The sequence below is a fragment of the Lutzomyia longipalpis genome, chromosome 1, assembly GCF_024334085.1.
Source record: "Lutzomyia longipalpis isolate SR_M1_2022 chromosome 1, ASM2433408v1".
NCBI lineage: Eukaryota > Metazoa > Arthropoda > Insecta > Diptera > Psychodidae > Lutzomyia > Lutzomyia longipalpis.
In genome coordinates, this window is record NC_074707.1 from 14,908,194 (window position 1) to 15,052,372 (window position 144,179).

A 144,179-nucleotide genomic window follows, 5' to 3' on the forward strand; every position below is an offset into this window, starting at 1 on the left:
AGTTTTTCCTTTTGAACCAAGGAAAGACGTAAGGAAAGAGCAAATCTTACGACGTTCAAATGAATGCTGAGCTGTATTTTTCCTTCAAATTGCACAAGTGAGAATTAAGGACCTTTTAACAGATTAGCAACATTAATTTATAATCACTTCTTGCTGCCAAAGTGCACAGGAAGTCTTTTTTTATAGTTTCTTTTTCCTAGAAATGCTAATTTTAATCACTTAAATGGGATTTAAATATGTTGAGAGAATTTTTAAATAATAAATATAGCTTTTACGATTCCTGGAATCAGAGAAAGAAATAGCAAAAAAAATTCATCTTATGGAGACTTTGCAGAGTACATAAATTAATTTAAATTATAAATTCAATTTTTTAAAAATAATTTTTAAACAAGAGGATAAATAAATAAATTTATTTTCTCATTCAACAAATGATGAGAAAACATATTCGTCGACCCTTAGACCATGTCTCAACGAATGATTTGCCAAATATAGAGTAATTAATTGCGCAGATTCCCTAAAGGGCCTAATGTATTCATCAGTATATCATTTCTCTATCAGACGTTTCCAAATATTCCTCATGAATAAGATTAATTTATCTTTAATACTTTCTTTCTTTTCCTCGTCCAATGGTAAATAATATTTTCCCAAAATACTCTTTCTACGGACGAATGTTATTGATTGAATCACGTATTAGGAAGTTATATTATGTATAGGAAAGGAGGAGTATTTAATACTCAAAATGTATTCGACCTTTTCCCCAAATGTGTGTTAAAAGGTGAATGGTATAACTTTCAATTTGTACATCGACTAAAATCGTCATTCTCACAAAAGCTTCAAAAATTACCCAATCGGAAAATATTTATTAGGGGAGATTACCAACGTAACAGGGCATATGTACGTGGAATGAAACTAAATGCAAAAGTAAATGCCATTGTGCAATTACTCCATTGCAGATGGATTTGAATTGAGTCGTAAAATGGTCGTCCACTTAACTTGAAAACACACTGGGGTAACTTTACCTACATATAGGTACCATACCTAACAGAACTTGAAAATGCAATGAAGAAACTATTTCTGTAATTCTGGAATCGAAAATCATTTAACATACCTACATATGTTTTATATATGTACGCTACATATAGTTGCTGGTGTGAGCTTTTTGTAAGCTTTTCAATTGCGGAAAAGTTTTATGTGGTGTTTATTCACGGATAGTTGCCTCAGAATTACCCATTTTGGTTTAAAATAATTTTAATTTGTTTTTTATTGATTTTTTTCTCTTTATTTTAGATATTTTAATCCTTTCGTGCTTTTAATATGAATGCAAAAGAATTCCAAAATATATATCTATTAATTAATTTAAAATAGCGATAAATCGATGGGGATTTTCGCATCATTTCATACATAATTTTGTTTATTCAGCGTTATGAATTAAAACTGTTGAATGAGGCGTTCCGTTCAGTGATTCCCTTTGAGATTTTGGAATTAATTCAATTTTCACACTGTTTGCCACGTTTGCCAGGATCAGTAGTACTTGAGAGTAAATCTACTGTGGATTGTCATTAAAATTGATGTGGATTTGCATACCAGACATTTTAATGTGAGCCCAAAGGGTCACCATCTACGAAGGGACTTCCACACTGGGGGTGTTATACATAATTCTCAACAACAGAAACCCAAATCATTTCCTTATGCTTCGTTGTTTCATTTACGACGTTCTCCTATATATAACAGTATAGGTATAATACGTATAATACAGAAGCCAGTGTCAGTTATATATGCAAATTTTCCAGTAATGTTATAATATTCAGATATCATCTCCACCACTGTAGAGTCTAACCCCACGCTAAAATTGTCCTCTTAGTGTGTTTATGTACAAAATTTATCTCCTTAAATACTCGGTAAATAGACATACATTTACATACGTGTTTTGAAAAGCAAGTCTGGAAATGTATGATTTGCGAAAATTATTTCCTTTCTCATGCGTTCCATTAAATTATGAGCATCTTATGGGTGGAAAACTCATGCAATAATATTTTCACATGCTGCCTGGATATGAAATGCTATTCAAATGCCTTACGGAGTTTTAGGTTATTTCACTTTTGTAGGATTTAATTATGAAAGTACACACAATCCCATATGTTTTATTTTAGAATTATATATGGATGAGTGGTAAGAGTGGTAACATTCCTCTTTCTTAGAAAAAAAAGGTACCATCTACAAAGTTTTCTTCAACAGCATTTAGGGCTGGTTCGGGAAATTCAATTGAATTGAATACTAACTTCTTTCAAAATTCTTCTCAAGAACTTGTCGAACTTATCTCTGTTACATCTGGCGAAAGGAGAGAATTCTTAGGGAAATTCAACATTATTATATATAGAAATAAAAGATGTATTATAATTGAAATGAAGGAAAATGAAATTTTCCCAATGTAACATCGAGTTTCTCTACCTTTTTACAAATTGTGTGAATAAAACACGAAGTGACTTCATTCACAAGAAAAAGGAAGAAAAGAAAAGGGTGATCGAAGTAAAGACAATTTCTCTACGTTGCTTGAAAAGTTAGATATGTATAGAAAAATCCACGAAAGCTTTGTTATGCCATACAGCACATGAATCCAATAAAGATGCCGGAGATAAAAGCGATACCATTTTAGAAAGTCTACACCTGTTGGGGACCAAATGCCAAATTTCTGGCTTTGTCTGAATAAAATATATGTATGTGTGTGTACAGGTGTATAATAAAAGTAGTTGTGGGGGCGTTTGCGGGGGTGCTTCACGGTTGGGAACACATGGAAATTTTCAATAAAGCTTCATAGAATATTTCTTAGAAGACATTGTTTGAATCTTGTTCCTCTCGATAAAACAATTTTGAGTTGATTCTAGAGGTTCTTGATAAAAATTTCAAGTCACTTGGAAAAGCACCAAGTTTTTCTACACTCACACCATATAAGCTCTTCTCCCCTCTTATACATATGTATATTTTTTTCCTAGTTTTCTGTCTCTCACATACCAATAATAAAAAAGGATTATTTGCCAAATATACGTTTCTTGAGAAAAGGAAACCAGAAGCCTTTAGTCAGCCTCTAAATATATATTTGTTGGGGTTCAATGTCCAGGAAAAAGGGGTTGTCTGACTGGAGAAAAGAGACAAGTTCGCAATTTTTGCTAATTTTGCTGCCATGGAAAATTTTCGTGTAGGCTAAATCCTTCTGTGACAGACATTCACGTTTAAGCCCACCCTTTCAGAAAAGGCTCTCCAGATAGCAGTTTTGGTGACAATTTGCCACATTTGGTGCTCCCTTGTTCTCTAATGACGTCTCGTCATCTCGTTTTCTCTATAACCAAGTGGAGTTGTTAAACTACCATGGGGATTATTTTCAGTCTTACGCTTGTTAGGCGCACGTACCATTTTCCATCGTATATTTGAATTAAGATACACTGTGAGAGTGGAATTTTGAAGGAGAAAATGTGAATGGAAAAATGTGTTTAAGCATTTTAGGGTATTACTTTGGCAGAAGCTTTTTTTGTTGTTGCTACTTTTGTGGGCTGGACTGCATGTAAGTGTGTACACTGAAACGAGCTACGAAGTGATTTTCTTATTTTCTCTTCGGGACATCTTATTAGATTTTCCAATCGTTTATTTTTTCCTTTTTGAATCCCTTGTGAATTTGTTGAAGAAATATCCTTTTTTTGTACCTATGACATTTGCTAAAAATAACCCAAATCATTTTTGTTTTACATACAATATGTTAGAATAATTTTAGAAAGAAATAAATTTGAATTAATCGAATTAATATTGACTGGGAGTATTTTATTAAATCGTTTCAGGCAGACGCAAGAAAGAGGGAAAAGCGTGAATGGGAAATTTCGACATATTTTTAGTCAATTGATTTTTCAAGATTTACGTTTTTTCGCAGATTTCTTCTTCCTCATCAATTTCTTCCCTCAATCGACATAACGTATTCATCCTCGTCTCCCAAAGCGTGACACCGTGTGACAAAAGCTCTAAAATGGAATTGAAAGACACCACAATAGGACGCTTCGTGTCACGTTCCCTGAGATACAAGGTAATTTTGGGATTTTATTGGTTTGATTCGTTTGATTTCTCAAAAGAGGTTAGCATAGGAATGGTTTCGCAAATTATCACCAATCATTCAAAAAATTCTATATTCCACATAGTTGGGAGATGATAAAAATTCCTACCTTTTATTGCGAATATCTCTTTACGTGCTCCTAATGGGATATCCGCATAATTTCCCACCCATTGGAAAAATTTATTGAGAGTATTTGAAGTGGAAAGAGGAGATAATAGTGATGCAAAATCCTTTTGTGAAAAAAATGCAAATTTATATAAAATATTCGCTGATGAGGAAACGTGCTGATGTGACCTCTTCAGACACATGATACTGCGCCAGAAATTTCCTGGGAGAAGATTTTCGTCAAGTTTCTACGATGAGTTCCTTGTTGCCCTATATATAAAAATCACGAAGACATTATTCATTCATTTTTATTCACTTGAAGTTCATGAAAAGCTTTTCGTGGGAAGGAGAGAAAATTTTCATAAAGTTGACTTTGGCATGTGGGAAAAAAGGAAGATGGGAATTAGAGTTTTGGAAGGAAAGTTTGGTCAGAAGAATTGCTCAGGCCCACGGTAGACAGGAAGAATTATGTGCATGTGTCTCGTGGTGGTTAAAAAAAAACACCAAGAAAGAGAGAGGGAAAACTTTCACCAATTTACATTGTAAATCTAAAAGTTTGAGGTCATTCGTTGCTGCGTCAAAGCATTCCAACAATGAAATCCAACAAAATCCCCGGGAGTATATTTTGTTTTTCTTCCCTTCAAAACATCCTCCCCAACGAACGATTGCAACAGCTAGCAATATAAATTTGTGTTGTGGGGCGTTTAGGGGTGGATTGGCAAGGGAGCTTTCATTGGAACGGCATTCATCGATCTTCATGAATTTTTTCCTCCTTCATTCGTTCCGATATATGGTGTATACTCAGCTAACACGTGGCAATTTATATACATACATAGCATAGGGGGTGTATTCTGACGCGTGGTTTTATGTTAAGAAGAAAAATTCTCAGTAAATTGACAGATTTTTCTTCTTAAAACCTCCCACTGAATAAGAACATGTAGTGTGAGGGAGAAATTAAATGCAAATTCAATTTGAATTTTTCAAAAGACACTCTGTCAAAAAAAAAAACATATTTTTTATCCTCAAGTACCACAGCAATTTTGTAAAATGAATAAATACACGCTTTTCATGAAAGACGACAAAATATATAGCAGATACTACCCTAAAATAGCATCATTTTTCATTTCCTAATTGTTCATTAACATTATCTGTGAGCCCACTCTAAGTAGATTAGCACATACTTTTAATTCATCATCTATATTCGACTTTGATGCTGAAAGAAAATTCTCCGACGTTCTTTTCTTTTACAAATTGAGATAATTTGAAAAGAGATTTTCTCATTGATATTGTGGAGTTTTGAAAATAAAACTAACAAAATATGCTTTTGTTTGAAATGTTGAAATGAAAATCGAGGGCTGCATTGTAAAACCGGCTAAGTCGGTTCGGAGTTCATACCGACTTAGCCGGTTTTACAATGCAGCCCTCGAAATAGGAAAATTCATTTTTATATGTCGAGATAAAAAAAAAACTTTGTTGTTTCAATGAAAGAATCACGACAAAAAATAATCTGTATATTGTCTAAATCAATGCGGGTCAAAATTGGGCAAGAGACACTAAAAGGAAATCAATGATTGCATTGGGAAAATTTAATTTTGAGGACGTGCTCTCGGTTCGATTGATTCCCAAATTGATGAAGAAGAAAAGAAAGAAATAATTTAATATGTTCAATATGATATTCATTTTATGATTTATCCTGGTTTTTAATGTATAAAGCATAGCAATGAGCTGTCTCATCCATTAGAATATTCTGTAATAAATTAAAATGATAAAAAAAAATACAAATACAGCTTAAATTTTCCTATTTTACATAAATTCTTCAAAGGCAGGGGGATGCCCAACCCCGAGAAATCAGTACTTTTCGTGAGGCAGCAGGTTCTTCCGATCAAAAGAAGGGATCAGTTTGCACAATTCCACTTGCAATCGAAAGTACATTTAATTAGCTCTCGATTGATCCCTATCTCATCATCGAAATAACATAATTAATATAAAAAAAGTTAAAGTGTTTCTCGGGAATCGGTCGAGATTGATCGAGATTCGAGAATTCCTCATACATTTTGGTCAACAAAAAGTGACTTTTCTTCACAGAAAAAGAGGTTATACCATCCCCTTGTTCAAAGGATACTAAGGAGTATAGATACCACTAAAATATGAAAGGAAGTTACGACAAGTCATTCATCTATTGACCACATTCAACCTGTTATTTGTTAAGTTGAAAGAGCCTCACATTCGTACTGCTATATAATTTGGTATGTCCTACATGTATTCAAAGCCATGAAAAATGTGCTAAACCTTCAATAAATCAGTCATTTTAGGGAACATTTTGCTACAATCCGGATAGAAGTGTTAGTAAAAGGCATGATAGTCACATTTCTGAAATGTGGCAAATTTATTAAAGCGTGTTTGCCTTTACTTTGCCAGATATCATCGCAATAATGGGCCTTTCAAGGATTCATATCAGACCACATACGACACATTATAAAGAAATATTTCTCCACATAAGTGACACGTATAGTAAACACATGGACTCATATATACATACATAATATATTCTCTTCTTTTCTGTCATTATGTCATATATACAAATATTTCTTCAAGCCACAAGTACACCGTGACAGGACGATGGTAAATCACTATCTCTGCTCACCTTTTTTTATCACAACCATGCGCGTGGCTAATTAAAAATCATTTTCCTCACTTGAAAACATAAGTTTTTTGACTTGTAATTAAATGTCTTTGCTTATTGTGTTACATGCAGAAGATTTCTTTTATACGTGACTTAATGAGTTTTGGAGCTTCTCATTTCAGTTGCGTTGTTTTTGTTCGCATGAACGTGATCCAAATGAAAGGTAATCCTGGATATCTGTTACATTCATATGAGGTAAGGTGGAGAAGAAAACCTTGGCAATAAATACACGTAATAGAGGAATTTTTCTGGCGTCTGACATGGCTTGTTTTTGTGTGTGTCCATTCGATGACGAGTAAAATATATAAGGAATTCCGTTTCGGACATTTTCCTAATGCTCATTTACCAACATCGTAGCAAGTTGAAATTTATGTTTGAGGCCATGTTTATGGGTGAAAAGGTCAATCCTAAATTCATCAAGCATATCTTTTGATTCATCGATCCATATTCATTTCTGTAAATGGTTAACCAAACCAATTTGGATAAATGGAACCTTTAAAGCTCGGACAATTCTTTGAATTTCAAGTTTTTTTAAAGATTTTTTTAGGAAAAAAAAATTCTTTCAAAAACACACTGAAATCAGTACATACTTCACAGTGATTTTCTTTTTTTTGTACAGAAAAAGAACAACAATGAATAAATCATTGTATTAAAAGTTTAATATTAAAGGGTGCAGTCTATTGGAAACAAATTGAGGTTTCTGAAAAGTTAAATGCCCTAAGGGTTACGAAGAGCGAGAGGCAATCTCGGATATGGATACATAAATCACAATACATATTTTCCTATACTTGCAGAAAAATTCCCACTGCGAGGGTTATTTTTTGTCTGATTTGTAAACGATGTAAAATTTTATAGAACATGACATAAGATCTATAAAAAAAAGGGGCTAAGAAGTTGTACGTAAAATGGTAAAGTATTGCGGTCTTGCTCCGCATACAATTGCCGAACATTAATAATCCCCTCCACATCCATGGGATACATCTTGTGTGATGCTTAAGGAAATGTTGACAGATATTTTGTGGATTAGCAATAGACTAATGCCTACATTTACCATATGAGATTTACTGTAATATATACACACAATATAATTTATTGGAATAAGCTTTACTATATACATAATACATATTTATTATGAAATAAAGCTCCAAATCCTTTTATGTCGACAGTCCCAAGAAATTTAATTAAAATAGTAATGAAATATATTTTGCGTCATAGCATATACCCATCTCTCTCTTTACTTCAATCTCCCTTCCAGCTACACTTTTCACATCCTCCCCTGTGAGCACGTCTATTATGTCAACATTTGCGCCTTGCTCGTGATTAAATAAATCACCTCTGTTTAAACAGCGTTCGATTTGTTGGCCAAGAGACATAGAATGAGAGATATATTCGGTTCGTGTTTCACATGAAAATATCCATACAAACAATCTGCAGCCAACATTGAATTAAAGATCAATTACGTGAAATTACCTTTACAACATTTTATTAATTTTCTTTTGAAGTCTCCTCCAAAAGGAGCTTATATTGAAATTGTTACTAAACTCTTTTATTACAGGTACCTATATATAGTATATTGTACATACAGTATAGTAAATAAGGTATATCTATATATACTTGAATATACTGAGAAAAGTGAGAAGGAGGTATGTAAATTAATTTAATTAAATGAGTTTATTTTATAATATGCATACCTATGTATTTTCTGAAGAATTATATTACATTCAAATCTTAATTAGCATTATTTTCGCCACAATTGGAATGTTTATTCATACGGTTCAGAAGTTTTGTTACTCATAATAAAAATTATTGTAGTTTTATACGTTGTTTTACTCGCAATTTCCATAATTTTAATAAAGTAATATGTAATAGTAAATTTTACTGAAATTAATTAATTAAGCATTTCAAGTTTAAAACCATAATTACACCGTAAATTAATGTAAATTCTATTGTAATTTCATGTCTATTTGTAGGTGAATTGTATTGCTATGACATTCACAAAAATGCTATTTGAAAAGCTTCCTGGAATTTCTTTAACACCTGCAATGAGAATTCATTATTATGTTTGTTGCAATTTTCCTTTCTGTGCATCCAGTCTTTTGCTTGTGGTGTATACTTTAGTTTGCCACTCTAATTCCCTTCAGCAGAAAACAGGGTGGGTTTTATCTGCATTGGCTTAAACCGGAGTCCTGACAGATACAACACACGGGTTATATATTGCAAAACATTAATGAAGTCCTGCGTCATGCACAAAAGGTGGCAAAAGAGATTACGCCTGAGAATGTAAGCCAATTAAATTACGTACCATAAATTCTAAATCTACACGCCTTTTGTGTGACACTGAAATGGGCCGATTCCCAACACCGGGATAAAGCCGTGGAGTACACGTCAAAATAAATTGTTTTGTCTGAAAACGACTGATGCCCTTTGTATGTGTCATCCATTGTTAAAGCATTTTTCTTTGCGCCAATTTAAGTTCAACAAAAGCACAATGCGGGGAGAAAATGACACCGCGTGAGGGTAGAGAATTTGGAAATGGCTCAACTTTTTTTCAGATGTTTTCATAAATGAATGAATACTCACAGGCGTGAAAATAATGGTGAAGATTATATACGCTTTGTAAGTTTATTGGAGAGGAGCTTTTCTCGGAAATTCGGGATAATTTTTTTCTTATGGCCCCACGGGAAAAGTAAGATAAACAACTTTTTTACGAATTGCTATCAAAACTTTCACTTGTTTGTCTGCCACGAGACATGGATTAGGGATGTTGCGCCAAACAGATTTGAAGATTGAATTTTCAGTGTGGGATGTTCACACGATGACACACACACATTGATTTAGACCTGAATAAAAGTTTTCATCGTGGTTTAATAAAAAGTTAAGTTATATACAAATTGATAGAATTTTTTTTTAATCAATTCAGATTTTCAGTTTGAGAAAACTATGAGCTACTTGTTACACTCTTCGTGGAATCAACGTCCTGAATTCTTTAAGCTTGCTTTAAGTGCTTTACCATGACTTTTCTATGGAAAATTTTCCGCTCTAAAACTCTGTCTAAGAGAATTTTATGTTTTCTTCATGGGAAAATGAATCATTTAAGTTCATTTTCTAAGCATTTGGGGTCATAATTTTCAGACTCGCATTGGGTATGTGTACTTCGTAAAGTTTTTCTTTAGGGGTAAAGGAGTTCAATAAATCAACAAGAAAAAGCTCGTGCTTGAATTTGTTTAAAATATAAAATGATGTTAAATATGCAAAAATGAGTAAAATTTTAATTTTCCTCTTTATTTACTTTATCCTGTGGAAGAGTCTTGAAAAAAGTCTCGGAAGGAAGGAAGGAAGCAACTTGTGGTTGCTTATAATTCAACTCATGACAGAATAGGGTAAAAGTGTACAAAATTGTCCGAATTCATTATCCCGTATCGCTGTTCTTACATCCATTTATAGTAATTATGTCCTTAAAAAACACAAAAATTGAGCAAAATGGGGGGTAGAATTATAATTAAACTCTCATTCTCAGAAAATATGGGATGGGGGTTATATCGCCGATTTTCATGACCTTACAGCAAGATCGTAACGATAATTCTGACCATAGTCGTTAAAAGAAGAATACAGAACAAATGTTACATGCAATGAATGCCCCACTGATACGTTAATCTAACCACTCAAAGACTCCTCTGTGTTTTAATGGCCCCCACCAGAACAGGTATAACACAATGAATGAAACCGACACCCCTGAAGAATTTTTATCCTTCCCCAGAGGTTTTCACGTGTACTCCACAGGGAGTTTCTTTTCAGTCTATCATTATAGGATTTTATGTGGCTGTGGTAAGGAAAATCCATTTCTCCATTCATGCACACTGCATGACCTTTTCTTCACAAAATCTTTTGCCCTACAAATTACATATTTTTCCCTTTGAACGTGAGAAAAATTGTGGTCTCTCTATTGAATATTATAAATAGAAGGTGGTTGGTGTGACCTCCGAAATTTCATTCAAAATCCATTGTTAAAAGTAAATAAATAATCTGTATCGAATTTGCAAAGTAATGCGGTATAAAACGTTTTTTTTGCTAAAACAGGAAATCAGGGGGTTTCCTGTGACAAACACAAAAAAAAAAAAGAATAATGAAAAGCTCTGAAAGCTCTTGTAAAATTCAACATAAAGAACGTAATTCCCCGGCGGAAAACCTAATTAGTGTCTCAAGAAATTTTACAAGTTGAAGAACGCTACTTAAGTAGCGTCAGTATAGCGTCCATCTCTCACACTCATACTTTGAAATTTATTTTTGCACATTTCATAATAATTTCATAATAGTGCCATAATTGAGCTTAATATTCATTCATTATTTTGATGAATTGCTTTTTAACTATGTATATCACATTTTTTTTATTTCTGATTGCTCATAAAATTTTCCATGGAGGGTTTTTGCCCGGTTCTTGTAGTACCATTTGTGACACGTCAAACTCAAAATAAATTGATTTATGACATTGTAAAGTATGGGTTTTCAGTTTAAAAGCAAAAAATAGTTTTGCGGAAAATTATAATATATCCCAAAATGCAGTGTTTGACAAAGAAGGAGATTCATGATCTAAATTGTAGGTCGATGGGGGTTTTAACATGATAGATTAGTTTGTAATGATTCAACCTAAAATCAATAAATCTTTGTAATACAGTTTCAAGTTACGAAAATGTTCTGTTCTTCTCTTTATAATGGAACTTATGTAACTTTAAAAGGGATTATAATGACGGTAGTGACAATAAAGTAGCTTTTGAGTGGATCATTGAGTGAAGATTTTCGCTTTTCCTTGACATTTATCTCTGCTTTAACTAGTGTTTGATTAAGAATTTTTCTAAAGACATTTTTTTTATGTAAACGAGAAGACTTTTTAGACAATTGATTTTTCTTAAATTCACAAAAAATAAAATTTTTAAATTGTAAAGTTAAAAATATTTTTAAAAAAGTTAAGCGTTAATTAACTATTCATTGTGATACAGTATGATCTATTGTATAATTACCAATCCTCCCAAAAATATGTTTTCTTATAGGAACATAGTCTTTTCCTGCTCAATTTATTGAGGTGTGATATGTAACGTAGAAATATGAGAAGATTCTTATTTATTTAATTCAAATTCGCTTGTGTGAGTAACGTAGATGTTTGTTGTATGCTGAAGCTTAATAATAAACTTTCAAGTCCTTGTGAAGCTCTCTTCCCAGAAAGTACATCCAACCAATTTAAGTATTAAAATTAATCCCAAGAGTTTCAGCTTTTAAGGTTGAATTTATAATAACCTTTATTAATTGCCCAATAGGAGTGTATTAATTTTGGATGTAACCTCTATTAGTTTGTAAAGAAAATGACACTTATGGAGCTTTTCATATGAAGAAAATGAGATAAAAAAGAAAATATTTCTCACATTTACAGTCATAAACAATAGGTTTCAAATTAAATGCTTACCGTGTACATTTCAAATCAAATGAATCGAGATTGTTTGAAGTTTAAATTGAATTCACAGAAACTGTCCGAAAAACAAACAGAATTTTTTGGGAATGACGTGCTTCTGATTAAATTACAAACAAATTACACGAGTTCATGATATTGGAACTTATTATATATTGAGTTACCTCTTTGTGCACTCATTTATTTATCCACAAATTCTAACAAATTCAATTGGGAGGAATTTTTCCCAACTGTTTCACAGATAGTGAGCACTCGTGATTAAATTATGAGCCCAATTGATTGAGGGTGATGTTGAGAGTCAAAGGGAAGACATACAATTAAATTAATACCCCTTGGTGGGTTGCCTCATAATATCACAATTGTTTCTTCAACACCTTAATTAAGAATGTATTTGATTGTTACGCGTCTGTGAGAATGGCGTTTAAATAGACAAACATTTCGCCACATTTAGCATTCCCGTCCTCATACAGAATTAATTAATCAACAATACATTTTCATTTGGAAGACAACCATGGCATATTGATGGTAAAATCAATGCTGTAAGTGATGAGGGAATCATTTCAGTTGTGGTAAGATATTATATATAAGTTAAGTATATGTATGAACGTACATAGATACAAGAGTATAGATATGAAGTAAAAGGAAACTTTCAACCTTCAAACAAGCACAGAGAAATCTAAATAACATCCCCCGGTATTATTAAATCAATTCCATTTGAATGTGGAAAATTTATTTACCTGAATTTTGGTTGTTGATTGTGTTCGCTTTTGATGAATAATTGTTATTAATTGAGTTGAAAAAATTTGCAGCACCCGTCCTCCTTAGAATCCAAAACATTTTTCTATTTCACTGCCTCGCGGTTTACCTTCGTTGGATCAATTTCAAATATTAGGGGTATCGGCACCTTAATTTTACAAAAATAAAATTCAATTGGTTTATTCTTTTTACGCTTCTCCCATTTCACCAATTTCCACCGTGGAAAGTGAGTGCAAAAATTTTTACGGAAGAAAGGTAAATTTCCGTTTTGCACGGTATAAAGTAAATGTTCTCGTCGATGTCGGTAAAAGCGACTGTGTGCTCCGCTCTGCAGCGAGGGTGGCCTGCTCGTCAGGCGGTTCGTCTGAAACTGAGCATTCCAAACCAACTCAAACGTGGAGGAATTACAGGCGGTGTACGCTCCAAAGAGTAGAATCGCCGCGCAGCAGTCCGCAACCCGTCACACGTCTCCTCTCATACTCCACCAATCGTTCATCCAACAGAGCCCATCCACCACCCAATGCCACGTACCTATATTTATTGTTGTGAAGCAGAAGGGGAGCTTTTTTAAGTTTTCACGCGGTTTCGATAAGGCAGGTCCCGTGTTGGTATTTTTTGTTGTTGCTTTTGCTACTTCTATAGAGAAAAATACCACATTTCCCCATTATTTCATATCCGTCTGTATTCTCTTCCTGCAGTACCTTTTCCTCCTGTTGCTCTGCACTGACGGATTTAGTATCATTTCCCCGTTTTTTCTCTGTGTATATTTCTACCATTGTCTTTTACAAGCGCGGTTTACCACTCTCTGGAAATCAACATAGCTTTATAATTAGCTTTAATGATTTTGATGATACGTCATTGCTGCAGTAAGGGTGAGTTTTCATTGTATTGCTGTATAAAGTAATACATATCATACAAAATTGCATGAAAAGGTGAATGGTATACATGACGTACTTATTTTAGTTATGAAATTATTTCAATTAATTAATTTTTGAAAACAAACTATTGTATCAATTTTTCATTCACCCAATACGCATTTTAATTCTTCTCATAAAAAGAATAATAATTACAACGATTGTTCTAAATGATGGCTGAAATACCTTAAAATTAGTAATAATTAGATAAGAGGTTGGTGCAAATTCAACCCTTTTAAAGATTGTTATATTTGTTAATTAAGGAAGAATTAATTTTTCTTCCTTTGACTCGTAAATAATTATTTATCAAAATCTTTGGAATATTTTTTTTGTCAGTCTTGATTAGAACAAAGGATATTCTATTTTAATATGGAAATTCGATTTTTTTTCTAAATAAACATCAAACAATTATAGATTTTTGGTTCATCCCCTTGAGCTTTTTTATGCGTCTCGTTCACAAACATGATAAAAATATTTTCTGGGTTAACATTTTAATAAATTGTTTATTTTTTAAGTGGACATAATTGTTGTTTATAAAAAAATGCTTTAACTGTTCTACACACTAGCTATTATTCTAAATTAGGGAAAATGGAGCAATTTTATGCGTTTTTTGTCAGAAAATAATTAATTTCCCTATGTCTGAGAGACTTCTGGCAATTATTAATTTTCATCGATGATTAGTATAGATTTTCATGAAGTGTAACAACTAACCCAGTGTTTCCTTTAACTGCAAATTAAATGATATATAGGATAGCAATAGTTGATGTGTCGAATATCGATATAAGGTATAAATAATTTGATCTCAAACAATTCGTATAATAGCGTATTGAATTTCACTTCAGTCATATCACTGTTGAAATATCTTTCCAATAGACGCAGCATCTTTCCATACGGGTTTGGGTTCGCTGCACATTTTCTTGTTTATCTTCCGAGCTTTCACCTCCTCAACAATGAACCATTAGTTGTTTCTATCCCCTTTATTCCGTACATATCCTATTCAGTCATCACTTTTCATCGCCACGTGCCTCCATATCCTTGTCATATTTCCGCACGTACCACTCGTCGTGGAACTATCTCATCAGGCACATCTCTAAAATGAAACCCACGGTTCACTTACAATATCCATGCATTTGGGACCTGAATGAAATGCCTAAAATCTGCGCTAAGGGTGTTTACGTTGGGAAATTCACTTCACTTCATTTAATACAAATCTCGTGGAAGGAATCAAAGTGCTTTTATTATCCTTGGCAACGCTGCTAAATCCGTAAAATTTAAGCGTTTCTCGTACCGAGCTTTTCATATCGACGTGATATTTTTGAGGACAAATAAATTAATGCTTTCCTACGATTTTGGATTTTCAATTAAAATACATTACATAGATTTTCAGGCGAAAATTGAAGGTTTTCCTTTTTGTATGTTATTTTATGATTTATTAATGCTGCAAGTAAAATTCAAATTGTGATTGATTCATAAAATTTAAATGTATTTCACTCATTGAAAGAGCTTTTTATTGATTTTATTCATATTTGTATTATTTTCCTGATATTAAATAAAGTTTTCTTTCTATAATTTTTATTTAACTTTATCATCAATTGTCTGGAAAAATTCTTTTGCAAGCAATATTCTCAAGAAGTATGGGTGTGTTAAGAACTCTTCCTTTTATCGCATCCATTAGACTTTTGTAGGAATAAAATTTTTATATGCGTTTTTATGCAAAAGAAGTCCAATGATGTCAACATTCATAAAAAAGCTGTCTTATTTCTTTTCACACAATGCAAAATTTATTTGCCTTAAAAGTTGAAATATTCCTTAATTAAAGAGAGCTATACAAATAAAATTCTAAATATAGGTCCCAACGTATTTTTCTATATAATGCAGATAGGTACATCACAAAAGGAACTCTAGGGAAATAATTAAGTTTCACAGAGAGAGCGGCAAAAAGGTGAATTAAGTTTGTTTTGTTCGCAAGTCAAATACAGCATCGTCTGATGAATAGTTCATAGATATGCTTATTCTCTACTCTCTTGTGTTGGTAATCTTGCGGCATGGAAAAGTCGAAAAAGTTACATTAAAATTTTACAACAAAACTTGTCCAAAGAGAGCATTTTGCTTGTTAAACGCTCTTTTACGAATTCATAGAGTTCATTTGTAATTCAATTTCATTGTTAGGTCAAGAAGAAATTGCCGAGGAGACCACATTGAGAGTAACCATAATTAAATATTGAGTATTGATATGATTCTGAAATGGGAATGTAATTAAATTCTAGGAGGAAATATCTAGTGTCTGGACATGATAAGATTTCTATGATGGAACATATGTGGCTTGTTCCGGTATGGTGTCTGTATATGTGTCTTGTTGTGGCTGCCAAATACAAAAATTATTGTATTTGATGATTTGCCGCTGGGGACCACAGAGACAGTCCCCTCGCAAAATCATGGATCACATTTCTTCCAACAATGAGTTTTTTGGAGCATTCTGCTGGTGTATTTGTCTCTTTAATAACCCCTGGCTTTGGATATTATATTCTACATCACATTGTACGTAGATGTAGGTAAAATTGGAATGTTTGTTGCAAAATTCATTTGTATTATTGGATTGATATAGGAATGTTTTCACACGCAAAAAAGCACATATTTTGTGGAAATTGAATTAATTTTAATTTATTCAATTACTCAACGCTATAATGCTATCAATTGAATGAATTATGAATTTATGTAATTGATTTTTGGGGCACATTGTGGACAATAAATGGAAATTGAAACAATATTATTTGTATTCGCTATATGAAGTACCTTTTAGTTGTATAAAGCACTGTGTGAGTCATTGTGTCTGACAATGACTCGCTAGATCATCCCAAATAGTGTAAGACTTTTTTCTTCCGAGTTTTCTCCACGCGCCAGAGACAATGTTGTCAGAGTTAGGAAACATATATAGGATGTGAGTTATTAACACTTGAAACACATCTGCGATGCAGTTCATCCCAAAAGAAATTTCGATGAGAGTGAACAAATCGATAGCAGAACTCAATATTTCACGCGGACTTTGGTATCAAGTTACAAGGACTGAGGTTGTCAAGAGCAAAAGGATGGCGATGGAAGTGACAACATTCTCGGATTTTTTTCTCTTGCCTGTCTTCATCCTTAATTAGTCGTCGTAGCGGCGGCAAAAGCAAAGGACATGGTGTCTGAAGGGAGGGAGGTTTAATGTGAAAATTTTAAGCGTGCTAAAATCTGAAATTCCTTGTAGAACTCTTTCAATTCCTTGGGGAATCCACATAAAGAGAATTGTGAAAATATTTCAGAGGCTTTTCATTGTAGGAATGTGCTGTGAAATTATTCTGGGTGGGGGTGGAATACTTACATATACAATATGTACTTGTTATGAAGCGAAAAAGGAGCTGCGAATGGTCCCCCAGAAAGTGCTGAGATGCCCCAGACACGACAGGAATTCACGATAAAATTGCTCCGGAATAGTCATTTTTATTGCACTGAGTTACGTTTTGAGGAAAAACAGAATTTTTTTCTCTGCCTCACTCGAGGCACATCGCAGTTGGGAAAAATGCTGCGAGAAGAGACAATCCGTGATGAAATTATGCTCCGCCTCCGAGATGGCGATTGGGCTCCACGATGGTTTCTCGTAAATTATCTCACCAGTCAACTGAAAATTTCTTGAGATGTAACTATTGTGTATGGTCTGTGGTCTCGTCGAGAGATCACATCTTATGCGAGGAATTAATTACACACACTTGGCTTCATGTTTCTGACCACGGAGAGCACACACAGTCTTATATTTCCGCCACATGGAGCATATATACCTTCCCGTGTGTTTTGTGAACCAATGAGCTTACAAATCTTCGCGTAAGCTTATGCCCCGAGGAAATATTTTAAAGCTTTTTGCGAGAAGCGGTGGAATTAGCGTTTCTGTAAGTGGGTTTAATTACAGGCATTGTTTGAGTCCTTAATCGCCACGAAAGTGAATCCAGACGGAATTTTGCCCTCCTTTTCCGCACCAAACAAACGCTTTATCACGGAGCTCTCTGGGAAAGTCTGTCATAATGAGATTTTTTACACACTACGCTATTTCCCCGAATGAATTAGCGCAAAAATACACTCATACGCTAAAGTGTTACGTAAGTATGACACGGAATGCCTTAAAAGCTCATTTTACAAAGATTTAAGCTCCTTTAAATTTATTTTGTTGCTCAAATGTGTTATTTTTATCAAGTGAGAGTTTGAAATAGTTTATTTGGAGTCAATTTATATTATTTAATGACTGATTAAAATTAATTTAATACCAGTTTAACTCATAGCTTTTGAAAGCATTATTGAGCTGAGTTTTGAAAGCTTTTTAAAGAGTAAATGTGAGGTACTATTTTTTTTTTAATAAATTAGTATCACAGATTTATGTGTAAAAGTAATCAGTAAAATACTTAAAATTTCTCCCAAACTCTGATTTGATTAATAAAATTGCAATTTTGTAATTCAATGTAAGTCATTGTAATGCTGATTACCTCTTATGAGATTAAAAGAACCAAAGATGTTCTCTACTGTAACGCCCTGGAAAATTTTCCTTTTATTCCGTCTCAACCAGGAACGACGATGATTTTCTTCTTTTTTTTACGCGCTATATTGTAGTATATGGGCGAAAAAGATGAGAGAGAAGTGAAAGTCAATGGAATTAGAGATGGGATTATATAACGCAATTTTCGTTTTTTTGGAGGTCTCACAATATTTTAATTAAAATTCATTGTGGCGTTGATACTGTTTTGCCGGGTCGTCTTATTCCCTTTACCCCATCCCTCTCCTAAGAATATTTCATATTCACAGTATGAGAATTGACTTGGTTGCTGCATGGCGAGAAGGACTTTGATGTATGCCGAAGATTATCTTTCAGTGCGAGAAGCAAATCCAAACCAAATGGCATAGAAGTCGACATGATGAGTTCCCTCTCACAATATTTATCATTGCATATGAGGATTGGATTAATTTTTTCTTCCGCCATGCAAAATACATAACAGATAATTTCTGATTAATAAATAACACAAGCGGCAAAAAAGTTGCGCTGCGAAAGGATTTGAAAAAGAACCGCCATTCGCTAAGTCTTCAAGTGATTGCAGTAGGACGTAAAAAATAAATAAATGTAAGAGATTGCGTTTTCCGTTGGGAAAAATGGGGTAAAGTGGATCGGATTTGAATAAATAAATTCTATTCTGTTCTTATCTAATATTTTCAATATTATTTTCCCTCTCAGACATAATTTTATTAAAGATTGAGAAAATTTTTAAGAAAATATTTTCTAATTTTCATATCATTGAGTAATTATTGTGTGATATCTCTCTTCCTGATGGGACTCTTCTCAAAGTATTAAATGCTGTAAAATATTTAATTCTAATCCCATCAAGCACAAACGAGCATTAAAAAAAGAGACTTGCATAGTTCGAGAAGACTTTGTGATGCTAACCAGACACTCTGTGTGCCGGCAATCGAATCAATCTCGACAGGAAGTGCATTATGGACCATTTGCTTGGCTTCCGATTTGATTTTGCCTCCTCATACTCACAAAATACAATCAATATCATCCCCTAATCTTTGTAACTTTTATCATCACACACTCAAACACTTTGCATCGTGATAAGTGGAAGAATTACGGAGCCCTAAAGGAATATTCCAACAAACGATTGGCAATTGGGAGAAGGAGTAGAATATTAAATTTTTCTCTTCATTCAAGCACAAAATACATTGAAAGTCGCTACATTTGCATTTTCATCGGAGAAACGAAGATTTTTTTGTGCTATATATTTTTTTTCTCTCTGAGAAAATTATCACGCATTTTTCTTCGGTTGGAATATATTTCTTGTGGAAAAAAAAGATTCACGAAATGTTTACTTTTATATGGCTGGCAGAATCAAGTCATGAAAGTCTATAATGGTTTGCTCGAGAAGATATTTACAGTGGTTATACTTTTCTTGAGAAAGACAGACTTTTTGAATGTCACGGAAAACTTTTTCTCATCAAATTTTTCCCTTTTATGACGTTATTACGAAGAGAAAACTCAAAAATTTTCCCATTTAGATTTTCCCAGGAAAAACGAATTGCAACAGACAATTAACTTAATTACTCCAGAATTGTACAAAGCAGTTTGTTCTTTTCATTTTCTTTTTTTTGTGAACATTTTTATGAGAAGAGCAAAGTTTTGTACTGCAAAATGTGCAGAAAAAAACGTAGAGTAGACTGATGTGGAGGTGGTCACGCGAGAAAAAGCTCAAGGAAAATGCATTTTCCATTGAGGTAGACCAAAAGAAGTAGAAGAAAATGATGTAAAAGAGAAATTTCTTACTAGTTTCTTATAAGAATGACGTGTTTAGAATTTTTCATGTACTGATATGAGCTAAGATTCTAAGAAAAATCATTTAATTGAATTTGACTAACTTCTCCCACGTCTCTTTATAATCTTATACTTTTTAGCTGTCATTCTTTCTTTTATCTTGTAGTAAAATAGTTTTACTTTATCCAAAGTTTTGACTTTATAACTATTCTTTTGTAATAAGTTAAAATTATATATATGAGACCTACTTTTCTCTTTGTAGGTATGTACTATGCTAAATTCTCAAAAACTTTATCATTACCGCATAATAATCTTTTATCATTTCTTCAATTCCCCAGGCCCAGAGGATTTTATGTTATATAAATACCAAAACTACAATGAATGTCAAAAGAACAACTTCTTAGAGTATTCTCAGCAAGTGTTGTCACAGTGTATAAACGATATCTGATAAGTCAATAATGCAATATATCTCCGCAATTGTAACCCAATCCTCAGAGAGTTCACTGTGCAATGTATCGGATTACGTGTACTGCATCTGAAATATAATTAAACAGTAAGTTACTTCTTGAAAGTTTGCACAATTTTGCTCAGGGGGTTGTATTTTATCAATACACATTAGTGTAAAATTAGATAATATAATTGAGATAAAATTGGGATAAGGGAAAAGTTCATTTTAATCTTTTAGAAACATAATATTCGTACAGTTAAAGTGAATTTCTGGAGATCCTTAAGAGATTCAATTATAAAGTTTAAATCAGCGTCTAAAGAGATATAAATGCGTGTGGATGAAGACTAAATGATGATATGGTGTGCTGCTGAATGCCAACTGCAAGAGGGATGCCAATAAATATTCTTGATGGGCAAACTTTATAGCGCATAATCACTCGATGCATAAATTAAAATACAAAATCTACTCACACTGCGGCACTTTATCACAATTTGTGATGCTCCACACTCCGGACTTGCACCCTCGTCTCTCTTAGAGGGGCCAACACACTCAAATATGTATGTTGGCAGGAATGGATTGATGTGTGCTATGTGATATTGTAGTCTTCAGGTCCATAATATTCAACATGTGGTAAATTTTTCCAGCACATAGGCACTGTTATCTGCGTCTTAACGGCTCTGTTGAATCAAATTGACGCTTTTTACAAACAACACGCTTCATTCATCGAAAGACCTCCGTCTTGAAGGCAGCCGCCCGGAGGCAGTCTTACTCGAGATCTCACCGAGTTGAGCCAGATCTTCGGACCTCCACTTTGAGCTCTCTCTCACTAATATCGTTCTGTGGGTGCGGAGAGAAAGACCACACAATAAATATCAATTACTATCTTGGCGCGTTTCCCGCACGAGGAAGACTTATTGTGGAGATTTTCTGCCCCTTTGGCACAGCACCCTTATTTTGTACAACAACGTGTATCATTTCACCGAAGTGATTCAATTAATTGTGGCCAATTGATAGAGCAAATAAAAAAAATCTCAGGGGTGGACAACTAAATAATGTGAAGACATCTCAATTAGGAATATATGGCACTTTGGAACAAATTAGTGGTGTGTGTGCTTTGAATAAGAAAAAAAAAGAGATCCCGAAAAAAGGATATTGCTTGTTTCTTATTGATTTATCCTCAAGGACTCCTTAGAATTCGGTAACTATGGATCTTGGGGGTGTGAATGCGAGTAATGAAGTGCAAGACAGTAAAATCAATGGTGACAAAATCACCAATTCCAGTGCCAATGGGCCGAGCGATGTGGGTGAGCAGAAGAAGAGTAAAACGAAAGAGGATTTAATTGACGAAGCGGCAATGATGATCCTCAATGGGGAGGACTTTACACTTGAGCCAACTACCACAAAGTGAGTATTTTAGTGCTATTATATAAGAGAAAATCCATTTAATTTCTACACCATTTGCCCAGTTAATACATCCAGATGCAATTTGGAATTGATTTTCCATTTTTCACACCTCCACCTTTGGGGAAGACTTTCTCAAATGAACTAAACTCGCACCACCATCATCCCTTCATTCCCACACACCTGCCCCATTTCTAAAGAGAAAATTTTAATTAAGGGCACTGTCGATAGTCGTAAATTTTAGATTTTTCAAACATTCAGAGTGGGTAACATCGCATTTTCATCCCCTCAGTAAATGCCTGGGCACAGACTATATTGATTTTTCCTATAGCTTTTACCACAAAATTGTGCTCCCCATTTAGAGAAAGGGAGACACACACTCACAAGAAGAGTTCAAACTCCATTTAAATATCTCTTTTAATGTGACATTGCTAGTATAAATACTTGAGGAACCTTCGCAGGATATGTATATTTATGGGTTCTCCATTCAATTTGGCAAAAGTTTATATATGTATAATACAACACACAATATATAGAAAATATATTTCCGGAGGAGTTTCAAACCAACTTTCAGGGTAACATTCCGCGATATAAATTTTTTAGCCACATGCTATTTGTCTTTCACCCCGATTCACGGTGTGATATAGGGAACTCGTACGTTATAGTACGTTATACATTCTGCAGGATAGCTTACCTGTCACACCACAAGGAATTGCGACATAGGGGAATTTTCTTTTCTGCACATATTTTTCGGGAACGATTGCTATTTCCCCGTAGAAATGTATATGGTTAAATAAAACGAATAAATTAAAATAGGGGAGGGTGTGTGATAAAAAGTTGGAAAAAGAAAAGTCGTGAATTTCCTACTCATATTTTATTGCACGTGTGTGTATTCCTGTCTGCACGGTGTGATAAGTGGCTCGTCTGGAGGTTTCATGTACGTAACATCCCGAAATGTTGACGCCACAGACTGGTGGGTATTTGATTAGGGTACAAGTTGGTGGTGTCTCAATTCACACAGGAGATGCAAATAAGGAAATTGTATGCAACCACGGTGGGGAGATCACAGATTGTGGTATGCGGAGGGATACACCGTATGCCCTCTGGTATTCCTTATCATCTACAATTCATATTTATGGAGGTGCCTCGGGGATGATGATGATACATTGCCATGGGAGAATTCTTATTTGCACCTATGTGTATTTTCACAGATATATCTAACTACAAAAAAGTGCAACGTACTATCACAACTCAACACGTTTGTTTTAAAACTCTCTAGCAGTGTTTTGTAAACATAAAACAAATATGTAGATTAGGATTTTCTTTTAATGTTTGCCGAAAGATTACTTATAAATGCAACAAATCACTACGCGGGAAATTATGTATGTATAAAAATTTCCCTTTTTGATTTAAATTACTTGCGAAATTCCATTAAATTTCGTGTTGATACATTAGTTTGATGTAGAATAGCACAATATACACATATTAGGATTATAATGGACAAAATAAAGTACATCACGACAGATAAATCGCATGCAACGTGATTCAGTGAGCTTTCATTTCGCCAAAAGCTCTCTTACATAACTTTTAACAAATGTTATAAATCCTACGCTACGACATAATGTATGTATGTATTAAACCAAATACAACGGAGGGATGAAAATTACGTAAAGGATGGTATTGCCAAAATTTTACAAAAATCGAAAGGATTTTTAAAAGTACTTTTTGTTTAACCACGTTAAGAAGTAGGTAAACGTAGTAAGAAGTTAGTTACGGTTTTAGCTTTTAATGATGGTTTTTCGGGTTTTTCGTCGGTTAAATGGGGGTTTCTCACGTTTTCCAAAAAAATGTGACTTATTTTTTTGCTTTTAATTTATTTTTCTGTATCTAAAATATCCTGAGAACGCATTTTCATATTTGAGATAAATTTTCTTATTTTCTTATTGCTAAAATCGGATAACAAAGCCGATTTTTCTTAATCAGATGGCTTAATGGTGGCTTACTGAAAAAAGTCCTGAACTTTTTTTTTAATATTCACTTTAGTTAAAAAAAAGTTTGGTGGCTTGATGAAAATAGTATTAAATGTTCAAATTCATCCTGTTTAATTTATTTAATCGCGCATATATCCCTAGTTGTTGCGCGTCGTGAAACAAGTTCATAGTGATGATGATAATTTATTTAATCAGAAAAAAATCTTTACTATAATTACATGTTAGTAGAGGAATCTCAACAAGATATACTTATTTGAAGTATTTTCTTAATAATTACAAAAGCAATGTAAGGAATCCTTTCTCTCCTTCGCATTGCTTCACAAACCCCTATTGAATTGCAGAAGTAATGAAAATTTTCTTCTTGGGGTGGGTATATTTAGAATGAGACATAAAATACCTGAATTGTAGAATTGATCAAGTTGCAATAAAGGGCTTTTGCAAAGGGGAGAAAATTCAATTAACGTTCATGAACTATTGAACGAAGTTTCGTATGTGGATTTGTTCATGTTCTTCCACTCTCTCAGTTTTTCTTTCAATTTTCATCCCCCTTTCACAACGTATTGTGTTGTTAATGGAAAGTATATTATGGTACAAATAGCTGAATGAGTATACAGTCGATTCGCAACATCAATTTCTCAATACGTTTTTCTACACAGAGTGAGAATCCTTGGGTGGATGTTTGAACATGCAATAAATTCCTTGTGTCTCAACAAGAAGATGCGTCGGTTGTGCAGAGAAAGTTATCCTTTTTGTGATCAAATGAGAGTTTATTGGTTTTTGACCTGCTCATTTGTCTTCATAAGAGAGCAGAAAGTTTCGTAATATACAATAAGGTGGGGCAATATTTCAAACTCATCTGCCCGTTCAAATGTACATCAAACTTGAAAAGCTCTTCATCTTTGCACAAATTGGTCTTTTGAGGCAAACTATATTGTACATTGTGCTCTATCTCCTGCCACGTCAACTTCCACGAACAACGTAAAAGTTCAACAATTAGTACTCCATCGTTGGAGAAGATCATTCACGTTATATATGTACTACACACACACATAATAATTACACCAAGAATCCCTTTTATTCACCTCTCTGATTTATTAAAGCTCCTTTTCGTTCACCCTCTTCTCAGAAGGTATTTAGAGCACTTGTAAGTGGTGTATGCGAAGGTGGAGCAAGAGACCCCAACAGTCATATAATCTGTTTTTTCCCATTCGCTCTCTGGGTGCTGTGTAAACAAAATGCGAAGGATTTGGAGAAGATCGTGCTCCCATGTACGGCTCTTATGGTGCATTTTATTGCGGCGGTGTAGAAAAAGAAATCTGTGAATGGATGAGACAAAAGCTTTACGCTGAAAAGTTTTCATTCACGAGATTTTTATGAATAAAAACCACATCACAGGCGGAAATCAATAGTGGGGCTGATGAATATATATAAACGTCGAGTGGGGAGTTAGATTGTAACCTATGTATTTGAAAAAATTAAAAGTGTCATCTCCATGTGATTTCTGAGAAAATTCTCACTGGTTTTGTAATTTACGCAGAAACACTTTTTTAATATAAAAAACGTGTGAGAAAAGGTGAATGAAATTAATTATGTTTCATAATGATTAATTTCATTCAATAAAGTTAAATGAAAATAGAACTTAAAGTTCAGATTTACTAAAGAATAATGTTTAAAAATTGATTTTGAGAAATTTTTAATTTATGGAAAATATATGCAAAAATCTCCAATGGAAAGCTTAAGAATCCTTAGATATGAAAATCTTTAAATCTTTTATGATTTCTTCGCTCATCATTCATGCGGATGATTCAGATGAGAGACCTGTTAACCACACATCGACTTCTAGGCAGGAGACGACAAAATTGAAAAGTTCAACATGGAGATTTGAGTCTTTTTTCACAAAAAATGAGATTTATTTGTATGATTGATTTTTTTTTGCTGCACCTTCTATTACCTCTTCACACACCAACCCATTCGCCCGTAGTCACTATATTTTGTACTTTAGAACTTACTAATTCCTCATCCGTCAAGAGAATATGCCACATCCGCGGATTGATTCGATTTCTTCGCACCGCGCCTTGTCTCCGTTCATTTAGCACCATCTCGCTAAATAGATGCTTTTAATATGTTCACCGATTTTTATTTTATTCTCCACCTATATATGCATAATATTTTTTTTTACCTCTTCACCTTTTTATTACACATATTGAATTTTTTCATCTTCTCACATTGGTTGATGTATATATGGGGATAAATATGGAAGGCACTTTTGAAAACTAAAACTGTCTTGTTTGCCGTATTCATCGTCGTTTGAAACTCATCTCTCCCTGTTTGGTTTAAAATGTTTTCTCTGAAGGAGCGCATATTTACCTTTTCCTTAGTTATTCTGCAAAAGCATAAGCTGAAAATGCTTCAGCATACACCTCGAGCTATATATGGTGAGGTTTTTCGGGGAGAGAGATTTAACAGCGATTTTGCACTGAAAAATATCGAAATAGAATACTCTTTGCTTCATTGGAAAAGCATATTGGGTAAAAAAGGGAATGTGTGTGGATGAGCGGAAATTGGTGGAGATTGGGTTTTAGTAACCAGATAAATGTTTGCCATGGAGGGAATATTTTATACACCTTGAAACTACATAACAAAGTATCGATCTTTTGAATTTTCTTACACGTCAAATTGCGCGGAGGATGCGGTGATTGATGAAAATCGGAAAATTACCGGAGCCAGGATAAAGGGGAAATTGCTATGAAGAATGGGCGATAGTGCTCAAATGGTGCACTAGAGAGGAAATATCGGAATGACTCAATTTTCTCGACCCCCCTTCCCCCCCCACCCCCTGTCGCGTTACAAGCTAAACCAAATTCTCATGCTACATCTGAAGGAGAGTTCAACAACAAAAAAAAAACACATATACCTACAAATAAAAGTAGCGACATCGCGGTCTTTTCATTCATAAAAGCCCCCATCGCGAGAATAGTGTGTTGAGTAATGAGAAGCATCGAAAACTCACGTGTAAATATTTGTTGATGAGTAATAAATTAGCATTTTACCACTTAATTTTTAATATGAATTTTTTCAAACTGTAATTAACACCTAAAGTAAATTAGTCAAAATATACATTTCGAAATTTGTAATGAATGGAATGAAGATATGGGAGAGAGAAAAGAGCAATGAGGGAGACATCCATCGAACCAAATTCAATGTACAATGAAATTTACCCACAATTTCCCACACTCATTTGTCACCGCGGCGTCTCTTCATTTTGCCTTATTTACACAACGTATTTTAATATTCGTCTTTTTTTTAACCACAGCTTTTTATTATTTACCATATTTGTCCGTCATCCATACATTTATAATGGAATTCTAATTAGCTTTTGTGTCCAACAACTTCTTCCATTGAAAAAAAAACTTCCAGGGTTGTGTTCTTATCACAGCATAATTTATTCAGCCAAGACTTTTTATGTTTGCACCATCGGTAGGTTTTTACTGGGTTTTTTGCTCTTTGAAAAATTCGCAAATTATTATGCAAATCTGAGTTGAAATTTGCCTAGAAGCATATTACTTAAAATAAGTAAAATTATGTCGCAATAAAAAGAATTAACAATATTTAAAGGAAAAAAAAAAAGACTTAAGGTGTTGAGGTTAAAAGTAGTTTTTTCTTAAAATGAGAATATCATAGAATTTCTTTGTAAAGAAGTTGAGTGCAAAAGATCCTTTTTAGGGCATCTTCTCCTTCGAGTAACTTAAGTAGAAAATGATAGGGGTTTCCTTCTTTATATAAAATTGTGTTCATACTGTAACTTCATTGCATATTTTTAATTTTTTTCCACGATGAAATATGAGATTTTTTCCATTCGTTCTATTTATATAGTTAAAAAAAAAGTAATTAAGTGAACCTTTTTCCACTACTCTGATGATGTTAATTAACATTTTTCCAATGTCTATACGCGCAATTTTCACACAAAAGCGACACTTCTGTCGGTATTTTTGCACATTTCTGCAAATAACGAAATGGATGTATTTACAATAAATTCAAAAAGGAGTAGCTTCTTATATGTATATTTTTGCTATTTGTATGTCTAACATTTTTCTATACTAATGAGATGCTAATTCGCGATATTTAGAATGTATATATGGGCTTGTGTGAATATCTCGTCACTTTGACTCACACCCAGTATTGTTGGGGGAGTAAAAAAAAATACATTGTCATCGAGGTGTAAACTATTTTCCGCAAATATAGTTTACTTATCGCACCCCCTCAAGTTAGGTGTTGCTATAAACAGATATATGTATGTAATTTATGTATTGTACATAACGTACCTACGTACAAAACATGGGGAAAAACAGCAGCAGGGTGAAGGTCTAGTCTGAGGGGGATATAGATTGAAAATTACGTGGGAGTGAATGGCAAATAAGATAAATGGAGGAGGAGAATAGAATAAATATCGAATTACTCGAGGAAGAAAAACGATCAGATTTTGATGAGGTCTAAATGAAATTGAAGAGATGCTTTTTGGCTTCATAATCATTTCTTACGCCTTCGATGGGAGAAAAAACATCTTGATTTACTATCCTGGGCACACATATTCCGGAAAGGACTTTATATTTCCTCCTTGTGTGGATTATGTATGTTGCGAGGAAAATGCGTATAGAATTTTAGCAGTTACTCCATCGACAGTCATGGTCCATTCTTCACAGATTTTACGATCATACATTATGAGCATGAAAATAAATGGAATGGATATTTTATTGCGTCCTGGGCCCTACCACGGAGTGAATACAAGAAATTTCCAAACCCTTCTCAATATTTTGTCGATGCTGAACCAATAGCATCCTTCAAAGATATAGTTCAATTAATCGCTGGGGATTTATGGTTCAACTGCTCACCATCTTCCTTCACCACCCCTGATCCACGGCAGTATAATTGATTTTCCTACTACGTCCCCATTCATCTCACAGTCCAAAGGAACCTCCTTTTATTCCCACACACCCACTCATCTGACTGACAATTCCCACAGCCAGCATTGAGGCTATAGGACGATTGGAATCGTGCTGGGTTGTCAACCTGGAAAATCCCACACAATGGTGAAAAGCACCATTTTCACTTGTGAATAGTATATATCATGCGAATTCAATGTGCAGAAATCTCTGTGGAAATTGCTAAACATTGTTGATATTGCGGAGGGTACATCGAGATGATGCTGGAATTCAACAATTTCATCATCAATTGACTGTCGATTTCCAATTGAATTTACAATCAGTGATGTTTGGCGGTGTCCATTAATGGGATGAGATGAGTTAAAAAAAAATAAACCAACACAATTAGAGGGAAAATACCATTGAGAGTTACGAAAAATACTCCGGAGGACTAAAAGTTGTTATTCCAACTCTCTTTGAGAGTGGTACTCGACGTGATCAAGTCAAGAGCAGCAGTTCGTAATTCTAGCCTCTTTTTTTTTCTCTCTATCCTAATTCTTCAATTTTTTTTTCCATCACCAACCACTCATCAAAAAACTATATATTATTCTTTTTGAACTCTCCTTTTCCGCCACATCGCACATAGGGATTCCCATTGGACTTGTACGCGACGTTGAGTGAATGTGTAGAGGGTTACATATGAGTGTGACGGAACGTTCTTCACAGACCTATTATTGCTATTTAAACGACTTGTGTCTCTCCTAATTCTTGAATATTAAAAGTAGTAATGTAAATATTTGTCTTTACACTCGAGAAACTGTAACAGGGCCGACATGAGAAAATTTTTGATAACATCATGATCACGGTTTTTTTCTTTCTTTCTTCTCTTCTGTATCGTTCATCTCCGCAAACCCCCAAAAAGACGTTGAAGGCTGCCCACGATAGACACTGTTATGAGTTTGCGATTGGAAATCAAACGATCGCAAGACCATACCGTATGGTGTATGGATAGAAATGTTGAGTGCTCCAATACACAAAAAATGGTCCAAGCAATGCGGCAATAATTTGAATGTTATGCTCTTCAGCAGATGATACTGACTGCTGTGTCATTTTCAGAGTTTTTTTTTGTATTAGTGATGTCCATTGAAAAAAAAAAAAGAATGAAAGATTTCATGAAATTTTGCCTCAAGTCCATTGATCTTTAGAGGATCGTATATTAAAAAAGTGTTTAAGGAAATTTCTATGAATTTTCTATGAGCTTTCTATAATTTGTTGCAAACGAAATGTCGCAAAAACTTCCAGAGTTATTTAAATGATTTAAGAGACTGAAAATATAGGCAGAAATTTTCTCAATATTAATATGAATCTTCCAAATCTTATAGTCATTTTCTTGGGACTTGTGGTTTAGTTAAAATTTTCCAGCAAAAGTTCCTAAATTTTCATAATAAAACTTCACCTAGTTTCAACAAAACAACTCTTAATAGAAATTTAACTAAAAACTTCTTAAAAAAAATCTAATATTTCATTTAGGCATTAAAATTTCAAACATTTATATACATATCTCAATCGAAAGCTCGGACAAAGACTTTAGGAGAATCCCCACAATGAACTGTAAATGAAATATCATGAAAATCCAATGAGGCGATAGTTATCGCATTTTGATTGTATATGACATGCATTTTCTCGCATTTGGAAGCCTATTTGTGTTGATGGGTGATCACTACAGAATCTACTTTTGATTGTTGCTTTTCAATGAATTGTTCAATTAGGCTAAAATTTTCAATTGATTAGCCCTTTATTGATATAAGCATTAACTATATAGGTACGTACAAACATTATATAGAGATGTATAAAGACCACATAGAGCTTACATACATACATAATCTTAATCTTGGGGTATTATAGAAGAAGATTTTTGAGTAATTTAGATGTTTCCCTCGTAAATTGTTTCTCAAAATCCCGCGGAGAATTTGCTGAAAGAAAAAATGATTTAACGAGAAGTGGAATAAAATGGGAGAAAAATATGCTTGAACGTGTCACTGATGATTCTCCTAAATGGTCTATAAAACTGATGACTGCGAATTTAGATTTCCTCCTCCAAATGTCGTCAGTTTTAGGTTTTTTTGCGCTCTTCTCGCACGCCATCTCTTCCTCATCTCTCGAGCAGGCTCATATTTAATGCTGAAGCATTTTTTCTTCTTCACTCAACTCACCCATCTGTCTCTTTCTCCTCCCCTTACTTAATTATTGTACCCAATATATCAGAAGACGAGATCACACAATCTACGGCCGTCGGTTTAAACGAGGCGAAAGAAAAACATATTTAATTAAATCTGCTATTCGTCCTGGGCTATTTTCCATCAAGTGTTTTTCTTCCATATACGCAGAAATATTGTATGTGTATACCCACATAGCATTTTATCGTGAATCGCCATCCACAACATTTGTTGGCGTTTTTCTCGGATGATACTCTGATTTCGCAACGCTTTGATATTATTATAAATTTCTTATATCATTTCAAAAAAAAGAGAAGCCTCATACTGCTTTAGATGAGGGGGGACTTATGCCATACACATGGGATTGATATGGCACAGCGAATGATGTGCATGATAGTACGAGGTTGAGGTCATTTCCAGGCACAGTCAATATCGTAATCTGCAGACACTCTGCTTGAGCGATGAAGAGGAAATGCGTAAAGGGAAAACATCATGCAATCACTCCAATTTGTACAAATGTTTTACATCAAACAAATTAAGGGGGAAAAAAGCCTCTCACTTAATTCCACGGAACGCTAAATTACGCGAATTTTCTAATTAAATTACTTCTCATTAGATATTCAAGTCAATTAGTCAACCCCCCCATTTGCCGACTTGACAAAGTCTTCATTAGCAATGATTTAGAGGCTTTCAATGTTTATATTTTCATTTTTTTTATAGAGATAAAATCTAATATACTAAAAGGAATAGAAATAAAGGAAATATCCTTTATCCTGAAGGACTTGACGAAAACTGGCCATTGAATTCAATTTGAAGGCGATGAAAGGCTTCACATGGGAATATCATGAAAATCATTAAATAATTTCCCATCCTAAATTATCCCTATAATTGCTTAATTTACATGCGGGGAATTTATTATATATTTCCCACTGTTTGGGCCACAATTTAATGATAACGCAAATACCATTATGGAGTGTGAAAAAAAGCCCATAGATATGGGTGCGTATAAAGTAATGTATCACAAGAGAAATAACGTCTGGTGTATGGCAGCAACCCCTCTGCTCTCACATGAAATCCTAGTTCAGTGAGCAAAGAACAACTTCCGAACAAACAGATAAATGAGTTTATTGCCGGGAAGGTGGTGATAATTTTTTTCTCTCCCGTAGGGAAAAAATAACTGTGAGAATGTTATTTTATTTTCCTCAACATACCTCGACCTCTCCTTTTCACACTCGATGATATTCAATTATACCGAAGAATATCATCTCTTAGGGTTGACGGGGCAGGAGCGGGGTGAAGAGATAAAATTTAAGATTAGAGAATCTTGAATTTTTGCAATTAAGGAGGATTCCACCGTCTGGGGTAGTTAGTCCCTGTGGGGAGGTGTGAGGGCAGTGTGGAAGGGGAGGGTGTGAAGTAGATTGTATTCCATGACCATGCTGTGAGTCATGGTGAGATATACTTAATTAAAAAGAAAATGATTGTAATTAATTTCAGGACGCGCACGGGACGAAATAAGGATCATGTGAAGAGGCCGATGAATGCTTTCATGGTGTACGCTCAAGTGGCGAGAAAATGGATCTCAAAGTCGAATTCCAATCTGCAGAACTCGGAAATTAGCAAACGTCTCGGTGAACTGTGGAAGTAAGTAATTACATCAATTATTGCGCAATTCCTCAGCTACGTCGAATGTGATATCTTTATATGTACATTGTAGTTCCTAAAAGAAGATACATTAAAGATATTTTATTTCTTCTAATCATTCACATTGCTCCACAAATGAGGCACATTTTAAATACCTATATTTATTTAATGCCTACGGGAGCATCCCGCTGTGCAAAGATGATTTTTGTATTACTTTCAAAAGAGGAATTCCGCTTTATTTCGAGCAATAGCTTGATAGACATATCGTGCGAGATTTGGAGTATCGATTATGCCTTTATCACAGTTTAATTGCCCTCCAAATGTGCTCCTAATGTTTCCAAATAGTATATACCCAAGGTGTGGTACCGTCACGTTAATCTTCCCCCGCATCATCATGCGTGATTTAAATGCTCAAAGAATGATTAAGGCCTGATAAAACATTCGTATAGGTACCCAATTTATTTTTAAAGCAAACAGTTTTATTTTACGGCATTTCTCAATTTGTTTTGAATATTGGTACTAATAGGAAATCACTATAAATTGTTGGAAAATTGATTTTCCATCACAAGAATTTTTCTTTTTCTATTTCATTGATTTTCTTTTAAAAATTTGTACAATTATTAAATGGTAAGATCAATTATTCTGCAGCAGGTATTGTTTAATATGAGCTGAATTACTCAACTCTAGTCTACCCTACACAAAAATTTGTAATATAGTTAACCGCAAAATCTTGGTAAAAAGCATTATTTTTTAAATTCAGAAAATTGATTTAAAAGATATTAAAAATATTCCTGAAAGGTTGCAAAAATATCCTGCAGGATAAAACGAATTCAATATTCGTTTATTAAAAAAAAAAAATAATGATTTTCATGGAAATGATTCCTATTTCAGTAACAAAATATATGGTTCATAATATTCAAATATCTAGGAAATAAAGAAACATTGGGAAGAGATATGTCCAAAATATTCAAGTAATTCGTGATTTATTCGGGAAGATAACACGAAATTGCTTCAAACGTCCCAAATAATTCTGCTTTTGGCAAAATGATGAAATGAAAATCAAATTGCGTGTCTGGGTTGTTTGCACAAATCCAAAATCTTCTCGTATTTCGTCGTACAAGATATTTATTCATATCCGCCGGTGCTGAAATTATCTTTAGTTCCTGTTTACCTGACTATAATCTCTTGATATGGAAATCGTATCGCCCTCGAAATAATTTTGCTGTGTAACGCCGCGATTAAATTAATTTCTCATCGCAACAAAGCGCAATTTATGAACACTTGGTTATTGACTTTTAACCAGATGTCACGCTAAATCTATTTTATATATAATTTGTTGGTATTCCACATATGTACATATACATATGTGGTAAATGAAGTAGGTTACCTATTGTGATTGATAAGGAAGTAGGAAAGTTAAGCAGTTTAAATTTTTCTTAAATGTGAAAAAATTTGATTTTAATACAAAGCTCTATGACTTCATGACTTCTTTTTACTATTCAATTTTCAAAGTCAATCATAACGCGTCCAGTTATAAGAGTTGGTATACCACAACGCGGATGGGTCAGTCTATGCGTTGTAATTTAATTTGTGAGTACTATTAGAGTAGGCAAAGTCAATTTTTTTGTAAAATTTAGCAATTTGACACATTAAAATGCTTATATCTTAAGTTCTATTAGACCTACAGAAATTTCTTGACTAGTTCTGGAAAGGTATTGAAATAAGCTATAATCTGACATATATTTCGAAACATTTCAAGGTCACCTCCAGAACACAAAATGGCGGATTTTTGTTCAACAAAAACAGTTTTTTGCACTTTTCGTCCTGAAGGAATGGTCCTAGAGGTTTCTGATGTTCTAGAAAGTTGTAGAGTTTTACAAAACCTTTAATTTGATACCAAGTTGAGCAAAATCGGACAATCCGTTCAAGAGATATGGCTCTTAGAACTTTTCAAATTTAAGAATTTTTCAAATGGCTATATCTTCTAAACGGCGATATAGATTTTCTTCATTTTTGGACTGATGAAAGATATTAAGTCAGGCTACAACATATCAAAATTTAAAAGATTTGCCTAATGGGGATTCGGAGATATTGCCCCTTAAAGTTAGGCAATTTTTGTTTTTGTTTTTAGCGCCTCTTGCGGATGTTTTAGAAACTTGAAATGTTATAAACAGTTGTAGGGCTTCTCAATACCTTTCATTTGATACTAAGATGGTCAAAATCGGTCAAGCCGTTCTCGAGATATATCGAAAAAACACTTTTTGCTTTAGGCCGCCATATTTGCTAAACCGCTTGACCGATTTTGAAGTATGAATTGTTGATGAAAACGTCTCACTGAGCTCTACAACATACTAAAATTTCAGACCTCTAGCTATAAGGGAACTGGTTGATGGTGTTTCAAAATGGCGGACGGCGGCCATCTTGGATTTCGAAAATGCGAAAAAATGAAATTTTACACCCACATTTCTATAGAAAACTTCAAACCGGAAGTCTCTATCTGTTACCGTTCTCAAGCTATAAGGCAAAGTTTAGAGTCCCGGACGGCAGGCTGGACGGCAGGCCGGACGGCAGGCCGGCCGGATCAAAAATTTTCCACCACCATTTTCGTAATGTGGGAAGTCTAAAACGTGCTCATACCAAGTTTGAGCCCGATCTGAGGTGGTCGGTTTTTCCGACGATTACAATACTTGGTATGCCACGATTGTGGTATACCAACTAATATTTTCGCACTGGCTAGAAATTTAATATTTTAGTATTTTTAAGAAATATATTTTTTTTAAATATTCATACGTTTCTAATATTTTATTCTAGAGTATTTTTTTAACTAAAAATTGTAGTTTTCAAAGAACTATCGGCATACTTAGACCAAATAATAACAGACATTTCCATATTTCGAGGAATCTCAACTCCCATAACGTCTGCGTCTTATCACTGGTACACTATTTGTGCACGTGTGAAAATTAAATACCTACAATGCGCAAGAATAAATAATTTTCCCCCAAATTCATCAACAAATCGTCCCCAATTAAATTCTTCAACACTTTGATGTGCCAACATATGCGCATAAATCACATAAATACATACAAAATGGACATGCATTTTCCCAGAAGCGATCTATATGAAAGCTGTTCAATGCACGCACATCAGGGGCAACAGAAAGTGATGCAAAAATCCGGCGAAAAATGCCACAGAGTGCTCTCCAGTGACCCTCATGGCGGGGTGATAACACTCTCGCGATGACCCACGAAAAAGTAATATTATTACTAATTGTCGACGATTTCGCGGTTCCGCTGATAAATTAATTCTCTCGTGCAAGCACAACACAAAAACACAACTTTCCTCTTGGTTCATAGAAGATGTGAATGCGGTGAAAAAAGTTTGGACGTTTAAATTGATGCGCTTTTATCTTTTATCTCCTCACCAACATGGTGCAATGTCTGTGCGAGGAGTTTTTTTTATGTTGAGCTTCGCTCTTTATCGCTATTTTGAGTAAAAATTGTAGACTGTATCGCGTCTAAAGCGGAATTTGAGTGATTTGTTTGTGAAATGCATCAATATATAAAAAAGCGAGTATGTAGGTAGAAAACATATCAAATTTTTTATTTAAATTTTGGCAAGGTAATTTCGTCGATGCCAGACACTGTGTCATGTCCAAAAATTTATGCTGATTATCAGCAGAACTCTGATATCATATCGTCTCATTTTTTGTGGTCTTGTTATGCAATATTTTATGCAAATACACAACGAATCCCGGTTTGATTGAAGACCTAAAGACCTTAGATACCTACCCTACATAATATGTAGGTAGACTTTTATATAACATGTAAGCTAAATATACAATTTGTTGTCACTAAGCTACTACTAACCAGAATTGCAATTTCTGGCCCACTTTTTACAATTTGAATGGATCTTTTTGTTCACTAAAAATTGTATTACGCATACTTGTAAAGCCCAACATAAATGTACGCGCGCGTATAAAATTTTATAAAGTAAACAATATTCTTCAAAGCGGCGAGCTTTTATGCTACATGTGACTTATATATCCCATCTGACATGCATATTGGCAATTCATTGGCATATTTTAATGATTCTAATTAAATTGAAACGTTTTTCACGTCTTCTCAACAAAAGATTATAGAAAAAGAAGAGAATAAATAATGTTTTTTTAATATAAATTTTGCTTAAATCCTATAAATTTTGATCATCTTTATACTTTAGATGTTGTTATCTCCACCTTGTTGAAAAGCCTACACATATGTGTTGATGTGGTACATAAAAGTCTACACGCATATATGGCTTTACTTATTATCCAGTCGAGAAATTTGAATATTATTAACTTTTCGGGAGGGTAGAAGATTACATAGCACCACGCTATATATGGCGCCCACACGCAGAATAAGAGGATTTATAAAAAAGGAGGAAGATTCTGAAATAACCCACACACGGCACCCCGCTGTAGCCAAATTGTTGTGCGAAAATTCCTTAAGTAAGTAAATCCGATCAAGTGAAAACTCGTCATAGCGCCAATTCAAGAGATGGTAGCTTGCCTAAATAAACATTCCATCAATCGACGTAAGAAAAAAAATTAAAGTCTTTTGTGGAAAATATAGGACAGTGAAGCCCTATATGATGAGTATAGGAAGGTGCCAAAAATCAATCAATGTTTGCTCCTCTGAGTTGAATACACACGGATTTTCTCACCATCCTTTGCTATTCTCAGATATCTCAAGAGAAGAAGAGCCTTCTTAAGAGCACCGAAAGTGTAGGAAATTTATTAGAAGGACTGCCTATTGTTATGTTTGGATAATAATGGAAACGTTTTTCTTCATAGATCACAATGTTGTTCAATACAAATGGCTAAAAGGAAAATGATGCCTCCCACTGCGTCCGTTCAAGAGTATATATAGCGTGTAATTTAATATTTTCTCAAACGTTTTACCGTCGGGTTGAGCTTTTTTTTTTGGTTTTTTTGATCATTCTATAAAATTAAGCTTCTATTTGGTAAAAGAAGCGGAAAATTCCTTTTTTTTTGCTCTTTCTTTATATTCTAAATTTAGTAGTTTGAAGGTAATTTTTTCCTTCATTATCAAGTCTTATTCTTGATGACGTAAAAACCTTAAGGGCAAAGGCGTAAGAAGCTAAAAAATAGCCTTATTTACTTGGCAGAGCTTTGAAATTTTTTTGTTTACCAAAAGCCAACTTTTAAAGGAAACAGTTTTTTTAGGTAAGCTCTAAAATCATCAATATCAGCAAAAATTGAAAAGCTATCGAAAAAAAGAGGAAAACTAGGTCCAAAATAAATGAAAAGTTCATTCAGATGGACTGTAGATTGTAGAACAATACATTAAATGAAGTGTTACAACATTACTTCTGCTGTTGAAGCTTTCTGCAAATTTCCCTCTTTTGCGGAGTAAATGTTTTAGCAGAAAAATGTTTGGTAATATATATAGTAACTTTTGTGTGGGAATAATTAATTATTGTATGTGAGTGGGTGTGGAATTTTCCGACAGTGAAAATTTGGCAAAAGGGTTGGTGTTGTTCATTCTCTCTCTCAGGATCATTAATACTCGAATTTTGTGGAGATGCCCTAATTACTATATACGCACACGAGAATGACTGATAGTCTTTTGTGCAAAAATTTATTTTTCCAATCTCCCCGACAAGGACTTTGCGCAAAAAATAAATAGCCCAAAAGGGACAAGCGCGCTGTAAGATGATATTGATGTGTCTCTCTTTCAACTTTCACCATCAGAAGGACACCCGAGGATGCTAAACGTGTATTTATTGAACGTGCTGAAGAGCTACGTCAGGCACACAAGAAGGAGCATCCTGACTATAAATACCAACCACGGCGAAAGAAATCCAAGTCATTGTCAACATCCACACACTCCAGGTCCACTTCCACATCTGCCATGTCTCCAAGTCACACGCGCCACAGTTCACGAAGCTCCAAAAATTCCGTAGCTCAAGTTGCCGACTTGCACGGCAACGCACATCACCATGATGACCTTGCGTTGCCATCATCCCTATCGGCGTCGTCAAAGTATCAGCAGTCAGCTATGCAGGACTTTGTCTATCATCATCATCCCTACAGCGGGAAAACCACAGCGGCTGGGAAGAATTCACCCTGCTCGCCGGGAAGCTCAAATAATTCAGTTCACTCCGAACCGAATCCCCTAACGCCACCAGCTACCCCGTCAACGCTAATGAATGCCTACAGGTAATTTATTTAGCTACACACACACACGTGTAATGATTTAGTAAAATAATACCTGCCAATTTATGGTAGTTAATAGTATACCTAATGTTTATACAAGGATTATATTGTTGAAAATTATGCGCAAACTAAAGAACTTTTTTGGTTCTGAAAATGTGGATTTATATTGGTTCAGAACTAAAGCTTAAAGTCAAGACTATGTTTATCATAGAGTTTTTGATGAAATCTAGACCAGAGTTTTAGATCTAAAACTAAGATTTAAAATTTATGAATAGGTATATTTAGGGTCTCAAAAATTTTTATTTTATTAATAATTTAGTCCGGTAATGATGTTCTCAATTTTTAATTTTTCGACGTGTTTTTCGAAAGTTCAAGAATTCAAAAAATTAATAATTTTAATCTGGAAAGTTATTAATTCTTAAGGAATGATCAAATAATACTTACCATATTAAGGACTAGGAGCTTTTACTGTAAGGGCTGTCTGTTTTATATCCTTAAAAGACCCTAAACTTAAAGCCTTTTTAATAACCATATTAGAGCCTTATTTTGGAATCTGGATTTGGATTTAGGAACAAGTATTTTCCGGTTATACAGAAAAAGGCTTCACTGCTTTTAAAAAAACTTTGATTAAAAAATTCAATTAAAAGTCTTAAAACTATCTCATTCAATCACAATCAAAAAGGATTTCTTAAGATAAAATTAAATTAAATTTTCGGTCAAGCTTTGTTAGAAAAGTTCTTATATTTTCATTTAAATTTCAGGATTATCACCCCATAAATATCCTTCCCAAAAGGATTCAATCGCATTTTTTTTTAATTCTTTAAAATATATCTCAATCGTCTCCACGATTTATTGAAAAAAATTTTTTTTTTAATTAATTTTTAAGCTTTTTAAGAAAATCTTAAAAATATTTTTAAAAATGTATTTTCTTGGTTCACAGAACGGCTTCTCCTTCGGCTTCACTAAATCTTCATCCTCGCAACAATTCTCCGAAGGATTCACAATATTCCCAGCGCAGCCATGGAGAGGAATCCGGGGGCTTTGCATACCGCAATGATCTCATAAATATCCGAAATGATTTTTATGCTTCCAATTCTCCATCGCGTGAGGCAACATTTCTGCACAAATACGGATCAACTGGTCAACCAACAGATCCCTACAGGATATTCCAGACAACACCGCAGACCTACCATCAGCCGGGCATTCTTGGGAATTCCTACCTACCCACTGCACCACCAACCTTCCCCCAACCCATCGATACGGATGTTGATCCGAAGGAGTTGGAGCAGTATCTGGAGCCACCGGTGGCAACGAAGAAAATCCCCTCGTACCCTTTCAAAGGAGACGAGCCGAATCTCCTGGAACTCCAACCAACTTCCGGGCCTGCACCTCTCGGGGATATGGCTCCGTGTCACGCAACCACCTCTTTCAACTCCATGCTGACACTCCCTGAATCATCCGCCAATATGTATTACTTCGAAGTGCCGTATCAGTATCCACATACCTGGGAAAGCTACTCCAGCTCCCAATCCTAGTACAGAATAATAAATAATATAAAAGACAATATCTCCCTCATAGAGAGCTGTATTCTTCTCAATTTAGGATCTTTCAAATTAGTTGTAGGAATGTTCTTCCTTTAATTTTTCCTGTAAGTTAAAGACAATTTATAATGTAAAGAAGCAAATAATTAGAGATAAAATTGATATAAAATTCCAAGAATAAAATAAAATATTTTCATGACATTCAAAATGAGGATTTCTTGCCAATTTTGAGGGATTCAGAGGACCATATTATCCTTTGTACAAAATTGCCCCCATCTTACCCCATGCGTGGACCCAAGCAGAGCCCCCAGCCGCACACACTATCGGCTGCTGCGGCTTGATTTGATAAGTGCCTCGGCGGCGGCGGCTTGAAAAATAAAAAAAAATCCGAGCCTCGGCTGCTGCGGCTTGATTTGATATGAGCCTCGGCTGCTGCGGCTTGGAAAAAATTTTTTTTTTCGAGCCTCGGCGGCGGTGGCTTAAAAAATCGGCTCGGCTGCTGACTCAAGCGGCTTGAAATTTCGGCGCATTATAATTTATTGGATTATTTTAGCCCATTAAAAAGAATCCCTTGGGACTGTTTTAAGGAAAAGCGTCCAAGTAAAATGACACGAAAATTTTATTTACATTTATGCGCGCCACATTGATTTTTAATAAGAAGAAGAATTCGATAATTTTACTTTTCATATTTTCCAATACAAATTGAGTTGAAAAAAAGGAAAATTCCCGAATTTTCTTATCTTTTATGAATATTTTCCACAGATTTGATCATTTTCTTTCTCAAAATATGAAGGAATTTTCCAACTTCGTGACTTTTATCCTCTTCGATGTTATGAATTTTCACAAAATTTCCATGAAAATCTCACTGAAATATTCATACATATATTTACAAAAAAAACACTTTATATTATGTAAAAGACTTCCTTTTTGAAACTTACATAGCAACTGGAGCATTTTCTTGGTCAGGAAAAATAATTTTTCCTTTATCGATATTTTAATTTTCACACACAATTTTCATACACAAAAAACTGCAACATAAATCTCTGGAGAATTTATTTATCTTATATCTGCGTGCGCTGGTGAATACTCACACATGTACGCATGCTATGTGTGTATTTGCTCCTTCCTCCTGCAAGCGTGGCGTGTAAAACTTCATATGGGACTTTTGCTCATACGCCGGTATCGATCGCCTAGATGACGTATAGCGTAGTGGTTTTATAGCTTTTGGCCTCCGGATCAAATCTTGTCAATGAAATTAATTTTTTTTTTCACATTGTTTTTTCTTCTTTTTTTTTCTTTACCGATTTTTGTGACGTTTTATTAGATAATTAATTATGTTTATTTAATTCGTTCTAATAAATAAAAGAATTTTTATAATAAAAATTCTAAAATCTTACCCTAAGCGCACTAAACACTAAAAAGGGCAATAAAACACATAAAATCTTTTTTAATTAATTCATTCTTAAGAAATATTATACCTGCCATTATAATTCCTTGTGATTTGAAACATTTTCTTTCAATTCAGAATATCGGAATATCGAAATAAAAAATAATAGGGAAGACCGGGATTAAAAAGTCACTTAAGGGTTTAGACAAAGCTCAAAATATCATATTTCCCAAATAAATAAAGCGAAATGTATTGTTCATTTTGTAGGAAATTTACTGCCCTATAACTCTCAGATCATTTTGTTCTATCTAGATAGGAAATATGATATTTTAGGCTTTTTCCAAATCCTTAAGTGACTTTATTAGCCCCGCCCTCCCCTACAATTTTAATATTAATTTAATCTTATTTTCTGAAGTTTACTATTATTTTTAATGACGCAGAATGAATTAATTAAAAAAGATTTTATGTGTTTTATTGCCCTTTTTAGTGTTTAGTGCGCTTAGGGTAAGAATTTAGTATATTTATTATGAAAATTCTTTTATTTAGTAGAGCGAATTAAATAAACATAATTAATTATCTAATTAAACGTGACAAAAATCGGCAAGAGAAAAAAGAAGAAAAAACGATGTAAAAAAAATTTCATTAACAAGATTTGATCCCGAGGCCAAAAGCTATAAAACCACTACGCTATACGTCATCTAGGCGACCGATACCGGCATATGAGCAAAAGTCCCATATGAAGTTTTACACGCCACGCTTGCAGGAGGAAGGAGCAAATACACACATAGCATGCGTACATGTGTGAGTATTCACCAGCGCACGCAGCTATAAGATAAATAAATTCTACAGAGATTTATGTTGCAGTTTTTTGTGTATGAAAATTGTGTGTGAAAATTACCGAGAAAATTACAGTTACTCGAAGATATCGATAAAGGAAAAATTATTTTTTCTGACCAAGAAAATGCTCCGGTTGCTATGTAAGTTTCAAAAAGGAAGTCTTTTACATAATATAAAGTGTTTTTTTTTGTAAATATATGTATGAATATTTCAGTGAGATTTTCACGGAAATTTTGTGAAAATTCATAACAACGAAGAGGATAAAAGTCACGAAGTTGGAAAATTCCTTCATATTTTGAGAAAGAAAATAATCAAATCCGCGGAAAAGGGCTACAAAAGATAAGAATACATATTTTCTTATCAAACTGTCCTTGATACCTCCTTGGTTAAGAAATAATTTTGTTCGAATTTGAATAATTTGCTTAGAATTAATATTGCGAAAGGTTCGGCGGCTTGATTTTTTTTTCAACAAAACCTCGGCGGCTTGAATTTTTTTTGGCAAAGCCTCGGCGGCGGCGGCTTGAATTTTTTTTTATTTTCCAAAGCCTCGGCGGCGGCGGCTTGAAAATCGGCTCGGCTGCCGGCTCAAGCGGCTTGAAATTTCGGCGGCTGGGGGCTCTGGACCCAAGGTCGAGTTTTGGGTTTCAATTTCACACACAATCATTGCTCACCGCCCACGCATTGTTGGGGGTGTTATTTATTAAGTTTTCAGTCTATCCGGATCCATCGGAGGAGGTCGAGGGGAGGTGCTGAATTTATTGTTAACGACTAGATTGTTTATTGGATGCCCTGAGGCTCATGTATTTCAGTTTATTCTTATTCCCAAAAAAGCTACAGTTATAAAAAAATTCAATGATTGGAAGGAACATGGAAAGTTTTCTGTCTCTAGCAGAAGAATCCTTCATCGATATCTGCTGCATTGTTAGCCTGATGATCACCTGCCTTGTCCAGGAAGAGATTCTCTTCGGCACCCCATTTGGCGGCTTCCTTGCCGCGAACCTTGAGATTGTAGCAAACAGCCTCGGTTTTCATGATACTCTGACGCAGCGTGTGCATCTTCCGGGACATTTCGCGATTGTGTGTCGCTCCCAAGCCAATGTAGCCCGTGAATAGGGTCTGCAGGAAGCGATTGGCATTGAAGCAACCATCCACATCTCCGGATCCCAGGGAATTGACACAGCGACGCATAACTTCGCCTGTCATATCAGCTATGCCCAGCATAAATTCAATGGGTTGCACGAGGCACTCAATCGACTTCTCCTCAACATTGTACTTCAGCCGCTCCTGCACAACTTCCCAGTCTGAGAGATTTTCACCTGAGCTGTACTCAAAGAATGTGTAAGCTTCGATGAATTCCTGCAAGAAACAAACTTCCCGTTAGCCAAACTTCCGGACAGTTTGATTAACTTTGTAATTTCAACCTGTAGTCCCGGTGAAAATGCCCTTGCATATTGATACTGATCCCTTCCGGACAATTCTTTGGCAATTTCAGCAAAACTCCCCGTGCACACCTTCTGCAGACGCTGGTGTGCCTCCGCGAGAACTTTCTCAGCATTGTCCTTCCTGTGATCAATCGTGTGCAGGAGGAAAATGATCCTCTTGCTCTCAATTGTGATATCCCGCCCAATCTTCACAATCCTCTCGTACCGATCGTGCTTGTCATCCAATTCCCGGGCGAATCCCTGAAATGCCATCAGGATGGGATTGGATTCATCCACCACCACTGCCTGCTGGTGCTTCCCACCTCCTCCACCGCGATTATTGTGTCGGCGACGGTTATTATTGTGAGACATCCTTCTTCTTCCAAAAAAAGCACAAATATGACAAGTGGTTTGTTTTTGTTTTGGGCTTTGAGCTTTTAGTACAGAATTTTCCCGCGCTTTTCAAACATTAGAAATATTGCCTACTTTTAGGCAAAGGAGAAGATTGAGGGGAAGTGTTTTTTCTTAAGGAAAAACGCTTTTAGGGGCCTCAAAAAATTGTCCGGAAGTCTTAGGGGCCCCAAGAAAGCTTCTGAGTCAGATTTGAGGGCGAAAAACTCAATTTCCTCTGAAAATTCGGAGAAAAACTCAAGTGAATCGCGAAAAACTGAATGTGTGACGGAAACAGTATCAGTGAAGTGTGAGTGAGAGGATTTACTTCTCAGCCAACAGTGAGGGCTTTTGGGACTACATTTAGGGCGCCAAATTCAAAAACAGGGAATTCCAAAGAAATAGGTAAAAGAAGATCCTTTCACGTTTTCCTCCATTTTATTGATTTTTTATGCACATAGAGTAGCTTTTACACAATAGGTAATTTCTTTTCACTTTGTCGAGAGAGTTGAATATATATAGGTATGTATATATATTTTTTATTCTTTACATTCACAATGTAACCTATATAAAGCTACATTTTTTTTTTAAATTTTATGTCAAAGTATGTATTTATTTATAAACTACTGTCTTATTGAAAATAATATAAAGTAAAATAGTAGGTATGATGTTTATCCTCTACAAAAAGCACTTAAAAGTCGACTAATCCCCTATCATGAGTTGTGATAGATGCATTCAATCGAACCGTACGAATTGTTCTCTTTAAAAATATCACGTGCAACAATTCTCTTTTCAATCAAATCATAAGGATAATCCATTAATTAAAAGTTTTTCTTTTTAAATTCATTTTTACTGTGTTAATAATGTAAAAAGATTTATTTCTTTCAAAATTTCTGATGTCTGTTGTGATGCTAAAATCATGTTCATTTTGAATAGGTAATAAAATCTTATTAAAAGTAAAAGTAATTATATAGATTATATATAAGTAGTCAATAAAGTAGGATGCAAATGATTAATAGAAGGATTTTGGATAATTTTTCTTTATATCTTCATTTAACTAGTGTTAGACTTTTGGTGTTGTATGACATTTTTTTTTTATATAAGGATATCACATTGCAAATTTTTTATGTTATGCCTCATAATATTGTATGTAATATTTTTTTTTACAATTCCGCCAAAAAAGAGTCCGCCAATATTTTTATTTTAAATTATTAGAAATATCATTTTTCCTTTTCAAGTAATATGAATTAAATAAATTTTAATTTTTTGTACAGTCCTTCGTCATAAACTGGAATTGAAGAACTATCTTGTTGTTCATATTGTGTTCTTATCCTTCATTTGCAACTACTCAAGAAACGCTCATTTTTTTATCCTTTAAAATGTACTCGTTCGAACAAAAAAAAACGTCCTATTTTATGTTATTTGAAAGTTTTCTTTTTACAAATAATTTACTTAAAGAATATTATAGTTAAAGTTGTTTTTCTTTTCATTATGCTAAATACAACAGTAAAATATTAAATTATTGCCAAATCGTTGTCGAACACAGGTAAATTACCGCCGTATTTTTCCTTTTAAATAGCATCCTTTGAAAAATTTCTTTTTGTCCAGATGACAAAACAAAATTCAAAAGCTCTACAAACACTGGGCTTTTCCAAAAAATTGGCGCATTCGATGAAGAAAGTTTTACAAGGCGGGCGAAAGAAAATATAAGAAGAGCAGATAGAGAATTTTACAATAAACATAAACGCTAAAAGAGTATACACATAGTTAATTCACTGATTCTGGCAGTTAGCATTTCTAAATATTATTATATCTCTCTTATGAAATATTAAAACGCATTAGCGAATGGCTCTTCAAAGTGACAAAGTGTGTCGCTTCGCACACAATCATTTTGAAACGACTTTTCTTTCCTCTTTCGCGCGGAACAAAATGTTTCATGTGAAGGAGGAACCAAGTATTATATATACTATTGTAAAAAAAAATCATGCTGATGCCAATATTTGAATTTGTTGATAAAATATAAAGTTGGTTGTTGCGAAAGATCCTCTCTCTCTACCACAGACCAACGGTGTAATTTCTTGTCCAATGCCCCATGCGACGTTGACGACCAGCTACAAAAATAGATGTATTTTAATTAGACTCTTATTTATTGGAAGTAGATTCTCTTTTTTTTTGCTTCTTCCCTCTCTCTCTTTCACTCTTTCTTAAACCCAAAGAGCTTCAGCAAAAGATTTAGTAGAAGTTTATAAATCAATGAATGATAAGCATTCTCACACACTGTTTTTAAGCCTTCTGTAAAATATTGCAATGTCTTTGCAAAAATGAACAAGAAGAGAAAAGATTTGCAGGATTTGCGTGAATTGCCGATAAATTGAAGATTTTCGACAATATAATGTTGTAAAAAGATTACAAGGATTTATGAGATTCACAAGATTTAATAAAATCGTTTCGGAAGTATTAATGGTAATTGTTAAATATGCAATAAATGTAAAAACTTTTCAACAGCAAATTGTCAAAATCAAAAAAAATTGTACAAAATTGAAATATTTTTTTAATGAGAAAAGAAATTGTAAATAATTAAAATTGACTTGTATTCTCGAGTCAAGAATTTTCTTTTAAACGTTCATTCTTTATCTCATTCGATCGAACTACTACAGTATAAATATATTTAATTTTCTACAATTTAAAGCTTTTTTTTATTATTATTTTTGAGTCAAGAATTCAATAACTTATTCTTGATTAATACAAATGCTTTTTAAAAAAAGTTTAAAGAAATAAAAAGTCCAGAATTATTACATTTAATAAGAAGAGACTCAAAGATTTCTTATTTAGATTCAAAACTGAATCAAAAAAAAAATCTGAATTTTTAAAACCTAAATATAATACTTTTAGAATTGAAATTAATTTAACAATGTAACAATGATGTAAATAATAATAATTGTTATTTTATTATTATAAGAGTTTTTCTAACAAGAAAAAAAAATTTTACAAAGATATCCCTACGAATGCCCCAAATTCTTTGATTTATAAACCTCTTGAAATTTTCTTTTTACCATATAAATTGCAAGTATTATCTACAATCACAAAAAAGATCTTAAATTGAAGCTGTAAAGCATGTGATATATCAATGGTCATTATACCGTCACCCCTATTTTATTTATCACTCAACAATGACATGTCTATCGCTCTCATTAATGCGATTACCTTTAGAAAATGAATTAAGAAGTTTAAGTTGAAAAAATAAGAAATTTTAAAGTCCGTCGATGAATGAAAAATTGCAAAAAAAATAAATTCATAAAGTCTGTGAATTAAACCTCAACAAAATGATACCTTTTTTTAATTCAATGTCAATTGATTTGTTGGATAGTAAGCAAAAGCGATATTAGCGAGAGAGAGCGCATAGATGAGTGAGATCAAAGCTACTGCAAAAAATAAAAAAAAAATATTTGTGACCATGCTAATTGTAAGAATTTAGAAATTATCATTCAATGGATTTAATTTGATGTTTAAGAAGAGATGAGATTATGCAGAAGCTGAAGGATGCTGTTTGATGGCAACTAGATCAAATACGGATTGAAAAGGGCACAAGAACTAATTATAATTTATGGTTTAAAATCTCTAAAACTAACAAAGAAACTTCTTATCTTAATTTTATTAAAGAGCAATCATGTAATAAATTTGAAATGTTAGTAAAATCTGTTACCCTTCTCAAACCGTATCGATCTAATTTATTTTGCATTATTCGATAAGCATAAAGGTGCAATAAAATTAAATCAAATACGCATCAAAAACACATTTTTATTAAATAGGATAGTACGTACTGTTTCATGTCTTAGAATTTTAGATGTCACTTTATTTACGCTGGTTCAGACGGGATTGGCGTACTGCAAAACAGTATAAAGTTAATTATAATAGAAAAAAGAAGAAGCTTTCAGTAACAACAAAATGCAAAAGTGATTTCTTTCTCTAATTTCAGTACGCACTTTACGGAAAAATTTGTTAGATGAATTAAAATTTTCCTCAAACAAGTCACGTCACTGCAAAAATTCTTTTGATGAGAAAATACTCGCGTAAGTCGTTTGAGTCATCATCTTGGCGGACATTGACAAGTTTGAGAAAAATTTTAATTAAGATTGGAAAAATCACATGCAAAACACACTCGAGAGAAGAGAATTTATAACGTCAAAAAAAACCAAGCCAAATATCACTTAAAAATTAAAAATCTGTCAATAAGACAATCTTCGTGGTTAGTTGAAGGCCATGACATTCTTGGTTATTTGCCTATTGAAGAACATCTTCAGAAATAGATTAAAAATATTTTATATTTATATAGTCTAGACTTTTTTCTTGCTTGAAGCAAGTCGTACAACAGAGTTATTAGTCAATTCTCGGTCGTGCTGAAAAACAAACAATATGGTTATTTTAGGTCTCTCCTTTTTTTTGCAAGTGTTAGCTGAGGAGTTAGAAGAAAAAAAAACACTATATCCTGCTTCTACGGCTGAAAAAGAAATTAATAATAGGAAATCAACTTTTCAACAGCTACAGCAATTTTTTTTTAGAAAATTCAATAAAGCTTTTCACTTCCGGCCATCTCTAACTACTGGGAACTTTTCTTTAGTAATTGCTTTAAACAAATTTCATATTATTTAACTTTATACACATCAACTTCTACGATATTTATTACGAACTTTTATATACTTTATGCATTTTCCTTCGCTAAAAGAGTTCTCTTTTTTTTACAAATTAGAAGAGCCTAGAAGATATTAAAAATCTCAAATGAATATATAGAACAAGAGATAAATGATTATTTTGATCTATAATGACTAAAGTGATTTTATATATTTTTTAATGCTTTTCAAACCCAATTTATTTTTATCGTGTTTTATAATTTTCTTGTAGAGTATTTTGTAAAAGTTCTTTTAATGATTTTCTTTTCAAATAAATTGTTTTGTTTTCTTTCTTGAAGTGTTGAGCGCAATAGCAAAGCTTCTGATTCTCATGCTATTAAAGAAAAAATATTTAAGAATGATTTTTTTACATATTTAAAAATACCAGAGACGCAATTTCTACATAATAGAAAGGATTTTTTTTTAAAGAATTTCTCAAATATTTTTTGATAAAAATTGCGTCTTTTTTGTTAGGTCCTTTTGCAGTCTCAAACCTATCCTAAGTACCTAATAAAAAATATTTCTTTTTTCTTTTAATTTTGTTAATAAAAATCGTGTTGAGACTACAAACTTTGTGCCGAATTTTTTTTTATTAATTATTTTACAAAAAGCGAAAACTTTTTTATTTAGTATTTAAAAGCATTTAGTGTGTATTTATGAGAAATATTATGAAATAGTAAATGATAGATAAATCCACAAAGCTGACACACTTCAACAAAATCTGCTTTTTATCCAAAATTTTTACATTTAGCGCGTTTTTTTTTTATTTTAAATGTTACTTTTAGAAAGAAAGAAAAATCTAAAGAATTTAAAATTCTTTTTTTTTGCAAATCCAATTCGTCAGATGGTAAATTGTACCTTCGCTCACTGTATCATAGTTCCCTTCCTATGAAGATTATTAAAAAATCTGAACTGAAGGCGTAAGTTAAGATCTTTTCGTACTGCAACAAAAAGAAAATTGTCACACATACTATCTCAAATTCACAAAAAATATGCAATAAAAAATAAAGTAAAAAAAAAACATTGGTATTTTTCGCTGTAGCATAATCTTTTTATCCTCAATTTGTCGCCCAATGAGGAATGAGTTTTTTATAATATAAAAAATAAAACTTAAATCTAAAATTTTCAAAATGAGTTAAGAACATTCGATAACGAAGAAATGTATTAATTCACAGAACATTGTTTTGAGGGATTCCACATAACCATATAGTGCTTGGGTAGGTTGGCATGAAAATGCTGCAAATGCAATATCAGGGAATCAGGGACAAGTCAGGGCAAACGTTTTTTTTTTGAGGGGCGGGGATTTTTTTTGCAAATCCTCGTGTGTGTTAAAGGACAAACAGAATTTTTGAAATTAGTCATAATATGATTCAGCCATTTGTTCGGAGGCGGGTTTAGATAAACAGGTGATTTTTAAAACTTTTAAAATGTTTTCAATTTCGCAGAACATTCCGGATAAACATTTCAGTTACAAAAAAATTATCAATGTGAATGCTCACAAAGAAGGGTTGTGGTGGGTGCAGGCTCAGTTGAAGGGGGTATAAAAGTCTTTTCTGGATTCTGCATTCATGTCAGATTTTTAAATTATTGCAAAGTAGTCTGTATTTGGGAATATTAGACTTAAGCTCACATGGAATTAAAATTTCAGGAAATATCCTTTTTTTCAGATTTGAATATCCTGCAAAAAGACACGATGACAATTCATTTGAGTCCAACAGTTGCATCCAAAAGGTATATTAATTGACAGAATGAAATGTAATCAATTATTCAATATTGTCAGGATATTCCTTTTCCTTGTGAGCATAGTCTAAATTGATTGGGTTTGATCACATTTCATTGTGAAAGTGGGTCTTTTTTCTTTCTCTTTCCAATCAACAAGTATTATTCAATTAAGGAAAATAAATAAAATAAAAAAAGAACCGAACATACCAAAAAAATGAATTTCATTTGGTTTTGGTTGCAGAAACGCAAAAAAAAAAAGAATTGATCATAATTGGTAAAAAAGACTCACGAGTGAATAATATTGGAGTAGTCAAGTGGTTGTGCCTTAACGAATAAATTTTTTTTATCACCTCGTTTATCAATATCGTCGTCATCGTCGTTGTCCTGTGTTCCCCTGATAACAACATTATCCGGATCGAATTCAACATCATCCGTCTGAATAACATTCGGAGCACCCCCATTCCCACCAGTCAGACTCAATCTTGGTAGATGCGAGTGCAATTTCATAATACGACCTACAACGCAACCGGGGGCAAAAGGTTTTTTTTTTTGGAGAACGTAGGGGGAAATGACGATACCACCATACGAAACATAGGATAATTCGGGAAGATTTAGATGTTGTAAGAAAAAAATAAATAATTTAGCATATATGGAAAATATAAAAAAAAAATATTTAAAAAAGACAAAAAATAAATTGTTTTGTGTTTTTTTTTATTGAAATCAAAAGAAATGAACACTGAAACGATATTGTGTGACTTGCTATTTTTTATCCATCGAAACGAAACGAAAAACTAGGTTATTTGTTGCTTAATACACCTTAAAGACTAAGGGATTAAGGTCAGTTAGAACGCTTAGAACAGTTGGGGTTTTAAAATAATTTTCAAACATAAAATCACGCCTAAGCCAAGTAATTTGAGAACGAGCAAACTTAGGGCCATGAAAACCATAAAAACCAAGGGAAAACCGAGTATATGCTAAGATTCTTTTGGGATAAAAGTTCTTGAATTAGACGGTTTTATTTTAAATTAGCTCTGGGGTGTAGGTTTGCAAGGATCGCAAGATTTCTAACCTATACCAAGTTCCAAATTTTATTACCGGCTAATAACTTAAATGATTTTCAATTGCCGAAGATAACTTCAAAATAAACAATTTTTTAAATGTAAGATTATACAAAGAAAAGACCTATTAGATTTATTTTTTAGAATAGTTTCTTTGAAAAAAAAATATATGAATTTGAGACAAACATTGAATAGAATCAATTCTAAGCACAGAATTTAATGATGAAGTTCATCTAATTTTTTTCGTTCATTTTATTTTCATTTAAAACTTTTAAAGTGTTTAATGAAAAGAAGAAAAAATAAAAGAAAGTTCTGAACATCTTTAAAAGTCTGGCCAAACTTTCTTGAATGTTTCATTAATTTTATTTCTCCTCACAAATCTTCAATTTTGTTCTTTGTTAAACTCTTTAATCCAATTTAAATTATGACGTGAACGTGGTATAAGCCAGAAAATGTCTCTCTGAAATAACTTTCTCTCTCTTTAGGCACATTATTGGTGTGAAAAGAACTCAAGGAAGTGAAGTTCACACAAAAGGGACACGCCAAAATATTCAACAAGGAGACAAAGTGTGGGTTTTGGTGTCATTAAATTAATTGACTCGAAAAATTTCCGACAAAAAGCAAAAGATTTGGCACTGAAAAACTCTTCTTCAACCCGTTGAATTCATTATGAACACACAAAAATGAGATAAAATCGTCGCAAATCAAAATTCATGGGATTGGAATTGTGTGAATAATTTGTAAAATTTGCCATTCAACAAATTTATCTATATACAACGAATTTTATTTGTGATTTCACACTTAATTGGGTGAGATTTCTCTCATGAAGAGTGCTTGTATGCAAATCACCGGAAACGGAACTCAACAATCATTAAGTTTAAGAATATAACATGAAAATGCGTCAACATTGGGGATATTGGTCATTTTTGTTCTTTCCTTGAGGGGAGCAGACATTAACATGTAAATATGTAAGAACAACCATGTTCTAAAATAAAAAAAAAAGAACTTGTAACGTTTTTTTAACACGAAGAAACAACATTGAATGAGTAAGACCATAAAAACTCCCAAAAAAAATACAAATAATCCAACATGGAGAGACTTTGTTAGTGGAGAATAATATACTTTTGAGCTGGTTGCTGTAATATTATATGTTGGACAATTCGCCAGGGGGATTATCCACATTTGGGGTCGGTTTTACCTTTAAAATCCACCACCAATTGGGTCATACTGTCAATTGATTTAACACACCGTTTCTCTTCTATACGAAATGACCCAAAAATTTGCAAAGAGACTTTTTTTCGTTCATCCTTTTGCAAAATTATTTTACGTGTGTTTAGGTGGCAATTTTGGTATGGAGATTACACAAATTTGTATCGATGATTTGATGTCTTGATTTGGTGATGAACCTGATTATGGTGACGTTAATGACGGTGATGGTGATTTCTTATGATTAGTGGTATCCACGATTTCATTAGCTGGTACCCCATCACCTAAATATGCAATTTACAGTATAAAAATAGTGTAGCTACAACATAAGAAAAGAAATCTTATATGTGTTCTAATACTAGATAAGCCCACAGCCAAACAGAGCGGAACCAACGAAGAATTCTCTCTTTTTATTCTTCATCATTATTTTGGCATACCAAAGAGAATCTTACTGGTTTTACACTCAATAAAATAGAAATGCTAAATTTTGTTTTGAAAACATCTACAAAAAAGAAATATTTGATGTCACCAATTCAATCATTTCTTCGACTTAATGTAACCAACAAAAGTGTCGTGATATGAAAAAATACCAATATAGAAATAAAAAATAATTAAATGAATCAATCAAAATCAACTTACTCCTATCAATATTTCGCTGCAGGTGCGCCGCAATTCTGTGTCGGGCATCATTGAATTCCAAATGAAGACCTAGTCGCAGAAGTGATGAGTTCTTCTCCACTAACTCAGTTATCTCCATTTCAATTTTATTCCCAAGTACTTGTGATCGCTATGAGTGGAAAAGGCAATTCCAATATTATTTAGAAAGTCTTCGCATCTTGAGATAAGATTGAGATAAAATTCAGAATTAAATAACTATAAGTACCTGATTGGATGCTCTAAATTCCTCAATACTCTTTCCATTAAGTAATGATTTTACTAATTTAACAATAACAGGAGGGTTTATGAAGTTTGTCTCGACGTTGAGAATACGCAGTGTTTTGTTCTTTTCAATGGCCTCAGCCAGAAGAAGGGCAGTCTTGTCTGTCAATCCAACATTTGTCAGAGAAAGAAGTTCCAAGAATTCATTCTGTGTCAGGGCACTGAATAATTGTTCGAATTTCTCATCAGGTATATTCTACAAAGAAAAATTTACGATTTATTTTAAATTCTTATTGGAATTCTTTTAAGAAATGATTTTTTTTCCATACCTTAATGTTATTGAGATTGAGCTCAATAAGCTTGTGATCATTTTCCTTAACACGCTTGATGGATTCATCGATGTCTGTGTCATTTGGTGGTTCGGCAGGGAAGAGTTTCTGTGCACTGGCCTTTGTAATACCATCCCACCCAAGACCAATTGGTTGACCCTTGTTCAACAGTGACGCATGATATTGATCCTGATTCATCATCGAATGGAAACCCAAAATAGCTGAAAAGACGACAGAGGTACAATGTGAAGGAATCTTTCTCTTGAGAAACATTCTCCTCATCCCTCCCACTCATTTCCTCATATAAACCCTTTTCAAGATTATATGTCTTACCAGCCAAATCGATTATTTCCTCCTGAGTGGCATCATTTAGGGCATGTTCATACTCATCACCCATATCAATGGCTATTTGTTCCTCTGCTTCCTTCATCTTTTCCTCAGGCGGGGGTGGAATCCACTACAAAGACACAAAATTTCAATTAGAGATTATACGAAACTTTCACTTCTTCCCTTCATCTCTCAATCTATAAAGGGAAAATAAACCTTTGGATCCATTTTATTGTGAGAAAAAGAAAATTAATTCGGCAATGTTACAAAATAAAACTCTTCACTGTCACGTCCCTATTTGATTGCCAGATTTTATGTAATAAAATTTCACGAATCAATCGGTGTGGGATAATAGTTCGTGATTATTATGCAAGAAATTTTGCGTCTCGTTCTCTAAACATTGTGGTGCGATCTTCAAAAATAGCACAGAGGGTGTAGCAATGTAAACAGCGACACACACAACAAGATGAATCGCCAAAAGTCTCACCTTCTTGCCACGAACTGTCCCCTTGACATAGGGCTCCAATTCGGGTATATCCGGTGTTTCCAGGGCTTGCTTATTGATGTGTTCAATGAGTTTCTTGCGATTCAATGGCCCCGTGGGTTCTTTCTCGCATTCATAATTGCACCTCTGGTTTGGTGGCAGAAAATTGTCCTAAAGCAAAGAAAATTTTCCATTAATGATTGCAAAACACAATCACCTTGAACTTAAAGAAAAAATAAATAAAGAATAAAACTACATACATCCGGATCAACTTCCTTTGCGAGTATTTTAATTTCTTCTGGCGACAATTGCGCCAAAAGTTCATCCACATCTACCTCATCGTATTCACTCAAGTCTTTCCCATACAACTTTGCAGGTGTTGTCATAGTTGTTGTTTTCGTTGTTGACGATGTCTGCGAAGAGAAATCATCACATTTATCAATTAATTATATGTATTGCATATGCCAAAAGAAAATTTCAATGCCACTGGCGGTGGGAGATGGGGGGGGGGAGGGCAAGGCACACGACAACAGTATTTTGTTCCACTGAACTCTTTCTATAGCGATTGCTGCCAATAATATTGCAAGTTCATCTCAAAATTATGCTTTCATATGAAAATTATGCTTTCATCTCACCAAATTATGCTTTCATTTTATATTAGCAATTTAAATTAACTGTAAAGTAAAAGCTCAATCATTTGAAGAGAGAAAAAAATAAATAGTTCTACGCAATTTGACAGGAAAAAATCCCTCTGCAGAAGTTTTCTTTGCATCTCCACAGCATCTTGTATGACCATGAGAATTCATTTAAATGTGAATTGCAACTTGAAAACACATTAAAGTGCTAATAACAATAATGCATTTGCCAATTTTCACGTCAAACTCTTAAACTTGCTCTCTCTTTCTTCCTCGTTGAATGCAAAATGTGAGGTATTGCCTTTGGTGCTTTGGATGCAAAATATATAGCATAGAATTTTGAATTTAAAAGAGAATATAATTGAATGTTACGACTTTACCAGATGATTTACACCTGCTCTTTACGTTGCTTATTATGAATGGCAATAATAAAAGTGTTTACAACATGTTTCGAATGAATTTTAAGGGTTTTAAAATAAAGTAAAAAGACATTTTTTTTGTTTAGAAAAAATTTAAAAAATGGGAAATCCTGACTAGAAAAAACTAGGAAAATTATAATTGAGGGCATTCACATGAAAAAGTAGAGAAAAAAGTATACAAAGTAAGGCAAAGCCGTAAGCAAGAAAAGTTTTTGGGGAAAGCTCAGAAAAATGTTTAAGAACAGGAAATATCATAAAAAATTAATTTGACTTAAGAAAGGGTAATAAAAAGCCTTTAAACCAAGTCATTGCAATTCACCTTCCCCTATTATAATATGTAGTAGGTATCTTAATCAACGAATGACACATTAAGCGCCACAAAACCGTAATCTCTGAAAGACAAAGGTTCTGCAGAAATGATTAAAATTGCACCGATAGCATAAAGTAGACCGCTTTGATAAAAAATAGGAAATAAGATTTATGATAAGATTAATGTTTTGGATTATTTATAATGATAAATTCTGTTCTATAAGCCCCAAAAAATATTAATTTTTAAAAATCAACGTCTGTTCTATTTTTTTCCAAAGTAGGTAACAAAATACCTACTTAAGAAAATTCAATATAGGTTTTACTTCTGATTGAAAGCATATTTAGTTGGTAATGAGAATATTTGTAAGAAGCCGTAAAAGTAGCCTGTGTAACGGGTTATTCATGGAAATTGCAACATATCCATTGTATGAACATCTCTGTGTACATAAAGAAAAGAAAATTATGAACTCTTTGCCGAAACTCTTTAATCTTAGACCTTCCTTCTACATTATTGCTCTCATTTTGCAAACCAAACGCTATATGTATTTCGCTATATATATTAGCTATTCAACATCCAATTGTTTTTCTCTTGGTTTCTTTTTCCCCGAAAGCACAACAAAGGAATTGTAATTTCTGATGACACTACACGATATAATCGTGCTATAGTGAGGAACATGTCTTGAGAGCTCATTGTTTTAGAGTCTTTCTTTAGGCTGTGAATTTCAAAGTGCTTTGTTTATGTGCTTTCGTGATATAGACACAGAGGTGGTATCATTTCCTCAGCAAGACATTCGGTCTAGGAGAGCTACTATTTCCGCATTAAACTGTGGGAGTTGTCTGGGCGCACCGGAGAGACGCATGTGTCGTGTATATTATAGTATAAAATGCATTCAACTTTCCAGTAACGTGCAATTTGCTACCATAATCAATAGTTTGTACACGTAAGGTACAATTTTTTCTCTCATACCATCAGCTACTTATATACGCTATCAATGGTGAAAGTCTTCATGGTCTTCGTCGTGATAAATAAATAAGATGATCTTCTTCTCTTCGCACATTCAGCACAAAAAGGTGGAGTAACACTTTCAGCTCTTAGATTGAAATGAAAATTCAAGAGAGATGTGTGTAAAATAAATATATAGATGGACAATATTTATAATTCTGCTTTTTTGTGGATATGGATGGCGAGTAGCATTGCCTGCTTTCGAGTGTAATATTAATTAAATGGAAAGTCTTGCATAAGTATTTTCTACCAATATTTACATAATAAATACGCCGCATTTATAAATACCCATCACTCTTCTATGTACAATACTGCAATTTGCTCTTTAATTAAATTTTATTTTTACTTCACCACATATGAATAAATTAGTCACTGAAGAGGGGTCGAAATGATAAAGCGCGCGAGCTAATAGATTATACAGACTTTTCGTCACCACACAGTACAAATGCAAAAAAAAAACTGCACGACTCTATGGCTGAATCTAATATGGAGAGAAAATTTGTGCCGGTTTCTGGTAAAATCAAGTGAAAATGCTATTTGCTGATGGAAATGTTCAGTTAGTGCTTTCACGTGCTGAATAAGCAATGTTTGTTTTTTACTTAATTAGTATAGTAATATAACAGGGGAAAATTTCTCCTGTATATGTTTATTTAATGAAGATGAGAAATTTAGTTTTTGTCAAATAATCCAATAATTCCAGATATTATTTAATTAAACCTTTGTTTGATTCATCAGACTCCCAAGAAAAGAAAATAAAAATAAAAAACAAATCATTGTGCTTGCCTCGCGTGTTTTCTATCTCTCTGAATGTTTATAATTTTTGTTTATATTGACAAAATGCATATCTCACAAGAAAAATTACAAAAAAAAAACGCAAAGAAAGGTCAGTAAGCAAAAAAAAGCTCTGGAAACGTGAATATTAGATTTCCTTTTCTATATAGTATGCAATACATTTTTTCAAATTCATTTATTTAGAAAAACAACGAATAAAAAACAATAAACGTAACTTTTCTTAAGAAATTTATGAAATTTATACATGAAAAGAGTGTCTCATACCTCTTTATCAACTACAGATTATTCCAGTAAAAGTCAAAAGGTTGTATTTTTTTTAATTTTGTTCATATGGATATTACAACATCGCTTGCCCGCTGAATACGTACTCAGAAAATTTTTCTATTTAAAGCAAAATATTTATGAATTTACAGTGAAATCGAATTTTAAAAAAATCATAAAAAATCGAATACTTCAGTTAAAGTTTGAATTTTGAAGCGATTCTGGCGTACCAGGAAAAAGATTATAACTTGTTGTCATGACTTATCCCTGACAAGGATGCCAGAACATATTTCTCAAAACAATTTTTGCTAATTTTTAAGTAAAGAAATGAGAATGGAGTGAAATAAATATCAGTAAAGTATCATAAGTGTCTATTCTGAAGTTGAAGCATAAAGAATTTTTCCAATAAAACCTTCTAAAGTCCTGAATTCTTCTTCTTCTTCTTCTTAAATTTTTCAGGGCCGGACGTCATTTCGACATCCACACAGCCCAAGTCCTGAATTCTTTATCAAAACAACAGAGATACTATTTGCTAAGGCTTGCCGGTTGACTTGTCAAAGTCAATCTGATTCCACAGAAAAAGATTTGGTCCTTCGATCCGGAATGAAACTAAAGATCTAAAGTTAGGTTTTCTAGAACCTTTCTTATGTTAAAAACATTAGAAGCCAAGTGTAAGCATTGAACTAAATTAATTTTATCTCACAGGTAAGATTTTGCCAAGTTATGATATTTGTTTTTAAAAATTTTGGTTTGTAGCACCCGACTCACTATCCAGCGAATATTAACCTAGCTCATAGAGTGAGTACCCTTAGATTGGCGGTAACTGTAACGGCTGCCCTTCCCTCGGCAACGGCTTCTGCCTCCAGGTTACAACCCTCAAATAGGCGAGAGAATATAAGAATCCACAAGAGAATATAGGAGAGCACTGAGAGAGTAATTAGATGGGAGATTAGCAAAGAGTGCTGCTGAGTGTAGAGAGAGTTAGACAGAGCTCAGCTTTGTGCGGGTAAGGCTGTGCGTTGAAGTGCTCTGTAGTTTTTGATCGAGGACGAGGGGGAGGTTACTGGAGGAGTTGACCAAAGCCCCCTGTGGCGCCCCCCTATTCAGGGCGCGACAGGTTGTAATAAAATCTTCCCAAATTTCAAGCCGGCAGTTTATTGTTTACCTCGTTTACTATTAGTACAATAAAAATGAACTTTCCAAAGCGCAAATAAATTGAACCTACATAAATGCCTACTTTATGTTGCACTTTTAATGATTTTTTGTTTTGAGAATGTCACTTTATACATGAAAGTATGCGGGATGCTTTTCTTATTACCTAACAATTTCTTCGCAGACTGCTGAGCATGGCTTATAAAAGTGTCATAAAATACATCGCACAGTTGATATAAGGTGATATAACCATCCGATAAAAAATAGTTGGTAAACACTCCAATTGGCGCCGTAATAGCAGTGGAATACCAAACCCACAGTGACTCTTTTTTAATTAAGAATAATTTATAGAGGTTGTCGTGCTCATGTTTCCACCTTATGAAGAAAAAAACTAACAATTTCCACTCCCTCGTCAAGTTAATTATTTTGTTGCTGAGAATTCCATTCGATTTGAAATGAACAAAATGCTGCGGATCAGAAAAAGTGAATGGAAGTATTTGACAATAATTAGGAGCACAACAATTCAATGACCTCGTTTTCTTATTTTCAATATATCTATTGCATTCAATCTAGACCCAGGAAAACTACATAGCTATTTATTGTCGTTCCCATAGCTCACATTCTAACACAGCTGGTCATTTTATGGAAATTGTGAGTGATGGCAATTTCAATCAATATACATAGTATCTCGATAATTTAGTTAGCAAAAAAAAGCAAGTTTAAGACTCTGGGCGAGAAAATAAGAGAGTATTAATGGAAAATGACGTCATGGTAAGGAACTGTCAATGAGAGAAAAAAACATGGGCTGGGCTTGCCATTCTCCAGCACTGTACAGTGCAGTGGTTCTCCTAATGAGTAAAGGAGTTTCCACAACAACAGGATGTTATGTTGCACATAGAAAGAGTTTATACACACCACAGGATCAATAGATTGATGAAAAACAATGTTTTTCCTGCTGCTCGTTGAGTCAATTAAGATCAATTAAGGGAATGTCACCAATTCACCGATTTATTCACGAATATGCTATTTCTTGTGCGCACTGGGTAGTCACAAATAGCACCTTTTAGCCACTGATCAAATACCACAATTGCGTGAATGGGTATAAATAATTGTACGGGGATATAGTGTGATTGATAAAATATTGAGCGAATGGAAAAAAGACCGAACCTCTTTTACCTAGACGTTGTCTGAAATTAAAATGACGACCGCGAGCCAAATGCCGTATGTAACAAGAGAGCCGCAGAAAGGAATAGCAACAGCAACATGCTACATGCCGTAAATGGCATAAAAACTATCGCCATTCCGCTTTAGCTACAGCAGATAGGTATGGCATGAGGAGGGGGACAGAAAGAAACAACCATACATTCCAAACCTTTTATTGATTTCCACAGAGGTGTACTTGAAGTGTTCACCCTCAATTTTTCCCCTCAGAAAGCAAACTCATCGCAAACGCGTACCCAAATTGAGTCACAACCACTGGCCTGACGGGATGGGAAGGGCAAGAATATTTTCTCCAAAATCCCCCTTCTGTGTATTCTTCTCCCCCTCGACTACCCACTCATGGGTTTTCTCGAAGAAATATTTACACAAGTTTTAAAGGTCTAACCACGCAAATTGATTAATTTCCTTGATGTTCCATTGATTTTTCTCAAAAATATCGAAGATTTTATGAATAATTCAGTGTAAGAGTTTTATTCATAAATGATTAATATCTTGTTTTCGATAATCTGGGAAAATTTTGCGGTTCCCCATCGATGTAAGTCAATAAAGAAAATTTGTTCAACATAATTTCGGATAACGACTTAATGGGTCTTTTAAAATTTTTTAGTTGAGCAATAAAACCTTATTTTTTTTTTTCATAATGATCTGAAAAATTTTCTCTTGAGCACCATTAAGCGTCAAATTCAAGCATAAATGTAAGAGCTTTTTCCCAATGAGATTCAGTGAAATTTGCAACAAAAAAAAACTCCCACCTTGGGCCTTTTTCTGAAATTAGGGCAGCCGCAGAGCAATTAAATCTTTGACAAAGTGGGTAATTTCTCCTATTACAAGTTTCAATTTGCACTGCGAATTTTACTGGACCATTAATTTTTCCATAACACTTTAAAATTTAATCACAAATCTGAATTTCTTATGAGACCCGAAGATTCGTGAAAGCGACTTTTGTTACAAAAACATGCTGTTTTTTTTTTGGCTCTAAACAATAATACTAAATGAACAGGGTGATTGAGATAAATTTTATGATTCTTGATGGAATTTTATGTGATTTATCTATTTTTTTGATGAGATATTTCTTTTGAAATTTTCCATAAACAGGAAAGATTTTTTTTGAGGAAAATTGGATTAAATTGATAAAATCCTTTCCAAGTAATAAGTAATTCTGTCTCGTAATTTTTTTATATAAAATTAAAAGCTATTGCATTAGTTTACTTCCCATTGAATAAATTTAGTGTAGTGTGCTGCAAATAAAGTTCAAATGTTCAACGAATGGAGTCAGCAACAGTTTACGCAATGCTGGAATGCATGAAGTTATGAAGGTGGGTTAAATAAATTCTCTTAAAGCAAAAACATTAAAAACAAAACAAAATGATGAATATGGTATGCAAGGTACTGAAAATACCATCATGGAAGCTTACATCATAATCTTTTCCATCTTCAATCTTTACGGGAAAATGGATATATTATTTCAGCTTGGCAACCGAAAGTAAGGAAAATTAACTTCGTGGAAATTTTGACACAATTTCTGTGGATCAGATCATCTCGAAGATGTTATGTGTATTTTCAACATAATCCACTCTCATAGCATTCAATTGGTTCAAAAATACAAAATAACTTTGCATTTTATGCCATAGTGCGCCTAAAAACAGCAACAACTCTCAGCTAAAGCACATAGGAAAGTGAATTAAAAGCATTCATAGAGATCAAGGTGAGATTCCTTTATATTGCTTAGCTAACAATAAGTGCCCACTTACTTAGTGAGATCCCACAAATATCTATGTATATGTTGAGGCATGTGTTTGCAGAAAGAAAGCCATCAGAGTAACAAATAAATTCCCTTCACTCGAATTCTTTTTTTAACCAGTATGTAATGCTAATTGCGAGAACATGATTGTACGTACGTGAGCTTTGATTACAGGCGCCATTGTAATGTAGCAGAGTGGATGTTGAGGATGAATGTGCCTTTAGGGAAATCTTTCAGTGCCACTCACAGGGTGGATTTTATGATAGTGTGTATCTTCGTGGTTCATTTGTGTAATTGCTGTAGTGTAGGATATTTCTCTAAAGAAGAGTAAAAGAACAAATAATTCATAGTTTATATCTTGGAATTTACGGCACCATTTACTGGAAGACGGATAAAACGTCGGATAAAACCAATTTATGCTAGTAAAAATACTTTAATGTATAAAATTTTATATGGTTTTATATTAGTTTATTTTGATTTTAGTTAGAAATATCTGATAAATTAATTTGAGAATTAAAGAGAAAAAGAATAAATCCCTTTTTCTCATTCCTTGGGGGACATTTTAATTAATTTAACTTCTTTGCCAGATGCGCATTACATTCATATGTGTATAAAAGGAAACACCTTAAAGATCGACAGTCTTTACTAAATTTAGAATATTTTTAAATTAAAATTTTCAAAATAAATTCTTTTTTGATAAACACGGAGTAAAAGAAATTCTTGTTATTCATATTTTATATTCTATATAATTTTGCTTTTCACTATTTCAATGCACTTTCCCAAGAACTCATCCTCACTGATGCTTCAAAGTAAGATTAAAAGCTCAGGAGTGATTACTCTTTATTCTGTTTTTCCTTCATCCAACAAAACATCATAAAAAAATTTATATATTTTGAAGCATTGAAGTAGGTAACAGGCGCAGCGTAGTTTATGGTGTAAAATATTCAAGATGAATAAGTAACTACGTTGAATTCCTAACAAAATTTCCACCCTTAAATTCGGATTGTTTAAAAAGTTTCATGAAATCTCTCTCTCAATATTTTATATTCAGCATATATTTCCATGCAGCTTATAGACGGTTCTATTTGGTGAAAAGCTATTCACATTAGTTTTCCTCAAGCTCTACTCTCTCACACAAAGAGATTTCCATGTGAAAATCTACTCATTCATAATCACATACCCACGAAAGTATGTTTAATGAGCATGTCTCGCAATTATTGGCACAGTGCAGAGAGTTTTAAAGGTGGGAGTGCTTTTGAGTACTACATGTGTGCAATTTATCCGGATCAGCTGAACTTTCATCATCAACTCTCAGTCATGTTTTGAGGGAGGGAGGAGTGTGTTTAGAACTTTGGCAGTTTGTAGATGAATCCCGCAGGCAGAACAGCTGTCGAGAACAGAAATAATTCCCTATAGCATATCTACCTGCGCTCCTAGAACACATTTGCTTTTCTTGAGAATACAGATATGTAATGTTAAAAAAGAAAAAGAAGCTGTCATTCATGGATCGAAAACATGCTGAATGTCATTTGAATTTTTATTTTTCGTGGTCATGATTCTTCTCCGCCCATCGTGAAGTTTATTTGTAATTTTTGATAGGGGAATGTCTTCAAGTGGTCAAGTGGCAGGAAAAAACATTAATCTTCCACTTGATGGCAAAACTGCTGAATTATCAGGAAAATACAGTCGGACTTTTGTGTGGAAAATTCAGTGAATTTTCCACGTCGCGCAAGTAAGTTCGCGCAACCCAGCTTCTTGGCATTCACCCAAAGGTCTATACTTGGAGATCATCGTCGTTTATTTCGACTGAATTATTTATAACCCGACCGTATGTTCAGCGGAAGACTCACAACTTTCGTGGCGTTCGGACAGACAATGTGCGCTTTTATAAACTTTTAAATAAAGTTCCTAAAAGCGCACTTTGCATTGTACTCCATTCGTATGCAGTCTCCTCATTTATTTGCACAATAATACAGTGCCGTACAAACTCAGCGAAACGACCCCCCTTTTTGCGTCAGTCAAATGATTTTCTTTTTGCAAAGAAAATGAAAGTCAAAAAGCACTTCTGAGAAAATACCGGGTTGGCAGTATCATAAATTCATTCTCTGTAGTGTGGGTCTCAAATGTGAAAGAAAGAAAAATTATAAAATTGCCTCGAAATTAGCACACAAATTGGTTTCCTCAAAAATGAGACAATAAGTTGAAAATGTGTGAATTTTCACTGTGGCCATAAAACAATGCAAAATTATTAACACACTGATGAAATTTTTATCGCACTGATATTCAAATGTAAATTGTTTCACTTGGTGTTTACCATGGGAAAAGGTAAATAACCGCACCAGAGATAAACAGAGCGCCTATGTATGTGATGACAATATGCTGAGGAAAGTTGGGAAAATTACCCGCAATGAATACTAAAAGGGAATTGATTATCCCCAAAGCGTACGACCACAACAAAGGCACGAAAAGGCATCTTCTCACTCTCAGAAGTAAATTTTAAAGTAAATGGAAAAGCTTTGGCTGCAAAAACCATTGAGGGAAATGTTAAAGCTTCTATATATGCATTTTCCTTAATGAAGAAACCTTGGAAGGTGTTATGTATGTACATATTTTGCAAAAACCACAGTCTGGTTTGCAATAAAGGTGCGAAAAAAATATTTTTATTGCTTGTTTTGCAGAGCTTACCGCAGGAAGGAAATTGAAGAAAAATATTTTCTTTCATATTTCCCGGAAGATGTAAGCAGCTCAACTGGAAACACAGATATGCAAGAGAATTTATCATAGTATAAAATTCTGAACATGTGTAGTGGAAAATTTATAAGGGAAGCACCGAGAGATGTCCTTCAACATCAATTAGCGACAATTTAGCATCTCGTTGTGTGATTATAAATTCACAGACGTAGAATATTTTGGCAATCCTCTTACTTTCAACTCGACAAATTTAATTTTGAATTTATCCCCCAAGGATAGAATGACTTTTGACGATGCACCAAGTACTTGACCAAGTACAATTTGATTACATTTACTGTTGAGGTGAAAGGATAAAAATAAAGGACACGTCAAAATGAACATTTTGTTGACTTACAAAAATCTACTTAAGTAGAAAATTCTGAATTCACTTCATGGAATAATTATTGATAGTAGATTTCCTTGAATTCATACAATGAAGAACCCTAAAATATGTATATAGAATATACACAAGATAATTTGCACGGATGTTTAAAGGCGGTGGAGTTCGCAAGCTTTGCCTTTTAAATTTTATTTCTATGGGAAAATATATAATACGAATTCTACATCCCTTTCAGAAGGATGCTTACAAGGATACAATATGGCTTCTATACACCTACACATATTTCAAATTGCACTCCTACACCCCATTTTGTTCTCTACATAATTCCAATTGCATTCAGCACCCTGCAATGTTATGTACATCAAGGAATAAAACCTATGCAGCGATGTTTTGTGCATGTGCAGAAACAACAAAGGGAGCTTTGATATCAATTTTCATTTCCATTTTTTTGCTCATATTTTGCACAACATGGACAAAAATACATTTTCAATCCTTTCGGGATAAAAAAAAATCAGGGGTTGTTCGATTATCAATTAGTTTATTACTCTGAAAGGTTTTTTATGCAAATTAATTAGTTTTTGAATAGTTGATGGATATAATAAAAAATCTAATAAAGAAAACAACGCCATTTCGTAAATATTTTTACGTGTTCTTCTGTATGACCTTTTGAAGCTAAAATAAACCTCAATATTGGAGGAAAGTGGGAGTAAATGAATATACAGAAAAAATGTAAAAAATTAATACTTTGTTGGGTTTCATATGAAAAAGTCTTCATGAAGAGTAGCAAAATATTGAGTAAATAAGAAAAAACTGTATTAAATTATGCTTTCCTACAAGATCCAAAAAATGTAAAGAAACATTGTTTTCTTAGCCTTACTCCGCCGAACTACTCACATTGTCTTCAACATTTTAATATCTCTATCATAATAATTTAATTTTAATGAAATTGTGAATATTTTTCTCATATAACAGCTCCAATATTTTTTCTTAAAAACATTTTCAAAGAATATATCTTAGGGCTGCACAAAATTAATTAATTAAGTGCTATCTTCCTTTAGTAGAAGAATTCAGTGCAGCTGCTTTAGCATCTCTCTCAATCTCGAGAGAGAGTCGATAAGTATATTTTTGGGATGCTGGGATTTGGGAAAAAGTGCAATGAACTATTCACTTTCCAGCCCAAAATAGAGGGAATGTCGGAAGTGGGATTTTAAAGTGACAGACATCACCAATGGTCGGAGCTATTCGGTAGAACGTGTGTAATATTTAGAATTCGTCGAAAAAAAGGAGGAACACTGTTTAGTTTTTAAGCATAATTAACCTAGATTCAAAAATCGACATCATGTTCCCGCAAACTCATTGGTTATTTGGGGGGGAAAATGAAAAATTATGTATGGAATTGGTAAAGTATTTCATGAGAGTCCAAAGACTTTCCACATGCGTCCGAAAAGAGCTAACATATCTTGGAACATATTTATGGCAAAAAACCACAGGAGTTCTGGGTGATAAAAATAGATGGTATTGAAGAAAGAAGAGCGTGTACTTCTTTTTTTTTCTTCAAAAATTAGTCAATACTCTTTAGTTCCACGAATCGATCGCCCATAATGCCCAATGGGATTCCATATGGCCTCTTTGTATTTTTAATGGAGTAAAGTTAATTTACACATAGCCTCAATGACTTCATCGCGATATGTCTCTTTCTCGTATTGAAAATCCTTTTCTCCCCTTTTTTCCACTCCATAAACATTCATATTGGAAATTCGGGTTGGTGGGTGGCGCATCATCTGGCGAAGTTGCGATCAAAGACTGATCACGTTGACAAATTCTTTAGCATAAATAAATTATGTGTGTTTTTCTTCCTTCACAATTGTGATGGCATTGAAGGAGTTCATCGTGGCACTTTGTATTAAATCTATTATTAAATACAGAAAACGCAGACATTCCCAAGATTAGATTTTTTTCTGTATCTGCGCCTAAGAACACTTCCCAGTTTCTTCCCAGAGAATATTTCGTGACGCGAATTTCGTGTTTTTTTGGTATATGTTCTCTCTCCCGATGGATCTTTCTGCTATACAAACCTTTTTGATTGTTTTTCTCGTGGTGGTCTCCCGTCTCCATTCTGTCAAGTATTCCATCTTGATGATAGATGATTGTTAATTTTGGTGCAACCACAACAACGCGTGGACGAGATGACATTAATTTCCTCACAAAACTGAAATATTTTCTTTCTATTTCACTCAATCGCCACACCCATATTATGCAATTTCCATTTTAATCCTTTTCCTTTTTGGGAAATTTCACTTTTGTCAGCACCAAATTAATTCCACTTGTAATCCTTCGGGCAAGTGTAGTCCTTGCAATGGAGACCCTTTGAAAATTTCATCTAACTGATGTACGAGCGAACCCCAAATGGGGAGTTTTCATTATATTTTCTCTGATGGAAAATGCATATGAGATGACCAATTCGCCACAAAACAGTTCTACAACTGAATAAATTAACTAAAAGTTTCGACTAAAAGCTCGGGAAAAAGCTCCTGATTTTTGTTAAAAATTGTATAAATCTTCTTCTGCGGTATTCCCACCCACATCCGCAGAAGGTCACTTTTATTACAACTTTAATTGCTCACTCCTCGCACCATAAGTCATCGGTTACACGCGAAACATTACTAAATGATCCATTTAGAGCACCAAAATTCCATATAATTTGTCGTGTAATTGCTGTCGCTAACTCCTTGGTGTAAATGTGAAAATCTTTCACTTTCAGCTAAGAATTTTCCAGGATTTAATTAAATGTGCCGGCATCCCTTGAGCCGCAATTCAATCACACCGAAAAGAAGATTTTTAATCACAGCGCGAAATTGCGAATGAATTGTCTAATATGTTAAGTCCTTGCACCTTCCACACTCGGAGTCACACTGAAGTCATTTATTAACCGTGTACCGCCGTAGCATGAGTGTATCCATGTGAGTATTCTTAGGAGGAGTTTCGCATATTAATAAAACGCGTTTTAAAATTTTCTCGTGAAACGGTCTGAAATGCCAAAAGAAAAATAAACACACAGGAGAGGTTGGTTAGCTTGTTGGAGTATTAAAGTGAATGGATCACATCGAGTGTGAAAAACGGTCACAACTACGTAGATATGTGTTCGATTAGCTTTACCACGACATAAATTTTCTCCTCCTTTTCGTGCTAATCACGAATACTGCCAGTGTGAAATTCACATTAATATTTTTACAACTCAACAACTGACTAGAAAAAAGACCATCTCTCGCCTTTTTTTCACCTCTCCTCCTTTTCTGCCCCCAAAACATTTTCCTACTTCCGAAAATAATTACTGCTGCTTTCACAAATGTGTTCGATTTTCTTTCACACTCAGAGCCAGGGAGGAAAAAAAGTAGGTAGGTACACATGAATACTCTGGAAATATTTTGTATGTATTCCAATAGGATGGAAAATCAAGCGCAAGGTTTCCCACAAAGCTCTCGGGAAATATCATTACTAAAACACTGAAACTTTGTGTAATTCATCTGTCACATCTCTTATGTTCATTTAATTGGAAAAGCTCCATTATGTGAAAGTGATAAGGATAAAATGCAATGCATATATTAAATTGAAGTAGTATGTAGCTACAGAGAACAAAGGCAGAAAGCAGGAAATGTGCAACAAAAAGTGCTGCAATTGAGTACTTTAAGGATGAAATTTCAATCCTTGTTCCGAGAAAAAAGTCACGCTTTTACTTAAAAGCTTACATGTACATTACCATACCTGTATATAGACTAGAAAAAAATTTTATTTTAACATAAAACAAAGTTATACCTATAAATTTCAAATCATGAATAAACAAAGCCTTGGTTGAGATCTTCACGAACTTAAAGTCTATTTAACTTGTGATAAAAAAGGGTCAACAATGAGCCACAAGAATAGCCGCGGGCCCTTTAACCGAAGTTGAATGTTTCCTCTCATACTCAAAAACCCATAAAAGCTTCCTCGTCTTTGCTCATGCCCCTCACGCCCAAGGAAAGCTCTCGGAAATATTTTACATCGGAAATCCCTAAATTTCTTTTGAATTTTTTCAAAGGAATAGACAAAAGAATTACGTCCATATTGCTTGTTTGTTCCTAGAGATTGATAAGAAAAATCTACATATCTATGTATGTAGGTATATAGGCAATTATTTCAACGAGAAAAAATATGAAAATTTATATTTTAAGGAGTCAAAATTCCCAACCGAATTCCAAGTTATAAGAAAATCACCAGAACATAAAAAAGCATATTTTTATTCCAAACCATAATTCTGCCAAGGAATTAGGACAAAGATTAGTCAGAGATTTAGTATGAAGCTAATAAAAGTGTTCCTATTAACCTTATTTTTTTTTCAGAAATGATTAAATTTGGGCTGCAAATAAATGTTACTCTCTCGTTAAAAACAAACTAAAATTCGAGTTAGATCCTTTTTGAACTGTCTGATTCACTTTTCATTGCGTTTCATGAATAAAGTTATGATTTATACTGAACAACGAGTAAATCTGCCGGAAAATCACAAAACTATCTAATTTATTTGGCTCCTCAATCTTGCGTCTTAAAGCCAAATTTGACTTTTGCAGTTTTAACGAGGAAAACTATATATAATTAACATGTAAAATTACCAGGATAAATATTTTCCATAGCTTATGGCGGAAAATTTCTCGTACATCTGACAAGAATTTGTCAGATTTACAAGAAACGTCCATTTGTAAATAAATTCTGTGAGGAAATTTGAAATATACTGCGCTAAATGTTGGAGGTGGCACACCACCTGTTTATTTATGAATAACTATTTTATTTATTGACCGTCGGAAGATTCTCCAATTTTTTTTCATCATTAACATGCGCGAGACACAAAGAAAGTCCTTCTTCAGTGAAAGCTCATCGGAGATTTTATACATTCAGTGCGAAATTAAATATATGTATGTTGTAAATGTATTTGTTGGCCCAAACTCTCCACAAACTTATATCTATTTTTAATTGTTGAACTAATTTTAGCATTTTGTGCGTGTTGTTCTCTATTCCTATATCTTTTACTTGTGAATAATATATGAAGACAAGAAGCAGTATTGAAGTCATACATTTCACTACAAGTTGAAATTTACAGGAAAACATTTCCATCGCCATTATTAATGGTTGTGCCTACCGACCCCGAATGCATGCGTCAGCTACATTCTATACTTTGTTTGAATTTAATATTGCGAATATTTCCAGACACATTTCACGTTATTATCGCCGGGAAAACTATTGTGGGTGGTAGAGTTATCATTCCAGTCTTTTGTGTGAATTTACTTTAGGTATTTTAAAATTCCTTTACATCCCTTAATAGATAAAAATATTGTACATAAATCAACTACTTATATGGTTCGTTTGGAAAAATTAGCTAAGGAAAAAATGATTTCATCCAAATTTTTCCATTTTATGAATATTGTTTCGATCTTATTTATGTAAAAGCTCTTTGTTGATTAATTTATTTTTATTTACAGTAGCCGACAATCGGAATTCTTCAGTTCAAGGTGAATTGTCATCACATATTTTATGTGGTACAGTCGCACACCTAAATATACATACGCAAGTTCTCAATGAAGAATCTTTGGTATCCTATAAATTAATTAACATCACCTTAGAGCATAGGCCAATGTAATTAAATTAAATTAACTTGCAATGTTTTGTTTGTTTTATTTTTAAGACATGCTAATTTCACTTTCAGGAAAAAGTGAAAATTTCATGCTAAACAAACAATAATAATTCTCTTTAACAATGTGGAAAATATCCAATAATATTTCTGATCAAATTGCACTGCGCAGAAGGTTTCGCAAAAAATATTCTTTTACTTATAATTAGTTCTCACGAAAAGTTTTGTTGTAAAAAAGAACAAAGAATTGATGGAATCAAAATTCCGCATAATTTTTGTTTCTTCAAACGGTCTTTGCGCTTCAATAATTTCTTCCCATGAAAGTTTCTAACTCATGAATAAATATTTGTGTGTCTCACTGTACACGAGACGCCAGGAGAAGTAAAAACAACTTTTTGATACAATATGAGAAACTAATTTTGAATATTCAAAAATAACTATACTTGAACACAATAATTTCCGGATTGAAAGAACTTTTAATAGGTTAAAAATTTTAATTTTAAAAATCAATTTATTTATTTGTCACATAAAATTAAATATTTTTCGAATGCATTTTAATCTACCCCCGCAACTAATGCATCCAACTGAACATTTATGAGAAGTTTTCCTAAACCACCCACAATATCAGCTAATTTCTTTAAGCACATTGCGCAACAATTGCAAAATCTCAATTGCATGGTATCATAATGGAGAATTATTTTAGCATAAATTTATCGCCATGTCGTTGATTACACGAGATTCATATTTTTCTTTCCTCGCACTACCGTATATACTATCCACCACTATGTACGTGGGAATAAAATGAAAATAATTAATTCTTAATTAAAGTTGATTATCTCGTGGTGACTAACGATGCATTGAGTCGGTCATTAACTTTGGGGTACTGTATGCTTGCAAAATCACTTTCTATTGTGTAGCATTAATTATGCTTGGCCATTTCACAAAGGGATTTGACCCGAGCCTCCATTTCATCTGGGGATAAGCATTGCAAAAAAAGTATTCTATTATCCCTATATAGATCCAGAGAAGAGATATTATTTTTTTTTTGTGTTGTAATAAGTGTGGTGGAAAGGCGTGATTTGTTTAGTCAAGTAAAATTCCTTGAGAGAATTCTCTAATTCAACTCTGTAGCGTCCCGACGTATTTATGAATGACGTCTTTTCTCTGACGTTTCCCACTATGATCTTCTCAGAGGCAGTATACCTATATGAAAGATGAAGGCAATATGTTGTAAACTGATGTTCATTATCACGGTTCTGTAGGAGGTACGGATATTTCACATTCAGAATTTCAAGGAATATTTTTTTGTCCCCACAGAATGACTAAGAGGAATATCTGTCACATATTGCTGCCGTCACTGTTACTTGAAAAATATTCCGCCAATTATAGAAAATTTTACACATCTTTGATTCAACACAAAACTGCATTAAATATATCGAATTTATGGAGAAAAATCAATCTGAAATCAACAAAATTTATCATTGGATGGTTGTAGCCAGTTGCAGCACATCCTGCATCTATTTGGGTGAGTACGAGGCGTACAAACAAATAAATTGGTCAGAAATTTCTCTACGTCTCTTGCCAAAAATCTTTTGCAAAATGTGTGATATTTTACATTTGCAATAAAAGAGGGAAAGAGATGAAAAGTCTGAGGGAAAATGGAAAAAGAATATGACATTCTAAAATTAATCTCCGGAGACTACAAGTTTAAATCGTGTATGTTTAATTATTCTAATGATTGAGAACACAAATTCTTCTCTGCGAGAGAAGAAAATGTCTTTGCACGATTATAGCGAATGTTTCCAAATGTTTTCTATTAATATTTGAATATATTTTATGTTTTGATTCTAACGCTTAATCTTTAAAAATATAATTTATTCGATAAGTGAAAATTAATTATACTCGACCTATGAGAGTTTTAAGTTGATTGACTCCATAAAATAAAGCTTTATTTTAAAGTCAATCCTGAAATTTCATAAAAAATAATGAACATCTTAATTCTAATTTAATTTTAATCTAGGTATTTAAGTGTTCCAGACAAATAAAGATTAAAAGAATTTTTTGAAATAAAGAAACAAATATTTTCAATAAAGTGAAGAAAATAATTAAATTATAAGTGATCTTTCCACTTTAAGCTGTGATTCTTTCTTCAAAGTTTTAATCATATTCGACCTAGTAAGAACATTTTTTATTATTTGATAATTGATTTATTTCTGTTTTTTGAATAAAAAATGGGTTAGAAGAGGGGTGGAAAGGAAAGCAATATTACCTTTTCCATTCCAATTTAATTTCCAATTAAAAATTTTTGTTTTTAATTTCTGAGACTCCAATTTGCTCCTATTCAATGTTTAAGTAAGGAAAAGTACATAAAATTGTAATTTCTTTATTTTTATTTGTTTATTTTTTTGCTTTTACAAGTTACAAAAATTAATGAAACAGTACTAATGATTTTTTTTTTCGTAAAAGTATTCTGAAATATTTTTGCGTTTTATTGAATGAAATAAATTTCGCAACCTCATTTTGCAGTGGGAGAGTAAATAAAGCTATTAATTCATTGATATTTTTCTGGCACAGTGAGATTTTTTTGCGTGTGAGAATGCCTTATTTTGTGAGGAAGAAAGAGAAAATGATAACGTGAAAAAAAGTGAGAATTCCTACCCATGACATTATCCACATTTCCTTTTGCAAGCCAACAACCCAAAAAATTTTCCCACGTTTTAACCTTGCCAGTGGTCTTGGGTTGCGGGAAATCAACATTATTTTTTCACCTCGAAATGAGTCTCTGTGTCGGCGCGATATTCTTGCTTATTATTGCAAAAAAATATACTCTACGATTAATATGAATTAATAGATATAAATCATTCGACACTTTCGACATCATTTGCGTTTCCTCAAAATTATATCAAGTGTATTGGTGGAATTTGGGAGGTCTCGCGCAGCATGGGAAGGAAGAATCAATCCAATTTTAGATACATTTTGCAACTTTATAATGGTGAATTTAGACAAGGAATGATCTGCAAATGCCAGATGCAGTGTCTCTGTACAAACTTTTTTTCGGGTATTGTGTGCATCACAATGAGACTACGTGAGTGTTTTCATGGTGCTGACGATAGAATTTTGTGATTTTCCTCGTTCGAGAGACTCTGAGAGATGTGTTGGATGATGTCTAAAATTAATCTGAGTTTTGACCCAGCACTTCACGAATCCGTTAAAATTTTCAATCTTGCAAAATACTTTTGTATGTTTAGATGTGTTTTTCCCCACTGATTGGTATATAAAGCACGGAGGAAGAAGTCGGGAAAACATCTTTGAAGATGAGGAAAATCACACCAAACAATCCTCACAATTCGATAGGCTGGGCATTAGAGTCAAACAGTGGAGTCAAGAAAGATGCCGCATGATGTGTTACATAAATCTCACAATAGTGATAAAAATATTGAGGGAAAATAGAGATTGCAGAGAAGAGTGTCACGCGGGGGCGTGAGCTTTTTTTTTTCTTTACGAAGATTCTAACAGTAGCGTAGAATAACACTGAATGAGCTTTGTCTACAATACTATGTACATTCACTGTTTTATGATTTCTCAACTTGCAAGCAGCACTATCATGTCGAAATATCCTCATAAGAAGGATATTGTGTCAACATATTGGGATTTTCCGATTGGGGATAACTTAAGGGTTTCATCTGTACTCACTTCCTGTATTTTGAAGCTTTTGCGCACTACCTTTCGGTGCACTTCCGTCTCATATGTTTCCTCAACGGTTTCCGCCATTTCGCTCTGTGAACTTTTACTTTTTCACACACAAAATTTTTTAAATCCCAATTCCGGAGCTACAGCACGGATGGTAGGATAATACAGCTGATAATACCGACTGTACCACTGCTACGGATTTTTTCACTCAAACTCTCCCCCCTTCAGTGTGCTATTTTCACCAGCAATTTTCAGCAATACTACTCCACTTTGGCTCACACACAAAGTTCACAGCGTTTACACGCTCCGTAAAGTCCACTGTCCCGTGAAAAAAAAATCGTGAAAAATCACCCTCATTAACGCGGGAATAGCAATCAATTGAACTGAGCCCCAATTGGATTTAGCACAAAGTGAAAAGGAAATTTTCTCAAGTTGTGCAAAACGCAACAACACAATTTCTCTTTGGGAGCTCCTTCGTGATGTTCTCGCAAAAACTGTATAATTCAGACGTTCTGAGTGGACCGCTGATGAAAGTCTTAACCTAACTAACAAAGCACGATCGATGGTGGACAGGCGGAACCGTCTCTCGCCGGCATCGTGCCTTGGCCCACGATTTGCAGACAGAGCCGCCACTAAACGCCATTTATTAAAGCTAATTTTACATTTTTCAACTAAAACGCCCGAGAAATCTGTTGCCATTGACTTGGCGTCCATTCGTGCCGCTCCTGGTGTGTGCCGATGAACGGGAAAATTCATGGAAAATGCCCAAATTGGAAGAGAGGAGATAACAACTGGCGCATGAAAATTCCACTCTAGAGATTGCTCCGCAGTGTGACAGTCTCAAGTATGCGCCTATCCACAAAGGAGTTTTCATCATAACAAGGCTACGATGTTGTCCTTTGTTGGCTAAAAATGTCGTTTAACATTTTTTTTGCTTGTTTTTTAGTACAAAATTTCCGAAAATACGCCTCTGAAAATTTTGTTTAATGGAATTTGCAGTTCAGAGCGTAGTTGGAATATTCTGCGAGGCAAAGCAATCATTAGGCGCAATAGCACCAAGCATTTCTTTTTAGTCATTCTGTATGTAAATAAACTGTAATTTATTTTAAAATATTTACTAATTAGAAGAAACACATTCATTTGTTTAAAATTTGCAAACAAATCTGCGTGATTGCAGGTAACGTGTTTTAGTCTCTTAAGGGCAATTTGGTTAAGAGGGTAAAGAGTCCTAAAGAATTCTTTAGGCAGCTTCAACAGTCCTTTAATTCTCCTTCCTTTCTCTCTTTGGGATTTGAAACAATTAAGAATACTTTTTTCCGGTTTGTTTGCGAAGGAAAAATTGTTTTTCTTGTGAATTTAATAAAAGAATGATTGTTGATCATTTTATATTAGAAATTAAATAAAAAGCAGCACAACAATCTGTTTGGAGTCTTGACTCATAATCCAGGAAAATATAAAAAAATTTTATAGGTATCAATTGGCTCATTTCCTCGCCCTTATTATGCATCGTGTAGATAAGTATGATAGAGCCGCCGGGTGGCATTAAATGAAGGATAAATTCATTCTCTCATGCATGAATGATTCAATTTATTCTCATCGATGGAAAGTGTTGGTAAATATTTGTCAAAACTAATCTATATTGGCACTCGAGAGTATGGATTTAGTGTGAAAACTCTTGCCACCGGACGGTATATACATACATAGAATAGAGTGTTTAGTTGAAATAACAAAATAAACCTCAATCTTCGAAACCTTCACATACACTCAGGAGAGTTTGTTGAAATCTTGTGCGCCGCTCTTTTATGCAATTTTCCACACAAACTTTCGAATGTGCTTAAAAACTTTTATTGCAATCTCCCAACCTTTTTGGGGCATTTTAAAATACTTTTTACACATTTCTGATGAACTTTACAAATTTAATTATCAAATAGACGCACATATGTATGTATATTGTTTTTATAGATAGCAGAATGTAACTCTGATGGAGCATGAGAGTAGTACACATGTAGCAACCACCCAAAGTGGGGAGTCAAAAGTGGGGAAAAACCAAAAAGCTGGGGCGGTAAAAGCTCAAAACCGCGCATGGTCATAAAGCACACAACGAATACAATGTAACAAATATTCCCACACAAATCACAGTCATATATCTTTCCTTCGGGGGATAATCATTTTAAATTTTTCAATAATATGCTTCTTTCTATTTATTTATGGTGTAAAAACTTTTCCATAAAATCTGCCATATTAAGCTTTTATGAATCAACTTTGAATAACTTTTGATGCGTAAATTATGTTAACTTTATGTTGATTTACTTATAATAAAAAAATATATATAATTTCTTTCAATTGTAATAAAAAGAAAAATAGCTCCATGAAAAGCTCAAATTCCTCATCTGATAAACCCCTCCTGGAGCTTTGACACTGTACCCAGACGTGACTATAGAGGAGAGGTCGGGAACTTTACCTCCACATGTATCCACCACAGAGAACAAGTTGACTGAAGAGGGGCAACGTAGACCCAAGTAGTGTGTATCAGCTTCAGTCACTTTCCAACAGCTGCCCAATGCGAGTGTGACGTGTCTGGCCTCCCGGAATTGCTGTGTTTGTGAAGTGAAATCCAAACATTGCCATCGAAGACCCACAATCTCGGTGTTTTTGCAGCAGTTTCACGTACAAGTGTTACTGACAGGCAAAGAGTGGTCAATTTAGTGGCAATATAGCGAGGAAAAAAGAGTGCTATTTGAGTGATTTAGCGCGCAATTGGAATCATTGATACTGTCATCAGCAATTATGAGTGCTGTCGATGAGATAATTGCATTCAAGAAGAATCCGGACGAGGATTTCTATGCTTTGCTGAACTGCGATGAACATTCAAGTGTAAGTCTCCCCGCTCCCTTTGCTAGACACTTAAAAATTCTAATCTCGTTTTGAATGAAATTTACGCTCCCAGCGTAATTTGTTAAATTAAATCCAACATTTATATTAATGAATGAGGACATATGGGAACGAAAAGGGACACACAATGTGAATACTTTTAATCAATGAATTATTTTACCTTCAACTCTTCCTCCTCTTAAAATCATTTTACCATCTCAGCTTCATGAGCTTTTCTGCAATATTGCTGTTGGGAGGGAAAATTCTATTGAAAGAAAAAGCTATTTTCCCTGTATACCACCTATCAATTAAATTTACCATGTCAGAACACCGCTTGCAGTCGACTAATGGAAATTTCAGCTATTCATTGGGAAAAAACCAACACACGGCGGTGGGGCAAAAGTGACGGTGTAAGTAGCAATATGCAAGGCTAAGCGCTTGAGAAATATTTTATAGCTCACTACCAATGTCTTGTCTGCTGAAAGAAAAACAAGTTATCCAAAAAATCAACCGGTTCGTTCTCATTTTGCGAGAATAAATTCCCCAATAAGGTAAAATTCCCGCACATTTTCCCGGGGTTAGCTCCTGAAAAGATATATGAAAATTATGTAGGTATATGTATATAGATCCAGAATATACATAATGCAGATAATTTCCTCAAGGCTTTTGAATCTTCAAACTACATAATACACAACATATGAAGCTAATTGAAATATTTGTTATATTATCATGTCAGACTATGTGAATAAATCACCTAAAATATTCCCTCACATAAGTGTATTTGATGAAAGATTTTCACCTGGTAATTTATATGTTGTAACATAAGTTTGCTGCGAAAGACATAATTAGATGGATTCTAGAAAATTTCCCAGGATAGAATTTATGAAAATCTATTATTAGCGTATTTAATGGAAAGAGCTTTCAATTTTTCAAATTACAAGTTTAATAAAATTAGTGTTTACGTGAATTATAATTTGTTTGATATTATACCGAAAAGAAGCGATATCAAAAATTAAATATAACATGTTATTTTAAGATAATGGGTTAATTTTTCGCTTCTTTCAGTACAATATTTACCAAGATAATGTTTTAACCGAGAAATTCCAAAGCAAGTTCAATAGAACAATTAAATAATAATGTAATATAAACCTTATGTGGGGCTTCCTGGAATGCCTTACACATTGACCAAAATTGATTAACTACATATGTATATCTATGTATTATATCGAGGGCTGCATTGTATGTTGTATATGAATATTGACCAATTTAATTTCTTTATTTTATATGGTGAAAGGTACTTAACAAATTAATTAAAATATTAAAGTAAATATTCTACCTTCGTGTATAATACAAATATTTATGTAAAATTTAATAATATAATTTTCTTTGAAAGAAGTATTAAATATTTATTTTTACAATAGATTTTACTTTATTAATAAAGAGATCATAAATTATAAATTAGGATAGGGTCTAACTTAAATTATCCGCCTTTTTGCAAAAATGTTTAAGCAGCCTACATAGAGAATATTATGAGCTAAAAGTTTGAATAATGCCCATAAAAAAAACTGTGAAGATTCAAATTTACAGGAAGATACATACTCTCAATTTAACTTTTCGCCTCTTGAAAGCTTTTATTCACTAGGAAATTGAGCTTAAAACTATCTAAATTTCAATTCACATGGAAAGGCATTTAGATAGTTTTTAAGTTTAATTTTCTAGTGAGTAAAAGCTCTCAAGATGTCAAAAGTTAAACCGAAAGTTTTCTGTTTGTTTGAATCTTCACAATTTTATTGACATTCTTCAAACTTTTATCTCATACTTAAGACATTACTTTGAAAGTTCTTTTTTTTTGGTTCACAAAAATTCAACAAACAACCCCTGAAAGCTTTCAGGTACTCATTTAGTTCATTTTAAAAATTATGACTTTCATCCACTGGAATCATTAAAATTGTACGTACAGTGCACAACAAGGTATCCTTTTTAGAGTCGTTTGAATGGATGTTCTTTTTGAAAAATAAAATAAAGAATCATAAAAAATATGAGACTTTTTGCCTCCTTCTCTCCCTTAATTCAGTAGCTTTTGCAATGAAGGATTTATTTTTTTGAAATGTTGAAAGGTATTCATGTAATTCTCACTCACCCCTGTTGTGTTGATTTATCCACATCTTTTGGTATACCTCGAAGCGGTGATTTCTTGGGAAAAGCCTCTCTACTACGCACACGTATGTTCAAATAATCGAGCAATTACGAATCCTCATGGGGATTTCCGACCTGCTAACCACAGGGATGTAAATTTATAAATACCATTTTACGAGTTCAAGATACGGTAGAGATTAAAATCAATGTGTGAAAATGTATGTTTCGTTTTTTTTTTACAACATGTCGTATGCCAAAGCACCTTTTAATGACATCACTTTGATGTGAATGAAGGAAAATGCTTGGGTGAACAAAAATAAGGCAGGGGAACAACCACCAACAACGTTGGTAGCTGTGAGGGTTCATTTTCCACAGAAGGTGTGAGGAAAACATTTCTCTCTCTCCCTCAGATACAATCGTGTGATACCACGCAAAAGTTTAAGGTTTAAGCGGTTAAAAAAATATAGAGGTTTTAGGGACTATCAAGCGAAAAATAATAGTAAGTTTAAATGGGTTATTATATTTAAAGCTCAAAGGAAATAATAATGATTTAAGGCATTTTTAAATTTAGAATGAGTTAAAGCCCATTTATGGATGAAATGAGAAACAATAACACAGTAAAAGCAAGGAGTGACCGGAATATTCTTCATGCTCTTCATAAATCAATTTTATACTTCAATATTACATTGTTATATGCAGACCAATCGATTGGAGAAGAAAGAAGTGAAAGGAACAGTCATGATGAACTTTCCTTTTCACAATTCCCAATGAATTGTCTTCATTTTTATTCTCTCTCGGCGGATTTAGATTCCCTTGACGATGTGAATTTTAAATTTTGGGCAAATGCGTGAAAATTTGCACCTTTTTGGCAACTCAAGTGGGTGGGATCATCATTCTAAGAGAAGAATAATAAATTCCGAGGATGAATACGTAGAAAGGCAATTTTCCGTACTTAAGTGGTTTTGTTCATTCACACCCACTAAATCATCGCATTTGATATGCTGAGCCACGTGGGGAATCCTATGAAGAAAATTAACTCAATAAAGAATTTATGTAAAAATAAATCATTCGGCTGAATTTAAAATACTTCATCTAGCAACTTTTGTCAAGAACAGAATTAAGGAGTTTAAATTCATTTCGTCATCATTCGGTGTCATCAAGGCTGTCATGAACTATGTGGATTGTAATAAACTTTTATCAGACAACTTGACTACATAAACTAGGGGTCGATGCAGTAATTCTTTTAAAGCTTGAATTGCGTGGTTCACTGTTGATAGCAAATACTATCATTCTATAAATAGGGTGCCAATTTATAGATGCTGTGCAAAAACCATTTTGCTCCTATAGTTTCTCCTTGCGTATCATTCTTGGGTAATAATGATATGGCTAACACTTCTTACATCTATAAAATATTCATTATATTTTATGTGATGGAGCAGAAACATCTAATTAACTTCCTAATTTCTCATATGCTCCTTCGCTATTATTCAGGCAACATTTACCCAGTCTCACACTAAAACAAATGTAGCAACACATAAACAAAAAATAAAGACGTAAAAATATAAAGGTTGCGGAGAATCTATTAAGAAGATGAATCCTCCTTGAAGTTCCTAAATGGACGTAAGTTAATTTATTATACATTTCGTACCGATGCTTCCTAATTAAATTTGAAGAAATCTTGAAAAGCTTTGATATGAAAATACATGAGTATATTGCTAAAACATTCATGTGAATGAAAAACCTTTTGAAGGCTATTTATAAGTAAGCCACAAAGGTGGTGAAAAAGCTTGGAGATTAGAGAGCTTTTTTTTTTTTTAATTTTTTTAATATATTGTTCACCTGAAAATTGAGCATATAAATTGTTTAAACTCCATGAAACGTGTGGAATGAAAACTTAGCACTATCCCTAGAGATTTGTTGGACCTTGTCAAAAAATTAAATATTAATCAACTTGGGTAATTTAGTGTGCACAGAAGCTTTATAAGTACACCTCTATGGTTGGTGAAACGTGCAAGCGAATAGAATAATACTAAACTTTAATGTAATCATAGGTATGAAGATAATTTAAATTTATTGGTCTGGGTATACCACCTTGTGCAATATAGAAAATTTATCCCTTAGTAAAGACGAGGTCAATGGTTCAAAAACTTTGACTGCTGCTCATACTTTTCACTATTTTTTTTATAACCATAAAAATATTTTTTTATTTCACCCGAATTGACTCTCTTAAAATATCAGTCATTGAAATAATTAAATTCAATTAAGTAATATTTAATTTTTAGTATTATTTTAATAAAATTAATCAAGAAAAAATATTAAAATTAGTAGTTCAGTAGAAACCATAATTGGGACATAGCTGTGCAAAATGGAAATTTTATGCATGAATTGTTATTCAATTACGGAAACTGCATAAAGGGAGGTATGGCAAAATGATCTTTTATAGGAATTCCGCACAGAAATCAATAATAAAATTTTGTAATTTGGAATTGTGAAGGTTGCGTTACTGAAAACAAATACAATTTTGTGGGTATATGTTATAATTAAATTATAGTGTCTCTATTACTGGTTATGTTAACGATATTCATGTTAACAAAATCAATTTAATTGCAATGTAATAGATTTTCCAGAAAATACCGTGTAAATCCCATTTATTGGTTAAACCCAAATTACTAAATTCTCCTAATCATATAGACAATCCATTTTAGACATAACGTGATTAGAATATAATATCATGAGCCTACAAAACGTAAAAAAAACGACATTCATTCATTTAGAATGTTAGGTGATTTTTATTATGAGATATGAAAAGAATATTCATGCGGTAGGTAATGGTTTTTTATCTGTAGCATTCATATCATTTCAATTTCGGGATTGCTTGATGATTGAATCGTTGTGTTATTAAATAAAATCCACTTTTTTATACATAGCAAATTCATATTTTTAATTAAATTAATCTAAATGTGAAGTTGATTGCAATACATTAACCCTTTGAGAACCATTTGGTGGTGGTATAATCAGTTTATTTTATCATTTTCTTTAAACTAAACGAGCATTAGAGAATACTGTAGGATATACAGAATTAAAACTTGAAAAATTACAAAATCGAAATCTTTCCCTAAAACTCTCTTATTTGAGCTAAAAACAGAAAAAAAAGTTTTTTTTCGTTTAATTAGGCTGTTAGTGTATAGAATGCGATTGCGATCTTTGAAGGGTTAACACCAGGTTATTGATTCAAAAACCAATTTAAGTCAAGTGAAATCAAATGAAATAATTAAAGCAAATTCAATATTTTGAAAAATCAATAAAATTTTTAATTAACGGTCAATTTAACTTTGATAATTACCAATTATATAATTTTATTAAAATTTTTGTATAAAAAAAACCTTTAATGAAATTTTCTTCTTAATCAGAATACTGAATTTTTAAACACATTTTCGTTATTAAGATCGACAAAAGAAAAAAAGGTCACACGTTTTCAAATGAAAGCACTGTTGTACTCAAGTATTCCGAAGTCTTCAGGAAATGCGATACAAAAGAAATGGGGTAGAAATCAATGGCCACGTGGTAAAGATTATTTTTCAACTTGGGGTGCAAAGAGATTTTTCTATAGAGATAAATGGATTCTTATTTTCTTTAAAATTGCTTCCAAATACATTTAGTAAAATATACCATACATTTCTACACTATATATAGAAGCTTATTCGTAATCTTTTTTGCACTTTTAACCCCGTATAATTCCAAAACATTTTTCGGTCCTCTTATCTATTGCATCAAACTCTATCGAATACTTTGTCAACTTTTCCCATAAATACTCATTCAGACACGTTCTTTTTTCCCATATGGGAACCCAGCTGAAAGGGTTAGAATATTGTGCTATATATGCTCTAACAATTTCACAAAGGATTCCGTTAATGCCCTATTGATTACAATTTCTGAACTCTCTTTTTGTTGTGTCACAATGGCGTTTTTTCAGCTCTTGCATGAATGAAGCTCAAGCAAGAGCTTTAAAGGATTGCAATTGTGTGATATTTTTCCATTATATGTTTCATGTGCAGCGTAGTGCTTAGCATGTTTGTAAATTTGACTTATTAAAAGTCATAAACAGAGAATCGTCTAACCATATTTCTGCGTATCCCTCGTTAGTAAATATTAGACTTTCTCCCAATGCAAGCGTCTCTACTGTTGCAAGTCTGAAAGTGGGATGTAAAAGGATATATATGGGAAAATGTACCTGACCTACTTTGGCTCAATAGCACGTCTACAATACCAGGAACATTACTACACTCTTTCATGGGTGATGGTACCAAAGAGAAACGTGCAACTGGAGCAATTCATACTACTGCATGTTACATACTATGTACACTTTCGGATCTATGTTATATGTATGTAAATAAATAATGTAGGTAATGAGAGAGATGCACTGAAGTACACTTTTTTATTTTTATCTCAATTCAACTTAAATGAGATAAAACATGCATTTATATGCTTGCAATAACAAAAGAATAATTGGCAATTAAAAATTCTCATTATCATTTTCATTTAGAAAAATAATTTACATGAATGTCGGCAATACCTGGGTCCATAAAAGCTGCAAATTTAATCGTTAACCAATTCATCAGAAATTTCATTTTCATTGTCTTATTAATTTGATTAGTGAAATATGAATTAAATAATAAAGTAAACTTATTTCAATTTTGTACTTTACATCATTTTTTTTTCAAAGTTACATCAACTTTATTCCTAATTTATTCCTCAAATCTCTGTACATAAACTTTTAATGCTGAATAACATTGTAAACAAAAGGATCATAATCTGATGGAAACATATTTTTTGTAGCATTTTGTCAATCAACCGTGCCGTGTTTGGAATTTAATAAAGTTCCTCACTGACGCATCACCGCAAATTTGAACAAAGCGTATACATAACCAAAAAGTGCGTAAATACAACTTGTTCAGCATATTTTTAACAGCAAAAAATGTGACTTTTTTATTGGGTGAAAACGCAATTTAATGCTCCTTAATGTTACGTCGTTTTTTGCTTCTGTTTTAATAATGAAATATTCTGGGTTTAATGGAAGGGAACAAGAAGCTGCGTCAAGGCGGAAAGTAGCTAAACTTTTTTTTCTTCACAGTTCTTGTAACTCCCATTATAAATTTCAACTTTGTGTCATCCCTTCGGTCTCTTTTTTCATCCATCGCCATATATCAGTGCTATATATGGGGAGGTCTATGAAATATTTCGCGCTCCAACACCCACCTCGGGAAAGTGGATCCTTCTCCCTATCAACTTAGGGATTAAGGCTACAATGTAAATCAATAATTCCACTAGACCGTGTGCTTTAAGCTTTTTCATTCACTTCAGCGAATGATCTATACACTTTTCACGCACTTATATATACGTGTCACAAAAAATGGGGTTGTTTCTGAAGAGGGCACACAACGGTGGGGGAGTTAAAAATGAGAGTGAAAAAAAGAAACTCAAATAACACAAAATGTAATGAAATAACTTTACCACCACGCCGAGGAAGTAATGGGTGGTAAGTCGATTTGTGATGAGTGAGGAAGTCAGAGACAATTTAATGAATAGGTAGGAGTTTCGAGTATAAATCACCGGTACATAAGTCTTTTGGGTTTGATCGATTTTCTCACTTATCTACTTGTCCTTCATTATGTATAAAGAACTACTTGAGAAAGCGGGTGGTTAGGCAAGGACCCTGCAAAACTGAAAGAGATTTGTATCAAACTTCCATAGAGATACATGTAGGAGATTGCGTGCCTACTTCACAACCATCTTACCATTGAAATAATTACAAGGTCGCATCCCATGAGGAGTACACCCTCTCCCGAAAATCCTCTCACCCACTCTTCACCAGGTTGTTTTTGAGACTTTTGAGTTACACCACCAATTTAATTGGATAAAATTCAACGACCATTAAATTGCAAAATTGTCACATCTCGTCATCCAATCATATTGAAAAAAAAAGTATAATCTCTCCTCTTCTCAATTATCTTACTTACCCACTTTCGTCTTTCTCTATTTTTTTAGGTGGAGCAAATTCAGGCGGAATACAAAGTTCTCGCTCTTCAGTACCATCCAGATAAAAATAGTGGTGACAAGGAGGCTGAAGCGAAATTTCAGCAATTGAAGGTAAATATTTGATTTTTCACTTTCAATCTCTTCAATTGTGATAAATTTTTGAAGATTTTGACATTATACTCACTTATTTTATTAAAAAAGAAAATATTTGTGTTATTAGTCTTTCAAATAATACTTTTCTGCAACGATATTAAAAAATTTTTAAAATAAAATAAGAACAAACTGAAGTCGTGTGCAAAATGTCAATATATAGGTCACATTCGTTGAGAATGATACAAATAGCCTTGACCTTTCCTTAATCATTTATTTACATACATATGTACTTCTATCATTAATAAATAGCTGCAAAGTATAGATTAAGCAGAAAAGGGAATGTACATGGTAAGTTTCACTTACGGGCTGTGATTCTTCCTTCAGAGGCCAAGTTAAATATATGTAAATGCAAAGTTTAATAGATAGCTACATGGTACAGATTAATCAGAAAAGGGAATGTACTGGTAAGTTTCACTTACGGGCTGTGATTCTTTCATCAGAGGTCAGTCTAAGTGTGATATTTGATATAAGTTTGGTGGTGCAAACTCTGGGGGAAGGCTAACTCGCGCATTGGCTGTGATTCGGTGGGGGGGTGGATTTGACCTCACCATCAGATGACATCAGGTCGATATACTAACTTTGCCGTTGACCGCAAGTCTCTATCTATTACCGTTCTCTTGTAATTAAGCTTCAAACTACGGCCGGCCGGCCGGACGGCCGGACGGACGGCCGGAAAAAAAATTTTTGACATACGTTTTTTGGAATGTGGGGACCCTAATTCGTGCTCATACCAAGTTTGAGCCCGATCGGACAACATTGCATTTTAGGTGGTACACAGAAGCTGTGCTATTCTTTTCTTCGAAAGAATCACAGCTAAAAAAAAGCTATGTACCTATATAAAACAGTAAAAAATATTTTCATAAATATGATGAATTTCACTGAAGAATTACTTGCAGGAGCGTACATACTCAAATTGTCTTCTCCATGCCATTCCATCTTATTATTTATTAAGAATACCATCTCTAGAACTTACTGTTGCATAATTTAAAATTGTTTCTCAAGACTAAAATAATAAAATATATTGCGGAAGACGTTATATATTTTACTTGCAAAATTGACTTTAATGAAGAAGAAAATATTAATTCATCGTTTTAGCTAAATACTTACCCATCAAGTTGATTAATTAATTACTAAAGGGTTTTAATTTATACCCTGCTCAACAATATTCATCCCTTTTTGCTATCTATCCGAGAGGAAATTTATACCATCAATGGGGTGCCAGGGTATATGTGTCGTTTATAGAAGGGGGGCTGTAATTTTATTGCGAAATATAACTATAAGGATGAACCTCCACCACATAAGAATCACTTCCAATCATATTTTCCAAGATAATTTCATATCTCTCTACCTTAAGGGGTTGTTTCATATCCTTTTCTTAGTCTCTATCTTTTTTTATGGGAAAAACTCTCAATACACATGAAAGTCATTCACATTTATGTTCTGTAATTCCCTCTTTATTGTCACGCTCCACTGGGAAACAGAAGGAAAAGGGAGAGAGTAGGAAAGAAAGAAAGAAAGAAAAAAGAGTTGGAAATTGGATAAATATAAAATAATTGAATTCCTTCTCATTTCCTTCCCCATTATTTGTGAATTATTAATCTGTCTCCGCTATGGAATGGAACCTTAGAAGGATATTCGCGTGGTGTTCCAGTTAATATTTTATTTTTCCCAATTATTTGTTCTGTAATACCAAACAATTAGCATTAATTGTTGGTTTACTCTGCTCTATATCTTCCAAGAAAACGACAAATTGCTGACTTTTGTTATGCTATACATGTAATATCGCAAGAAGTAAATGGTGAGACCGATGAATCTGTCTATTTCAATGTCTATAGCTTTCTTTTTGGTACAAAATAATATTGATGTTGACATTCTTCAGTTTTGTCTTATCTTTTGATTTTTTTTTCCCTCAATTTGTTATCCCTAGACAGTTCAGGCGTAGAAAAAAAAACAAGAAAAAAATATCTCTGTGGATTTTTACTGATAAAGTAAACGCGGGAGACAGCCGCCGTGTAGGAAAAGCATCCCAGCCACTGAACCAACTCCGATACTGACGTGGTTGTGGCAGCTTTCGTTTGTGCGATTCACGTTAGAAAAGTTCACAGAGAATATATCTTGGGAAAATTTCAGGGCTTTTGCGCGAAATGTGGGAGATATCTTTTTTTTTCTAAATAAATATGCTCATCATAAATATCATATCTCATGCGATGAAAGTTTGAAGCACAAGAGGAGTGAAAAAAAGTACTTCCGTTCTTTAGAAAGCGAAAGATTTTTCACGACTGCTTCTGTAGTTCTCACAGCATCGCTTTCCATCAACCCCTAGGGTATGGCATTTTCCGACAAAACTCTGTACACCTCCGAGATATTTTGCTATTTAAAGCATTTTCCTCTGTGCATGGGTCGTGTATTCATTCGAGAGCGGATTATCACTGCTTAATCGATACGATTTAAATGTTAAGCTTGTAATTCTTGAAAATTCTCTTTGTCACGATATGTCTTTCGTGCGAGGTTAAAGGTTGGGCAATTATGTGATTAGTTTCCACAATAAATTGGAGATTTTAAAGATTTAAATTTTTAATATTATCACAGAATATTTTTCTCCTTTTAACCCTGATGAAATTTCCTTTAAAATATGTCCCAAAAATGACCCAATGAAAATTCTTTTATCCGAAAACGGATTTTAATTATTTAATGAAATAATAACAAAAACGAAATGAAAATCTAATATGTATAGACACATACATAATCACAAACTTTTCCCAGACATTCCTGAAATTTTGATTATATATAGAAAGTACATAAGATTAATGAATTGGTACATCCAATCTATCACCATTAACTTTTAAACTTTCTCCGAATTCATCCCCAAAAGCTTTTCTTAGGAGAGTTTATTTGATTTAATCTGTTCCACGTGTCTGGTATTTCACGTACATTATCTAATAAATATTTTCTTTGTGCCCGAAAGCTCTGTCTGAATTTGCACAATTGATGTTTAAAATGGATGAAAATTCATTCCCTTGACGCTGATGTATTGCAGGAGGCGAAGGAAATTCTCTGCGATCCTGAAAAACGTGCCAATTACGATAAGTGGCGTCACAGTGGAATCTCAATCAGCTACAAGAATTGGGTTGGCATGAAGGAGCACGTCCACCAGGTGAGTGTCGGGGAAATGTTTTGCAAGAATGTTCGAGATTTTTTTTGTTGTAGTGAAGGGATGTAAATGGATTTTTTTAATGTATGTATTCTACCCTTTTAAAGTCAATGCATTGGTCCACACCCAAGACAAAGGACCGAATGCTACCCGATGGTGCTTCAGCATCAAGTGGATTGTCTGCTGGGGCTCCAAATCCGGCGCACAGACGAGCTTCTGAGGGTGGTGCCGCCCTATACTATGGGAGCCGCAAACAAGAATGGGGCTCTGAGAATCCCAGTGAAGTGGTTAATAAATTCCGAAATTATGAAATTTAATTCAATTCAAGCACAATTTTAAATCCATTCACTCCCATTGTTTATTCTTTATGTTGCTACTTCATCATATATCGGGCTATTTTTTTTATATCACTCCAACCATTCACTGTTGTTTCAATAAATTTATTTATAGTGGCTCAAAGCGCAAAAAATCGCTATGAGTCAATATATTCAGATGAGTGGAAATCCTGTTCGATAAAAACTTTTCCCCTCAATGTTTCAACAGATTCATCTCTCCTTTTTATGTGCTACCTAATGGTGTTACCTACCACTTTCCCATGTGGATAGATTACAAAGATCCCACCTTTGTAGTTCAATCCATTTCCATCTTTTATGGACAGAGTGCCACAGAGCATGCAAAATGTTCATATTTGATGTGAAATATGAAAAATTTGAAAAGAAGAGGAAAAAAGGATATTTACAAGAAAAAAATTCAACCTTTTCATCTCAAAGGGATGAAAGAAGAAATACGGACAATTATGCTTCATTTTTTTTGGTCCAAGAGTGTGTTGGCAAAATGAAGAACTAATAATATGAAGAACATCATTGCGGGGATGAGAGAACTTCTGTCTAAGAACACAGAAGAATAAAAAAAAATTTCTCAGAAGGAGAAAAAATAAAATCAAGTATTATGTATGCAAATATGAGAAAATAAAATAAAAAATCAAGAGATGACGTCAATCAAATCCATATAATACTATATGAATAGAAGAAACATATTTTATGCTAGATGTTTAGAGAGAAATACATATTCTATTATATATCTATCATACTTGATGTATGGCTCTGAACCAATTTTTGAAGAATTAACATATTTTTTATGTAATGTGAAATGATATAAAAAACGATGTTAGGCATTGAATTGATGCAAAGTAAGAAAATCTAGGGGATAGAATGTATTTTACTATAAATGTTCAGTAGAGACACTCTAAAATTACAAACATTGTATTTCCATTTTATGAATTTCGTAGAATTTAGAAGACTGCTACAGAGAGAAGAAAACATATTGATTGAAATGAAACAATATATTGTATTGTTTCAAAAGGACATGAAAGGAAATCATAAACTTAGATGAAAACCTAATGGTAAAATTCAAGGTAAAATCTTTGTGTTACTGTTGCTGTTATCACCCAAAAAAAAATTAAAACTCATATATGAATGTTTTCCGTAAATAAATATCACACAACACCATTAAAAAAAAATAAATGTTAAACGGTGGAGGCTAAAATTAAGTATAATAATGGACAATGTTAAAGCCTCCATTTGAATCTGTTGCATTAAAATAATAAAGTCACATAATGATGATTTCGTGGAAATGATAAATATTATTAATAAAACACAGTGAATCCCCTTTAGTAATATTACATGTTATAGAGAGAATATTGACATATTCATAGACATTGAAGAGAATTCATCTCACTTGAGACATAATTATATGGAGAGATGTTAATGCTCATATATTGCTGTTATTCCAGATAAATAAAAGAAGAATCTTGTATGTGAACATCACATTAGACGTGACAATCCTTAAGATATAATCAAAATAATATGAAAACACAATTTTATCAGTATTACGAAATACATTTTGTGGCTCAATTACCCTCCGCACTGGCCCACTTGGAAAAGTCCACAGGGTATATGTATGTCCTTTTCCCATATTTTACTGTGAAAGAGCAATGAGCTTATCTTGCTATATAGAGAAAACCCTAAGGAATTTATTGTTTTTATAGATATTTTACGTACGCACTTCTCCGGTATTCCTCCAGAGAAAAAAAACTTCTTCTAATCTTTCTCCTCATCACAAACAAAAAAAATCTTTTGGAGGAAAAATAAAACAGAGAGTATTTTTGATGAACCCGTCATTGACATTTATCCCCCAAGAAAAAAAAACAGAGAAAATTGATAACCTAATATAAAATTGATAACAAGCATTTTAAGATGCAACCTTCGTACAAGAATCCAATGGAATTTATTGTATCACTGTACCTCAAAATAATATATATACCATTCAATGTGATAATATGGATGTATTTAATGTTACAGAAGAAAAAAATAAATAAAAAAAATATTTTAAATCACGTTGAGAATTTATGGGGGAGCAATAAATTTCTCCTTGAACTCCTTGAGTGTGGAAAAACCCCTTTCGCCCATAAGTCTTCTTCCCACGTTGCGTGTCATTCGATTTAGGCGAGCTAGAATGCTTGTGGAAGTGAAATTATTGCGCGTTGCGTTTATATAGAAACCTCGAGGAAAAACAATTTAATTTGCCTGAAAATTGCGGATTTTTTTTCACAATTAAATTGTCTATTTAATTTACGTAAATTTCAAGACAAGATTCAATTTTACGAAATTGAGAGCATCTGCGATTTTCTTATTATGTGAATGTTGTTATGTATAGTAAAATTTTCCAGGAAGTCTCTAACGAGAAATTGCTGATGACTACTAAAGTTTTCTCTTATTTCATTATCACTACAGAAAACTTATAAACTCATTTGAAGATATTTTGAAATATTTTAAATCAATTTTAATTAATTAATTTGATTGAAAATCACAAGAAAATGAAGTAACTTTGCTCTGAATCTTTTCAAAAAAAATAGTATGGAAAACATTTCTTATTTTCTAATTAAATATTTACATACCTATACATCTCAAGATTATTAAAAGCTTCCTATATATTTGGTTAAGTAAACTTTTTTGCCCATTAATAGACCCATTTATAGCATTTGAAGTAAGTAATTTAGGGATGGCGAAAGGAATTAAGGTTATACAAAAATAGAAAAAAAAAATCCTGAATAAAAGACGATCAAAGCCAAATAAAAAAATAAAGGGAAACTTTTCCTAAATTTCTTATAAATTCAAACTTGAGCGCCCATTCGATAGGTTTCCTCGAAAGCAGCATAAAAAACCAACTTGAGCCAACTCATTCTAAGTTGTATGTAAATTGAGAGGTGCTCGATGTGGTGAATATTTCAAAATTCGCTCAAGAACTTCCCAAAGTTGCATATCAAAACCACATTCAATCGATAAATTGGAAAAGTTGATTGATTGAAGGAGGTAATGGGAAAATATTGCCCCTCTCAGAGTCGTATCATTTTCACCAACTTTCCACGAAGAAATTGCTTAAACACCAAACTAGAACCTTTTGCGTCTTCATAGCAAAAAGTCGACAAGTTTTCCCTTTACCTGATACATAATTCCTAGCTGACGATGTTTTGTAATTTAATAGCCATTCAAGAGTTTCTTTTACTCTATATTTGCAATGTCAAGATTACGAACCACAGAGAAAAACTCATCAAAAAAATTTAGCAATTTATTTTATTACAAAAGAAAATAAATTTTTGTACATTTTAAGCATTCTTGTTCGAAAAGTTTTCTTTTTTTTTCGTGAATTGCTTGAGACTTTCTTGCCACACAAAATTGCTAAAGTTTAGCCCAATTCGAATTAATGTAAAAATTCGAGTTAAAGAATGTCGTGGTTTAGGAAAAAAAGGATTGATTGGATAAGAAATCATTATGACTAAACTTTTTGGTAAAAATTGATTTAGCGAGTCACGGTTCATTCTCTCCTATTATTAGATTTCGCAATCTTTTTTTTCGCACATCGTCTAAAATAGAACTGACTGCGTAGGTGTTGGGGCATTTAATACATCGGTGGATGATCCGGATAGAGTTTGCAGGGTCTGAGTTGTTCCTGTCCCCTCTCGTGGAGCCATTTGTTACTCACTGTGTCGATGGGGGGAAATGTCGAGTGTGGGATGAAAGAAAAGAAAATCACATTATGTTAATATAATTCATAAGTGGAATGATAATTCTACAAGAAAAAGGTTTCATCTCAATGGAGGGTGTGTGTGTGCTTCTTATTGAAAAATCATTCACAACAGAGGGTGGAAAAACTTGTAAGACGTGCCAAAAGGGATTTTATAGAGAATCTTTTATCCATTTTCGCAAAAATTCTTACCCCATTTTGTACCCGCTAGGACGGGGCATGCAGCATGGCGTGTTTGGTAATCTCCTTCCCCAGATGTAAATAGGTTGTGCCAGAAGGCAGCAGTTCCCTTCTTGGGCCACAGTGCCGTTCGAATTGATGGGAAAACTGTCGCTCCTCCTTGGGTCACATCGCTCATGTAAAATAATACTGTTGCAATGCGATTCCCCGTACCGAGACTCTTAAATGCATTCGTTTCTTCCTTCTGCAAAGATTCCCCCCCGTAAGAGGCAGCATAAGCATTTTGTCACGTTGCACCACGACATATATAGATATACTTACGCGAGCAAAATCAAAATGAGGCTCATAGTGACCCCCAATGCCGTAATTTACGACCTGCAACTCTTCTGCCGTCTCCACTGTGAGTCCAGCCATGTCTTCAACTCGCCGCCCGATGCGCTTCACAAATTCATGATCCTCATCTTTGAGCCATGCCGATTTGCTAATCCGATAGTGAGCAATTTCCAACTCACCTGTTTTGTGATTTTGCACTGTTGCCCGACGAAACTGAAATTGCATATTTTCCACATATATTAGAAAATTCAGCTCTACATGTATTTCGCAATTCCCTTGGCCATCCCAAAAAAGCTTTTTCTATGCTTTATTTATGATTGGAAGAGAGCCTGTACTACACCTCAATTTTTGCAGTCATTCTATACCAAAATATCTCCATAAAATATTCAACAATAACACGACAGATTTAGATGAATATTTATGCTACTTTTGGGCGTAATGTTGTACAAAACTTTCCAAAACATACACCACCCTCAAAAAGTTCTATATTTAAATAAGAATAAAATATAGGAGCTTTTAAATTAATCTTGCTAACTAACCAATGCTGACCTTTAAAGTTCAGTTCAGACAGATTACATAAAATAATAATTCATTTATCATAAATATTGCATGTGACACATATTTAAAACTGACTAACTGACTAATAAAGAAGATTTTTAAAATTCATCAAAAATGTGCATGAAGACAATACAACTTTTACATTTTGTTTCTTATGAATTATGTATACAAAAGTGAATGAGCTTTTAAAGCTTTTTGTCGTGAAACTTTGCACCTTTTGCAAAACTACAATGTTGTTGATAAATTACTGTAATTAAATCATCACAATGCAAAATTACTTTGTTGCAATGCTAGAATGTGAGAGGAATCACTTCGCTATTTATTCTAACTAATGGTTTCAATCTTCTGCAGCGCAGTGCATTTACTCATTGGACTAAATTGTAATTTTGTGAAGGATAACTCAATCAAAAACTTTCCAGCGAGTGCATATTGGCGAATAAAATTAATTCATTCGTGCATTAAGGAAAAGTTTAGATAAATTTAATTCTGCGATAGCATTATGTTTTTACATAATTGAATAGGAATTTTTTTTATATAAATTTTTCAAATAAAATTTACTTTGTAGAAATACAATCAAAAGTAACTTTAAATAATGTCGGATTTAATCTCTTTTCACGAGAAAAGAAGGAAAACCCGGAGATGAAGTATAGAAAAATATGTATAAATAATGTACATACTTTAATCAAAAATATGTTACATTGCGCCCATCCACACTGGACAAACTTATACAAAAAGTTTTAAACTTTGACTGTAGAGCATGAACAGTGAAAACAAGATGATAAGAAATTTAAGCTCCAGATGTTCCGTGAAATAACTTTTCAATTAGATTCCATGCTAAGCATGAAAGCACAGTGTGATAAAAGTGGGGCAATCAAAGTAATTTTCTCGCGTAAAACACGATAAAATTGAAGAACATTTCACAGGAAGGAGCAAATTCTTTGTAGTGCAAGATGAAAGAAAAAAATGTGATAATTGGCTTTTCAAGCTCATGGTCATAGATACATAAAAACAAGAGATTTTGGAGGACTCACCCGTGGTTTTGCCACTTCTTTATAACTTCAATTTCTTCATCTGACATAACATCGTGGTAGATGACGATGTAAGGTGAGAGACTAGCTTCTTCTAGTTTAAGGGGCGCAATCTTCAGGAAGGCTCTGTTATTTGTTGCATAGCGACACCTTAGGGGTGCCAATTGGATGGGTAGTGGTTGAATTTCACCACGGCACAGCATCTCATACAGCCGCCGCTCAGGAAGATCAAATTTCGACGGATCACTCACCGTGCGAATTTGCTGTGGATGTAAAGGTGGGATGGGAATTAATTTGAAAGCTCTCTTTTATACAAATTGCCATGTCATTTGATACTTTAGTGGGTATTTTTCTGTAGCTCAATCGATAAAATAAAAGTGGTGATAATTTAATTAATAAATAACGATGATGAATCATTGAGACTACCACGAAGTCAAATCAATCAATTATGAATTTTAACTTTTAATGAAACTAAGGGCGCAAAACTTTATTAATTAATTAATAAAAGGTTTTTTAAGGAAGTTTCAAATTTTGTTGTGGGATTTTTTTTAACCTCATTATATTGTAAAAAAATTCTAAAGGTAACTGAACGCAAGAAAAAGTTATCTGGTTAAGAGCTAAATGTTAAACTTCACCCTCTGATACCCTCCTCCCTTAACCCCCTCTGCAGTTTCTCAACACAGTTTGAAAAAAGAAAAGTTTTCATAAAGAGGGAATTAAATTAAGTCTCTCAAATGTGGCTATAAAAAGATAAGACTTTGCACAATATTTTATACCTCAAAATCCATATTAAGGTCTTCAGACCCATCATCACCACGAAGTTTTCGATCCATTTTCTGCATTGCCAGCTCTTTTTCATAGTACTGCTTATTTCCAATTGCTCGTTCGTGATTTGGCTTCAGTTCCAGCAGCTCGTTCGTCATGGTGAGTGCCGAATCAATGTTACCTGTTTGAGTGAAAAGACGTTTAAAGAGACGGTGCAATTGCAATTCAACCAGACAATGATCTCTCACGATTTATTTCTTTTTCACGACATTCACATAATTTATTTTATTTCATTTAATTTAATATAAGCACAGAGAAAGATTTTGTCATAGTCAAGCCGTATCATTGTGCTAATTTTGTGAATATGTCTTTTTTGCACACTATTTAACCTCACCTTGTTTGTAGGTTGAGAAGGCCAAGTACTCCAAAATGTCAGCTTTTGTAGTTGATGTTTTATTCTCACTTCTTAGAAGACGATCCATTGCTTCTCGCATCCACAAAACCGTGTGATAATGATCACCATTAATGTAGGATTGGCGTCCCAATTCAAAGCAATCACCCACGGACATTTCGGAGGTGTACTGAATCCCATTTAGCTCCCCACGAGCCACACTTGCTGTATCAAGTTTGTAGGTATCCTGCAACCTCATGAGTGCCACAGCAGCTCCATTGAGATCCTCTTCCGTGGGGAATGGTAGAATATTTCTATAGTTTGTGACATTTTCCAAATATGCTGCAAAGGATTTCAAAAGGAAAAAGCTTCATTTAAGGAAGAAGTTTAAGATTAAATTAAAATTTTAAACTTACTCGATCCAACATCGTAAAGCATCACATTTTCAACCTCCTTCCAATCCGTTGTTAGTCTCTTAGTAAGCAGAAATGCATTTATTGGATTTGATAGGTATCCAGTAATATCTGCCGCTGCTTCGTTGTGCTCACTTTGGTATTCTGCAGCTTTTCTGTTGAGATTTTAATTACATTTTATTAAAAGTTTCCTTTTATGTTCAGTACAATTAAATGTAGTTAAATATTTGAAATTGATTTAAGTTAACTTTCTGATGGATTCAGTTTAATTTAATTTGACAAAATTTTCCCTAATAGAACATGTTCTGCGTTCAGCAAAAAATATATAAAAGGAAATTTATTTATTTTTTATTTTAAAATTATGTTTGAAACGTTTAAATCAAATATTTTAAAGGTTCTTTTAGCTTCTTTTCCAATAAAGTCTTTAGATCATTTTTATAAACATTTTTTTCTCAAACATTTCGTTACATCTACCGTTAGGAAAAATTATATACATATAACAAAAATATGTCGTATAAAAGAATATTTCCATTTTCTAAATGAGACAATAAAATTGCAAATGAGAAGTAGAATTTAAATTTAAGCATTCTGTAGAAAGGTAAATGAGGCGTACTTTTTTAGGAACTGTATTTTCTCCTCCTGTGCCTTTATGTATTCCTCCAAATTTGTGATGAGAACAGCTTCCGTCTCTAGCAGTTCCTCCATCTCCACCAGTGCTGTGAAAACTTCCGGGCGGGCGACATTTATGAGAAGCAGCAAGAAAAGAACAATAGCGCCGCGAAGTGATTTCGTGAACTGTGAGACCATCGTTTCCCAATTGATATCTGCAAAAGAGAGAGAGAGTACCACGACCCGAGTCATGTTGAGAAATATCTATTCGTTTAATTGCAACAGTTCATTGAATATAACTGACTTTTCAATATGAAAATCATAATGCAATATATAGGTAGGTATACATATCTGATGTTTATCGCGCTTTGTCACACCTCTCTGTGCTGCTGAGCTATTGAACTTTGCATTCGTAACCAATATATGGTTTTTGCCAACTTCAACATAAATGTGTATAGATTTTAGTGAATTTTCAACCACACAATAGACGAATGGAATTTTTTTAAAAGCTTTTTGTGACTTTCAGAATAAATAGAGAAACAAGGACTTTTTTACTCGCGTCATTCACTTGAATTTCCTTAACAATCAGGAAGTTTTACAATGTGAGGTAGCGCGCAATAAATTTCACTGATCTTAACATGAAAATGAAAGTAAAATTTCTCATCTTCATGCAACCATTCAACGACTAACGCCTTCGCGCTCTTGATAATTGAAATTGAAACTTTATACGTGAATAGATAAAAAACAAAGACTTTCAAGTTAAATGGGAAAATTAATTGAATTCACCCAAGTTCCAATTAGATATTTATTCTAATTTTTTGTTTCCATTGAAAGGGCCCTTTTGTGTCCCAATGCAAATTTCAATTGTTAATGAGGCTCCTCATCTGAAAAGAGTTGGTGCATATTTCCGCCCAATTTATTCCTCTGCTGCAGGAACAATGATACAATGCATATACGTGTTGGGCTCTTTTTCTACATGAATTAAAAAAAAAACTTTTGGCAAGGTGGGTGTTACTAAATTCTGGATAAAATTTATAGTGCGAAATAACTGTCCAAATATTTTTTTGATTCTGAAATTGTTCCTCAAAATATTGCAAAAGTACCCAACACCAAACTGCGTTGAAATATTTTGAATTTTGTTATGTTGCAACTTGCAACTCTATCACCCATTGTTTCTATATAGTTGAGAGGCAGCTGCTAAGCGGTTTTTTCGGCATGATGCTTACGGAGAGAGAACCGTGGTAAAAGGTACCTAACAAATGCCAATTTGCTGACATACCCACTGATTTCTAATTCAACTGCATTTAATCGTTGCAATCAGGAAAATCTACAGATGAGTGGGAATTTTAATTGCCACCGTGTGATATATCGGAAAGGTACGTTTGGGTACAATCTTTCATGAATTTTAGGTGGGGTACAGTGATGATGAAATATTTGCTTGTTCAAAAAATTTAATATTTAGTCAATGATTTTATTTGCTTTCCTAGAGAATCATCGTTTTTGCACAGGGTCAAATGCTTTCAAGTGGGGATTTTTTTCTTTGCAAAATGTTTCATTTTTATGTATGTAAAAATGAGAAGAGATAGCATGTGTTACATGCTCAATGAAAATCGCACTGAGGAACTCCTTCAGAGGATTTAATTTACTTTTTTCAATGAATAAAAATCATTTTTTCTGCTTCAGTTTGTTTTGTGTAGGTTACTCAAAGCTCGGGATTTTTGAGACAATTAGTTAACGTAGGTCACGTCTTATCCTATACTATGTGATCCCTAACATTGATAAACAAATCTCCCGGACACTTATAAACCATTACAAAATTTTCCCATGCTTATTTAATTTTAAAGATCGTAAACTTCGACAAAAAGCGTCAAAAGCTTCAGAAAAAAAATCATGACGCATCTACCTTATAAAAAAAGATTCACTTTCAATGAAAAGAAAATAAATAACATTTGACAATCAAGGACTGATCTACACGAGCTTGGATAAGTTAGTAGTGCGAATATAATGTATTCTGTCTGAATCTTGCTGCATCCCATCTCACAGCAATTTCCTTTGAAATAATTCTACAAAAGATATACACCTTGTAATTTTTCTGCGATCGTTTTGCGTGTAATCTATATTTTACATCTTTCATTGTATAGTTTAATGCATTTCCATTCTGATGTTATAGCAATTTATACATCCATCAGATGTAGAGACGTATAAGTAATGAAATTGACGTTCTCCTCCAGACGGAGTAACAAGTGAATGTGAGGAAAATTCTAGAGTGAACAGAGCTCACAGAGCACTGGCTCTGTGATAATCATAACATTCAACATTATTCATAGCTCTCAATGAGGGGGAATGAATAAGAACATCGTCTTAATTTCTCATGTACATAATCTCAATACACACAAAAAATCTCTGGACTACGTGACCCAAAATTATTTATATACATTGAATTGAAAAAAATCTGGTACGCCTTTCCATTATTCGCATGGAGAGAAAGATCATAGAAAAATCACAGAAAAGAAAGGAGGATACAAACTCATCATCTTCTTACAAGTATTTAGCAAAGAATGCATTCTCACTTAACATTACAAAATTCAAAGAAAAAATATTTTAAAAAAATGTAAGAACACACATCAATTTTCTCCGGCGACATTAATGGCAATCGATGCATAAATTAAAGTAATTGCCACTTTTGCGGTATTATCTTGAGAAATGGTATTTTGCTTTTCATCCAGCATGGAACATTCAACAGGAAATGTTATGAAAAATGTGCATGATGAGACTTTCACATGGAGAGAACATTGACAAAACAGACAAAATGTACTTCAAGTGTGTGAATTCAATTCAATTCAATTAATTATATAACACTCCAAAACAAGAATACTGTGCTAAACGACCATCTCTTAGACGAGTTTTACTTTTCTCGAGACTTCAGCTATAATACATACATAATATTGTGTATACATATTTTCATTCCACTCCATAAATTTTGCCCATATTTCGTTTCAAATGTCCACATGTTAGGGGTGGAAAAGTAATGAAACAGACAAAACGACAGAACTAATGAAACGGACTGAGAGCGTGGGTTATAGTGTATCAAATTTAGCTGTGATTTAATGTAAACTGATTTTCAATACAGGAGTAAATTCTTATGTAAATCTTTTCTTTTCTTACAATTCGCCAGTTATAAAATTTTTGGTATTCTGGGAAAAATCTTATAAGATTCTGACGTTTTATTTGTTTCTATAATTGCGGTTTTGAAGGAAAATTACTTTTCTGACTGTTTTCTGGAACAATAAATTCTTTGGTTTTTATATAGAATAACAAAGAACGACTTAAAAATATCAACTGACCTTTAAAGTTGTTAGAAAAGAAAAATTTTTTATCAGAATCAGCCCCACAAATTTAACTTTTAAAGATATTGTATTAAATACATAAAAAAAAAGATTAAAAAACTAAAAATTTTTTGAGATAAAATTTATGAAAAAAATGTCCAAGATTGTCTTTCTCAACAACTTGCATATAATTTTCAGAAAAAAAAATACATGACAGAGGCACAAAATTATGTTAGTCATCAGCCCTTGACACAGTCACAACATAAGAAATAAATAGCTTCCCCGGCATATTTCTTTTGGAAAGCAAATGTTTTATCGCTTAAAAGAACTGACTGTTGATATTTTCTCGACAATCATTCGTCCACTATTTCTATTTCATGACCATTCCTCTGATTATTCGGATGTGGGAAGTCAAAGATCATTTTCAATTTTTCAATGTTGGTCTGTTTCCGAAATGAAAAAAAGTCTGTCTTTTTTTCCTTTTGCTTTTGGGGTCCAATTTCGGTGATAAAGTGGAATGAATGCACATGTGGGAAATTTCATGAGATTTTTCGTTTAATCGGCATTTTCGAGAACCTTCAAAGTGGCGTTTAACCTCTAGGCCGCCAAGCGGGGTCGTTGAACGACCCCAGCCCTATATTTCGTGCTATAACTTAATAAATATAAAAGATACCATTCCCATCTTTTGGAAATAAGTTCTTTGGTTATCTGAGGAGGTTGTGTAAAAATTTCAGCTCAATCCGTCCACCACAAGAAAAGTTATTAAGAAAAATGTAGAAGAAGGGAATTCAAAAATTGGTGTAACGGCCATGCTGCGGAAAATTTCTCAGAATGAAGTTAGTCACATCATAAATCATATGGTTGAAGGGGGTTGAAGGGTTGTGTTTACTTTCTCACTTTACCATCTCAGTGTCAGAATTATCGCGAATAAGTAACATAAACAGCATAAAACATAATTAGAAGCATATAAATGTGCAAAACAATAAAGAATATTCGAGAAATATTGCCATTTATCACGGTGCGGGAAGTGAGGGGAATGTGGGGAAGTAGTGAAAAAAAATAGCAGTTGCGGTCAACTTCGTGGCAAATTTCTCACGAAGAAAGTGTGAAAAATGAGTGAAAAATGTTTTTCCCTAATATCTTCTTCTGCGTGTTTCCGGGTGGCAAATTTGTGGTGCAAGGGGCAAGAGGACTATATAAGGAGTCTAAAGGTAGTGACCCGACAGTTCCCAGTTTTATAGTTTATGAGAAAATCGACTTCCTTCTTGGGGTCGTTCAACGACCCCACCTTGGCGCTCTAAGGAAGCTCCAAGGTCTTGGCGGCCAGCAGGTTAAATGCATCAATCAATTCATTTAAATACCGCATAATCATAGCATATCCAGGATATTCAGATATGTGTGTACGTACCTATGTATATAATAACAATTTTAATTTCCAACAATTCTCTACATACCTATCGGATTGTGTGCCGCCAATTGACTTTGTTAACGTCGATTATAAATAAATTCACACGCTATCGGTTTATCACAGAAGATTCACTCTCAGAAATATTTCTCTAACACCATCACTTCGTGCGTTGATTTTTCTTCAGCTTCCAATTCTCAGTTTTCCGCCCTCACTTTTGCGGATTTAACCACCATCACCACTCACTAACCCCTTTATGCACTTCCCACTAGTACTTCCTGTGCCGCCAAATGCGAAAAAATGGGGATATTTCAATTGAATTTCCTGCTGCTTTTGCAACATAAAAATCTTCTTCACAACAAAATTTCTTGCGCTCTCGCTGAGTCGCTTGATTGAATGAAGAATAGAGTAAAACAACTCTATATTTACCCTACGCAGACTCCGAAGAATCCAAGCAGGGAGATGAAACGTTCAGCTATACTCCATAGCATAGGCAACTGTCTCGTTTCAACTCACTCTTACTTCCATTCATTTGTCGATTCATGGGAGCACATTTTACTTTTGGGTTCGCAGTGATGAAGGCGAATGCGTAGAGAATGTCATTGATTACAGTTAGATGTGTAGAAAATTGTCAAGAGTGTAATTAACAAATTAAAAAAAAATACAATTTAATCACAGCAGCGGTGATCAAATAATTTTTTTTAGAAATAAAAGATTAATTAATAATTAACGAATGAGTCAAAAAATTAATGTCATCAATGATCTGTAATCTTAATCTAGAACTTGGTCAACTCTACACCTTGCAGCTTATGCTGCTGAGCACAAAACACATAAGAAAATGCGCGAGAATTTAAACTATTATCGTGATAACTTATTCAGTTTTTTTTAACTACTGTATTTGCATATTTCTATTTCAAATTAAATAAAACGTTTTGTTTTGCATTATAAAATAAAACTCCACATTTTATGACACATTTTTTTTTAATTTAATCCACGTTAGTAAATTCCCCAAAAAAATGAGCTGTAAAGCAACTTTTATGGGTCCATATGAATTGGATCAGAATCGTCTGAATGAAATGTTTAGCAGAAAAAATCACTTTTAAAATTGATTAAAAATTCGCATGACAACTACTTTCATTTTCTTCGCGATGAAAATAAAGAGTTGTGAATGACATAAAAATAATAAACATGATGTACATAATTGGTTACTTTCAATTATTATTATTAAGTGTAAAAACGTGCCCATTGCACATGGAGTTTCAGTAAAATAAATTTTGTGTTATTTAATTTGCCGAACCTTTAGTTACTTTTATGATTATGTATTAAAATAAATAAATTATATAATAAAAAAAAATATAAGAAAGATCAAATCTTCAGAATCATAAGTGTCAGAGTTGCGGTGAGAAAACAAAGCGTGTGCCAGGTCAATGATTTCGTCAAGCATGATAATAACCTTTTGTGACTAAACTACTCAATATGCAGACTGAAGGTTAAATGTCACGATGGATTTAAAATATTGCGGGCGTTCTGTCCATCAATGGCTATCAATGTGATCAGCGTTCATTGTCACTCTCGTAAATTTACTTCTCGGTCTGTTGACTCCTAAAAGGGTGTCAATTTGTCTGCAATTCTCACATAATAAATGAACATAAAAAGAGAATCATAAAAGAGATATCGTGTAAAAAAAATTTATGACTAAATTTGGAAAATCTAGTTCTGATAAAAACACTAAATTATCATGAAAGTCTTGAAATGGAAATATGGAAAAAAAAATTTTAAAAAGTCCTTAAAATTATTTTGTTAATTGGTTTAGCAATTCTCATTAAAGGAAACAATACTTGATTTAAAACTTTAAACCTATTTTCTATATTTTTTTCAATCACCACCAAATTAAAACAAATAAGAAAATTAAAAATACCATAATGCTCCGAAAAAGAAAAAAGTCGTTGATGAAATTTTAAAATCGATTTAAATCTTGTTTTTTTTTACAACATTTCTAACATTTAGGCTTTTTTATCTATCTTATTATTAACTTGTATTTTGCCACAATATTAATAAGCTAAAATTATGCAAAAACCGTGACATGGAAAAAACCTGGTTGATGTCCAAAAAGTAGGTAATACATATTGGTGTGGTATATTAACATAATTTAAATGCTCCTTATGCAACTAATCAGTCATCAACAAATACAAGCCGTTTACAGCCCTACAACAACTTTGAGTAATGCATTAATCAATGAAATATTTAATGAATGATTTGGACTATTTTGACATATTTAATTAATTTTTTTCATGTTTAATTTTTATTTAGAAATAAAATTTAAATCCATTTGATGGTTGAAAAAAAATCATTTAGAGATATTGCAACTTATCAGATGCATTGCGCAAATTTTGAAAGTTTTTAATTAATGTGTTCTTTGTCTTTTAGGCTAAACTTCTTCTGTATACGAATTGCATTGGGAGACCGTGAAAGAGTTAATGTGTTGCTTAAACTTGTGGTTGAATGTTTTCAGGTGGAAAAAAGTGTTTATTTTGATTGCATTGCTCCAAATGTGGTCAGATGTGTGAGAAAGAATAATGTTGAATGTTGTTATATTTTGCCGAAAGGCGCCACAGTTGCAAGTGTCCCAAATAGCGAGAAGTTTGCCCATATTAATTAAAATAATAATTTATTTTATTTCTCCCACCTTTCGGAGCTCAACACCGACAGTGTGGAAGTGGATGGACGTGTGCAAGAAGTTCAGCCGCGACAGTCTGTGCTTTCAAGTCTACCTCATCGTACGTCTTTTGGTTTTGCTTGTTTTTTTTTGTGCCTACACCACCTGCGAAAGAGACGCGTGTTTGTGGTGAAAGAAAGAAATTTCTCTGGTGACATTTTCCGGAACATAGGAAGTGCATAAAGTGCAACACATTCTGGTGATTTACCCCGTGGAATTTTCAATGAAAAACTAAAGAGTTTTCCATTTAAAGCATAAAGTGATGTTTGAAGTGAAAAAAAAATGAAGAAAACTTTTAGCCCATAATGCATAAATTACCAATTCTTTACCACTTTCTCTGCCAACAACACGACAAACTCTGCACCACAGCAAAGCCGTGAATATGTGATTCAGAAAAGCTCCTTTTGTGTATACGCTACAAATAAATTTCAACGTGTGACCACTAGTGAAGCTCTAAGTGACGCAATTTGCATCTTGAACACACCAATTTCGTTGAGTAATTCCCAACAACCCATTTGATACCCCCAGAGCGCATAAAAGCACCGAGATGCGAAGTATCTTCAAACCTTGATCAACGCAAAACTATGTCGTTCGCCGATGATCTTCAAAGTAGGTTTCTTGCCTTCATCTCTCGCACATTTTCTCTACAAACACACGTCGTGGCGATTCTTTGTCTTTTTTTTTTAAATATAAATCTCTCTTGATCACCACCTGAGACAAGTAAACAATTCTACTTAATGTCAGCGTAAGTGGAATTGAGTGGAAATGGTTATTGTGTTGAGAATAAGCATCTTTGAGGGCATTTGATATAATGAATTGATTGACCTTGTATGGGTTCAGTGCACAACGTGGACGATTAAACTATTAAGTGGATGTCTTAAGTTCATAAAATGATTAATTTTTTTTATTCAGGTGTGAGTTTAATAAAAATGATAAATGAAAAATTTTTGCAATATTCACTAAGCGTAAACACGTGCATGAACTTTTGCAAATTCCAGGTGTTAAAAGCTCTCATGTCGCCACTGAGATCTTTAATGCTTCTTAATGATTTCTAATGCAAACTCTTAAAAAAAATCTTATACTTACTTCAAATGAGTAAAACCGTCTCTAACTGAAATAAGCTCTATTTCTCAAAAATAAGCACTAATTCAATACTTACCTTTTCATAAAAGCTCTTGACAACACTGTAAGCAAAGCACAATCAGCTGCAAGCAATTTCTCCGTAGATTTGCATCTATGAGATAATTCTATTTTATATGTATTGCAAAATTGACAGCATGACAATAAATATAGCATTACCACAAGGAAATAAAGTTCAAGTTTAGCTTTGGCGCACGGAAAACTCATCAGATATTCTCTCCATGCTGCACAAGTATTATGTACATGGTGAAAATCTCTTCCGTCTCACCATACCGTCCATGCAGCCCTGTAGATGGTAACGCTGTGTGAATGCCCAAGAGTATTAATTTGCATATAATTTGATTATCGCACTAATGCCATTAGGTCTTTCTCGTTGCGTGGCTGTGGTCAGTTATCACTGATTTATTTAACTTTGACTTGCACTTCACTACGCCATGGAATAACTCACCAAAACTTTGTACCACCTCTCGCATGCAGAGACCCCTTTTGAGCACACCCGCTCTGTGAATTTTTTTTTCTTCTAACACTATAAATTTCTTCTAACACTATAAAATAAATTCCAATCACCAACATTTTGTCCAAGAAATTCATTAAAAGAGCTAAATCATAAAAAGTTTGCATATTTATGACAGTGATCCGCATGGTGCGATATTACAAAATTCACGCTGTCGGCAATGAATGTTACAAAATCACACCCGGCTGCAGTACAAAGTGTCGCGTGAACTTCGACTAAAGGTTGTAAATAAGTATTACCTATACGAAGATTAGGTCAGCGGGTTTATTGCTAAAAATCCCATGGATATGGAGGTTATCCAAAAAAAAAAAAAACAAATATTGTTTTATTAAATGAAATTCAAATCGATCTTGAAGATAGCGAAAAGTTCAATCTTGATTAGATCGAAATGTATTTTGCCAAAATATAAACATAAATCATAAAAAATATATATTTTAATTGTAAGTAAAAGGTTGAATTCTCATAAAATTTTACAATGGTATTGATGAAATCACAAATATATGAGATAGTTGGTATTTTTCATGAATGAAAATGACCAACAATTTATATATAATTCATTGTATGTACATAATAATCTATATTCAGAATTTTATCACATACTCTACTACAAGACTAATACAGAATTCAAATTCAAGGTAACCAACTAGTCTTACTTAATTCTAAAAATTAAATAAATTAAATAAAAAGTAACATTGTTTCACATTTAGTAACTCCTATGTTGCTAATTGATTTCAATTAATTTAATTTCCCAAAAAATAATGAAAATAAATCTAAAATTAATCATTTGAACACTTTCTGTAATCCGAAATAATTAAGTTCCAGACTGTAAACAAGCAGACAATAGGTAGACAGTGTAATCTCTCTAGTAAATTGCTGTGAATCGCGAATTTATTACAACATCGTCGTCATATCTCGCAGATTATCTGGTATATTTCCAATAATATTTTCCTGTTGCTCTCTATACTCTCACAGTGTTGGGTTATTTCACGTGAGTTGAATTTCTATGGAACGATTGGACGCGATTGGAAATGAAATGACTAAAGAACCCCATGCGAGCGCGCAAAATTCTACGTAGATCTCTCGCAGTTTCTTTATGTTTGACTATGAGCTGATAAACCGCATTACGCGCTATGTACATTTTTATATTAAGCGTAATTTGCAAACACGCAGAAATGTTGCTTGTATGACAAATATCATGGTTTATGAGTATTGCTGCCATTCATATCACACCTCTTCGTGTATTTTGCATTCTCTCGGGGCATGTGTGTGGCTAATTTGAAGTGGTATTGGTTGATGGAAGGCATGTTTTATTGTTGAAAAATCAAAAACAGAGAATAACAAGAGCGTATAATACACACGGCATGTCGTCTACTGAGAAGTGAGCTAAACCCCAACTTCTCATTCAGTTCAGTTCTTGTTTGTCGTTTCAGCTCAACAGACCGCGCGTTGCCTGGAATTGTTGCATCTGAGAAGTGATTAAACTCGTGCTGCGCACAAAGAACCCCAATACACATATGATAGTTATTAATTTAATTGGGATTTCTAGTGCCAACCTAGAGACATTTTTGCAATGGAATATCCCTTTAGATGGATCCTAGCTTTCTTGTGTGCCCACCAGTGTGTTGCACTGTCGTACAACAGTGTCGTGAGTGGATATCAAATTGGTGTTGGCCGAGCTGACTGTACTGGTCCACCTGTTGAGATTGCCTTTGTGAGATATTCTTTAAAAAAAAATCCAATTCAATCTTCATCTATAATCTCACATTGCAACTGAATGTGATGACTAACATCCTTTATTTCCCTCCTCGTTGTGGTAGATGGGATATGCTCAACTCTCGCAGAAGGGCGAAGGAATTCATCTGCGTCAATTCTCCAGAGCCTTCATTGTGGACGATGGCCAAAAGCGTGTTGTATTCGTGAGTGTGGATGCTGGTATGATTGGGAATGCAGTGAAGAGGGCTGTCTTGCAACGCCTCACAAAGGACTTTGGCAGCATCTACAATCACAAAAATGTCCTCATTAGTGGGACACACACTCACAGCTCACCTGGAGGATTTCTCACCCACCTTCTCTACGACTTGCCATGTCTAGGATTTATAAAGGAAACATTCAATGCCTTAGTTGTAGGAATAGCCAAAGTAAGTTCGATTTTTTTTCTCTCTTCACTTTATCTCCTTCTTAGCATCACTGTGCTCTACTTCTTTGTCTTCGAGTCTCAAAGTCTCAAACGAGTCGAGATGGGAAGATGAAGTGGAAGGGCTTCTTAGCTCGTAAATCCTCGAACCAAAATTGTCTAACCCAAAGTATCCTTTCATCAATTAAAAGGAAGCAATTTAGGAGGTCAAATCGACAATTTTCAAGCTAAATCTTAACCCAAAGTGCTGTGAGAAATTGGATCGAAGACAAGATTTTATTGCTCATGTGGTGAAATATATGAGACTAAATTTATATTCTCCCATTTCCAAGGACTTAATTGTCAATATTGCATTCCTTTTGGCTCCTTAAAGGAAATCACACAGCATGGTGAAATTAAATTGTTCACTAATCTGTTCTTTCATTCTTTAAAAATTCTTTTTTTTTTTGATAAAAAATTTTCATAAATAATGATTCATTATCCATAAAAATTCTTTATGTTTTTTACCTCTTCCAACTCTTTGGAAATTAATAATAAATCAATAAATCAACCCTGGCTCAATATCAGATTAAAAGAATTATTGTGTAAAATGCTTGTCATAAAAAAAATCATCAACTTGCAAAATGACAAAATAATGCTTCATTAATTGGAAAAATAAATAAAAATTTTCCTGAGAATTCAAAATTAATTTTCTATTTTGTGATTTTCTAAAAATAAAATTTAGCAACAAAACAACTAATTTCTTATCATTTTATGTGCTGAACTTCTGGCCTATAAATTTTGAAATTGTACACATAATATAGTAAATATGTGTGTATAAAAAAGCTCATTACAGAAAAGTTGTTTATAAACTTGCAATTTAAGTCTTTTTTTTCTCGCTATATTTTTCTATTTTTGCGTTTTTCTCTAAAGCTTTTGAATCTTTTCAAATAAATAAATGAATAAACATAGAAAATATATTTATTCGTCATAAAGTAAATACATATAATTATGTATAAGGTATCTACATATTTTTTCTCGATATCTTTAAGTATTTCTCTGAAAAAACTTCTTTAAAAAAATACCGTTTTCAATTTTTAATCAATACAGTAATTCAAGAAATTAAATGGTTCATGATAACAAGTAACTATGTAAAAATTTTGCAATCTAGATTATTTTCTCCATCACAGGTAATCAAATGATTAATAGAATTTTCACACAAATTTTGGTTTACCTCTTAATTGAAATCAATACCAGCATAAACTACATCAAATTTTAATTAAATTGACTCTATCATTTAATTGCTTCCCCAGAGTATCTCTCGTGCTCACAAGAGTATGACCAATGGTAGATTATTCATATCGGAGACTGAGATCTTGGATGTGAACATAAACCGAAGTCCATCGGCATATCTCAACAATCCCGATGAGGAGCGCAATCAGTACAAATATGATGTTGATAAGACCCTCACCCAAATTCGCTTCGTGGCATCAAATGGGAAGGTCATGGGCGCCATCAATTGGTACCCTGTCCATCCGACATCCATGAATAATACCAACAGACTCATATCCTCGGACAATATGGGATATGCAGCAATTTTGCTGGAGCAGGAATACAATCATGGAAGTCAAATTGGACAAGGTGACTTTGTAGCGGCCTTTGCGGCATCCAATCTTGGTGATGTGAGTCCTAATATTATGGGTCCAAAGTGCCAATACACAGGGGAGCCCTGTGATGTCCTCACATCATCCTGTCCGGCTAATGCGGGTCACTGCTTTGCCTCCGGCCCGGGGACTAATATATTCGAGAGCACAAAGATTATCGGTGAGCGCATCTACAAGGGTGCATCGAGATTACTACGTCAACAATCGGGTCAGGAAATCGTCGGTGAAGTGAGCTACATCCATCAATTCGTCAACATGACCGAAGTAAAGTTAAAATACATAAATCCCAAGACAAAGGCGGTGGAAGAAGTTCAAGGATGTTTCCCTGCTATGGGTTATAGTTTTGCTGCGGGCACAACAGACGGTCCGGGTGCCTTTGACTTCCACCAAGGTACAACTACGGACAATCCTCTGTGGAATATTGTAAGGGATTTTATTGCGGAACCCACAAAGGGTGACGTGGAGTGCCATAGTCCCAAACCCATCCTTTTGGCCACAGGGCGTGCAAAATTCCCCTACGATTGGCAACCCAAGGTGGTGGCGACACAACTTCTCAAAATTGGCGACACAATTCTTGTCGCAGGTAAGGGATAGAGATAAAAAAAAAAGCTTAAAGGATTTCCTCGTGGAAGATTTAATTGCCTCCCACATTCCAATTTTCAGCTCCCGGGGAATTCACCACAATGAGTGGCAGAAGACTTAGGAACGCCGTGCGAAATGCCGCCCTTCAAGCTCATGAGAAGGATATTAAAGTGATAATTTGTGGTCTCTCCAACATGTACACCAGCTACGTGGCAACTCCTGAGGAATATGCAGTGAGTTTATGCACAAAAAAACATTTAACTAATAATTATTCCATTGCATGATTGTTAAAGATCATAAAAGTGATATGTGGGGACACTAGATGATACAGGAAACGTTCAGAAAATATGTATTATTACCCTCGTGTTGATTAGATTGATTAATATTGATTATTCATGATGGTATTTTATAATTGAAAAATTGAAAATTTCCCTTCCTGAAGTGTTGATTCATTTGTGATAAAATTTCTTTTTAGTTGTTTTTTTATTTAAAGATAATAATTTAAATGGGAAATTTATAAAAAAAAGGCATTTTAAAGTTTTTAAAACCTAGAATAGGGTCAGATAGTTTTTATTTATTTATAATTTTTTTTTAATTAATTTTTTAAAAAAAATCTGATATCACAGTTTAAGAAATAATTTATTGAAAGATATTTCTTTTTTTTAATTTTAAATCAAGTAGTTATTATTATCGTACGATAAATTAAGTTGTTAAAAAGCTTAAACTTGTGTCATAATTATTTTTTGGGTCATAAATAATCCGCATAAATATTTTGAAAAATTAATGGTTTTTATCGCTGTTAATAAGAATTATTCATTTTTCTTAAAAAAAATATTTTTAAGATCCAACGATACGAAGGCGCATCAACTGTATACGGTCCCTACACTCTTCCAATCTACATGGATCAATTTTCAAAGCTCTGCCAAGCAATGTACAATGACGAGGAAGTTGATCCTGGCCCAGAACCACCCCATTTGGAGGATAAGAATCTCCTCACACTGCAGACAGGTGTCCTGTACGATGGCCATCCGTACGGACATGACTTTGGGACACTTAAAGTCCAACCAAAGGCCCACTATGTACCAGGACAGACAGTCCGTGTGGTCTTCATAGCGGCTAATCCGCGGAATAATCTCATGCATGAGGACACATTCCTGCGCGTCGAGAAACGTGACGAGGCAAGGAGTGTGTGGACAACAATAGCAACGGATGCAAACTGGGAGACACTGTAAGTATGGCAGAAAAAAAAGAAGGAAATGCGAGGAACTGAAGAGAAAACCAATATATGTGGCATATTGCATTCCAATTGCAGTTTCCGATGGACGAGAGTCTCCATGATTCTGGGTTTCAGTGATGTGGAAATACTGTGGGAAATTCCAGCGGATACACCCGCAGGGATGTATCGAATTAGCCATTCTGGCTTCTATCAGTACATTTTTGGCGGTAAATTTCCCTACAATGGCACAAGTCAAGTATTCGTCGTCGATCGCTAAAAGGTTAATTACTCTTTTGGGTGACTGCAAATTGCACATGGAATGGCGTGCATGGCAAAGAGAGGAAGTAATTTATTTATCGGAAAAAAGTGTGTTATAATGCTAGTCAATCAATTTTGCATTGTGTTTGACTCTATCTCGGATACATCAATAAAATTATCGTGAATTAACGCTTTATGACTCTTTTTCTTTCGAACATTCTGCTGCTAGATGAATCACCGGAATTTTGTGGTGTCGCTGAAGGAAAAACGTTTGGAGACTTTTCCCTATTTAGGAGGTTCCATACCTTTCTTAATAAAATACAGAATTTGATTTTATAGTTTTTTAAACTCTCTTTTTAAAAGAAGCTTATATGCCTGAAGATATTTAATTAATATTTTATAAAGCTGCAACGTAAAGTTGATAAAAGCTCTGTGTAAATAGTAATACAATACTGAATATTTAATTACACATTACTCTGGTTGATGTATCAGGAAAACACTTCCAACAATAGACGATTTTTTCACGCAAAAGTAATATCTGGAATTAACATTTAATACCATTTATTCTTAAGTAAATTTTATGATCTCAAAGATCTCACAGACATAAAATATTTTACAGTGATGCTCAACATAACGTATTTTCAAGGTGTCAATAATGGCAATAATGCGACTTTCACGAGATGTTTTATTTTCCAAAAAATCGAATAAATTTGATTAAAATAATAATTATCTAATCTTTTGGGGGAAATTTAAAGAAAATCAATTCAGAATTGAGCTCTTTAGACAATTTTGAAAAGTGAAAATTTTAAAAATTTCCCGAGAAAATTTGGATTAATGGATACATATAATGAGAAAAAATTCAAAAGAAAAGAAGTTAAGAAAATTGGTTGCTTTTGCGATTTTTTTCAATCTCTCAGTTAAATAAAATATGAGGGAAAAATATAACTTGAAAAAGGTATATAACCCCCTTTACTTAGCGGAGACAAAAACCTACCATAAAAATTATCTGCTCATTTACGCTCATTTTTCCAAGTGAGTTAAAATGCTCGTGAATGAGCGTCTCTATATATTCAACAGAAGTGTATACATTCTGCTTCACCACCACAGAACAAACAACAATTCTTTCTAAATACTCAAAGTAAAAACAAAAACTAAAAATAGTCATAAAGAACATGTACATATGTATTCGTAGCATATATGTAGTTTATGATATTTTCCGTTTTTTTTTTGTATACATTTTCGCTTTTATTCACTGCAAAAAAAATTTTGGCAGCATATTCCGTTATGCTCAGCACAATCCTTGTATTTATGTATTTTTCCCACAACATTAAAAAACTCCATAGAAAATCAAACTTATGAGTTTTATGAGAAGAATATGCGCTATTTTTACCTTTAAAATACGGGAGTTCATGGATGATGAAAATTCTTGTAACAAAATCCGGCATAGATAGGGGGATTCATACGTCGTATTATTATGCTCTTAGGTGCGATTTTCATGGTCGATGCAAATATTTGTCTAGCACCAAAAAATTATATTTACCTAAATCACACGATTAAGAGGAAATTATATATAGAAATCTGCGATAAGAGATTCAACACAATTCGGCGAGGAGATAAAAAGGCCGGGAAATTTTGGGGAGTGTGACTTATTTAAAAGGCAATTCAGGTGAGATAATTAAAATTACATTCGTGCGACAGACGCTTTTAGGACGTGCTTCAATTAATTTTGCATCATTCGTGAAATTGCGTCGAGATAATGAGGAGTTTTATCACTATCCAGGGACTCCTGTGCCTCTTAATTGGTGTCTCCGTAATTAGATCGGTGGACAGTGCATGTGGTGTTTGTGGGGCAACATCCAGTGTGGCCTGCATGAGTGAAACACAGTTCTACGTCTGCTCTGGCGGTATAAAATTACTCCAAAAGAATCTCTGATTACTAAATCCTCAATTTATAATTCAATGTAAAATATGTACCTACACAAAAAAAACAGGAGTAGCCAATCCTGCGACGCTCTACAATTGTGCCTCGGGAACAGTCTGTGCTGACAACATTGGCATTTGTGTTGCTGGTGGTGTTCCGGATTGTTCTACGTGTGCAACATGCAATAACGCTGGAACTTTCGCATGTCAAAGCTTGACTACATTTTCCCTATGCAGCGGAGGTATCCCCGCAGCTGACACGTACACTTGTCCAGCTAATCAGGTGTGCGACATCAATGCTGTTTCGCCTAATTTTTGCTCAGTGGATAATGGGAACATTGTTACATGCAATCCACCCGTTATACCCCCAAGTATGTAGAAAGGATATTTTTTACTTATTTTATCAAGCTTCTCTTTTTTCCCTTTTATCGCCATTAAAGTAACATCCTTCCTTGTGATAAAAAGTGATGCTTTGTAAAATTACTTCGTTTAATTCTTAATCGATTTTGGGACTTTTTCGCTCTTCCTAGCGAACACCAATTTTCGATCTAAAGGTACTCGTTATCAACCGGGCAATTAATAAAGCAATTTTTTTTAAATTTCCGGTGTGGTGGAAAAGTTAAAATATCAACTAAAAGACTGGAAATTAAAAGATGTAGTGCCAAGAGAGAAGTTCTAAGTTCGTTTATTTTATGAAAATTCTTTGTTTGAATCAAAAACAGGCATTATAATTAAAAACTACTTAAAGGATTAGAAACAAAAGTTTTTGAATTTCCTTTCTTAAGGAGTAATATATGGGAAAACCCGAAAAAAATGTTAAATATCTGGTTGATAAAAGAAAACAAAAGAAGTGAGTTTAATAGTTTGCGGATTTCCTGTGCTATATTTTAAATTAACCCCTAATATGTCAAGGAAGTTTCTCGGTAACCCCTAAAGTGTCTTTTCTAATCTCATTTATTATTATTTATATGCTTCTAAACCCGACTATAAATTAATTCAATAATTACAGAAAACTTATTAATAAATTAATATTTACAAAAAATCGCAACATTTGGATTTAAGAACTTTAAGGTCTGTATAATATCTTGGCTTGTTAAAGGTTAACTATAGCTTATAGCAACCCAAAAAGATTATAAGGAAAAGAAATTTTAATATGCAAATTGTACATAATTTCCTAATCATCTTACGCAGATAAATTGCGCTGCGATGTTGAGGTTATTCTTTGTTAATTCAGTGAGATAAGAGAATGAGTTGGAAAATCCCAAAATGTTGTTTTCACTAATATAAAATATTTTTCATTCACCTTATCTCGCAAAGAAAAATACGGATTTAAATAGGACAATTTAATTGAATAAACGACAATCGGGGTTTTCTCATTTTGAATGTTTTAACTTAATTTTTGATCTTTGACCTGATTCTTTTATTCTCAGAATATTTGATATTTTTTTGAGTAATATTTTTCTTAAAAAAATATTTTCTTGACTCTCTCTGAGACATTTTGCTTTTCTGCTTTCTTTTCTAGCTACAAGCTCTACGTCTACAACAACAACAACTACTACTACAACCACAACAACAACTGCACCAACAACAACAACAATTTCCCCAACAAATTGGTGTGTTACAAAAGGTTCAGTGGGGCGATTTCCCGTACCAACTGATCGACTTTGCCAGAGGTGAGAAACACTCATAAATTTCCTCGCGATAAATTATTCAAAAACCACCCATTTCATCCTCTTTCCTTTCCATTCCATATATAGCTACTACTATTGCTTCCCCAACAACGGGGCTATCAATGGGGCTGTCTACACATGCCCAGGCACCACGCTGTTCAACCCCACTCTACAGCAATGTGTAGCCTCAACATCGTACGTCTGCCCCATCGTGTAAGCCCCCTCTGAAAAAAGAATTTCAGGGTGAAAATTGCGTGGGAAATTCAACGGGAAATACTTCCAGTTTCAGCAATAATGAATGAATAAAAATTATTTATCCTCCAAGTTGAGGAAGGAAGCGTTTCATCTTGTTTATTCACCTTTACATCGTGCGCGAGATATAAGGTATAAAGAAAATTCCACCATTTACACGCGCAATGGACAGGTAAGGGTGGAAAATTTCTTTTGAACTTCCATACCTTGAAAAGCTTTTTTCCCGCTTTTCTTATGATTAAATTCCACGGTGGAAAAAAAATACGGTAAATTCAAATAGAATAAACCTCCCGGCGGTATTACTCATCTGTTGCTTCTGCATAATACGAGATGGAGAATCAAGAAAATGGTAGAAGGCTTGCGAAAAGGTCGGATGCTACATACATACATATGTAGGTACCTATATCAATGGGAATATCACCTGAAAGTGCCAGAAGTACATCAATATACGTCTCTTCTTGGTATATTATACCAAGAATCCACCTAAAGTACTTTAGTACGTGATTATTTTGATGTCTTGGAGGAATTTCTGGTCTCACCCCGCTGCGAGGATGGGTGTACTGTACAAATTTTTACAATTCCAAAAGAAATTGTTGCAGTTTTTCAACCATCCAACCCCATGGAATGAGGAACGTGACTTTTACACCCCAAATCGATTCGAAAAACCCCAAATTCTAATATAAGCCAAGTATACGTGACTATTTGAATGCTTTCTAAATGAGTGCAGGGTTGGTTAAGCTGTGTATTGGTGGGAAAAAAAACGAGGAGAGAAAAAAAAGGAGAAGAATGGTTTCTTTCGCAATTTCAGCAAATTTAAGTCATTTATGTGAATGCCAGTTTACCCCCACAAAACTCTCCCATCAGGAGAGGGGTGTTCTAACGGAGCAGGGGGAAATGGGAAAAGCAATGAAAAGACCCATAGGGAGCACCAATCAATAAGATGAGACGATGAAATGGAGCAATGGGAATTTTAATTGTTAGAAATCCTATCCCTTTCTTCCTTCTCTTATATAAGTATAAATTACTCACCCAGAGAATTGTAAGTTACTTTCAGCCCCCAATCGTGATGTGGAGCACTTTACACTTGACGGGTTTTCTCTGTCTATACGCCTACGCCATTTCCAGAATTACAATTGATTGAGCGAAGGGAGCTCCTTCAACACATGACACGCATTTGTCGGCTGAAATTAACACGCTCTCATCATACCTTTCGACCCCCTTTTTTCACAACAATCTTTCAGATTTTTTTCTCTTTTTCACTTCTAAGAAGACACAACAATTTTATATTTAGAACTAAGAAGGGATAGACCATCTGTTCTTTCACTTAAGAAGCTTCAGGAGGGAATTACGCGTAATTTAGCTAAGAGATTCTAATGTGATGGAAATGTTCATTTTTCTTTTCAAATAAAAATAAATTTGTATGAAAATGATTTAGAATTGCTTTATGGGATTATTTTTAGTCAAAGGAGGTAACCTGAGGATGTATTTGTTACGTTTTAGTAAAGAATTAAGTTACTGAATTCTTTGAAAGAAGTATCATAAATATCTTATAACGACCATTTAATCGGAAAAGAGTTTATTCATTTTAAAGATTTTAATCTTGTTTTGACAACTTTTTTTTTAAATATGCATCAAAATAATAAAGTTTAGGAAAGAGACAAAAAAAACAATTAAGGAAAACCAAACAGATTTTGAAATTTCAACTGAAATTAGTTAGAATAAATTACTTCTAAACAAAATTGAAGAAATTAATTCTAGTTTCAAATTTAATAATTAGTTCAAATTCCCCATCCTGTGTTTTTTAATTACCATAACATATTATTTATTTGATTCAATCAACATATGGCCCTTTTGAAAAGACATGAAAATCCAATAAATTGCAATTGCAAATATAAATTTTATTGGTGAACAAATATTAAATACAACAGCCCTATAATTTTTTTGTTACTGTTGTATACCTTTAATAACAACAAAATTTTATAACCACGCAGTTAGTTACACCGGAATGCCCTCAATTGACTCCCTTTATTGGCGAAATTTGCATCATATTGATTGATATTGGATGCGGAAGGAAACTAATTAATTTTTAGTGAATGACAAAATTTTGCATGTCTCCTGTGGGTGTGCTTATGGCATAGCTTATTAGTCTGTGCACATCCCCCGAGGGCTATCGTGTATATGTACTCTATGTGTGTACCACCAGCAGGAGTTATTAATGGCTACAGCGCTCGTAAAACCCCAAAATGAGGCAATGCCTTATACCCTGGATGGGTTTACTATCTGCTACAATATTGTTATTGCACCAAATTCATCACAAATGGGGGTTTCAGCACACAGATACATATGAATTGCTTCTGGCCACATTGATAAAATTTCAACAAGAGCAAAAAAAATTCACCCATCCTGCCTAAATTGATATTTCATGGTGCAATTTGGTGAATTTGAGTATAAAAGTTTAAGTTGCTTTCGAGTGGAAAAGCCGGTTGAATTAGTTCAATGGTTTGGAAAAGTTTGAGTGGTGAGGAATTTTTAAGAGAATTTTTCCACCCCAAATTGTATACCTCTCTATATACCTACTAAATTATGCAAAGGATATTGCAAAAGTTCAAGAACTTTGCGTGATTACATTTGTTAGTAAAAAAAAATGAAAGAATTACAGTTAAAAGTAATTAATTCAATTTCTATGGAGAATTTTCCATGAATTGTTGCAAAAAACCGAAGAGTGAGAGGCATAAGCAAAAATTTAATAAAGTAAAGCATAAAAGCGGTGGAAGCATATAATGTTGTAAAAAAGAAGTGTTGAAAATTGTTAATTACAACAAAATGATGTTATTATTAAAATTAATTTGAGTTTAATTAAATTTCACATAAACATTAATTTTATCGTAAAATTGCATTCCAGAATTGATTGCCTCTTTAGTAATGGTTGTATGTATGTATTTTGTTTGATTAACATAATAATTATAGTTCAATTTCTATATAGGTATAATACATTCACTGCAGCTATGCGATATCTTCATTACAGAGTTTCCAATTGACAATCCCTGTGAAAATGATAATTAGTTTCACCCAAACTCATCTCAAACCCCGGGAAAGTTCGGGAATTCTCACACAGTCACGTCTCTTTGCCATGAGGAGCACAAAACAGCTCGAGCATAATGTCAATTGAGAGGAAATTTAAACGGAATTTAATTAAAGAGAAGTTGTAAAACAAACATTTAATTTGAAACACAAAAATAACACAAATTTCACTAAGAGAATATTAATTTAAAAATATACGCAAAAGAGAAAATTTTACGCAGAAAAAAAGGTCATTTAGCTAAAGAATTTCTTCCGGCCTGTGCTTATGTTTAATTTGAGATAAAGATATAAATGGTTAGATAATATTATTGTATGACTAATTGTTTAAATAAATTTATTTTGCAATATATTCACATTTATTGTATTATATGTAGGTGGGTAGAGGAGAGCGTAGTATAGAGAGTCACTATAGGGTACAAAAAAAAGCTCAAAATAACATACTTTCCTGTAAGACAGAAAAAATTAATCTTACAAAGAGTTGTAGGACGGAAAATTTTAAATAGCTTTCTACAATCCTCAAGACACTTTTTTACCCCGTTCTCTCCTATATTATATCTGAATTAAGCTAATCAGAATTGCTAAAGGAAAAAAGAGTTCCTACAAACAGAAATAAAGCTGAAATCTTTTTTTTTTAATTTAAAGGACTCTAAAAAATAATTAAAAAGAATGATTTTAGGAGTCGAAATTGAAGGAAACAATGAATACTTAATTATACTAACGGCTATGTCATTAGAGTGGGCCTGGGGTGCAGTGGATAGAGTGGGCCTGGGGTGCAGTGGATAGAGCGCTTGAGTGCGCATCCAAAGGTCGCCGGTTCGAATACAGAACTCGGCAACGCGCCCCATCCGCCAACGTGCAATTAGATCACGTTGACCGGTTGGATCAGGAGATTGATACACTCCTATCCGTAAAATGGCCCACACGTGGTAGTATCTAGCAAGGCCGCCCACTACTTCTCCGCAAGGAGAACAACAACATCATATAGGGCGGCCGGCCCTGTTCCTATATGGGACGTAGCGCCAAAATATTATTATTATTATTATGTCATTAGAATTAGCTGCTTTGGTTAGATCAATTCTAAGTTTGACATTTCGCTTCTAACGATTAAAGCTTTTTTCTCTCTATTTACCAATTAATGTTCATTTTTAAGAAAAATTCTTGAGGATTAAATTTGCGATGTCTTCCACATTCTTTCTAAATATTTTCATTCCATATTCGAGTCACGAATCAAGAGAACTTTGTCACAAGAAAAAGAAAAGAAAAGAAAAACGTTTCTTGAAGTTTCAGAAAGCTTTGTCCAAACACGAGTTCTCATAATGTGAGTGAGTGGTGTACCCAGGGGTGTACCCTTATTTACTTTCACACATTTTCCCTTGATTTTGCAGAATGATGGAGTAGGTGGGACTCTATATTTTCCCCCATCATGGTGTAAATCCACTCTAAAGCTTTTGCATAGTTTCCCCCCCTGACTCATGTTGAAAATTTTGCGGGCACAGAGAGACATAGATGAAGTTCCTTTTTGGGAGAATGAGGAGGTTTTCGGGAGTACTTGAGTTTATATGGTGGTGCTGTCTCGAACATATGGCAATTTATAAGAAGTGGATTTATATAGTAAATCACGTAACCCTATAGCTTACTCTCCCTCTCTCTGGTACAAGTAGAGATTTTGCGGTTAATATTTAAAAGAGAGAGAATAGGGATGTGAATTGGAGAGTATAGACACACAACATTCACCCCGCATATAAACATATATTTCCCCAAAAGCCAATTCATGTGTGTGTACACAATCTGCCATGGAATATTCATTTTGTGACACTCAATGGGCTTACACTGTCGTTTTTAGGAATATTTTCCACCCTCACCCAGCACCATTATATGCCTCAACATTTTGTATCTACACACCCCCCCCAGCCCCTGCAGAAAAAAGCGTCGGCATGTGGTTGAAGTGGATCCCCCAAGACAAAGTTTTTGAATTTACCGACATAGAGACGTTAAACGGCGTCTTGACAAATAAATTCCCGCCGACGCAGTAAATTAAATTAAACGGTATGAGAGTATTATTTTTAATGTGACTCATAAAGCTTTTAAGGAGCCCTCATGCGCATCTTCTTCGCAATTGTGATTTTGGCGCTACTGTGGAAACTTTTGTACTCCACCACTTCACATTGTTATTTATATTGTAAGAAAATTTTTGAGATGGTAAAGCTTGTGTAATGTGGTGAAAGTGCAAATTTCATGCGGTGCGAGTGGCTGGTAAACACATTTCGCGTGAAAAACCACTTTAGGCGAAAATCACTGCGCCACCAACTCGCGGATTTTCCCCACATACATACGAAAGCTTCCTCATCCGTTGTTAGAGACATAGAAAGAGCGCGCTTTTGTTCGTATTTGCCATATATAGTTGGGGAAGCTTTTAGAGAGGTCCCTTCATCTTTTGCGGTACATTTCTTTTTAAATTCACCATGAGAAAATGGATATGGTTGTGTGTGGAGTATTTCGTATAAAAGCAAATATTGAACATCCAGCCACCCTCTCAAACCACTTCTAATGTAAGTAAGTTAGTTTAAAGGTAAGAGGAAAAAAAAATCACGGGACACGACTTATCGAGAGATCAGGAGAATGGCATTTTTTTTCTTCAGTTCCCATTGGGGTAGGGAGTTGGTGTGTAAGAAGTCGTAGCATAGAAAAGGTGGCTAAGAGTGGTGGAGAATCATGAATACCAGCGCATTCATTTGAATAAGAATTACCTCAAAGTTTATAACAACTGTCGTTATCGAGTTATGTACACGATGAATAATGAAATCGAAACACATAGACGAATGTTTCTCACATCATGGGCGAATACACTGAGGGGGGGTGTGGGAAAAAAATAAAACTCTTACACATCTCTGTTAGAGTGAATCTGGTGCCAGATGAGCTTTAGCAGATATGCTAAGACAGGAAAAAAAGCACAAAAGTTGGAACATAAATCTTTTCTAATACATATCTTTTTCTCTCATATACACAGCCTACATCAGCCCCCCCCCCTCCCCCTTCCGGCAAATAAAACACACAGCATATCGATTGGGGAAGAGTCAGCTAAAATATTTGATAATCCTTGGTGTTTTTTTGTTGTTGTTCTTCCTCTATGTGATTCCTACAATGTTTTGTGGCTGCCGGACAGGAGGCAGTAGAATGATGTTTGAAGAATGACCGCTTTAGAAATACATTGGGTAGATTTGGATTGATTTTCCGTTTGAAAAACTCAAAAAACTCGTCTCAATTTTTGTTCTTTATTGCCGACGTTTCAAACACATTTTGCATCCTTTTCCAAAGCTTTTTTTGTGCAATATAAAAGACAAAAACGGATGCTATCTGGTCTTTGTAAAAACAAAAAAAAAAGTTGTGAATCATGCATCTTCAAGGGTTGAAGAGGTTCTGGATTGCCTGGGTCATGAAAAGCTATCAAAAATTATGAATTTCCTCACTCCATGTACCCTCATTACTTTCCTTCCTTTTAAAAAGAAAAAAAAACTCTTTATGCAAAACATTTTAAAGAAAATATCAAAAGAAGGACTTAAAGCTTTTATTAGGTATCTTCTTGCAGCTCATACATAAGTAGGTACACAAGCATACACCATGTACCGTGGGGGTTCAAAGTAACATTTAACTATGAGACATCCTTAAAAAGCTCTTTCCCCTCTTCCAAACAAGAGTGGCTTTTCTTTACTAAAGATACTCCATGGCAATTATGGTGGAGAATTTTCTTTCGACTAAATGTTTCAACCATAAATTGTTGAAAATAAAACCCATTTCCGTGAAAATTTAATTTTATTGCTATCGCATGACGTGAAAGAAGTTACCTCCTGTGTAATAAAATAGAAAATGACGAGGAAAGGTGTGTGTATAGGTAATCCTGGGGAGCAATTTATGAATACTTTGTGTGCGATGTGTAAAAAACGTTGAATTCACTCACAGCATGAATATTGAGGAAGAACAAAAGAAGGACTGATTCAGAAAGGCCAAAAAACAGCAAAATCAAAATAATTCTCATTCACATTGCCCATCTTTATTTGCCTAGCTAATATAAAAATATCTTCATGACAAGAAAAAAAATCACTTAAAATATCTCAAATTCAAGACATTTTCATTGATTTAATAATTAAAAATTATTTTTATAATTCATTTCTCAATGCATTATACACACCATTTTATTTTTTTTAGTAATATAGCGTCTTTTAAACATCACAAATGTATCATTTGTAGGTATATTACATAAATCAAAAAATACACCAGTGTTATTTTATATCTAACACAGCAAATAAGTACAATGACTATAAATTTCTTTTGGTGAAATCTTACAAAAATTAACTCTCACAGGTGTTTTATCATTTTCTTTTTTGGTAAAAAAAGGAACGTAATTCATTTCTAAGAATATACTGCAAACAATTTTTTAGCTTTAAAAGGACACATTAAAGGTTATTAAATAAGAAGTTCATCATCACTTTCAGTTAGTGTGGCTGGATTCATCAAAAGGCTGGCTTCTTCATTGGAAACCTGTAAATTTACGATAATTACTTTAGAATCTTCTTTGAGAAACTTTCAAAATTTTCCTTTTTTAGTTTTATAATAAAAAAATTATTTTAGTCACAATAATTTTGAAAAAAAAGCAAAAACTAAAGCCACAATAATCAACAACAAAAAAATTAACAAATGTTTGAATTGTAAATGTAAATGAGATACAAAAACCAAAATTCAAACTTCTTAAAAATAAAATTTATATGCTGTAATAGGGCTCGTCGAAGTCCTTCAATATCAAGTTACAGCCAGGACGAAACCATAAATAGAAAAGAATAATGTAATTTTGTAATAAAATAACATAAAAACACATATTAAATAAATAAGCATTTATGTGGATTTTAAAATTTAAATATCTCATAAAATCTTCATTACCTACTTTATTTAAAAAGAATTAATAAAAATCAAAATTTTAAATTAAATTCAAATGCAATGCATTCCAAAAATTGAAAATTAAAATATTCCAAATAAATACTTATTTATTTTTATAACTAAAACACACAATAAACAAACAATTTAAAATTATTTAAACTTTTCATAAACTTACCCGTGAATACGTAACGTTGGTATTCTTGCGTCGTATGAGTGTAAGAACCTTTTCACGCCTCTCAGGATCTTTCAGGGCAAATCCAATACCACCAAGAGCACCAAAAACAACCAATACGATAAACACAACCCCAACCCGGGACATTCCACCTCCGTTCTTCTTGTCATCATCTTCCGAATTCTTATCCTTTGGAACTTCCGGTGATTTCGGTGTGGTGACAGATGGTGATGGGGCAGGTGGGTCCAGTCCGAGCATTGCGCAAATCGATGGGGTTTCGTAAGTTATGAGCAAATGACAAAGTGCGTCCTAGAATGAGAAGAAATTCAAATGAAATGATTAGTTGGAAAGTTTATTTCATTTTCATTGAAAAGTTTATTTTTTATTAAAAAGTTTAGACGATTTAATTAAAATATTCAGTATGTATTACGAATCCGGATGAATAGCGAGTTTTATTTAAAAATTTATTATTCCGAATTGTGCAAAAATTGTCAAAAAGACTTCGTTATCTAATTAAAAAATTAGATCTTCATAAATTTATCATTTGAAACAGCATCATGCATAAAAAATAAACATAGAATTCAAACAAAAAAGATATATTCGTCAAATAATGCTTATTTTCAGCGGTATATGTGTTGTGTATACATAAATTCCCATTGTTTGCAGGAACATTTAAGCTTTAAAAGTTTGAAACGAGAAACAAAAGGTTATTTCATTTACCACATTTATACGCATCACCCTGTTTTATAAACGTCCATAATACTTTTAAGTTCATTATAAAAATACACAAGGTTTCATAACATAATTTAAACTTAATATAACTTTAAAACTCCAATGAATATGGGTTGCATTATATCGTTGGCATGGAAATGTAATTTATTTCTGACTTAAATTGCATTATGATGAATCTCATCTCGTGTATTTTATGATAAAAAATGAAAATATAGAATATAAAAATCAATTTTCTGTTTCTATTCAAACTTCATCATTGCTTACATTTTATATTTTATGCATAAGAAATATTTTAAACAAAACGCGAAATAAATGTTCAAAAATATATAAATACAATGTATTCAAACAAATCGAAATGATGGGTTTATAAAATTCAATTTCGACATATGATTTTTTTTATTGCACGTGCACAATACACTCATGGAAATAATATTATCTTTACCGTGAATTTTGCAATATAAATCCTCCGGGAAAAATATCGTGAAAGTCAATCATAACGCGTCCAGTTATTAAAGTTGGTATACCACAACGCGGATGGGTCAGTCTATGCGTTGTAATTTAATTTGTGAGCAGAATTAGTAGGCAAAGTAGATTTTTTTTATTAAAATTCATCAATATGAAAGATAAAAATGCTCATATCTGAAGTTCTATAAGACCTACAGAAATTTCTTGACTAGTTATGGAAAGGTATTGAAATAAGCTAAAATTTGACATATATTTCGATACATTTCAAGGTCACCTCCAGAATACAAAATGGCGGATTTTTGTTCTACCAAAACAGTTTTTTGCACTTTTTGTCTTAAAGGAATGGTTCTAGAGGTTTCTGATGTTCTAGAAAGTTGTAGAGTTTTGCAAAACCTTTAATTTGATACTAAGTTGAGCCAAATCGGACAAGCCGTTCAAGAGATATGGCTCTTAGAACATTTCAAGTTCAAGAATTTTTAAAATGGCCATATCTTCTAAACGGCGACATAGATTTTCTTCATTTTCGGGCTGGTGAAAGATATTAAGTCAGGCTACAACATATCAAAAATTCAAGGAAATCTAAGATGGGGATTCGGAGATATTGCCCCTTAAAGTTAGGCAATTTTTGTTTTTGATTTTAGCGCTTCTTGCGGCCATTTTTGGAACTTGGAATGTTCTAGACAGTTGTAGGGCTTCTTGAAACCTTTCATTTGATACCAAGATGGTCAAAATCGGTCAAGCCGTTCTCGAGTTATATCGAAAAAACACTTTTTGCTTTAGGCCGCCATATTTGCTAAACCGCTTGACCGATTTTCAAGTATGATTTGTTGATGAAAACATCTCACTGAGCTCTACAACATACTAAAATTTCATACCTCTAGCTATAAGGAAACTGGTTGACGGTGTTTCAAAATGGCGGACGGCGGCCATCTTGGATTTTGAAAATGCGAAAAAATGAAATTTTACACCCACATTTCTATAGAAAACTTCAAACCGGAAGTCTCTATCTGTTACCGTTTTCGAGATATAAGGCAAAGTTTGGACCACCGGCCGGCAGGCCGGCCGGATCAAAAATTTTCCACCACCATTTTTGTAATGTGAGATGTCTAAAATGTGCTCACACCAAGTTTGAGCCCGATCTGAGGTGGTCGGTTTTTCCGACGATTACAATACTTGGTATGCCACGATTGTGGTATACCAACTAAGACGTGAATATTGGAGAGGCGTATAAATTGCAAAAATCAAATTTTATCGAGAGATCATTTTGATTAAAGTGAAACCCACAGGATGATACAGAATAGAGAGAAAAATTCTAAAAATATAATGATAAAAACAACACAAACCACTATGTGTGGTATTGTCATTTCAAATTTGCAACACTTAATATTTGTTTTCAGGTTAATATATAGAGTGGAAACTATGTAAATGATATTCTAAATATGACAACACCATGCTTGGCGGTGGTATGAACTTTGTGAAATTTGCACTATTTCCTGTATCTCGCAATGGGATGTAATACAGTACGGGGAGATTATTTAATCACCTCTTTGCTGTTCCAGGAAATGGTTTAGGGGGAAAACTCACAGAGTGAAATCAATAGAGATTATATCCATATTGTCCCCATTTTCAATATATTGAACAAAGGCGGAGAACCACATATTATCGAGGATTTACAAAGGGACGAGCTGAGATAGAATCATAAGTTCAGGATCAACAAGCTTTGATGCAATTACCTTAATTTGCAAGGGATAAATAATAAATTATTCTTTAAGAGGAAGTAATATTGATTAAGTTCCAGAAGCTCCTACACCGTACTGATGCAACGATCCGTTACTTCCTGACATCCAAACCACACACAGTGTGCAATAAAAGAGCTTTCATCTAACTAATCTATTGATTTCATTGAGCTTTGGGTAGAACAAACATTTCCAACATAATGCAGCACCAATTAATCCTTGTCTAACCATTTGGACATTGTCCATTTGGTGAGATTGCACATTATTCCCGATGAATGATGAATGCCATTGATTTTGATGCAGATGTGCTCTGTCGTATTTCCCACTCTATCATTTCCACTCTCCCAAGATATTCTATACTATGTGAGCCTGATTTATTCCTTTGGTACAACAGATTTATATCCCCCAAGGAGAAAACTTTCTCGACACTCACAATGGCTCCCAAGGAAGAAATGCTCCTCATTCATCACTTTCATCCGAATGCAGTTCCAATCTCGCTCTCAGGTACACCATGACTCTATACAAGTAAATAAATGAACTTTTCCATTGAACTTCCACTCACAGCTTCATCTTAAAAGCTAAAAATGCAATATCATGAAAATATGATTTTCTCATCTCTCCTTATATTGATGTCAAATGAAAAACTGAGAACTATCAACAACGAATACACAGAAATAACGTTCTTTTATCCATTTCATTGACTTTTATCTTCGTTATTGCATCATTACTTTTGACGTCATTGAAATCAAATAAAATGCATTATTTTTAACAACGTTATCAGCAAATTGTTAAAAGATAAATCGTTTGGACATTTTAATTTGAAATTGCTCTTTAATAAACACCCATCCAGTGCTTTATTTTGTGTAAAGTCAAACCTGACATTTAATTTGACAATTACATTTAAAATATGTAATTTTTAATTTATATTCTGTCAGGTAATGTTATTGTCAATTTCTCTACCCACATTATGCTACCGCATTCGTCCAACATAGCATCTGCATTACCATTCTACATATTTCTCGCTCTATGTATACGGTTAACTAACAGATCATTGTGGAAAATTTTAGAGCAGAATTGAATTTTACGTGAATCTTATTAAAACAGTTTTGATTTGAAATTTGACATTGTGAAATTTTTTTTAAAAAAATTTCCGGGCATATCTGTGTTAATTGACACTGGATTGTGAAGGAGTTAATTCGTTTCTGTATGGAAAACTCTCTCCCTCTAAGGAATAATCGAGATATCCGTAATCTAGAAGAAAATCGAAACAGATTACCCAAACTACCCATTTTTCTCTGAAAATGAGATCAGTCTAGAAAAATAGTTAAAATTTACTTAAAAATCTAAGAAATGACGTCACTATTGTGTTATTTCCTTACTTTTAATGCTTTAATTTAAATAAAAATAAATATTCTTTAATCGAAAACTTATTTAAACTGCAAAGTTCCTTTTCAAATAGATCTTGATTAAAAATCAATTTTTCAAGAAAGTGAATGAAATATAGGTAGTGCAGCATCATTGTGTGCACTCATCTGTATTGACTATGTTACTCTGTGCGTATATGGCCGGAAAAGTGGTGTTTTTGTTCATCATCCTTGTCAGTGAACATATCCCATATATCATTGTCACATCAAGTGTATCTGGTGGGTGCTGTTTTGCTTGAACTTCCACAAGTGCAAAGGAGCTAGCACTACACATATGCATGTAAAAGTATATAGTATACAGCATATATACAATATATCACTTTCATATAGAAACATTATCATGCAACACATTTCAAACAAATTTTTTTTAACACAATCCTCCTCCCCTTTTCAGCAATTGAAAATTGCGCTAAATGTAAATAATTTGGACAATTTTTCATCATTCTCTCTTTCTCATGGTGATACACCCAAGGGTAAAATATTACTTTGATACATTCTGTCACTCACTTTTATTTCCGCCTTGGAGACAATTTTCATATACACGTCTTGTCTCTCAGTTGTGCAATAAAAAAGGCAAAATCATCGCATGGGGGGAAGATTGCCTTTTTCCTTCTTTACAATTTCCATCCTCTCGACTTTCATGTTTGCGAAACACATGAAACCGTATACGGTATACCATACGATGTATTACGACCGCAGTTATGACTTTTTGTGGTATTAAAAAATTTATGATTTTCCTTGTGATATCTTCCTTAAGACAATATCCCTGGGAAACCCCACAAAATTCCCGCGAGGAAACTTGTTCCTCTATACGAGCGGCAGTGATTGAAATTGAAGATGTAAAACCAAGAGTGGGAAATTCGTGGGTTGTAAAAGGGATTCTTCTAGTATATATTCTATGGATTCTATTTCGTCTACTATATAGGAAAATGCCCCAGCAATTTACAGATAATTTGTTGGAATTTTTCAAAGTAAGCACATTCAATTAATCTCATAAATGTGAGACAGTCTTCGTGTAAAGGAACGTCTCGCATCCAACATTCCCATTTGAAGCATCGAAAATAAAATATATAGGAAAGAGTACAGGAATATCGTTTTATTGATTTTCACACACTTTCCCCATTTCCACCAACAACATCATTTCCTTTTGCAGGAAAAAGCGTCTACATCAGCTTAAGAAATAACCACTCAAACTCAACATATTTGCACTTACAGGATGTTGTAGCAGCAAAAAGCACAAAAAGACATGGCGAAGGAAATGACAATTTATGGAGGAACGTGGAGTATAGTCAATTTGGCATAGCTAAAGCAATGAGGAAGTAGTAAAAGTGACGTTTGACCAACAAACTGACATCGTAAAAATAGTAAGTACTGTGACAGAAATCAAATCGATTATCCTTTTCTTCCTCTGATGGATGACCTGCTCCATATCCTTTCCAGTGTAGGTAGCATCTCTTACACAATATGTATTATTATCTCAATGTGACTACACAATTCAGGAAATAGCATGGAAATACGAAAAGTTTTTATGACAATAACCCATGTGGCTTGACTTGTTATGCCCTTAAAATCCAATCTAGTTAACTATATATGCGAACTATATTAACTAATGTTGGATAGTTCTGTTATTAATATTTTCTTAAATACACAAAACCCATCCAATTCCGTGATAGATACAAATATTTACACATTTTGTATACATATCAGACCATCGGGGATATATCTACGCTAATTCCATTTCCCTATCCAATTTCCGGACGTGGCAATACTGTAGCTGTCGACAGTAATGAAAACACGCTATTTCATTAATTTATTGGACACTCACTCACAGTCAGGCTACTCGCTTTAGAATTAGTAAAAGACCACATTGTATGTTTAGATTTTAAAATATTGGTCTATCATTAATTTCCACAGACAAGAGTGAAGCCTAAAATGTTTGTTAAGTAAATTTGCGTAGGAGTTAAACATGGAATTTGACCTTATTTATCTTCTCTCTATTTCATTTTAAACGACATTTCGGGGATGTTTACCCTCTTCATCAGGTACGATAATTTAGAGACAAATTGTAGCTTATCGCAGATTTGATAACCAATCTATAATTTTAAAATCAATTAATTTACCTTAAAAGTTTCCTTTAAAATTTATTAATATACTAAAACGAGTTATTCGAAAAGATAATTCTGTTAAAGAAGCCAGAATATAAGTGAAAAAAAATTCTATTAAAAACTCCAAAAAGGGATTTATAATTTTACCACCCTGGGATTTACTGGTAGGCAATATTTCAGTGAAATATAATCATATTTTTTACCACAGAACCGCTAATAAAATAAAACTCGCTTAAATTGCCAATTCAGTACAGCCCCCACATATACAATATTTTATTATTTATACACAAACCAAGCCAGAAAAAGATGAAAATATTGAATGGAAAAAAGGGGAGTGAACAAGTATTTCCTACAGAGATTTACTATATATACTGAATTTTTAATTTTTAATCTCGGAAGTTTTTCATTTTATAGAATAACTGGAAAAAAAATATTGGAAAGCAAATCCCCCTATATCCCCAACTGAAATTATTAATAATTTAGTTTTTTTTTTATAGAAAATTCCCTAATCAATCTCCAATAGCAAAGAATGTTTTGTGTAAGCTTTTGGGATGCAGAGAAAATGAATTTAGGGCATGTATTTGTTTTTAAATTAACGATCATTTGAGGCATGATAGCGATGCAAGTGACGTGTGGTCTGGAAGCCAAACACTTGAGATTTGAGAGCATTCATTTCCTCTTTAAAAAAATCCAGAAAAAAGAAGGAAGATTGATGTAACAGTCGTATTATATTTCAGAGTTATATAGTATTTCTCTTAAACAGAATTTCACACTATTTTTGGACTTTAAAATCCCCAATTGTGTTGCTATATAGCGTAGCATCATCAATATTCATTAATACAGCTTAAATGCATGTATGCTGTTCAGACGCTCCTGCAGCAAACACACCACAGATTGAATATAAAATGTACGAGGTATGAGTAGCGATGCATAAGAAGATAAAATCACATATGGTTTTTAATTTCAAATAAACAACACTCTTTGATATCTATTTATAACGCACTCGTATGAAATTTAAATATCAAATGAACTAAATGGTAAGCGTATTATATATCGTTTGAGGGTTGGATTTATTATCCTTTAACAAGTGACACGTGGAGAAAAAAAAACTCTATATATGGAACTTTTTCAATCTAAAATCATTCTGACTTTTAAATTAAAAGTTTTACCTCAAATGCAATTTATTTCCTTGCGGAATAAATTTATGTTGCAGAATATGTGTCATTAAAACAGTATGCCCAAAGTGATACGGAAAAAGTTTCACGAAAAATATACATAAACGTGTGTTACCCACATATTAGAGTAAACCATTATTATAAGATTAAGTAAAAAGTTTCCTTTTTGTTAAATAGGGATAACAAAGTTGTCTAATTTATACATACAATTATATACATAGGTATACGAGAATTGTTCTCTATATTATGTACATTGTGTGCAAAAAGCGGATGAGACCCCAAGCAACTGAAAATACAGTCATTTTCATCTTAATTTCCGGTCCCCATAGTATTTCAACCATTTTTCCTCATACCTTCATATCCCATTAATTTTTTGCTATCTATGTATTCCATGAATACAGTGAGAAGCATATTTCGTAAAGAATTTTACATATTTCATTCATATGTAATGCAATTTACTATTCTACACAAAAAAAAACAAATCCAAAAATCCAATACCTTTAGAATTTACTTTTTTTTGCATTTCATCTGAATTAAATTTGTATTCGTGCCCGAAAATAAAACACCACGACAACCACCGAAAATAAAATCCATAAAAGCTTTGCAAACAAAGGACTTTCCCTCAGCTGGTTCCATTTTATTTATTTAAAAATATTTAATTAAGTGCTTTCCAAATTTTGATTTAGACATGAAATAAAGAATATAAATGAATGGTGGAAAAATGTTTAATGAACTATAATTTAAAAAAAAATCAGTATAAAAGCAATTTTAGAAAACAAAAGTGACAAAGAATTGCAAAAGATAAATTAACTTCGCAATATAACGACTTTTGCCGTCATCACAATTTCCGTCATTAATCATTCAGATGTGCATCTCTTTCGTTTTATGTCATAAGTTTTTAAATTATTTTGCATTGTTTTCTACGATAACTTAAAAATAATCGATTTAAAAATTAAAGTAATTTCCTAATAGACTGAGAAACGGAGGAATTAATCTTTAGAACATTTGTATAAAAAAGTTGAAATGTAAAATTACCCCCCAAGTCAATCCTGGTGTCACTTCAAATCATAAATTATGACATTTGCCTATTCTTTGTATACATAACTTTTGCTTCTTAAATATACATAAAATCTTATGCCGCCATTTGGATACTTTTCAATTAAAAAGCCCTAGTCCTTAGGCACTTCCGGACGCGACAGCAATTAAAAACCAAATTGAAATTAAAATTCGCTATATGTAGGTAGCTACCCAACAAACACCTTGCAACTTTAACTTTGGAAACTCTGAAGCAACGTTGCAAGAGAGTTTACTTCTTAGTTGCTAAAGTTGCGAATATGGTTGCATGGAAAACGATGCAGTATACTTTATCGCGATGTTGCCAAAGTTGCAAGATTTTCTTTATTATTTCAATAACTTGAAAAATTTAAGTGTTTTTGCATTCTAAAGTCTTTTCTACAACTTCTCAAAGAATAATTTACCTAAAAACACACTAAAATCTGAATTTTAAGCAAAATAATTAACTTTGAAAAAATCACCTTAAAAATAGTTGCAGGAAAGTATATATCAACGTTGCGCTAGTTGCAATAAAAATTCGAAAGAGAACAAATTTTCCTTGAAATTTAAGTTTTTTTTGGACTCTAAATGAGTTTTATGCATTACTTATCCCTAAAATAATTATTTTTTATTGATAATTTATCAAAAATTGTTAATTTTATTAAATATAATTTATTTAGTTGCTTAAACGTTGCATCAGGGTATGCCGGCGCAACCCAAGCACGTTTTGTGCCTATGTTGCGCCTTTCACCGCAAGGGGCGCGTCTATCGCGAGAAATAACCCAAAACAGACAGAGAGTGGAATAGAAAAAAATGAGTCTGTCTCTTTCATTTATGTTTACAAACAGCAAAACTAGCGCCGCCCTGGTGGGTTGCTACCGAATCATTTTACAACGTTGTTGCGAAGGTTGCTGCATCGTTGCCTCAGAGTTGCAAAAAATGTCTAACATGGCCGACGGCATAAAAAAGTTGATTTTTATTTCATTATTCCGAGCAATTGGGAGCCCAAAATGATGTGGGAAGGCTTTCTTAGGGATAGTTGGGTGCATTACTTGTGTTTAAATAATTAATTAAAAAAAATTAAATTTTTGACCCCTAAAAAAATTATTTTTTGGTTAAAAAAATTAAGAAAATTGAGATGGGAGCATCATTTAAGTTCCTTTGAGGCGATTTCATGACGGTAGAACTGCATGGCATATTTTTTTTCATTTGGAAAAAATCTAAAAACTCTATTATTAAATAATATAAATTATCCATTAGAGTTTGTCATTTATTATGATGGGAATATGGACGCCATATGATTATTATGAGTGTGTACCATATTTCCCTCCATTTATGACAGCGGAATGTTTTGAAATATTTTTTGAAACATTTTTGTTTCTAAAAATTTTAGTTGCGAGACGGTATACGGGAAAGGATATTTCAGAGTTTTGCAACGTTGAGATTACTAGTTGCGGCAACGCAGATATCTATTGACCATCTACTTCGAGGCAACACAGATATATACCGTTAGACATGGTTGCATTGTAGTAAATGTAACTCCGCGCAACGTTTAGGCAACTATCAATGGTTTGTTGGGTACCTATATGTATACTATGTATCTCATCAAGGCCCTGTCTTCTTTTCATAATTTTCGCAGAATTAATTCCACTCTAAATTCCCTCCATTTAACATCCCTTTTTTGCCCCTTTTTCTGCCTCCCCTTCATCATCACACTTTAGCTTTCTGCTTTAGTAAAGCGGATTTTTTCCATTGATGAACATTTTTCTTCCTTTCGCCAACATAAACTATTAATTATGCGATGTCACTTGAACACAATAGTGCTGCATGCACATGAAAGCACTATTTTCAGGCATACCATAGGATTTTTCTTTGTGATGAGGATGCATTCTCCTGAAATTGAATTTTTAACACTATAAACACACCACTTTTAGATGCTTTCATGTGAGCTGCTTGGGCGCTCTGGGTCAAAGACACAAAAATTTCACTTCAAATTTTAAATTGCATCCCCGACACATTGGCACTGCGGGAAAATCGCTGCACATGCCATACAACACCATAATGTTACCCATCGTCCTCAGCATTCCACTCCCTGAGTACTCTATATCAAAATATATATAATGTGAAGCCAGTTTTCAACCTATAGATAAGAATGCAATCCTTCCACAAAATCCCCCATATATGTGTGTGAGAGAATTACGTGGGAAGTTCAGGAGGAGGAAAAGCTTTAGTGAAAACCAACCCACCGCACACAATATTCACGGTTGGGCATTTTAGTTTTTGCACACACCGAGAAACACCCACAAAATGTAAAATGTAAGGCGACACAGGAAAATCGTATGGGTTGAGCACGTTCGAATTTTCCAAGAGAATATATTAAATTTTTGAGAAAATACAGAAAATGGTCCATGTCACCAACAATCAATACTCCTTCTTTTTTCCTTAAAGAATATACATAACGTCACATTCGACATAGGAAGGTCTATTGGCATAGCTTTCCGTCTTTTGGAAAATGCCAAGGAAAATTGTAACGACATTTCAATAAAGCGTAAATGCACCGTGAAAGAATTTGAAATATTCTAACACCCAACCATCAATAACAATACGCTGAAATATCTCAATTTCAACTTTCCCATTCACCGCATGACAAATTACAATGGCAAGAATTTCTCTAGAAGTCATTTTGGAATTTTCTTCAAACACCATTCTGCGTAGAACATAAAATATATAGATTCAAAGACCTTCAATTAATCTCCTTATCTTTTCAATGGGCAATAAATATATAAGGTGGAAAGGGAACGAAAGCCTTTGTCAAAAACACACCATTATACACAGAGATCTTCCTTTGTTTGTACATATATACCATACCCCTGAGGACAATCAGAAATCTATAAATTTCAAACCCATTATCACAAAACTTATCTGAATTTGACAAAGGCAATCGAGCACATATTCCTTATATAAACCTTTCAACGGAATCTTCTATCGATCCCCAAGCACTTTATCTTTCCACCTTTCCATTTCCATTTTCCCTAATAATGAATAATTAATTCTAAGTATATAAAAATAAACAGATGAATCCAAATACATTTTTAGAAATTTATTTTCTGATTAAGGCTTGAAATATTCCCTTAAATCTGTTTAGATTTTCTAAATACGGAAAAGGTTTTAACTTATATAAATCAGTTATATAAGTGGTTTAAAGTGATCGAGTTTAAATTTTTAAGCTAGATCCAAGGTTTAAATTCTAGGTCTAAGTTTTAAAATCTAGGCCAAAGTTATTTTTTGAAGTAGATAGGCCTTTCTTAAGCCAGTCCTTAGAGGTTTTGTAAACCAGGTTTTTAGGCCCATCTTACACTTTTTAAACCAGAATTAAGTTTCTAGAGTCAGGCTTAATTTTTTTTAAACCCGGTTTAGGAAACCCTGCCTAAAAAACTTAAGTCCTTTTTAAGGAACAGACAAAGCCGAACTCATCTGTGAAATATGGTTTTATTTATTTTTCTTGATCGTGTACGTAGCCCGTGTAGCCCCTATTTCCCCTACACCAAATTTTTCTCTCTGAATTTCAATAAATTCATCGATAATATCTCAAAATTAGGATGATGGAGGTTCATTCTTAATCGTTTATTTTATTAAGCATGGGTACATTACATCTGTTTCCTATTTATACAATAAACTAAACACATTAGTCCCAAATGATCCCCCCTAATTATGAGTGAGCTGTAAAATGCACTTATAAATTTTGGAAAAATTGTCTTGACGGTAAGTGCGTGGCAGTGATGACAAAAAACAGATGTAGAGTGCTTTTTCGGAAGAAGACGAAGGAACCTTTATTAAGTGTTGTATCATACTAAAGAGTGTTTCTGTTTTGTCTTATTTTTAGAATTGAGATTTTTTTCATCTCTAGTAAGCTTCACACGTATTTTGCATTATCTGTACATCTCTAGACGATGATAATGATTATGATTCTGCTAAACTTTTGCATAGATTATGCAGATTTAAATTGCATTATAAATACCTTCTTGTTAAGGTGCTCATTTAAAAGAACTTCATGCAATTGCATTTTAATATAAGAAATGCAAATGCCTTAAGCATTTCTTTGAAAAAAAAAAAACTTTAAGAGAACACCATCTGTGTCAAAAGTGACGGAAAGGTTGAGGTATTTTGTCTTATTTAGTGTTATTTTCATTATATTCTTTTTTTTGGGGGTATTTCTCTTCTGACTGTAAGACAAATTTAGTCCTTATGAAATAGCACACAATACACAATAATCACACTTTTGGGATGGATGATCCTACATGAGGGTTGAAAGAGGGAACCTCTCAAGAGGCGAACAAAAGTAATGATTGTTCCCTATGTGGTTTCTTGGCTAAGGCATCATTTGGCCTCTCCCTTACAATCCGGTCCGGATATTTATTTATTTGTTGAGAAACCATTCTTTACTATTAACATACACCGACGCCACTATGTCGAGAAATTCGTATTTCTCTCTCCCTCAATTTATTTAGGTACCTACCATATACCTTTTGTACCACATATAAGGATGAAGAAACAAAAAAAATTGTCTACCTGTGAGAAATAACATCCCTTTACAAGACATCACGTACTCTATTCTCTTTTTTTCTTCTACCTTTTCTCTTATATCTCATCCGAAATGTAGGTGTGCTAGGAGGGTATGTGAAACATTGATTTCTTTATTAAGATTTATATAAAGTGTGTGCATTGTATATAGGAAATTTCTCAATTTATTTCTTACCTACCGCAAACAAAACATCACTTCTTATATCTTAAAAGAGAAGATTGAGATATTTTATCTCGCTGGGGAGAACACATGCAGAGATAGACACATCACCCTATAGAAGTTGAGGACGAATAATGTGGCAGTAATAATAGGAAAAGTTAAACAGCTGACAAACCCACGAAATTTCAATTTATTTTCCATTCCATGGCATTCATGCCGCACATACCTAGTATTTAATATTATCTACGTTTTATTATTCATTTTATTTGCAATTTGTATCAAAAAGACATGGAAATTTCTCAACATAGGAATTTTATATCAAAATATTTCAACCAAAAACATTTCAAAATAAAAAAAAAGTAATCTTTTGGCACTTTCCTGAAACGCCACAAACCGCGATTTTTGCTTTATCAAGGGATTTATCGCTGTAACTATTTATTAGTTGGTATACCACAATCGTGGCATACCAAGTATTGTAATCATCGGAAAAACTGACCACCTCAGATCGGGCTCAAACTTGGTATAAGCACGTTTCAGACATCCCACATTACGAAAATGGTGGTGGAAAATTTTTGATCCGGCCGGCCTGCCGGCCTGCCGGCCTTCCGGTGGTCCAAACTTTGTCTTATATCTCGAGAACGGTAACAGATAGAGACTTCGGGTTTGAAGTTTTCTATAGAAATGTGGGTGTAAATTTTTATTTTTTCGCATTTTCAAAATACAAGATGGCCGTCGTCCGCCATTTTGAAATACCGTCAACCACTTCCTTTGTAGCTAGAGGTCTGAAATTTTAGTATGTTTTAGAGCTCAGTGAAACGTTTTTATCAACAATTCATACTTGAGAATCGGTCAAGCGGTTTAGAAAATATGGCGGCCTAAAGCAAAAAGTGTTTTTTCAATATAACTTGAGAACGGCTTGACCGATTTTGATCATCTTGGTATCAAATGAAAGGTTTCAAGAAGCCCTACAACTGCCTAGAACATTTCAAGTTCCAAAAATTGCCGCAAGAGGCGCTAAAATAAAAAACAAAAATTGCCTAACTTTAAGGGGCAATATCTCCGAACATCTGTTATAAATTTTCTTTAAATTTTGATATGTTGTAGCCTGATTCAATATCTTTCACCAGTCCGAAAATGAAGAAATTCTATGTCGCCGTTTAGAAGATATAGCCATTTGAAAAATACTTGAATTTGAAAAGTTCTAAGAGCTATATCTCTTGAACGGCTTGACCGATTTTGCTCATCTTAGTATCAAATTAAAGGTTTTGCAATTCTCTACAACTTTCTAGAACATCAGAACCCTCTAGAACCACTTCTTCGAGACAAAAAATGCCAAAAACTGTTTTAGTAAAACAAAAAGCCGCCATTTTGTGTTCTGGAGATGACCTTGAAATGTATCGCAATATACATCAGATTATAGCTTATTTCAATAGCTTTCCATAACTAGTCAAGAAATTTCTGTAGGTCTAATAGAACTTCAGATATAAGCATTTTAATCTGTCAAATTGCTTAATTTTACAAAAAATCGACTTTGCCTACTACTCACAAATTAAATTACAACGCATAGACTGATCCATCCGCGTTGTGGTATACCAACTCTAATAACTGGACGCGTTATGATTGACTTTATTTTTACATTTCCTGCGTCCAGGCATTCGCAAAAAATCTCAATTGCAAATGAAAGTGAAAATTGATCGATGTTGTACTCAATATTTTGGTGCGAAAATGACCCATATCATTTGCTATTTATATATATTTTTTTAAATATAAAAACATAAAAATTAATATCTAAAATAATTTAGAAATTTTCACCATTTTACTGTCTTTAATTTCTATTATTTTTTATGAAAATTTACCCTTCTCACGATTCATGGTAGATTTTATTGATAAAACTTGGCCATAGTGCACGCATAACATAAATTATCTTTCAAGTTTTATATAGTTGCAAAACATTTTCTACTGATAGAGCCATAATGCTCTCAACATGTGGCAATTCTTCCGACATAAAATGCAAGAAATATTATTTGCATCCGGCAGCTAGGCTTCCGTTTTGCGCAAAACATTTTAATCTTTGCATGTTCAACAGAAACTTAATATGTATTATTTTGAAAATGAAAACCTTATACCTTAAGAAAAAATAAATATAAATAAAATTTAGAAGAAAATTCTATGAAAGGCCGGACTTTATAAATTAATGTATATAAAAGAAATGCGATGCAATACACCGCCCTATAAAAAAAATATCTTAAATACATACATAAATATTGGATGGACGATAAATAAGCTGGTAGAATGTAAACAAGGGAGAGAACTCCGCTGTGAAATATAATATTTTTAAAAATAAAAATTCAAAACGTCTTGATTTGAATTGCCATCATCCCACAACTCACAATGAAATGTCCCTTATGTGAGACGCAAACTTTTTTTTTTCATCATTCATCTGTCTTACCGCATTTTTTTGAAAGAAAAAATTAAAAGAAGCAGAGACTGGAAAAAAACATAGTTTGTTCAGCCAAGTAAAACGGCTGTGAGCAATGTGAGAATTTTTATCGAAAATTCTCATCGTATAAGATATAAAATTTACTTCATTGTTTTGTCGACCGAACCTCTTAATTGGATATCGCGTAAGAATGGGAAAGTTTAATTTTAACAATTGTGTTCAAAACTGATGATAGTTTTTTTGGACTCCATCTTCCTAAACTATCCACAATTAGAGGGGCAAGATATTTTTACGATTGTCTAGTTCGTTACTCTTCATTTCACATTTTGGGGGAGGGTTATGTCTTTGAGCTCAAAATTTATTTTGTTATGGAGGTTTTAACTAAATTAAACAATGATGCGTGTTTCACATCTCATCACGGCAAATTGCTATCAACGCTATCAACTATTATTAATTGGCTTTAGATCGTGTCAAAACTAATGGAAGTTGTTGTATGAATGCTATGGAATTGAGAATTTAACACGATTAGTTTCGCAGGATTGATGACACACAAAATAGACATAGAAAATTAATAGATTATTTAAAGGAATTGCATAAACTAATGTTTTGTTGCAATTTTTAAATTTATTTATTAGGATTTTTTATATTGTTTATAGCTAATTTCAATGAAATAATAGCAAATCTGTTTGGTTTTCCTTAATGATATATCCAATATCAGAAAATACCAAAAATATAAATTTTTATACATATTTTGTAAATTCAACTGCCTCACCTTGTGATAATTTATTTAGCTAAGAGATAAAAACAACAATAAGATTACGACGATATTTTCTTTAAGTCATTGATACAAAATAAATAAAGTGAAATGCAGGAAATCTTGAGTTTCCAAAAATAAAGTTCTAATGGTTCCCTTAATTTATTTACTACTTTGTTTTTCCTTGCAATGTACCTACCTACATACATTAAAAATGTAAGTGCATTCAGGTAGTAATGACTTTTTAATTGAGAATAAGCTGACATGTCTCTCCTATTTAGCACAGGAAAAGAACAATAAAACAATTTCCGCCACGATGGTAGAGAGAGAAAACAAAAATGTATATCAAGGAATCTAAAGTCCTTTTTTCCTCCTTGTTGATGTGTCACCCCCACATAGTACAAAGGAAGGAAGTGGAGGAAGAGAAATTTGTGGAACAGACAAACTTTTAATTTATGCTCATAGAGTGAGAAATGGCAAGAGTTGAATGACAAAGTTCACATGTCCTTCCGGTAGGCATTTACCCATATTAAACGATCCATGGAAAAAAATTGTCCACACTCTATTTATTTATAGGTACCATCAGGATATTCCGTTCCGAAATACATAATATACATAAGTCTATGCTTCTCTGTACATCTTATAAATGTTTCCATATAGTTTGTAAAATGCAAATGAAGAAGAGAGGATTTTTTACTGATGATGGAAAATACTGTTGCTGCTGAAATTCTTGTGGGGAAGTTACTGAAAACATCAAACAAACCTCCTCCATGAGAGTCTCTCTCTCTCGGAAAGTGCATATTTTCCACGATGTTTGCACGAGAATGTACGAAAATCCCCACTCTGTATTTTTAGTCTAAATATTTCTCTCCCAAAAATATTACTTTTTTATGGGATAATAATTTTTAATGCTACATTTTACTACATACTTTTGCAATATTCAAATTAATCAATTAACCAAATGTTATTATGTGTCTTTTAGTAGTTAGTGTAGTGTAAAAAAAATTTCACTCAATTTTATATTCAAGTCCAATGTAGGTATGTACATTATATACATAGATTTCCCCTCAAATGTGAGCGAAAAAGATGGCAAGAGTCAGGCAAAAGTGTGTAGTGAAGGCAACTTCTCCAGTCTTCGGAATTGCCTCACCACGTCAGTTTCACAGCCGTCTCTGCCGAGTGTGGTAGCATATTTATGAATTGAGAGTAGTGTGTGGTGGCTACCAAAGTTGTTACACATAGAAATCAATCAAACGTAAAAACTAGTAAAGGTTTAACTTGAATTATTGCAAGATTTGACCCAGATGGTAGGATTATACGGACCACAATCATCGATTAATGGATATCAGTGTTTGATGAAATTAACCACATCGCAACAGTGTTCATAGAAGAAGAAGAAAAAAATCTTCACATAAGGTGTGTGTGCTGTTATTGGTTTGAGAATAAAAAGAAGCTGTAATTTTGTGTTATTGCTGTAGGGAAAAAAATTTTCTTACTCCAAGTATAAAATCTTGACATTGACGATTAACTTTGTGGTACCCAGACAAGAATATTGTACAATGTTTTTTACCGAAATCCCGCAAAAGAAACTAGGAAAAATAACAAGGAATTGGGAACAAAAACGGGTTTAACCACTCTTGCATACGTAATCAAAGAGAAAACAATCCGTCTTTGGGTATTACGTTGGCCGAAAGTTCAGTTGCTCGTCAAGGTAAACATGATTGGAATTATATGCTCCAAGATTGTATGCGTGTTACTGTAAGATGTGGTATAATACAAGCAAAAATATTTCGCATTTCTCACTAAACAATGAGTTTGGATTTTCATGTGTTACAGTACATCTTCAAGTGAACTCCCATTATTATTTGCTATATACACAATTGTATGCAATGAAAAAAAATCATTCAATTTTCAGTATATGTGAACGCTCTCATAGTTTTGTGCACTTGCTATGTCAAAACGGCATAAACTTGCTTTGAGAGAATTGTATATAATATAAGAAAATTCTAATTAGCAACTCCTATACTAACAGGTTCTCACCAACAGTCACCTCAAGTCTTCTGTTTGTGGCAGAACGCGGAGGCATTTTGGTTGTTGGTATCTTTTCTGTGAAAAAGCGCGCTCACACAAAACAGGAATGTTGGGAAAAATACATGCATAAAATTTCGTCATTGCCTCTTAGAATTGTTACACTGGGGTTTTTCTCCATGTATAATCAACCTCAAACGTATGCTACGTGTAGGTATATAAAATTATAAATGCATAGTAAAGTGGAAATCCCATACTACAGACGCGCTTTTCTTCTGAATTATCTCTCAAGTTAAAATCTATTTATGACAAAGAGGAAAGAGTTCTTTTAACACCCTTTTTTTCCAACATTGCTTTTTGTCTACATAATCCTACATAATAAAAGGAAACATCCTATCTCTATTCAGCATTTTAATTGGAAATTCACAAGTAGCATTACAATAAAAAAGATTGTAAAGTCAGGATAAATATTACACCTTTCTGTGCGCAATAAT

General features: G+C 33.5%; 10 protein-coding genes across 28 annotated transcripts in view; 5 read left to right on the top strand and 5 right to left on the bottom strand.

Moving 5' to 3' along the window:
• The window catches only part of LOC129792709 (uncharacterized), a 34,569-nt gene extending 21,102 nt beyond the window's left edge, over positions 1–13,467 (bottom strand). For both annotated transcript variants that reach the window (XR_008750838.1, XM_055832040.1), the window contains exon 1: positions 13,077–13,467. Coding sequence is in view for 1 of the 2 variants with exons in the window: in XM_055832040.1 (XP_055688015.1) it covers positions 13,077–13,176 (100 nt within the window). In the remaining variant the exon portion in view is untranslated. The remainder of the gene's footprint in view (positions 1–13,076) is intronic.
• Positions 13,468–21,439: 7,972 nt separating this feature from the next.
• On the top strand, positions 21,440–40,912 carry LOC129792232 (transcription factor SOX-8). Its single transcript, XM_055831091.1, has 4 exons — positions 21,440–22,186; positions 32,807–32,953; positions 38,706–39,173; positions 40,111–40,912. Exons 1-4 carry the CDS (start codon positions 21,987–21,989, stop codon positions 40,703–40,705), a joined length of 1,410 nt encoding a protein of 469 aa, XP_055687066.1. The 5' UTR covers positions 21,440–21,986; the 3' UTR covers positions 40,706–40,912.
• Positions 40,913–43,708: 2,796 nt separating this feature from the next.
• Positions 43,709–44,759, bottom strand: LOC129792626 (translin-associated protein X). Its single transcript, XM_055831904.1, has 2 exons — positions 44,357–44,759; positions 43,709–44,291 (listed from the first exon to the last, which is right to left on the bottom strand). The coding sequence occupies exons 1-2, from the start codon at positions 44,726–44,728 to the stop codon at positions 43,821–43,823; spliced, it is 843 nt and encodes a 280-aa protein (XP_055687879.1). The 5' UTR covers positions 44,729–44,759; the 3' UTR covers positions 43,709–43,820.
• A 406-nt stretch (positions 44,760–45,165) lies between these two features.
• LOC129792237 (tropomodulin) lies at positions 45,166–75,919 on the bottom strand. Of its 16 annotated transcripts, none has more exons than XR_008750798.1 (10): positions 75,371–75,917; positions 55,679–55,831; positions 55,422–55,589; positions 54,941–55,064; positions 54,608–54,828; positions 54,283–54,534; positions 54,039–54,186; positions 50,272–50,354; positions 48,568–48,630; positions 46,721–46,857 (listed from the first exon to the last, which is right to left on the bottom strand). XR_008750798.1 is itself a non-coding variant. In XM_055831106.1 (10 exons), the coding sequence occupies exons 1-9, from the start codon at positions 75,446–75,448 to the stop codon at positions 48,603–48,605; spliced, it is 1,398 nt and encodes a 465-aa protein (XP_055687081.1). In that variant the 5' UTR covers positions 75,449–75,919; the 3' UTR covers positions 46,721–46,857; positions 48,568–48,602. The 16 variants fall into 16 exon arrangements, 10 of the variants coding, with proteins under 10 accessions (XP_055687156.1, XP_055687081.1, XP_055687097.1 ...); XR_008750805.1 differs by lacking the exon at positions 75,371–75,917 and adding an exon at positions 68,097–68,930; XM_055831106.1 differs by lacking the exon at positions 50,272–50,354 and adding an exon at positions 51,425–51,650 and having other exon boundaries at positions 75,371–75,919.
• A 1,928-nt stretch (positions 75,920–77,847) lies between these two features.
• Positions 77,848–92,109, top strand: LOC129792801 (J domain-containing protein). Its single transcript, XM_055832174.1, has 4 exons — positions 77,848–78,241; positions 86,420–86,521; positions 89,601–89,717; positions 89,822–92,109. The coding sequence occupies exons 1-4, from the start codon at positions 78,155–78,157 to the stop codon at positions 90,029–90,031; spliced, it is 516 nt and encodes a 171-aa protein (XP_055688149.1). The 5' UTR covers positions 77,848–78,154; the 3' UTR covers positions 90,032–92,109.
• Positions 92,110–93,328: 1,219 nt separating this feature from the next.
• On the bottom strand, positions 93,329–103,197 carry LOC129786942 (prolyl 4-hydroxylase subunit alpha-1-like). The gene is made up of 10 exons (XM_055822209.1): positions 102,855–103,197; positions 98,079–98,289; positions 97,469–97,620; positions 97,056–97,394; positions 96,673–96,842; positions 95,900–96,159; positions 94,850–94,859; positions 94,299–94,523; positions 93,990–94,221; positions 93,329–93,754 (listed from the first exon to the last, which is right to left on the bottom strand). The coding sequence occupies exons 2-10, from the start codon at positions 98,270–98,272 to the stop codon at positions 93,672–93,674; spliced, it is 1,665 nt and encodes a 554-aa protein (XP_055678184.1). The 5' UTR covers positions 98,273–98,289; positions 102,855–103,197; the 3' UTR covers positions 93,329–93,671.
• A 2,816-nt stretch (positions 103,198–106,013) lies between these two features.
• LOC129791881 (neutral ceramidase) lies at positions 106,014–113,197 on the top strand. The gene is made up of 7 exons (XM_055830491.1): positions 106,014–106,130; positions 108,606–108,886; positions 108,993–109,313; positions 110,602–111,535; positions 111,616–111,767; positions 112,377–112,762; positions 112,847–113,197. The coding sequence occupies exons 2-7, from the start codon at positions 108,746–108,748 to the stop codon at positions 113,025–113,027; spliced, it is 2,115 nt and encodes a 704-aa protein (XP_055686466.1). The 5' UTR covers positions 106,014–106,130; positions 108,606–108,745; the 3' UTR covers positions 113,028–113,197.
• A 1,443-nt stretch (positions 113,198–114,640) lies between these two features.
• On the top strand, positions 114,641–116,935 carry LOC129792694 (uncharacterized). The gene is made up of 4 exons (XM_055832017.1): positions 114,641–114,912; positions 115,000–115,299; positions 116,451–116,601; positions 116,686–116,935. Exons 1-4 carry the CDS (start codon positions 114,765–114,767, stop codon positions 116,813–116,815), a joined length of 729 nt encoding a protein of 242 aa, XP_055687992.1. The 5' UTR covers positions 114,641–114,764; the 3' UTR covers positions 116,816–116,935.
• A 7,022-nt stretch (positions 116,936–123,957) lies between these two features.
• The window catches only part of LOC129791814 (cation-independent mannose-6-phosphate receptor), a 48,380-nt gene continuing 28,158 nt past the window's right edge, over positions 123,958–144,179 (bottom strand). The window contains exons 6-7 of one of the 2 annotated variants that reach the window (XM_055830354.1): positions 125,036–125,341; positions 123,958–124,467 (exon numbers count right to left, since the gene is read on the bottom strand). In XM_055830354.1, the coding sequence (XP_055686329.1) occupies positions 124,393–124,467; positions 125,036–125,341 (381 nt within the window). In that variant the 3' untranslated portion in view covers positions 123,958–124,392. Of the gene's footprint in view, positions 124,718–125,035; positions 125,342–144,179 lie in introns of both variants that reach the window. The other variant, XM_055830363.1, reaches the window with a different exon arrangement.
• LOC129791699 (protein toll) overlaps positions 142,788–144,179 on the top strand; it is a 19,211-nt gene continuing 17,819 nt past the window's right edge. The window contains exon 1 of one of the 2 annotated variants that reach the window (XM_055829998.1): positions 142,788–143,368. The gene's annotated coding sequence lies outside the window, so the exon portion shown is untranslated. The remainder of the gene's footprint in view (positions 143,369–144,179) is intronic. The other variant, XM_055829987.1, reaches the window with a different exon arrangement.

Bases quoted from the DNA above. Each gene is read 5' to 3' on its own strand.
- LOC129792237 (XM_055831106.1), bottom strand. From the start codon at position 75,448: ATGGCGGAAACCGTTGAGGAAACATATGAGACGGAAGTGCACCGAAAG. The intron at 55,065-55,421 runs GTGAGACTTTTG...GTGTCTTTGTAG, and splicing joins GGACAGTTCGTGGCAAGAAG to TGGATTCCACCCCCGCCTGA. The intron at 54,829-54,940 runs GTAAGACATATA...TCGTCTTTTCAG, and splicing joins GGAAATAATCGATTTGGCTG to CTATTTTGGGTTTCCATTCG.
- LOC129792232 (XM_055831091.1), top strand. From the start codon at position 21,987: ATGGATCTTGGGGGTGTGAATGCGAGTAATGAAGTGCAAGACAGTAAA. The intron at 22,187-32,806 runs GTGAGTATTTTA...AATTAATTTCAG, and splicing joins CTTGAGCCAACTACCACAAA to GACGCGCACGGGACGAAATA. The intron at 39,174-40,110 runs GTAATTTATTTA...CTTGGTTCACAG, and splicing joins ACGCTAATGAATGCCTACAG to AACGGCTTCTCCTTCGGCTT.
- LOC129792694 (XM_055832017.1), top strand. From the start codon at position 114,765: ATGAGGAGTTTTATCACTATCCAGGGACTCCTGTGCCTCTTAATTGGT. The intron at 114,913-114,999 runs GTATAAAATTAC...CAAAAAAAACAG, and splicing joins GTTCTACGTCTGCTCTGGCG to GAGTAGCCAATCCTGCGACG. The intron at 115,300-116,450 runs GTATGTAGAAAG...TTTCTTTTCTAG, and splicing joins TCCACCCGTTATACCCCCAA to CTACAAGCTCTACGTCTACA.
- LOC129791881 (XM_055830491.1), top strand. From the start codon at position 108,746: ATGGAATATCCCTTTAGATGGATCCTAGCTTTCTTGTGTGCCCACCAG. The intron at 109,314-110,601 runs GTAAGTTCGATT...TTGCTTCCCCAG, and splicing joins TAGTTGTAGGAATAGCCAAA to AGTATCTCTCGTGCTCACAA. The intron at 112,763-112,846 runs GTAAGTATGGCA...TTCCAATTGCAG, and splicing joins GATGCAAACTGGGAGACACT to TTTCCGATGGACGAGAGTCT.
- LOC129792626 (XM_055831904.1), bottom strand. From the start codon at position 44,728: ATGTCTCACAATAATAACCGTCGCCGACACAATAATCGCGGTGGAGGA. The intron at 44,292-44,356 runs GTTGAAATTACA...TGTTTCTTGCAG, and splicing joins CATTTTCACCGGGACTACAG to GAATTCATCGAAGCTTACAC.
- LOC129786942 (XM_055822209.1), bottom strand. From the start codon at position 98,272: ATGGTCTCACAGTTCACGAAATCACTTCGCGGCGCTATTGTTCTTTTC. The intron at 97,395-97,468 runs GTAAGTTTAAAA...AATCCTTTGCAG, and splicing joins GCTTTACGATGTTGGATCGA to CATATTTGGAAAATGTCACA. The intron at 94,222-94,298 runs GTAAGTATATCT...GAATCTTTGCAG, and splicing joins CTCATTTTGATTTTGCTCGC to AAGGAAGAAACGAATGCATT.
- LOC129792801 (XM_055832174.1), top strand. From the start codon at position 78,155: ATGAGTGCTGTCGATGAGATAATTGCATTCAAGAAGAATCCGGACGAG. The intron at 86,522-89,600 runs GTAAATATTTGA...GATGTATTGCAG, and splicing joins CGAAATTTCAGCAATTGAAG to GAGGCGAAGGAAATTCTCTG. The intron at 89,718-89,821 runs GTGAGTGTCGGG...ACCCTTTTAAAG, and splicing joins TGAAGGAGCACGTCCACCAG to TCAATGCATTGGTCCACACC.